General features: G+C 37.6%; 3 protein-coding genes and 1 long non-coding RNA gene across 7 annotated transcripts in view; 2 read left to right on the forward strand and 2 right to left on the reverse strand.

The window, feature by feature from the left end:
• Window positions 1-28594: 28594 nt before the first annotated feature.
• LOC113572452 (retinoic acid receptor gamma-A-like) lies at window positions 28595-43971 on the forward strand. The gene is made up of 8 exons (XM_027002043.2): window positions 28595-29080; window positions 37804-37952; window positions 38709-38850; window positions 39948-40111; window positions 40472-40648; window positions 40957-41161; window positions 41859-42017; window positions 42905-43971. Exons 1-8 carry the CDS (start codon window positions 28939-28941, stop codon window positions 43228-43230), a joined length of 1464 nt encoding a protein of 487 aa, XP_026857844.2. The 5' UTR covers window positions 28595-28938; the 3' UTR covers window positions 43231-43971.
• On the reverse strand, window positions 38755-40549 carry LOC113572453. Its single transcript, XR_003410111.1, has 3 exons — window positions 40439-40549; window positions 39673-39729; window positions 38755-38841 (listed from the first exon to the last, which is right to left on the reverse strand). It is a non-coding gene; the product is annotated as an uncharacterized LOC113572453 (long non-coding RNA).
• Window positions 43972-52793: 8822 nt separating the features above from the next.
• calcoco1b (calcium binding and coiled-coil domain 1b) lies at window positions 52794-63439 on the reverse strand. 4 transcript variants are annotated; one of them, XM_027002001.2, is made up of 15 exons: window positions 63316-63438; window positions 62240-62422; window positions 61286-61465; window positions 61083-61185; window positions 60458-60666; window positions 60145-60357; window positions 59752-59900; window positions 59371-59440; window positions 57901-58155; window positions 57164-57289; window positions 56216-56278; window positions 56027-56114; window positions 55165-55334; window positions 53910-53995; window positions 52794-53458 (listed from the first exon to the last, which is right to left on the reverse strand). In XM_027002001.2, exons 3-15 carry the CDS (start codon window positions 61415-61417, stop codon window positions 53431-53433), a joined length of 1692 nt encoding a protein of 563 aa, XP_026857802.1. In that variant the 5' UTR covers window positions 61418-61465; window positions 62240-62422; window positions 63316-63438; the 3' UTR covers window positions 52794-53430. The 4 variants fall into 4 exon arrangements, with proteins under 4 accessions (XP_026857802.1, XP_026857801.1, XP_026857800.1 ...); XM_027002000.2 differs by having other exon boundaries at window positions 53910-53998; window positions 61286-61461; window positions 63316-63432; XM_027001999.2 differs by having other exon boundaries at window positions 53910-53998; window positions 63316-63431.
• A 50549-nt stretch (window positions 63440-113988) lies between these two features.
• hoxc13b (homeobox C13b) overlaps window positions 113989-115331 on the forward strand; it is a 3031-nt gene continuing 1688 nt past the window's right edge. Inside the window, exon 1 of the mRNA XM_027001941.1 lies at window positions 113989-114646. Within this exon, the coding sequence (XP_026857742.1) occupies window positions 113989-114646 (658 nt within the window). The remainder of the gene's footprint in view (window positions 114647-115331) is intronic.

The raw sequence follows: 115331 nt of genomic DNA on the forward strand, positions 1-115331 counted from the left end.
ACTGATTAAAAGAGTCAGTGCTCTTTTTCAGCTAACTTCTCCTCTTCACAGGACTCTTCTATGGGTACATTGATCTTGACATTTCTGAGGTCTCTCCCCTGCCTAAATGCACCATAAATAGATTCCATTTTGCAGTTGTCACTAATGTTTTTTAGGTCACCTGAACTGAGAGGCCTGTTGTCTAGTCTTAGTGGTGCTCAAAGGTTTAGTTTTCCTGCATATCATTTGTTTTACTGAGTTTTGGTTTTCTTAAAAGTACCTGGAAGTGGTCTGCTATGTGTTTTTCAATCTGCTGTGCAAACATCCCTTACACTTACTGCACTTTCTGTTTGCAATGTTTTTTTTTCACCTTCCCAGGCCTGGATGTTAATTCCATTCCAGTTTTCTCACAACATTATAGTTGCAGGAGTATTTCGGCATATTTACAAAGATATAGTGGTAGGTACCGTAGTGGTGCTTCTCCTACAAATTTTTAATGTTGTTTGGGGGATACATATTTTTGGACACTTCCAAAGCCTCATACTTTTGGAAAAGGAAATAAATGGAAGCTGAAGAAAATTAACTGCTCATGAATGCCACTCTATCTGCAGTGTTTGGTGGCTACTACTACAGTCATTTTTGCCCACACACTCTACTGTTCTTTTATTTAATCTGTAGTTTTTGTTGTGTAGCTCTGGGCATGTCAATGGACTGACAAGTCTGTCCTCATTTTTTCAGACAACACAACCATTGAAAAATGCATTAATAAAGGATGCTCAAATTCATGACTAATGTGGGAATCAGCTTGTCAATTTTGGATGAAGATTCCAGGTGTGAAACTGTAGTGTTCTGTAGTAAAAGATGTAGAGATATACACATGGTTTCCAGACATTTCAGATGTCAGAGCTGTTCTGACTATAAAAACTAGTATCAGAAAGCTGTTTGATTGCTTCTATTGCTTCCAGCCTTTAAAAAAACAAAAAAACAAAAAAAAACTGTTAAAAGATTTAATCTACCAAAGGAAGAACACGCTGCACTTAAAAAAGGAGTGACATTGCTCTTAAGCCAGCTGATAAGGGTGGAGCTGTTGACATTTGGAGAAAGGACCTTTACAAAATGGAAGCAATCAAGCAGCTTTCTGATACTAGTTTTTATAGGCAGAACAGCTCTGACATAACTCCATATTTACAATTTACCATCCATGCCACTATTAATCATAATCATACTATTAATCATACCATTTCAGCAGGACACCTTCCTGAAATCTTATTGTAGACAATCTCGCTGTAGCCGTTTCTAACTTCTCACTAAAATTCATTAGGACAATAATCCTGTACGTCCTATTTTATCTTGTTCCTGCTAAACAGAAATAATATCCCAGTTTCTTAATAACATTTTTCAACCAATTGTTCAGTTCTTACCTACATATGTTACAGACTCCTCACACCTTCTACAAATCTTTGAATGCCTAAAAGACAAACGCAACCTACCTTGGTTTTTTCAATGGACATTAAAAGTTTGTACACAGTCAAGCTATATGAAGATGGTTTGAGAGCTTTAAAACATTTTCTTGATGCAAGACCTGATAAAAATCCACCCACAGATATTCTTTAAGACTCTTGGAACTTGCATTAACTCTGAACTGCTTCACCTTTGACTCTAAGTACTATTCATAAATAAGAGTTAGTATGGTTACTAAAATGTGACCATCCTATGCAAACCTCTTTGTTGGATTCAATGAGAAAACATTCTGAGCAATCTACTGGACCTGTACCCTTACAATTTCTGAGATACATTGATGACATTTTTGGTATTGCTACATGTACATTAGAAGACCTCTAACTGTTCATTCTCCACCCAGCTCTTGAATATACATGGAGTATAGCAAATCCTGGCATGAAGATAGCCTTTTTCGATGTTTCAGTGAAGTTTGCTAATTTTTGTTTAAATACCACCATCTATTATGAATGTACAGACTCTCATTCCTATTTGCAGTACAATTCTTCACATACTAAGGCCTGTAAAAAGTCAATCCCTTACAGCTACTTAGACTTAAATGCATTTGCAGTGAGAATGGAGACTTCCATCAGAAAACTGGATAAGTGTTCTATATGCAGACACTCATCCAGTCATTCAAAGCACTTTTCCCTAAGAGCTGGCCACCTAACACACATCCATCTCCAAGTGCTGGCCTACTGTATGTTGATCTGGAGAAAGGTGTCTGCTAAATGCTGTAAAATGTAAATCTATTCTTTATTCTATCCATTTCTTCCTGCAACAAGAATTCCAGTACCTCAAAAGATGTACCTCAAAGCTGTCATCTGCAAATCCAGATACTGCAACCTCATACCCCAGCCATTCTTTTCTTGCTACTACTCCTGCAAATAATACAATATCAGAATCAATGTAACATTGAGCGGTTAGGAGGCGGACAAGTGCATAGAAGAGCGAGATTTATTATGGGCAACTTGAGAATCAAAATCATTGGAACAGTCCAGGGTCATAGAGCTAATATGTAGATCATGAGAATACATGATTAACTAAAAGGAACTAAACACACAATGACAAAAAAGGGAGCAATTTTTAACAAAAACACAAGTAATGATAAGAACACTAACACATGCGAATAAGAAAACAGGCAGAGAAAATACAAACAGCAGCTAGAATTAACACAGACTAGAAATCACCAACAAGGCATGGATTACAATAACCAGCAAACACACAGGCAACAATGACAACTGACCTTCACTAATCACCATATTCATGTTGCTGCTATGCCAACCATTGCAGATATGTGAGCAAATGTGATTACAGTCCAAACAAACAGATCAGTTTTATGGCATGTAACTTGCAGTGAGGAAACTCAAAGAAGCAAACTGTGGCATATTCAGGTAGTGTTAAATGGAAATTAAAGATGATGTTGAAATTGAAGTTGGTGAAAATAACAGGCATGTAGCATTCCATTGTGAGCCTATACATGGGTGTAGAGTTGTTGCAATGCAAATAGGTGGTGGTATGAGGAGAACTAATCACACTGCTGTACTTAATCAATCACATTGTACTTAATCACATTGTACTTAATCACTCTGCTTGCCCTTCACTACATATTTGTTGGTTTGTTGTTATTTAGTTGCAAGAACCAGATAACAGCAAAGCAGGTTAACTTCATGTGCTTGTAAGATTTTGACCTTACTTGTAGCACTAACTTTCTCACTAAGGGACCACCAGTGGTCGCTATAGGCTTATTTCCACAGGAATTACTGGTGACCAAAAACATTTCTCACTTGCTGACCTGCTACTTTTGTTCTATTAAATCAGCATTAAATCAATGCCAGGGTTAAGCATTTGATAATAATATGCAGAGGTATTTACATTTATAGAATTTAGCTGATACTTTTATCCAAAGTGACTTACAATTATCACTGAATACAACTTGAGCAATTGAGGGTGAAGGTCCTTGCTCAGGGGCCCATCTGTGGCAACATGCCAGTGGCAGGTCTTAAACTGGCAACCTTCCGATTACAAGTTAAGTACCTTAACCACTGAGCTACTGCTGCCCTATATTTATTGTTATCTTAAAAATGTACAGTCAATAAATAGCCGAGTAGGGTCTGACTTACACTTCAGCTGGCATTCCTGCAAAGGCCAAACACTGGCATATTGTAATGAACACTAGCAGAGCATAAGAGTGGGGTTTGCATTTATGACACCTTGTTTCCTTATTCTCAGGCTCTGCCAAGAAGAAAGACCCAGTAATACTGTTTTAGGATATGCTAGTTATTAACATTCATCTTACATCAGTTTATGGTAGTTAGTCACTTTTGACTTGCAAGCATTAACCAATTTATTGTAATAGTGATTGTAAGTGAAGAATGTATTTGTAAATTGCCTGTATTCTCTTTATCCACCAATCACATCTTCCTTCTAATAGTATTTCCACCTATCAGAGAACCCACTAAAACAATGTCAACCAATCACAAACTCACAAAGTCCACAGATCTTCTAGAAACTGGAAAATCACTTCCATATGTGCATTGAACTCCCTTTTAAAACTATTTTACTCCTCCTTTGCTCCTTCTCTGTTTGATCATTTGAAAATTTCTGGATTTTTACAGCATCTGTCTTAATCAAAACAACCTGGCACATTTTGGCTCTGGACCACACTTATGGTAATTCAATCAGTGTGAGACCAAACAGGAGAGTGCATGTGAATGCCGAACTTCTCGTTGACTGAAACGAAGCAATGCACTCAAAGAGTAAGAAAATAGATGGTTTTCACCAGAAGGAAATGTAGAGAAAATGCATCCTAAAACTGCACTGAGAGAAAGAAAGGAATAGAGAATTGAAGTTAGGAAAGGAGAAACAGATTGAACAAAAGAAAACAAGTGCAGAGCTTGGGGGAATCAGACTGTAATGACAGTTGACAGAGGTGGGTTCACCGCAGGTTCATGATGACATCATTGGCTGATTTTTGGGAAGTTTACACAGGAAAGCTACTCACCTCATATCAAGCATATGTAGCAGTGTCTGCTCTGTACATCTGCACATCCATTCACAGATTGCAGTAAAGCATATTACAATATAAGAAGACATTCTTTTTACCTCAAGGTGAATGGTTGTAATTTTATTTTGTGTGTTTTCAATGTGACTTGGTTCAAAACACACAGAATAAAGGTTTTAATGAAGGCCTATGCTAGAGAGTCTGTGAGAGTGTGACTTGTATGCATGTGTTTCATACTGTGCAATGCCATTGTGCCAACTGATGTGTGTGTGTGTGTGTGTGTGTGTGTGTGTGTGTGTATGTGTGTGTGTGTGTGTGTGTGTGTGTGTGTGTGTGTGTGTGTGTGTGTGTTTCATTCATGGCAGCAGTTAAAATGTGTAAATTGCTCCACATTGGGACTGATGTGGACTGAATGAGCTCCTTCATTACTCAGGATGTGTATTTAACTTTATAACCCAAAACTGACAACTGCTCTGTTCTCTCTCTCTCTCTCTTTCTCTCCTGCACTTGCCAGTTTTCAAATGTAGTACAGTGCATTCTTTCTCTCTCTCTCTCTCTCTCTCTCTCTCTCTCTCTCTCTCTCTCTCTCTCTCTCTCTCTCTCTCTGTGTGTGTGTGCGTGTGTGTGGGTGTGTGTGCATGCACATGCAACACTGTTCACTTCAGATGTTTGGGTATAAACTTTCACAATTGAAATGAGAGACATATTCTGGGGAGTGTGTAAATAAGCATATGTTTATCAAAACAGCTAGGGCCCTCTAGATGCTTCTGACACACACACACACACACACACACACACACACACACACACAGGCTTCACATGATATCAATCTAATTGGACAGGGATGGTGATCTCATTACCGACAGCTTGCTGTTGATTAAAACCTGCCGCGATTGCCCCCCTCCTTTTTCCCTTCCCCTCTTTTCCTACCTCTTTCCTTTCCTCGCTTGCTCAGCCCCAGGCTTACACTGCTCTGTGGTTTCTCCTCAACTCACTTCCAAACAGGGCCCCATTTTATGTCCTCCAAAAACTCACTCAGCCATTCCATTTCTTGTCCTAGTCCCCATTTTAGGACTTCATGGTTTGGGTGCTGTTGCTCCATACATTCCTCATATACATATTTAGTTTAAGATATTTTTATTACTAGATTGCTTCGTACATCTTACGACCATCGCTGTAGGCAGGAAAGGTGTCCTTGTGTTGTAGTTTGTGGTCAAATAGAGTTTTCAATGGTGCTCTTGCTATTCATTACTGGGTATTCAAAATATTTTATTACAGTATCACAATCTGTTTAGGTGATGTAGCTGCTTCTCTGGAAATCAACTTGCTACATTTGGATCACTGTGCGTTTACTGTCTGGTCAAAGGTTTTTCAGATAATAAAGGTAATAGTTAGAATTAGTTCCATGTTGCATTTAACGGCAAACAACTATTAGTGCTTTTGTGCAGTTGACATCTCTTTGTAATACAAGACAATTGTAAAAACTGTTGTTTTATGGTTGATGCATGAGGGTTGCTACTCAGCCTGTCCACTTAAACCATTTAAAATAACTAAAGATCATTATTGCAATAAATACTCCAGCAACAGCAACACATTATTTGATATAGTTTCTTCAGTAACAGCTATTTTATCTGTACTCTGTACCTTAAGAACCGCAACACTTAGTAATATATATAAGTAATGTAACTTTTTTCACTCTTGCATGCTGGTGCATAGGCAGACACATACACATTCACCAACACTTCACTGACACTGAAACACAAACACCACTAACCTTTGACTTTACTGTTTCCACATAAAAATGCGCACGGCCAATCACAACCAGTAGATGAACATGTACAATGCCACCAATGTGGCATGTAGACTCCTTGAAAAGAACTTGGAAGTTCTTGAACAGTACAAACAGAAAAGAAGTTTGCACTCATTGGGCTAGGTCTCTCAGTAATGCCACATCCATGTGTGGGTGGGTGTCCAAAATGGACTAATTAACGCGCCTCTCAACATGTGTCCTGCCATTTAAAGCATTGCTACAGCTCAAAGAGATATGGTGGGTGAACACATTGGCTTTCACTCTTCCAGGTTGGTATAACAAGGAACCCAGAAAACTGGAGGAAACTGTCAACGCTGAAATTCGAATTGTGGAAGAAATTTAGACAAAAAAAAAAGTAAAAATGAAGAAGAATGAAAATATTTTACTGGTTTTTATAAATTTTTATAAGAGAAGAGGCAAAAGGCAGTTGATAGCATGACCAAAGGCAGTTGAGAGCATAATTGAGAGAGACAGTGGGAGAGACAGTGAGAGAGACAGTGGGAGAGACAGTGACAGAGACAACAGTGAGAGTGCCAGTGAGAAAGAGAGATCTGATCTATTTTGATCCATTAGTCATCTCATGGCCATTGTATTCAATTCTTCTTTATCTGTTATGTTAACTTTGTTCATCTCACTGGGTAGTCTCTTTCCTTCTTCCTTAGAACTAATCACAACAAAAGAAATGATTTGTGTATGTAAAACTTAGGCATGCACTATGGAGTGACAAGAACAGGCTACCGTGTTTAACATTCTCTATACTATCTCTGTATAATGTATGTACATGCTCTAGAATAAGGTGATGTATAATATCTTATTTCCCAGCTGGTCTTAAAACATTTAGTTATACATGCAATTTTTCCTTGATTTATAATTCACCTTAGTAGACTTTACTCACAGTTTTGGGATGTCTTTGGGACATCCATGTACTTTCATGACCCAAGAAAGGGACAGAAAGGCACTAATTTGAAGGCCACTGCATAACTAGAAGCTTATGGAATGCAAAAGTATTCAAGATAATGATTTTTGATCAGAGATGATCAGTGAAATGTTCTTAGCCTATTGTGGCTCATAGTGTTTTTGTAATGTTGGCATCAACTGAGTGCACTACTTGGAGGCAAATATTCAGAAATTGGTGTTTGATGATATTGATGTTAAAGTTGATTGATGAGTGCAGTTTCTGTTATAGTTTAATGAGCAAATGCCAAATGCCAAGAAAAAGAGGGGATGTTTCTGTTTTGGTTTTTAGTATATGGTAACTGGGATCAGTATGCAAAAAGAGAAACTAATCATAGATCAGCACCATAGGTATGTATTGGGGACTGAGATGATCCCAAAGGGCTGAAGCCAACCTGGAGTTTATCCACACTAAATAGTCACTAAAAGCCTTGCATTGATACTCTATATCCCCATAGAGCCCAGTCCTTGAAGGCAGGTGTGTTTATATATGTCTGAGGGGGCAATGATTGTTTCTGCTTGTCTGTGTGTGTGTGTATGTGTGTGTGCACAAGTGTGTATTAGACAACATGTTTATGGAATTCATACACATACACAAATGCACATATGCACACACTCAGTGGACATAGTGTGTTTGAGAAAGGATGGTTAAAAAAGGGAAAACAGTCTAGTTTGATGTTCATGGGGAAAAGGTGTCAATGACCTCCAAAAAAAGAGTACAGAAAAAAAGTCCACAACAAAACCACAACAAAAAAGCGTAATAAACTAAATGGCAGGTGACAACAGAAGAGGGAGTGCTCTGTTCAACTGGGAATGAAATAGAGAAAGGCAAGAAAGACAAAAAAGGAAGAGGAAAAGAAAGTAATGTGGCACCCAGAAAATGTACGAGATAAAACCATAAAACCAAAAAAAATAATAATAATCTAGTGAAATGGCAGACTGTGGCAAAGAACAGGGGTTGCAGAACGAGAGGGTGAAGGAGTGGAAAAGAGAATTCCATGACAGTGGAAAAGGGGCAAAACAAGAAGGAATAAGCGATGGTATGAAGAGAATATGGAGTGGGGGAGAAGGTAACATAATCTTTCTGGCCCATACTTTCCATCCTGTTATGCATTCTGTGGTTTAAAAAGGCAAGAATATAATTCTTTGTAAAGCAAAGAGAGTGGGATAGGGCAAAGCAGAGAATGTCATTGCCAGGACTATGAAAGCAGAGTCTAAGAGAATACTCGTAAAACACAACTTTACAGAATGGTAGAACACAAAGGCTAAAATACCAGTGCATTCAGGGCAAAGAGACGTAGAAGGAGGGAAAGATTCAGAAAGAGAGGGTAAGCAAGAGAGAAGAGCTAAAGACAGTGGAGAGAGAGAAAGAAAGCAAGAGAGAGAGAGAGAGAGGGGGGGGGGAGCAAGAGTGAAAAAGGGGCGGAATACCACAGATTTCTCTTTATCCCAGCGAAGGAGTGCAGGTTCTAACTGACAAGCTCTGTCAGCTGAGCTCCCACTTGTCTTTTTGGTTCCTCTCTCCAATCATTCTTTTACTTCATCTCATCTGTTTGCCAGACCTCACTAGATCAGGTAAGTTTGCGTTTTAACAATGTTTTTGGAGACCTGCGCTAAGGTCTTTTCAACACTGAGCTCAACTTACATGTGGAGGAAGAGAAAGAAAGAGGTGGAACGTGTCAGAGCAAGAGTGAGACTAAGGGTAAGAGCGTTCAGAGGACAGATCTAAGCCACAAATGAGTGTTCTTGTGTGTATGTGTGTATTGATATGTAAAAGTTAGGTACAAAGGTAATATTTCATGCTGGACATTTTCAATAGCGTGAATCTTTGGAGAATTAGCATGTTAATGTGTGTGAATAGCACTGTGTGCATACTTTGCTCGCTTGAGAAAAATATGCTATATGGAATGAATATGTTTGTGTTTGTATGTTTGTGTGTGTCTGTGTGTTTGCATATCCCATCAGCAGAAGGACTTATTAACTGAAAACTAGAAAGAAACAAGGGGAAAAAAGAGCAGAGGAAAGAGATGAAAGCAGATCACTATAGTGAGGAACTTAGCCAGTCTCATGCATCATATTTATTTTTACTGATATTTATTTGCATTAGGTGTCATTTGGTGCCTTTAATACAGATATACACAAACGCTCAATAACATGGGATGTAACCCAGCTATACCACCATCCAACACATACTTAGTAAATAATGACAGGAAAAATAAATACTGCCAACAACAAGATGATCTCTAGTCAACAATATGGTATCCTAGTATTTGACAGCAGTATAGCATAATGATCATTTTGTAGATCATCAAATTTGTGAGTGGTCAAATTCATCATATATAATCTGTATACATTTTTTTGAATGCAACCTCATTTGGTCTAATCAGTTTAGCCTATTGCATTAGTGTAATGTCATTTTAGTTTTGGTTTTGGAAAACTGGATATTGTTAATTAAGGATTATTTAAAAAATAACCTACAAACTTTAATCCCTTGTGCCACATGACCTGTGTTGTATTAGCATAGTAGGTTGTTGTTTTTTTTTTTGGGGGGGGGGGGGGGGGTGTAATTACCCCAGTAATTCTTGTAAATTAAACCTACACCTATTATATATTTTTTCTAGTCTTTCAGCATTCTTTTTGAGTCACATTCTTTTTGAGAACAAGAAATAGAGTATTGGTGTGTGCGTGTGTGCGTGTGTGCGTGTGTGCGTGTGTGCGTGTGTGTGTGTGTGTGTGTGTGTGTGTGTGTGTGAGAGTACACATGTCATGAGAATACCTGTTAATATTGACTACAGACATCTTCATCTCAGGTGTCAGAAATTATGTGTACATTGTCAAAGACTGAGCTGTCTGCCTCTTTGAACTATTTCAGACAGTTTGATACCTTCAGCACAAATAGACTTAATAATCCACCATAACTATTAAATGTATTAAACAACTACTGAATATCACATTTTTATCTCCTGAAACACAGTCTTCCTTTTCACAATAAACACAGATCTATTACAGAACAAGAAGAGGATCATTCCACATGAAAACCCATCTTATAAAAGCAGATGTAAATAGGACCTGATTGGTGATTGTTCTAAGCATTTAGTGAATGTAATGCCTTCTAAACAATATGGTTGTTATGACTTGAGGAGCGTGATTGTAAGTAAATTTTTAAGTTGTGACGGATGGTTATAGGCAGTTCAAGTCTTGTTTATTTTCTATAAGGAGGTGAATGTCTGGATCTACAAAGGTTATGTAAACAGTCTGAGCTACAGCTAAATACAGCTTACTAAACATTATGGAAACATTAAAATGAACTGCTCTGAATACTGGGGACCTCAAGCAAACGTCTGCATTCATATGGGACATAGCTTATCTGTGTGTGTGTGTGTGTGTGTGTGTGTGTGTGTGTGTGTGTGTGTGTGTGTGTGTGTGTGTGTGTGTGTGTGTGTGTGTGTGTGTGTGTGTCTGTGTGTAAGACAGAAAGGGGGTGTGCATAAGAGAGAAAGTGGGTGAGATTCACATATGTAGTGATGATATGTGCACATTTTTGACCAAACAGAGGTGGTGATAAGAACAAGTTATTACAGTTTACACATGAGTGAGCAATACAAGAGAAAAAATACAAAGGTCTCAAATGTTGTATACTAAATGCAGTTTATTTCAAGATAATATATATATATATATATATATATATATATATATATATATATATATATATATATATAGAGAGAGAGAGAGAGAGAGAGAGAGAGAGAGAGAGAGAGAGAGAGAGATGTGAAATCATATGTAGTTATTAGAATGAAGGACAATTCTTAAGGTATGAAAATCCACAAATGTAAACTGTCATGATCAGTTAATCAAATTTTGAGTTCAGTCATAGTAACAAACCCAGGTGACAGTTTAAATTTAGGATTTTGCAATTGTTAATTACACTGATGAAGGCTGCATCAGTGGCTGTTTGTGCCTGTCACACTGTGTACATGGTGTGAACTCTTCAGTCAGTTTGTCTCCTGCTTACCTAACTTGACAAGCTGGCTTTATTTGTCTAGTCTAGCCTTCACTTGCAACCATACTTAAGCATTCATCTTAAATTATCCCAGCAGCAGTGTATGTATGTGTGTGTGTGTGTGTGTGTGTGTGTGTGTGTGTGTGTGTGTGTGTGTGTGTGTGTTTGTGTGTGTGTGTGTGTGTGTGTGTGTGTGCTTTGAGCATTTAAATACTTTAACTCCTCCTCCTTCTGAATCTCTTTGTACCTGGCTTTTTTAGAGAATGACAAGCCCTTGAGGCAGAGAATGCTGTCTGTCTCCTCACTGTCTCTCTCTCTCTTGCTCCCTCTATTGCCGTCTGCACCCATCAGTCACCGCTTTTCATCACTCCCCTTGCATAGCTAACTTCCACCCATATATGCACACTCCCAATGAAACTATCACTTCTACTTTGCAACTGGTTTGCATTAATTAAACTGAGAGATTTGTGCATGTTTAAACAACTAGCCTTCTCTAATTTCTTTTGTGGCATACAATAGCATGAGTTTAATTAGAAGACTTGATCTGAAGATGGGTGCATTAAGATAACATGAGAAGGTGACCTACATTCTCATACATGACCTAAATTCTTACATTCATGCATTTAGAACATGTGAGCCATATAGATGTGTGAGGAGCTGGTTGAGCTATGCTGTTCTGGCATGTTGAAGCCTGCTTAAGTTTAACCACAAACAGTTCTCATGAATATTTCAATCCCCACACTACATAATATCTTCACATTTAGAGTCTAATCGGGTACTGGAAAGAGTAATTTGACGCTTCTAATTATCTACATCAAGTTCAATGGTATGCTTACCGGAGAAATCGAATGCACCAGTCTTAGAAGACATTTTTTTCTGAACTGTATAGACAATTCTATAATTGTTCTAATTATTGTAGTATAGAATAAAATAAAATATAGAATTTTTATATTTATATTAATAATACATAATATACTCTTATGTGCTGCACAGCAATAATAGCTTGTAATGGTAAGTTATAATGCCCAATTAACCTGAAGTTTGATTTGCACACTATAGAATGCGATAAAAGCAAAAAAGAAGAGGATTGAAAATGGCAAACTATAAATAGACAGATAAATATAAGCACTTTAATGACAGTGACACAAGGCTTTAATAACACTGACATCTCCAGCAGATAAAAGCAAACAGACGGGGGCAGAGCTCTAAGGTAACATATAATGTGTCAGTGCCTGGGCATATCTTTAATAATGTTCAACCTGGGACCTTGTTCTGTAGCTCCAGGCACTGAGAGGTGACCTAAGGGAAGACCTTTCAACTCCAAGGGTCAGCCATTGGGGTTTATTTGGGATAATGTCGTCTTTGCACACCTCATATTCCAAATTAATAGAAGCAGTGCCTTCTAAATTGTTATACTGTCTTAAAGAAAAATATGCTAACATTTTTCAGATTTTTAAAGCCTGTATGTATAAATATTTATTCCTAAGGCGTGAGTGTAGATATTTTGAATCAAGTGACAAATATTAATTATAGACTTTTTTTTTTTTTTAATTCATTATTCACTCAGAGTTTTGTGTGGTTCCACCCACTCACTCACCACTCACCTGAGAGTTTCTCAGGGCACAAGGCAAATATTACTTTAACCTTCTCTCAGACATGCAAGATAAAGCACTATAAGACTTCTAAAACTTAATTCTGTCTTTTAATATAATAAGAGCAATATATATGCAATGCAATCCATTCTGCTTTACTGCAAAATAAATGTCTCCTTTCAAAAGGACTGTTTTAAAAGAATGCTCCTTTGGGACATATTGTATATCTAATTCAATTCAGCATGATTCATGAACTGTGGACCTTATATTAAAAAACAGTGGTCTTAAATGAGACAGGTGGATTTAAATGCCATGATCTGATTGTATTCACTGTGGAAAGAAAGAAAAATCCTAAGAAACCAGCCAATTTAATTTAGGTAATTTGCCATAGGTAATGTACCTGAGTGCGGATCAATGAATACTTATGGGAACGTGGCATTTTATTTGAATTTGGTCTCAACACTTTAAAACTGTATTAGAATAATCTCTCAGGTCAGTGACATTTTCATCAATCTGAGTTCTCATAGCTACCCCCACAGCATAAAGTCATTAAAACCTGATTAAGAAGTTATATAAAACTATATTGTGAGTTTATATTTTATCTATTGAGTATTATAAAGGATTAAACGATTGCACAATTGGAGACCATTGGAAGTCCAGTGAGAAGCTAATGAGGTGTGATAGGTTTCTCAATACCAAAGCTATTGGTCAGGCTGTGTTATGCATGACTAACTTTTGTGAAACAATTAATTTAAAGGTCTGCTTTAAATAAATGCTTTAAAGGTCTGAAAAAATTGTTAACCTCACAGTTCCAAGCTCTGCAATCTATTTTCTGATATATTATAATTTTTAAACCAAAGGAACTTCCTTTCCTATAGATTTAGATAGTGTTGTGCCAGTATTTCTCCAGTATTACCACCAGGAATACATTTTACCTTACATGTGATCCAGAGTGCATGAGTTAAGTTCAGTTTAAGTTCAATTTACTTCTACAGTTAAAATTTTTTATAAATCAAAGCTCCTCTCCCATTATAAAATAATGAATATGGTGAGTATGATAATTGAATGCTCTCTACAGCAGTCAAAATCATAATAAATAACACTCCACCTAAAAATGCTACACTGCAAACACTGAATTGAAGCTAACAGGAGCAATCAATATTATGCAAATCAGGCTAACTAGTCTCAGCTACCTTTCTCTCGTGATTTTGAAATACTTACATTTCTATGTAAACTATTCCTTTAAAGATATAATTTGGTTTGGTTTAACTTTTTTTTCCCAGAAGCAAACTGAATTAAACTGAACTGCATTTTACTCAAGCATTTTCAGATGCTTATGGTCAGACTTGTATTTACTGGAAACCTCAAATAAAAACAGAGCTAAATTAAACTAATTATAGACTTTCCTGCCCTCAACTTTTGCTTACAGATGTGGTGCTCTTTATTTGTCATGTCCACTGCATAAAACATCTATTATGGTACCTATGAATATTTATATCCATATTAGCTCTACTTTTTTACTGTGCAGCCAAGAGCATAATGTTCCTAAACTAGAATCTTTGTGCACCACTGGTGACCGCACTCATAAAAATGTTTTTTTGGGAAGAAAGTAGTCTTGCATTTCAGTATCACAGAAATGGCTTAATTTATCAGCAATAGAAATTTACGCATTGTTGTTTTTTCAGTCATGTAAGGAAGCTGTGGTTGTTTTCTATTTGCACATGTGTGTGAATGTTTCAGTGCAGTGAAACAGGGTAACATTTGTTCATTGCCATATGTTGAGAATGATGTGTGTATAACAGTGTGTGTGTTTTTTTTCTAAAGCTGAATCTTGTACATGGATATCTAAACACTGCTTTTGTGAGGGGTGTGTGTGTCTCCACTTGTTGAGATTAATATCCATTTGTTCTCTAAGGCCATAAGCATTCATGTGAAAATTTCTGCAATGCATGCGTGTGTTAATCTCTCTGTTTTAGTGCACCACATCCTTTGGTTTGAGGTTCATAGCTTCCCTTAGGCATCTTGATTTATATCTCATATTTCAGCAGCATAATTATTCCCTCTTACCTCATGTTTTTATAGACGTGTTTGCTTGTGTGGCTGTTACCCATTTCAAACAGACTGCCTCTTTACTCTTGGACAAAGGGGTGCCAAACTCAAGTGATTAGCAAACTTCAAAGGGGCGCGTTCTCCCACCTGGCTCAAAGCAAACTGGTCTCATTCATAACTGGTGAGGTGTTACAGACAACACAAGTGTAATATGTAGTTTATACATATTATTAACATAACATCATAATTATTAACATTTAGAAACCCTTACAGCTTGAAAAATAACCACCATCTAACAATGGCATCATGGAATCTTGCAGTACTAAAACTGTCCAACTAATGGTAACCAAGTGTTCATATGTTGAAAAGCTGGTCTTGATCACCACTTACTCCATTAAGTGGCACCTTGTAAGTACATATGCTGTGTAATGTCATAATATTGTCATTTTCTTGATCCATCACTTTTTTCCACAAATGTCACAGTAATGCAACCACTCTGTTCTTATTTCCAGGTGTCTGTTATGTTGCCCAGGGCAATTATTCAATTATTCAATACTCCCCTAAAGTTGTGTCAGACTACAACCAAAGTTTTATTTTCATGATTTTGATATTCATGAATATTTCATGAATTTGATATTCTTGCTGGGCAGCTACTTAAATAACACATCAAGTGTTTTTCAGGACTTCAGTGTAATTAACAGTCTGTTAAAGTTCTTTTTATATTGTTTGTGGCTTTAGCTTTCTATTTAAATTCCAAAGCATTCATAAGAATTAAAACATTCATTACACTAGTAATTGTGTTTAAATCCTCAACCATTGTTTTTATAGTTCATATTCATAAGTGGAGTACCATGTCATCCCAGGTACTAGAGTAACATAGATTAATACTAGTAATGAGATTACCCTACTACAGTTCACATATATGATATAGTTGTAACTAAGATAGGCTAGCACCTTTGTTAAAAAACAGTAAGTAGAATAGAGCTAACTGAGAATAATATTTCTGTGCTAATTAAACAGGGTTTCTGTGAATACAAAGCAGACATGACTCTAATAGGTCAAGGTCTAATACTAAAGATATTGCCTCCAGATTTGGAAAGGGGGGGAAAAATGTAAGGTCTTACTGGAAAAACAAGTGAGCAAAAGGGATGCAGAAAGACTCAGGACATTAACAAAAGCTAAAGCAGTCTTTGATTGATTCCTGCTACACCATGAGCCTGGAGTCCTTGATGCTTTTGAGTGAGTGAGTGAGTGAGTTAGTGTGTGTGTGTGTGTGTGTGTGTGTGTGTGTGTGTGTGTGTGTGTGTGTGTGTGTGTGTGTGTGTGTGTGTTGTATCTTATTTTGTGTTGATGATGTTTTTATTTTGTGAATATGGTGTACTGTAGCAAATCCGGGTCTGTTAAGTTCAAAAAGTATATCTAGATAAATATCTATACAGGAATGTGTAGGTCTCTTTCAAACTATATTCAGTATAGATATCGAATTGTCTGGAAATGACAAGTTACACTAATAAAATACTTACATAAGCTTTGCAACCTGTTTTGATTCCATTCCAATATTGCTCATTTGTTTTTGATTAAAGAGCCAAGCACAAATTAATTAAACTTATTTTAATCTGTTGAAACTTTCATGTTATTTTCTTTTTTATTTACATGTTATCTTTCTTTATTTATTTTTCAAATGTATCTGTAATCTGATTACTATCATGGTAACCCAAATATATATCTGATGTTGGAGTAAAAAAATACTATTTTCCTTCATTACCCAGACTTGTAAAAACCTCTACTACTTACCTTGTGCCTGTATGTATATATATCAGAAATCAATATAGCTCCATTATAAAAGATTAAATGAGGCCACAAAGACTCACTGCACCATGTCCCATCATCCCACCACAGAAACCCCACCCAGACCAGTGCAGAGTCTGTGGTCAGTCCCTCCCTGGCACACAACAGCCCCATAAAGGCACCATTGACGGCTTGGACACACAGGCGCTTTTGTGGAAAAAGCCTAAAGGTGTGCACCCCGTGGAGGGCCAGAGCCTGGAAACCAGAACAGGAGAGGCAGGATGGCCTGTTTGTGGGGAAGGGTATGTTAATCAGGGAAAGAGGCAGCAGGGGTAATTCAAATTATTTCAGTGTAGATGAGTTTTGAAAGAGGTGCCCACACATCTGTATATTAAAGCCCTGTTAGCACAGTCAGCTTGTGTGTGTGTGCGTGTGTGTGTTAGGTCTATTTGCATAGCTGCGTTGACTGCTCATTATTTCTGTATTTTACTGGGAGAAATATACCTTTTTTATTTTTGTGTTTCATACCTTTGCTAACTCTGGTCTCTGCAAACACACATGAGCACTATAGATTAAGCACTCCTACTCACCCAATGAGGTCTCTTTCTCTCTTTTTTACATTTCTTTCTCCTTTCTCCCTGCCTTCTTCCTTGTCTTCTCTCTCACTCCCCACCCCTCATGTTTCTCTTTAAAACTAACTACCAATTTCTTGAAGTGCCTTTAGCACTTTCATTCCTCATTTTCACACTTTCATTGGGGCATTTTGAAATTTGTCATCTCCTTGAATAAAATGTAGAAACCACAGATGAAAAACTAGTAGAAAAGGTTGAAAAGGAAAACGTTCAATTTTGAACTTGAATAGCTGAAGGGGTACAAGAAAACATTCAGATTAAGGACAGGGTGGTGAAGCAAGAAGACACAAAGCAAGGCATACAGACCTATTGGCAGAGGAATGTACTGCGTACAAACAGGCATAAATGTTACAGGGCATGAGTGCATGTGCGTGCGTGCATGTGTGTGTGTGTGAGTGTGAGTGTGTGCGAGGGATAGATTGGGTGCCTATAGCTGGCTCATGTAATATGAATACTCTGCACAGGCCTCACATGTGGAACAGTTTACTATATATATATAACAATAAGCTGCAGGCTACAAATATCTCCAGACAGACAAAGAGACAGACAGACAGTGACAAACAAAAGAAGAGAAAGTAGACAAATGACAAGAAATGTCACAATGTGATTGAATGACAGAGTGTGTACTCTGTATGTTTTGAGCATGCACGTGCGCACACGTGTGTATGTTTGTGTGTGTGTGTGTGTGTGTAAATGTGCATGCTCAAATTCGCCTGTCTGCCAGTGATGCAAATATGCAGAAATGTTGTGGTGTGCATGGGATCCTCATGTCTGTTTTTGGACATTTGGACTGATAGAGAGAGAAAAAAAAACACAGAAATAAACACACACATTAGTACAGTGAGAGTGAAAGACATGGCACTTTTGATGTGAACTTGTTAGCAGGTTCAAAAGACTGCATGCCACAGGCCACCTGTCATTTCCCACATTCTCAAACCATATGATAAATATAACCCCATGCTTTACACAAAGCATCATGAGCACTGACCACCCAAAGTTCAGTCCAAAATTAGCATTTACCTGCCACATGCCATCTGAAATATGTGGTATAAAGGCATAGCCACCATAAGGTTACGCAAACTTCCATAAAAAAAAAAAAATATATATATATATATATATATATATATATATATATTTTTTTTTTTTTTTTTTTTTTTTTTTTTTTCAGAAGCCACATGTTTGGGGTCTATTGTTGAATGTTTACAAGTATAAGAATTAGCTTGCTAGAAAAAGCAAGCAAACCCAATCTATAGAAAGTAAGTTAATTGATGGCCTTAATTAAATAGCTTAGTTTCTGTGGGTTGATGAATATTTTGTGTCAAGTCCCCACATGTTAAAACTGGACATTAGGGTTTGATTTTAGAGGAATAATTTCAGAAGCATTACTAGTGGTTACAGAGATGATCATGATGCAACTGCTTGTATGCTTTGGATCCTGCTCAACATAATAAACAGAATCACTTTGCAGCACAAAAGATAGACTGATTATGCAAAACCTGGTGTGGCTTCAAGCTCACGTACACTGCAATTTTTCTCAAGTTCACATTGAACATTGAGACAGATCGACAAACATGTTGATTCAGTGTTACTGATTGTAACACTCACTATCACTTTCAATTATATTATTATTTATGTTATTAATAATATTTTGTTACACACTAGTTTGGTCATGGATTCAATGTGTTTAAGTACAGCTATAAACTGCAACTGTAAAAAAATAATAGCAGCTTTCCATTCCATTACTTAATTCTATTCTGTCAGGACTTTTGAGTGAAAGCATCCCATTAGTGTTTTTGATTTCTGGAACAAGTAAGTCAGTGCTGATCAGTTCAACAGACTAAATCAGTACTAATTTAGTAAGTAATAACTTTATATATGCTGTTTATTTATTTGTGTATTTATGTTCCTCCATTACAAGCCCCACAAGAATGCTGCGCCACATGATTTGTAATGGAGAACTGAGCACATGCACAGTTATAAATTGATCAGAATGTTTAAAGATGAAGATGAATCATGAAACTTAAATTCCAAGCACATAAACTTAAGCACTTATTTGCAGAGTCATATATCAGAGCTATGTATTAAATATGTTACTGGAGATGTCTGAGTAGTGTTACACCTACATTGTTTATCTGGTGTGCATTTTAAAGCTGGAGGTACCTGGCCCTGACCTGTTCACTTTTGATATATTTAGCAAATCATTGTACAATGCTTTGTATTAAAAGCATGGTTGTATTAAAAGCATTATACAGCATGTCTAAGTAAAAACAAATGTACAAAGTGCTCAGTAGCAAAGTTAAGACAAAGAGACTGAAGCCTTATTATGTAATAGGAATGTATTTTCATCAAAGAAACATGCAAATAATGCATTAGTTAACATTACTGTTTCAAATTTGTCAAGGACTTATAGAAATGTTCTGGAACTTTCTATTAGGTAGTTGTGAACAAAAATGATTGGAAAGGGTTAAATGTGCCTACGGTGGGTGCCCTCCACCCTGGGCATGTGGCAGTTTGATGCAGGTTGTGGAACAGAAGTGTCTTTATTGAGGAGTGCCCCTGATTTAAGTCATATGGCAATGCCTGGAATCACTTCACGGCTTTGGAGACCATTCAACGCCCAAACAAGAGATTCACTCTGCTTCCCTCCTCCCTTTCGTCTGGCTGTCTAGTCTCACATTCTCTACCTTAATGTTACTTTGTAAGTGTGTGGATTTCTTTTGTGTGTTTTGCCTTCTTTTATCACTACTGTAATCTTTTGACCTACCATATTAAAGCAAAAATGTTTATATCTCAAGAATGTTCATGAGGACCTACATTCTGAGTTGTTCCTCTGAGGTTCTCCATCTAATGAGGTAATGCCATCAAGCAAGAACTTTTTAAAAATGTAAAATCCTCTCATCTTATTGGAGACAAGATGTTTCTTATACATTTGTTTTCCAAAGAAATAACAGAAACAAAGAAAAACTTCATGACATGCAAAGGATGGTATAAAATGAATATTGGACTGTGGTCTTGGGCATCCATCATTTTCAAATCTTTTTTTTTTTGGAGGAGGGGGCTCAGACTCCAATTTGTTTTGGCACCTCAATTACAATCTAGTGCTAATTTGCAGTATATATGATCACAGCTCTCTAATACTTTTTTCCTGTATTCTTTCTTTTCTTACAGGAACCTCAGTTGTGGGAGATGTCGTAGGTTAGCACACTGACTGCACTTCACTAGCACACCTTAACACGCACGTCAGAATATTGCACAGGCTACTGAAGAAAAGCCTAACGATGGACCAGCAATAAGAGCACTGAGCTAAAAGGTGTGTCTAAGACTCAGTAAGTCACAAAGCATTGTGGGAAATCCAGAGGAAGTTAGTGTGGGGGGGGGGAAAGGATAAGCAGGAGTTAAATAACTTTTCATTTCTGTCCAATAAAGCCCCCTTGTAGAATTATTTGATACTGGGACATTACGTCATTACCATGGCAACCAACAGGGAGCGGCCCATGGGTCACATGACTGGGTTTTATCCCTTTACCTTTAATACTATGAGGAACCACTCACCCTTTGATCTTCTGACGAATGGCAGTCTCTTTGGAAGATATGGGGCGGACCTACCTAAGGAGATGGCAGCACTATGTAAGTAACATAAGAATTTTTTACATATTACATTTTTGCTTCACATAAGATATAGTTCACTAGCTTCTGACTTGAAATGTAGTTTATAAGTACTAGATCTATGGTGAGGGCATGTCAGATATGTGTGTTGTTCACTTTTATAGAGTGATAGTATTGGGCAAAGGAAAGCACTTTAAGAGTCCAGTTTTGTCTCTGGAAAACAGCCTTTTTCCACACAGCATGTGTGTGCCACCAGCCTTTCTCTTTTTATGCATTTTTACACTGAGAAAATATTCCAGTGAAAACTACAGGGGGGCGCTGTTGCCCATCAATGCTAAGGGGTTGGTGAGAATGAGACAAAAGAAGCAACAGTTGAAGTAAGAGCAAAAGAGAAAAGAGGCTCATAGACAAAGAAAGCCCTAAATTCATTCTTTAAAAAAAAAACTTTGAACAAATATGAACTTTTTTATTTGCATGCCCTCATAATGAGTGATAACATGTACACATGGACACAAACGCACATGTAACAAGAAGTTGACTTGCAGCAAGGTCTTCACCTCTTTCCAATATTTTGCAATCTCTTTAAGAGCTCTAGACCTTGTAAGATATCAGATATCAGCCTATATGGTGTACAACATTCCACTTGTTTTAAATCATTTCATTAATAGTATGAAACAATTTCCTCTACAAAAGTACACTTAAGGTGACCCTATCGTAGGAATATATTAATTCTTAAACTGTTTGCCTGCCTTGACCAGTTCTCTTAGACACCAACAAAATTTACAAGCGGTCCCGACTTGTCATAAAAGTCATGCACAGATCTTTTCAATGATCAGGGGACTATCCTCCGCTGAACCACCTGACACTGGAACGTTGCATGTGTGTCATGACATATTCTTTCATCTGTCTTCCCCTTGACACCCTCTCATGGTAGTCCTGTATTGCCTTGCTTTTATCTTATTTTATGTCAAACCATGTCTTATATATCTATCTGACAGTACAGACTTTTAGTGACAACGTCTCTACTCAATTAATGTTTGTTACCTATTGGTTGGCTTTGTCAGATCTTTATCTGACTATTTATGCTGTTGTAGGGATATGGTTTCACTTACTGATCTCTAAAAACAGAAAAGTTGCTCTTTTTCCTTGTAGATGGCATTTCGATGAATGACACTTCCAAACATCAGGCAGAGGGTGTTAAGTCTTATAAGGCATTTTTGTGCATAAACAAGAGTTGTTTCTGAAGGTCATTTATGCCAATTTCTTTGTTCATTGTGGCATGATACCGCTGATTTCATGACAAAAGTATGAGAAAAACAAAATCTTAAAATATGATTGCATGATGCCCAATGTTAATTATTTCTGGCCTATGTAACTTTAAATGCTTTAAATAAAACAAATGTCTGGTCAGGATAGTCTAGTTGACTTTGTTGCTCAGCCTCACAGTTTGTTCCATGTCCAGACATGAGCACACACCAGACCAAGCAACTTCCTCCATGTCAATCGATCCTTGCCACATCATGGCCTAACACTGGTGGAGCTCTCTGCCCTTCCCTCAGCCCTTCTCTCTCTGTGTCTCACACTCACACACACACACACACACACACACACACACACACACACACACACACACACACACACACACACACACACACACACACACACACACACACACACACAAGAACTAAAGAGAGTAAAGGAATGGGGAAATATACACATATAAGAAAGGATAAAAGAACACAGAAGAGTTGTGTTGGTTTATATTCAAAACTGTAGCATCAAAGACAGCTGTGTGTGTGTGTGTGTGTGTGTGTGTGTGTGTGTGTGTGTGTGTGTGTGTGTGTGTGCATACATGTGCATGTGCATTCCTGCATTTTTATCTCAAATCTTTGCTATTATGTGGTTCAGTCAGACCATACACAGAGAGTCCATTAGCAGCATTTAATAAGAGATAACATCTGCTCTTCCCTCTGCCTACTCTTTCCTTTATTCTCTGAGAGAGAGAGAGAGAGAGAGAGAGAGAGAGAGAGAGAGAGAGAGAGAGAGAGAAAGAAAGAGAGAGAGAGATGGTTAGTCAGTTGTCTTCAGGTACCATTGTGCCTGTCACACTTCACTGCCTGTATAAGTGACTTCACCTGCCCTTATTGTTCCATTGTGTGCATTCGCTGGTATCATGTGACATCTGCTTTGAATACTCACTGTCTTTGCATTTCAGGCTCAAATAATTCATTAGCTACACTTTTGTTTTTTGTAAATAATATATAACAATTGGTAAGTTCACTGAATCATAACACCATCCAGGCAAAGGATTAGAAATGAACTTTTTAATCATTACAATTTTTTAGTGCGTATATAAATGAAACATATTATTTCTTAAAAGATTTGCATAGCTTTAATACTTTAAGACTTACATTTTAAAAACCTTCTTGTGTGCAGTCTGAAGGTTTATTCTTTTTGCAATTCTGTATGTACAGAAGCAGTTCAACTTAAGTGCTTTCACTCATGGGCACAATACCATGCCCCACCTAAAATATTGTAAGTATTTTCCAGACCATTCTGAAAGTGCTGAAGCCTAGTTCGTCCTCAGTATTCCCACAATCCATTAGAATTTTTGAGTGCATATAAAACACCACTTTGCTCAGTGTTCTGGAATAGTTAATATTGAATTTGGACACATAAAAGGTTAGGCCAAGCGCTTCTGAATCCCAAGTGTATTTTTTTACTATTGAGTTAATAACTGGCAGGAATGGAAAGTCCTTGCTTTCCTTCAGAAAATGGCCAAAGTGGCATTTCAAGTTGGAATTTTAAACTGTAATGTTCTAGAAATGTTCTTAGGGTGCTGGCACTTGTTACTACAGTTCTTCTTGAAGTAGAATTAATGTTAATGTATGCAGTGCCAATCCACTGCACATGATAATACAGGACTAGAATTATCTGCAAACACCATTCCTCAGATGTGGTCTGCTGTCCCTGGAGGAGGAAAAAAGAAATTACATTTCATTCAAATGAACCAAACAATCAAGGCTATCAAAACTGAAAGACTGCATAGACCAGAATTTACACAGACAGAAGCTCCTAAATGGCGAATGACTGCGTAAACCAGAATGTTACGTGGACTGCAGCTCCTAAAAGCTGAATTACTGCATAGACCAAAAAGTTACACAGACTGCAACTCCTAAAATTTGAATGACTGCATAGACCGGAACATTACACAGCCAGCTGCTCCTAAAAGCTGAATGATTGCATAGAGCACACCGTTACACAGACAGCTGCTCCTGAAAATCTTGTAGTAAATAAGATACATAACAGAACTCATGATTACATAAACACACAGATTACATGTAAAACATTAATTATTTATATATAGTGTATTCCTCCATTCTTTTATTCTCATTTTTACACAGACACATTGTCACACACTTTCTTATATCTCTAAACTTGAGAATATAGTCAAATGGTCAGGCATAGTGTAGAGACTCTGGCTCCTGAAGTAAACTACCAGGAATAAAGGAATGCATCATATAAATGAATGGTACATTTTCCTCCCCAGAGAGTGAGAAGGAGAGAAAAAACAGTTCAGAGGCTTCTGCTGTAATGGCACAAAATCCACACAGTTCCTCTTTCGCCCAGGTCTGTTAACCAGCAATAGAGTGTGTGTGTGTCTGTGTGTTTGTGTGTGCATAGACGTACACTAGTAATAATCTCATTTTGAACAAGAAATACATAAACACAGACTCTGCATGATACAATGCAAAATTGTAGGTATTCAGTAATGATGGGGTCTGATCTTTTATCTGAGCAAAGAGATGCCAAGCTAGCAGAGAGAAAGGAAACTCAGAAACTCAGCTCATTATGTGTGGGAGACACATCATATGAGAGGAAGATGAAAGACTCAGAGTGACATAATTTTACACCAATAAGAAGTCATAAGGCAATATTTACTTGGAGACCAATCGATCGGCACAAGGTGAACATGGGAGACCTAATAGAGATATAGGTCAACGGCATTAGGGCAGAAGATGTTCACCAAATGTTTAAACAGATTTAATGAAAATCTGTTTGTTTTTTGATTGAAGGTACAACATAAAATCACGGAATTACCACAACATACAGCCAATTTCAGAAACATACTAAATAGACAAAAATTATATAACTGTATGTTTTAACACGTAATTGGTTTCGAAAGTCATTATAGATTTTGAAATGCTGTATGTGTGTGTGTGTGTATGTGTGTGTGTGTGTGTGTGTGTGTGTGTGTGTGTGTGTGTGTGTGTGTGTGTGTACACATATACACAAGTTTACCCAGAGTGCCTGTAAAGGAAACCCTTTCCTCCCCCATCAAGTTCAGGTTACAATTCATGACAAGGACATGGCATGCTCTCTCACACACACACACACACACACACACACACACACACACACACACACACACACACACACACACACACGCACACACACACTGGCACAACCCCAAACCCACACACCCTAAGGTCCCCCAAGGATCTGCACATTCCAATACAAGCAAATACAGCGCACACAGCACACAGTAAAAAAAAAATGCCAGGCCAAATGGCATGCAGGCATCTCTAACCGCAACGTTTTTGGGGCCGGTTTTGTGAGGCCAAGCTGCAGAAAAAGAAAGAGGAGGAGGCTCCTCTTGAACAGAGTAGGTCTTGTTTCTGGTCCTCACCAGCCCTCTGAGCTAAACGCTGAAGAACCTGAGGCTGAAGATGCAAAGCCTTGTGTGGGGCTGGAATGTGGACAAACTGCTGATAGCAGCAAAGAAAGAGTGAGAGGGAGGGAGGTCGAAAATGAGACTAGAATTATAGTATTAGATAGTAGAAGAGAATGAAAGATGAGGAATTTGAGCAAAATAAAGCCAGAGAAACAGAGGAAAGAAAGAGAGAAAAGTACTAGAGAGAGCAAGGAAATGGGTGGCCCTTTTCCTGTCTGCATTCTCCATGCGTTGCTTCGTTCCTGTCTTTCTGTGGTCCTTGTGCCTTGGGCGGTATGTGTATGTGTGTATGTATGTGTGTGTGCGTGTGTGTGTGTGTGTGTGTGTGTGTGTGTGTGTGTGTGTGTGTGTGTGTGTGTGTGAATAAGAGGGAGTGTGAGATGGTCTCTTATGGGGTGAGGAGGGGTGTAATTGCCTCAAGGTGTGGAGAGAACAGAGCTGGCTGAAATTGTGCAGTTCTGCTCCCTGCTGTGTGTCACAGAAGAGTGTGTGTGTGTGTGTGTGTGTGTGTGTGTGTGTGTGTGCGTAAGCATGTGAAACTAAGAGACAAAGAGAATGAGGAGGAAAAAAAAGGGGGGGGGGCGGTGTTGAAAGACAGGTGAAAATGTTGAGACAGAAGGACCAAAGGTATGAGGTGAAACAGAGGGTAATGTATGTGGGGATCAACAGACATTGAATAAAAGAGAACAAATGAAAAGTAAAAGGCAGAAGAAATTGTTCCACTTTAATAAAAGAGGTACCTTATGTATTTATTTTAGGAATATTACAACAGTGACAGAATGCAACTATAAGCCATAAGGCAACAAACAAGAAATCTAAACAAATCTAAACACTTCCAAGTATCATAATCACAAATAGTCCAGAAAATACAAATAAATACCATAGTAGTATCAGTAGCAACTGAATGGAGAAATAGTTAAAAAAAAAAAAAAAAAAAAAAAAAAAAAGACATGGAAAAACAGACAGGAAAAAGAGAGAGAGCCGGTGGTTGAGGACACAGTGCCAAAATCAGGGAGAGAGAATGAAAGAGACAGGCAGGGCAGCAGAAGTTTTTTTTTTTTTTTTTTTTGGGGGGGGGGGGGGGGGGGGTGTAGTTAGCGCCCCTCTGGGGGTGCTTTCCAGAGTTCAGTCCTCTCGAACGGGGAAACGGGGGGGGGAAGGGGTGGACCATATAGATTGCCAGTAAGTGCTCCTTTTTCGAATGGAGGGCCATTTTTGAAATGGCTCAAAGGCAAGTGATGTTTGTGCAATTGGTCTGATTTGATTTGATTAACTGAGTTATAAAAAAGAGATAGTGTTCTGATGTTGCAGGAGGGTGTAAACACAGTAAGATGTATAGTCAAGTGTCAAAACACAGCCATGTGCCAAGGAATGAGATCTATTTCAGACACCTGGATCACTGAGTCAAGCAGTGAATTGCAAAGTGGCCAAGCAATTAAACCCACTATCCAGTTCAAAAGAAACTGAAACTAATCGCTGCCACAGTTAAAATTATCACCCAGAGTAGTGTCAGAAATCATAAAATAGGCTTTGGCTGAGTTGGGAAATATTTGTATGGAACATATAGCAAGGAACTGGCAGGAGGTTGGTTATGAGTCCAAAGAGATTGCTGACGTCGACTGGAGTCAGAGTCAGTAGCAGCCATTTGGAAAACCTACCACAGATTAAGACCGCATTCACTTGTGGTCCGTTTGATGAAATGAATTACTGGAAAGTTATATTTATAAAAAATGATGAAGTTTAGAAAGTTTAGAAAAGAGAATAAGAGTGTGGTGTGGCTAATATGGGCATAAATAATGTTATTTAGGACTTCCAGTGAAGGCAGTGGCAAAGTGAGGGGGCAGGAGCCACAGAGGATGACTGTTGGGCTGCCAGACCAAATACAAATGTAGAGAGAGAGAGAGAGAGAGAGAGAGAACGAGAGACAGAGATAGAGAGGAGGTGACATAGAGGTCAAGAGACAGCTTAGCAAAGGAAAAAAAATCATATTTTTTTTTATGTGAATTGTGTTTGTCCTAGTCTAGCCTTTACTTGTTGTTTGACTCCCATGCCTGAGGGGGGCGCCAGGCTACAACTATCCAGTGTTCCAGCAACCCCAAACTCTGCCTCCCTACCTGCAAAGCCCTTCTGCAATTTGTAAAATCAGGGCTTGTAGAAAATGCCACTAATGTTTCACTAGTTTCATTTACACTAAAGTAATTTCAGCACTAGAGTAATTTCAAGAGCAACATTTCTTACAATGAGCAAAAAGCACTGGAAATGAATTACTGTTACACAGCAAGATATAGTTGTTCCAAATATTTATTGAGCCTTCGTCTTAGGTATAAGAAGCCTATGAAAAGAGTTTTGTAGTTCTGTATGATTTTTATGTGTTTTTCTTTCTTTACTTAATTTACTGTACCTTAGTGTTTTTTATGTTTATCTTACTGTGTTACTATGTTACTATGTTTTTTATTCTAATGGCCTTGTCATTTATTATAAACTTCAACATATAGTTATGAAACCTATTTATAATTACTACTTGAAACAGATAGAGGTGAATAACCAAAATAATACTTTTTTTCATCTCAAGAGCATTAGTTATGTGCACAAAAGCATCTGCATTTGTGTTGTTACGAGGGATATGTTGAGAGAGAAGAGAACAATGTTAACATTAACAAGTGAGGAGTAATTGGAGGGGGTTGAGAAAAACTGAGACTGAATTATTTGTTTTCATTTATAAAATTGAAATATGACACAGGGGTGACTGAGCTCAGGCTGAAAATGTGAGTGACAGAAAGCTTTGGCTTTTGGACCAACCAGATGAGCTCCCGCCCCCCTCCCTCCCTCTTTCTCCTTTCCTCCTCCCTCCCCCTCTGTCTAATGGGGGCTGAGCTAGACATGTTGTCTCAATGTGAGCAAAGTTAGTGCACACTGTCCTGCTGAACCTCCACATGGTATTTAGAGCTTGTATGGTTTTATACTAGGTTTAGGAGCTCAGCTGAACCAAAGCCACAGTGGCAGGAGAGAGGAGGCGAAGGTGGTCAGTCTGGTGTCTTGGGGTATGGTTTTGGCTGGAAGAAGATCTGTTGTAAAGAATTGACGGCCCAGAGACCCTGAAGCAGCAAATTCCAGCTCTTTTGTGACACTCACTGTAGAAGTTGTTTGTTCTGACACACAGCTGATATTGAACGTTAACTCTAAAGAAACCTGGCCCTGGGTATCAACCATCGATTTCTATCTTGTTTGCTGGCTGACAGAAGTAGAGTTCTGCTTGTAGTCTAAGTGGACATTCTAGTGAAAGGTGCACATCATGTTCGACTGCATGGAGGCTCTGGGAGTTGGCTCAAGGCCTCTGTTTGACATGTCCACCCAGGGGTCATGCATGCTGCGAAAGGCTAGCTCCTTCTTCTCTGGTCTAGAACCCTTCTGGACCAACAGCACCAGCCTGCAATGTAAGTGTTGGTCTATGTGATCTCTTAATTTTGATGTGTTTTTGCTGTTTGTTTGGGGGAGGGGGGGGGTGCTTGTGTGTGTGTCTGTGTGTAAGAAAGAGAGAGACATTTGATTATTATTCAGTGTCTACATGACTAATAGTTCTTCCATCACATTCCCATATTCTTTCTTATTTGATTTATTGAGCTATACTTCTAACATGTGCTCAGGTGCTCCACTCAAGGTAACAGTTATTCAGTCACTCAGTAGAGAATAGTCCTAACTCTTGAAACTACAATGCAAGTACCTGTTTAAAATCCATGGTATTAACACACCTTTAAGACAGGTGTAGTAGAAATTCAAAATATTTTCTGAACTCAGGATGAGAAAGTCATTGGATACATCTTTTATACTGTGGTATGAATAAGGTTTCTGAAGAAGGTTGAATGCATGTTAGCTATTGACTAAAACATTTTACATCTTTCTAAGCTATATTAAGATGTGCAATTATGCTTGGCATTACATTTTAGATGGCAAACCTTATTGGAACACAAATCAACGCCACTCCACCTCAAGGGATTTCAGGACTCGTGCAAATCGGTATGTTCCAGGAAGTTGGAACTGTGGCAAACAGTTTGTTCATAGGCTGTAGCGAAAAGGGAGGACATAGATGATCTCTCATTGTGTCATGGTCAAAAAGCTTTTCAGGCGCGGTGTTCAGTTTCATTTAAAACGCAGAATAAACTTTGTAAACTTCGTGGGACAATACACGTGAGGAATGGGGAGCACCCGCTTAATTCGTCGCGGTTCGGATTACATTGTTCACCGCGAGAGTGACGAGAGGATGTTTGAGCAGCGATTTAGCCCACCTCTTGGGCAATTGATCTGTCCTGCTGTCATTTAAGTAGTTAATTTATTTTGAAGCCATACACTTTGAAGTTTTTCCTGGTCTAAAATACAATTCGTGCGGCGGTAAAGTAGTTCTGATTGCCTGAAGCGTACGTATCGCTTCCACGTTTCCCTCGGTGGATAGCCTACTGAGCAGATTCATGTGATAATTTAACATAAAACTGCGCACACACAATAATAATAATAATAATAATAATAATAATAATAATATATTTTATATATGATATATTATTATTATTACATTAATACAATTTATAAAATGTGTGCGTGTGTGTGAAAGCACACTGCTGTGAGAGGGACAGAGTGAGGCTCATTATTTTTCAGTTATTAATTATAACTGAAAGTCAGTTATAATTAGCTACAACTAGCTCAATTAAGATTAGACAGCTTGTGGTGATTAAAATGGAACAAGTGAGATGAAAAAATAATAAAATTGAGCTGATAAAGGGATGCATACCTATTGAGAATCTTTTAACTGATTGTCAGAAAAATAAATCGTAGGGAAATAGCCCATATGTGGCTTTTATTCAAAGCACACATCTCACTTTTTATCGTAATAGCCACACAAATCCAAGGTATTGGTCTTCGACAGTAATCCATAGATTGATTACTGATTACCTTCTCTTTTAATAATTCAAAACTTATAAGGTCATCTTGGACAAGGACAATGTTTGTTACAGTGGAAGGGACAGAGGAAAACCTCTGACAGAATGTAAACGGTGGACAGGGGATGGGGGGGGATGCAGACCACATGCATAGCTCTAAGATTTAAATGTGCACTAGAGAGAGTATTCAAACTCAAAAAAACATATTCCCATGTTTCAAGAAAGTGAGCATGTACTGGTAAAAAAAAAACTGGTTAAAAAACAAGCCATAATTAAACCATGCTTCCTCCAATAACCTTATTAATGAATGATCAATAGATGATGAAAATTATGTATACTTGAGAAAGCCCTTCTGAATTTGTCTGTATGAGGCAGCCAACTGGACTTTTACTGTGTGCCTGAATAGACTTCACAGGCCCCTGTTGGAATTTGGCCTTATGCTGTAATGGCATTTTATTGCTGGACTGCACTGGGTGAGAGAAGCATTGTAAATTGCATGGGCTCATCCTGGTAATCTCCAGAAGCTTGTTCTCCCCCAACCCCCCAACCCCCCATCACCCTTCACTGGCCAGGACCGTTGCCCTTTGTTCAACTTGAACTTGTTGTGTCTGTTATCCTCCGGACTTACTGAATTAGACAATCTGAACATTGCTAACATTAAGGTTTGATTTGTTGTGTTCTCTGCTTCGGAATATTTCAGTTGTGAGTCAACCCGAATGGGATCAAGTAACTGTAGATCAAAACATTGTAGTGCTGGAGGTCAGCAAGCCAGGACGTAGAAGAGATTGTTTGGTTTGTTCCTCAGATATAAGATGCTTAATGTGCTTCACTCCTCCTCAAAGATGCTTCAGTTACAAAATTCCATTAAGCACTGAAGCAGTTTTATGATGCATGGCCATGGGTCTTGACCTCACTCTTCCAACTTTCTGAATATTTTTGCTAAGTATTGATAGTTTGACAAGCTATAATAATACCAAGCTCAACTTTTTCCAGATTTCCAGATACAACTCTTCTCCAACTTGCCAGTCCTAGGTTTTAATCAGAGCTGAGGTCATTTGTATGGTTGAGACTGTGGGGTTGTTTCACAGAAAAGAGCTGTGGTGTTTTTATTTATATCTTTTAATTTATTGGGGGGAGGGAGTTAAGTGTAAGATCGAGACTGTGACCAAATGTTGACTCTGCTTCATAAAAATAAAAATTATAAATTTATGGGGTGCTGTAAAGTAGAAAGGGTGCTTTGTGTGCATGCTATTGAATTAGAGGGGCAATCCTGGTTTAACAACTAAGACACCCTCAGTGCTCTTCCAACAGGCTAGGATCATGTGTCTGTCCATGTGTGCAATATATATTATGATGCACCTGTACTAAGTATTTAGAACTGATCATCAGAATACTTTTCTCTGAAAAACAGAATGATTGCTGTTTTGTTTTCAGTGGCTATTTCAGTCAGTGTTTGGTCAGTCATAATTCTGTGTGTGTGTGAAATATTTCTATTTGTTTTGCACAAAAGGCCAAGGTTATATGTTGTTGTTGCAGGGGAGTGTAAACCCATCCTGCAGGACACTCCAATGTTACCCATTTTATTAGGTCAGCTTTTGGATGGAATTCAGGTTTTTGTTTTGTGTGTGTGTGTGTGTGTGTGTGTGTGTGTGTGTGTGTGTGTGTGTGTGTGTGTGTGTGTGTGTGTGTGTGTGTGTGTGGCATCTGTATTTAATGGTGTGAATTCCTCTGCTGCATCTGTGTTAGCTGTTTATATCCTATGTGTGACTGTTTTGGTGTGTCCATGGTTGTGTATGTGTGTGCGTGTGAGAGTATTATTGGATAATTTCCTGGACAGTGGTCGCCTTTTATAAGAGGTTTCCTTGCAAAGACAGGAAGAACTCTGAAGGAGCAGAAAGATTGGGTGGTGGGGGAGTGACCTAACAGTTATGGGGGAGGTATAAGATGTAATAGGTTTGGGAGTTATACTGCAGGTGATTAGTTTACCTGGTCATAACCACTGTGTAAAACTGAATATTTGAATTTGTAAGGTTATTCAGGTAGAACCAAACAAATACAAAATATCTCATGCATTGTAATTAAATAAAAGTTGTACATTCACTTAACTGACATACATGTTATGCCTGTGTAATGTTAATGTTTGTGATAAACTGAGAACTGAGATATATGCTTTCATTAGCAATTCTGTTAGGCACAAAAGGAGTTTGAATCATATAAAATATATGGAGGAGTAACTTTCAATTTATGTTTTTTTCCTCTGCTCATGCATCAGTGCACCTTATTTCTGGATATCATTATCAGCCCTTTTACCCTTACCATACACAGCAAAGAGTCACTGCTTCAGACCATGGGGCCAGCAGTACAACGGCACTAGGAGAGCTCTTTCCTGGTCCTAGGTTATGTATAGGCTATAGTTTCCCACAGACCCACCCAGGGCCTGGGAGGAGCACAGATTTGTTGAGTATTAAGTGGATTTAGCCTAGCAAAAGACTACTGCCATTGTTATGGTGACAGGCTCTTAAAGTAAAATCAAGGATTGGTTGAGGTCAAGAGCACTTGGATGGCTTGAGGGTGTTTCAGTAACCTGGGTGATTTGAGGGTACTAATTTCAATATATTGACATGCTAGAGCTGATACTATTTTCAATATATCGACATCTGTGCCATACAAAGAGCCATAGCGGAATACTTTATTATTCAAATAGGTGTAAAATTAGCAGCATGTTTTCAGGTTGACATATTAACAGTTTGAATATCCAATACACAAATTCCTCTGAATGCTACAGCACATAACACATCAGAGGGAACATATTAGAATGCAAGCAGTTATGTAAAAGTCACATTTCCAAATCAAACGAGGTTCAAGGAGACTTCTGAGCACCGCAGCCCAGTATTGGGCCAAACATACAAAAAGTAGAGAAAAGAAAAGAAAGAAAGGAAAAAAAAGTCCTTTATGCTGAAACTTGAGAAGTGCTGCAGCTTAGTGCAAGGCGCCAAGATGTGCACCGAGTCACTGACATTCACCTGACATTCGCCGTCTTAGGAAATCTTGCAACATGTGGGCACTTCACTGAGGTGATATTTCTTGTATTTCGAGAGCACGGACACATGCATAAATTGGATAGAATCATAGGAAAACTGAACTGAAAACTGAAGAATATTCAACTATTTAGAAACTAGGCATAGCACACAAGTTATGCAACCTGAAAACAATGATTAGTTCTATCAGGCACTTCAGAGTTAGTGTGATGGACTTTTTTTGCCATCCTATTGAATTTTATTTTGTGAGCAGGTGGGACCACAGATCAGGATTCTCATTCCAGTGATCCTTATTCTAAAGTTACTTGATGAGATGTGAGCCTGGACTCATTTACAAAATCTAGCTGTAGTTTAAAACTCGACACCTATAACTCATAGTCTTTGTTATGAACACTGGAACATTAAGAGCTCCTTGTAGAACTGAAAACAAGTCTGCAGCTTTCTGGCAGTGAGTCATGCACCAGAGTCCATTTACACACACATACACACACGTGTATATACACACACACACACACACACACACACACACACACACACACAAGCATGCAAAGGAAATGAAAGAAGCTATTCAAATATGCTCCATTTTCAATACCACAGCCCACTGTGTGTATGAGTGTATGCATGTGTGTGCGCATGCAAACATTTCACAGCGCCTCAGCTACTCGTCCTATTCATGAGATATGCATGATAATAATTACAGTGACTGTTCCAAGTTCATGCATATCATTCTTTGTAATGGCCAGCACATACATATTTTATAATTTCTTTCTATGAGATATTTAGAAGTTTCAATTTAAAGAAAATTGCATCCACTGCAAGTAACTTTGTCCAGGAGACCATTTTTTCTTAGCCTTCTGTATCAGTGTTTCTTAATTCTTGAGTGTTAATGTACAACACAAATTGCTTTTTCTTTTTTTTTTCACAGAACAATGACGTCATGAATTGATGGAAAAGATGGAAATGTCTGCTTACCACAAAATATATAAATTTACATGTAAAAATTCAGTTAAAGGACCCATGAACTTGATTTTAAAATCCTTTTAATAGTAAAGTTATGCATTGGAATAAGCATTTACCAATGTTATATTCGCTAAATATGTATTAATACAATTTAATAGTAGTTAAATGCTGGGGGGGGGGAGGTCAGATCGTATAATGATTGACAGTATCATCTCCCTGACAATGTAACAAACCAGCATTAGTGGCAGTGGTGGGTGCACAGTGTGGTTTAGCCATTAATGTGGAAGAAAGTGGTCATTTTATGTAAGAGGCATCTTTCAAATGTAATAAGGTTTAAAATATTGTAGCAAATCTCAATAATGCAATTTAGAGGATGTCTGTGATCCAACATGCATCTCGAAACAAAATCTTCTTAAAACTGCAAATGTGAGCAAAGCCTTTCATTGTATACACCAGTATGTGCCCTCAACCATTAGACAGTTATATTCTAAAAAGTGACAAGTTTGTAAATAGCCACCACTTCCAGTGACAGAACCAGCGGGACCTGTGAAATACGTCAAACAGACCAGACCTTATGTACACCAAAATTACCAAAGTTGCCCCATGCAACTCAAAACCAACCAAAAAAATGATTAGAAAAAAATAATGACAAACTCTCTCAAAAGAAAAGACTAACATCATTCTTTCAATCTCATCATCATCAGTTCACATCATTCTCAACATCATCAGTCTGCCAGCTCATCGTAAATAATTTACAAAAGCTATACAGAATAGTGAGCAGATCATCAAAATAAGTCGACAGGGGCTTTAAAGAAAATTAATGTAATGCAAAAGAGCTAATGCCGATTCTTTCCTGACTGTCATCGATAGTTATCTTAGAATTTTTGTAGTAAAGTACTCCTTAAGAAGAGGTGTTAGAGATGTGAGAGGTGCTTAAGAAGTGGATTTGTTTGTTCTTCAAGAAAAGCTGTTTTAGGTAGCTTTCGTGCAGAACTAGTTATATAATCAGCAACAGAAAGGACTTTCAACTTAACACCTACTCAACTCAAAAGCTGGTAAAAAAAAAAACAAAAAGCAGAACAATCAAAAGTTAGAATACCTTTTCATTGCACACGCTGACACACTGTCAATCATTGCTCTCATGGCACCAGACTCTGACTTCTACAATAGGAGGTGTTATTTTCAACACCTCTCCCAGAGGCTTAGGCATTACTGCAAAGCGTGCTCAGGTTAGGGTTACTACGTAAACATGGGGCTCTGGTTGCAATCTTTGTCCTCAGAGAATGTTGGGGGGGGGGGGGGATTTCCATATTCTGCTAATGTGAAGTTGTTTTTAAAAAGTTTTTTAAATAAATTTTTTAAATGTTTGTTTCATAGACATGCATCATTTAGAAATTTGTACAGAAGAAATAGTAAGAAGCACCAACCATCAAATCAAAAGAGGTCCCCTTTAAGAAAAATCATAAGGCCGAGTGCTAGTAACTGAAACTAGGCTGTTGAGCTTGCTCTCATATTCCTAATGTTGTGATTGTTTCAGTTGTTCTTCTTTTGCAGGGCAAGGTAGTATATACACACACACACACCACACGCAGATACATGCATACACACACATAATATGTTCATGAGCTGGGTATGGTAGTACACACACTGTAAGATGGGTATGATAGTATACACTCACACACATACTGGGTAATGTAGACACACTGTATGCTACCATGACTTTTAACTCATGTTTAAGTGTTGAGTGGCCAAAGTGCAGTCAAAGCCAAGGTCAAAGTGAAATGGACATGCTTTCATTTTCACACACACACACACACACACACACACACACACACACACACACACACAGTCTCTCTGTCTCTCCCCCTCATTATTTCTGGTTCTCATTCTCTTCAAACCCTACCCCTCTTTTTACTAGATCACCCCATTCTGCAGCCTGTCCTTTTTGAAGTTGTCCCTCCCTTGTTAAACGGTGGCTGTGGTGTGAGAATGAGGGGAGAATGGGAGGAGAGAGATGAGGGGTGGACACATTTTGGCCTTGTGCTTTCAGAACACTGGGTTGGCAGGGACTGTTTGTGAGTCATAAAAGTCAAAGCTCTGGAGATCCCAGTTCTCAATGTTTTCTTTCTCCTTTTTTTTTTTTTTTTTTTTTTTTTTTTTTTTTTTTTTTTTTTTTTTTTTTTTTACAAGTTTGGAGCTAGGGGGACAGCTGGCAATGGCATGAATAGCCGCCCAAGGTGACTGGGTACCAATAAAGCTCCGGTCAGCTAGGACAGAGGCCCCCCTCCCAGCCTACAGACGGCCTTTATGGAGCATCTTATGAGTCTGGACCTCTAGTAAAAAGCCAGCCAGGCAGGTCTAAGGAATTTAGGGTGCAGGAAACATAAGGGGTGGGGGGGAGGGGTTCAGGCAGGATAGAGGGTGACGAGAGGTGAAGGTTGAACTAAGTGACAGCAGTTGAAGTTAAATAGCACTATTCTTGTTAGCCAGAGGGAACAGCAATGTGTGTGTTTGATTATACAATGTTTACATTGGAGACTCATCACAAATAACATTATGTGTCAGCCATATGTGTTTTTTGCTTTATGTGCATCTATTCCATTGTGTGTTTATAGGTATGAGTGCATATCCATTTGGGAGTGTGATATTGAATTGGATAAAGACACACACTTAAGATACACACACACACACACACACACACACACACACACACACACACACACACACGCGCGCGCACGCACACACATGCACATACGCACAAATCCATATTAGGTGTGTCAATGAAAAGCTTGTCTGCCCCAGACAACTTTATCAGTGTAGCCAACTGGCTTGAAATTCACTTTTGTGTCTCTCAGCCTCTGGTTATGTCTCTCCCCACATCAATCACCACCTCTGCCCCTCACTGGGTTCAGAAAATATTTCCCTCTGAGATCACTTCTTGAGCTTGGTACATTTGAAAACCTCTATCTAAACTATCTGCCCTTTAAATCCATTAATATCACCAAACATATGTTTATAGGTCTACATTTTATTTATAGAATAAGAATAGGTTAAGAAGTTGCACACTTAAAAAAAAAAAAGCTACAAAAAGTCAACAGAATCAGAAGCGACTGGAATTGCAGATGCCAATTTAAAGATTTGTACTTTCCTAAATGTTTCTTTTTCAGCATTTTAAAATAACACCCATATCATTTTCTTTTCTTGTAACATTTTGTGTCTCTCTCTTTAAAGCTGTGGAAACCCAAAGTACAAGTTCAGAGGAGATGGTGCCCAGTTCACCTTCTCCACCCCCTCCTCCTAGAGTTTATAAGCCGTGCTTTGTGTGTCAGGACAAGTCCTCAGGCTACCACTATGGAGTCAGCTCTTGCGAAGGATGCAAGGTAAGGAACTATGACGAAAGCCATCAAACTACCTCATCCAACGATCCAGTTTACCATTTTCATGGGCTATTCAGTTTGATGTAGTGGAGCTCTGATGTGTTTGCTTTGGTTTGAGTCATTTGCTTCAGGTCAGTGGGTTCAGTTCAGTTTGATTCAGACCAGTGCATTTTAGCTTGAATGCATGGGTTTGCACAAACCAGCACTTGTATAGACAAGTTGGGCCAGTAACAGCAAATTTCAGATCAAAATATTTGTTCTAGAATTACTTTGAGGGTGGCACACACTCTTGCAGTGTGTTGAAACAGAGGCTCCCGGACCAGACAAGGACTACAAGAATGTCTGCGTTGTTGTTCTATTTCAATTTCAAAAGCACCTGAGAGATATGAAATTCTACAGCCCTCCATTATCCGACTGAAATGTGTTAGAGTGAAACAAAAAAAGTGGACAGGTATGTTTTCAAGAGCATTTCTTAGCTGGTCAAGTGCTGCACCCTAGTGGAGACGTTTTTTATTTATTTATTTATTGGTTTATATGATACATTTCCTACTCAAGGATCTGGAGACCATTAAATGTTAGTGGTACAATTGTAGCTTATCACTTAAGCGTTTAGTCATCTCAGTGGGCCCACATTATCCAGTGCATTCAGCTTATCGCTAAGAATGTTTTAACAGCTCATATTGTGAAACTATACTGGAAACACCTTGCTGCTCTCCTTGTAACTCTTCTGGTCTGTATACCTCTCACTGTCTTTCTCAGGGTTTCTTTCGGCGTAGTATTCAGAAGAACATGGTGTACACTTGCCATCGGGATAAGAACTGCCAGATCAACAAGGTGACCAGGAACCGTTGCCAGTACTGTCGCCTACAGAAGTGTTTTGAGGTTGGCATGTCTAAAGAAGGTGAGAAAATTCATAGTTTAAGGAAGTGAAGCTTCCTTTCAGGCAAGATGTTAACACTGACGGAAATTAACAGAAGGCAGTGAGGATCTGAAATATTAATGGGCTCTGAGTTCAGTGATTATTGGAGTATCTGTGAGCCTGCAAGAGCGGTTCCAGAACATATAGGAAGAAAGTGTAAAAAATGTTAAGAGGGAACCATATATGCCCTTGAAGCAAAGAGCTGTCGATCCTTAGCAAGGTAAGGATAGACTTATTAGGTAAAGATAAAATGCATTGTGAAACATTTTTGGATTTCAAAAACTAGCATTTCAGAAGTGCTTTTTTTCCCCCCCCCCCCAAAGAAGCAAGCAACTACACAGCCTTTAATGTGTCATTTGATCCTGCCAACATCAACCAAGCACAAAAAGACCTAGAAACTGAGCCAGGAGCAGCCACCCCAGCTGCTGATCATGTTTGTTTTATTCATTTATTAGTTTCTCCCACATTGGGCATAGCCAGCAAGTGCACTAGGCTGTCTCACCACTATCACAGGGCTTCAATCTCAATGTTTCCACTGAGTAAAGGATAGTCTGCATGTGTTAAGCACTGCACGCAATGGTGCACTGGGAAAGCCCTTCCTGCCATTAGCCCACAGCCTGGAGTTCTCTGCCAGCAGCACACTTTCCTTCCTCTCAGGATATCCACTCTAGGCTGAGGCACACTGGGAGTTCTCGGTCTCATACTCATCTATATATTTATTTATTTATTTAGAAGCATACACATACATTTTAATAAAGAAGACTGTTCCCCATTACTTCTCTGACACAACATTATTGGACGTACTTCATCTGAAGCGTTCCAACATGTAGTCCTATCACTCAGTTTCATTGGTCCTCAGGCCTGGTGAGAAATACACAATATTATACTTTCAGTATTAAGTCAAGTGAAGAAGGGCCTGATATTTAGGTGACAAGATTAATAAAGCACCTCTAAAACGGATAACAAGGATTGTGTGACACTTGTATAAATGACTGCCATAGCTATTATTTTTACTCTGAAACTGGAGTTATATACATGTTTTTTCATGTATATAATAAGCTCTCTCTTTCTCTCTTCAGCTGTGCGGAATGACAGAAATAAGAAGAAGAAAGATGTGAAGGAGGAGGTTGTGTTGCCAGAAAGTTATGAGCTGACTGGAGAACTTGAGGAGTTGGTCAACAAAGTCAGCAAAGCTCACAGAGAAACCTGCCCCTCTCTATGTCAGCTGGGAAAATACACTACTGTAAGTTACAGGCCAAAACACACACACACAGACACACAGACACACAGACACACAGACACACACACACACACACACACACACACACACACAGAAATATACACAATTTGTACATTTGCCATTCTAAAAAAAAATCTGTTGTTACTAAAGAAATGTTACTAATTAAACATGTAGATAAAACATTTTAATAGATTTTTAATATTAGATACATTTTGCATAGATTTTTAATATTTTGAAACAAAAGGTATGTATTTAATACTTCTGGTTTTATTGTGTCTATAAATATGCATTTTGTCAGAGATGACTGTTTATTTCATTGTTTCCCTTTACCTTCTGGTTTCTCTTACTCCTTCTGTGGCATAGAACTCGAGTGCAGATCACAGGGTCCAACTGGATCTGGGCTTGTGGGATAAGTTCAGTGAGCTCTCCACTAAGTGCATTATTAAGATAGTGGAGTTTGCAAAGAGACTGCCAGGTTTTACCTCCCTGACCATTGCAGACCAAATTACACTGCTTAAATCTGCCTGCCTTGACATCCTGGTAAGAACTACTCATACATAGATATGCACTACTTAATAACCATTTAAAACCATTTTTACACAGGTTTTACTGTTAGTTTGAGTTTTTCCACTTCATTCACCCATTCATGGGCAAAAAATAATAATAATAATTTGTATAGCGCCTTTTTTACCCTCAAGGTCACTTCACAATTTAATGGAACAAATAAGGCAAATTTATGTATTGCATCCTTTCCTTCTGTTCTTCCTGCTCTTCATTTTATGTTTTAGTAAATGCTACTTTTGCAGTGATGATAATTGTCTTTCGATCATCCTTTCGCTTCCTCTCAGATGCTGCGGATTTGTACGAGGTACACTCCAGAGCAGGATACTATGACATTCTCGGATGGGTTGACCCTTAACAGAACGCAAATGCACAATGCCGGTTTCGGGCCCCTAACTGACCTTGTGTTTGCCTTCGCTGGCCAGCTTCTTCCTCTTGAGATGGATGATACAGAGACTGGCCTCCTCAGTGCCATCTGCCTTATTTGTGGAGGTATTGCAGTATGTTCAATATGAAACCAGCCCTACTATTTGAGCATAATCTTTGCAGTACAGTTTTTGGGAAATCCAGCCTTGTTCAGTTTCAAACATTATGTGCTATATGTGAAATTACAGGTCAGTCAGAACGTCACTGATTTACATTAAAGGGCATTTAGCTGATGCTTTTATCCAAAGCAACTTACAATTATGACTGAGTACAACTAGAGCAATTAAGTGTTAAGGGCCTTGCTCAGGGGCCCAACAATGGCAACTTGGCAGTGGTGGGGCTTGAACCAGCAACCTTCCAATTACAAGTCAAGTACCCTAACCACTGCACTGATATATAGGATTTGCACTGCTATATAGTACATAAGAAAATTGCTTCTTAGTCTTATGATTTAGGTCCTGAAGTTTAGAATTGGAATGTTTCTGAAGAGATATGTCAGAATATATCTTGTTAGTCAACACTGAACCAGTTTAAACAATTCTACTTGTTTCTGATGTTTACTGTTAGATTATTGATTACTGCTTCCTATGGCTTTGTTCTAATAGTATATTACTCTTTTTACATCTGATTGTTGATATATAATCACTCCTTTATCACTCTTTGAATGGACTTCTATGTGTCTTGCTGTGGGTGGCTGCTCACTCTTCTTTATTAGGTCTAATTTTCTACTGATTTTCATGGTCATCTTGAATGGTTTGTGTAGACCGCATGGACTTGGAGGAGCCTCAGAGAGTAGACCAGCTGCAGGAGCCTCTTCTAGAGGCATTAAAGATTTATGCCCGAAGAAGACGCCCCAACAAACCGCACATGTTCCCCCGTATGCTCATGAAGGTCACTGACCTCAGAGGCATCAGCACTAAAGGTCTGCTTACACAAACACACGTTATATATTCTATTTACACTTCCCTTTACTGCCATAGAGTGGAAGTATCTGAAAACATCTGAAGTGAGCTTAACTACATGAAGGAAAATGTAAGTTTAAGTTTCTATCTTGGCACCCCAAGATGGATTCAAAATGGTTACCAGTCCCCATATACCGGAAACCAGAGTGAAATAAGTGAGCGACTGATCAGTGTGAGGACCCTAACACAGCAACTAGATCACTGAAAAACCAAAGAAACAAAAGCAAAAAATTGGGACTTTGCACTAGCTGAACATGGGGAACTATTTGGGGAACTTCCCCAATGCCAACACCCATAGACCTAAGGTGGTATAAGACCCCTGCTCTTAAGCTTGCCAAGCCATATTACAGGCACACCATAGAGGCAGCACAAGAAAAATCAAGGGAAAGAGCTAATGCTGTCCAGAGAATGCAGGCTGTTGTGTTCAAAAAGGAGTAGCAAAAAGAGAAGATGAACTGATCAAAAATGGACTCACATCAAGGAGTCTGAAGGTTAAAGAAAATGAAGAGGAGATGGGGAAAGCCAGAGGAATTCCCCAGAGATGGGAGAACTTTGGTGAGGGGTTGAGGGAACCTAAGAGAGAAAGATGCAGTTTGAAGTTACAGAGAAGAATGAGGAGAGAGAGAGAGAAAAAAGACCCTAGAGACAGCACTCTTTTTATAGATGTGATGTATGCATTTTGCTTATAGAACACCCCACATTTTGTAAATATTATATAGTCTGTTAATATATTCTCCCACTGTACTACTTCCTATTATTCTTTTAATGCCATTGGTCATACCTATCTGCTCCTGTTTAATTTCTCCATTTCTTTATTCTGCTTTCAATATTTCTGCGGTATATGTAGGAGCAGAACGTGCTATCACGCTGAAGATGGAAATTCCAGGGCCCATGCCCCCACTCATCCGGGAGATGCTGGAGAACCCCGAGGTGGACGAGGAGGGAGGTGATGCTGGGGAGGGCGTGGCCGCAGGTCCCCCACCTCCTCCTGCCATCCAGTCCATAAAGCAGGAGCGAGATGAAGACTCAGCCCCCGAGGAAGAGGAGGACGAGGAGGATGAGTGTGGGGAGGAGGACAGAGAGAGGGGGGGGGACAGCGAGGACGAAGGTTGGAGTCTTCTGCAGGTGGATGTTGGGGGTGCAAGAAAGAGCACAGCTGGAAGAGCACAGTAATGGAGACTGTGTGTGTGTGTGTGTGTGTGTGTGTGTGTGTGTGTGTGTGCTTGCGCACATGCACAATAGAATGATTTATGAGGACCACAACAATGAAGTCATACTCTGAAAGCATGGAACCAGTCTGCATTCATAGACATACATGTGCACTGAAAACAGTTATATGTACTCTATACATAAACACTACACATACACATATTGGCAGTCAAAGATATATACCCCATAAAATGCTTCTGCTCTAGGTAAACGTGGAAAGAAGCCATTCCTCAAAACATATCGAATGTTCTTGGAAACCTAATGACAATGTGACAGAAGAGATTAAATAATTTGGAACGTGGGACATGGGACATGGAACATTGTAGTTGATTCTTTTTTTAAAGCACTAAATTTCTCATGTAAATGAGATGAAAAAGAGAAAGCAAGACAAAGTCACTGCATCATTTACTTACTATATTTGGAGGGAATAAACACATTTAAAAATGTGGAGATGCCAAATGTTTAAGAATGTGTTGTACAGCCTTGCACTCCACCAGAAGCATACTTTCAAGCAGTCTCAAATACACACACACACAAACAAACAAACAAACAAACAAACAAACAAACAAACAGACATGACCATGTCATGCAACACTTTATGGCCATCTTACAACTGCAACAAATTAATACAGGTTGTTTTTTTTGTTTGTCTGTTTTTTTGTTTTGTTATTCTTTTTTCCTTTCCACATATGAATTTGTTTTTCTTTGTACGTATACATTTTATATTTTATTTTCTATGCATATGGCAACTTTTTCCATGTGTGTTTTATGCATCACAATTATAATGTGGTTATGTTACTACGGTTCAACACCATATATCTGCAAACTGGCAGTTCTCCCTCTGAATCTGAAGGCTGGATTTTAAGATGAGTTTAGGGTTCCTTGGGGGATATTGAGGTTGGAGGGAAATACTTCAAGCAGCATTCTTTTCTTCCAAGTCATGCATTTTTGTATTTTTCACCCTTTTTTCTGGCTTTTGGGACACTCTCCTGTCTAATGGATTTTTACATTTTGTTATATTCTTTGTATTGAGGCAACATTTGTCAGAACTAAATGAGACAGATTAATTTGGAAAAGACTTTGTGTTCAATGCAAGCTCATTATTCCTGTGTGGTTTTAGCACAGAAGTTTAGACTTGGTTTATAAAAAGTGGCAGAATCAAAGAAACATTTAAAGCTTGATTGGTTTAATGCACTGGCAATGGGAGGGTGAAAACCTTTTAGGTGTACGATTGGAAAAACACGTGTGTTAACAACACAAAGACATATTGATCTGTCAAGTTAGGATAGACCAAAACTTTTACTCAGGGCAATTCTATGCAAGGACCAAATCAAATCTGCCTGTAGATCAAACAAGGGCACATCACAGCACACCAAATCAAACATAGCATTGTCTGAATCATGTACTGATACCAGTGAAAACATAACTTTAACATTTTGCTATAATTGTATGCTATGAGATGAAGATTGGCGTTAAATATTATTAGACTCAAAGTGATTAAGTTTACTCTGTTCAAATGCACTATGGCATGTACTAATAACAAAAGTATGCCTTAGTGGATCATTCCCCAATTCAGTATCATGTGAATATAGAAAGACAATAAAATCTGTTATCATGAGCCATAATCATAATCTTTATGAATGCTATCTTTATACCTCTTCAGTGACAGATTACAGTGTTGGATGAACATGTAAAATATAAACAAGCTCTTCTGCTGCTGACGTTGTTTGTATGAGGATGCAATACAGAATGTAATGCATGTCTCTAATAACACATAGCCATAAAGTTGAAGACTTTTTGAGATGCGGGTGCAATTTTTTTGTTGCCTTAAAATGTAAAGGCTTCCAATCCCAGTTCATCTCTGTCATGGCAGTGTTCTCATTTATATGATTAATAATATGATTTCTACAGCATTTTATTTCAAGATCTTTAAAAGCCAAAAAATAAAAAATAAAAAATCCTCTTCTTTCCATTAGTAATTGCTAGTGCAGTTTAAACAAGCTCAGGCCCAACAGTCCTGTTGTGTTCTATAATCTGTAAACATTTATCTAGGCACTCAATTCGTTACTGAGCATTGTCAAGATCATACATTTTTTCATGTATTCCAGTTAGAAGAAACATGCCATAAAATTAACAAAACACCTGCCTTCAGAACAACTTTTTATATACCGTTTAAATGAAAATATGAACATGGGGCTTCCAAGAATTGTCTTTTTTTTTCATAGTGCAGACCAGTCATTTTCAATATTAAAGGAGCACAATACTCATAAATGTTAATGTTGCTTGTAATGCTTGAAATAAAACAATTTCATTATTATTGGCCGATCAGTCTAACTGAAGCCATCTAGCTTTCCTACACCTTTTGCCACATTAGCTTTGGTGAACAGCCTTTTCAAAGCTGTCTTAAGTGCTACATAAAACTGCAGTGACCAGATTATTGTATATGCACTGATATCCAGAATTATAACAGGGTAAATATGGCCTGCAGTTTTAGCATGAAGTACCGCTAAAAGTGGCTTCTGTGTCATCTGTGGCTTGCAGAAATTAGTATACATATTCTAGATGTGACCAAAATCATACACCAAAGCCATTATGTGTGTGTGCATGCGCATATATATATATATATATATATATATATATATATATATATATATATATATATATATATATATATATATATATAAAATATAATATTTTTGTGTGTGTGTGTGTGTGTGTGTGGTGTTTATAAATTTATTAATCCTACACAATGTTGCAATAGCTAGGATATACAGCCATATCGCTGGGAATACCCTTTATTCAAGGAATAGCATGACATGGCAACTCAGTGATGCATTATGACCCTTCAGTGATAGTCTTGCAATTTCTCTAGAAATTGTCTCTATAAATGTATCAAAGGGCCACAGGATTACAATGTGTTTATACTGATTGACATTTTTTTTTTTTTTTACGTACCATTATATACCTGTTGTGCATGCATTTTGACCATAATTGTAGATGTATACATTTCTTGAAGGTTCTCCATTTGGTGGTTTGGAATATCTGTTTATGTTCACTTGTTCATTTTGTTTTGTTCAATGTTTTTGTAGTTCTGATTACTTTGCCAGTGTCATTTTCAGTTGCAGAAATATTCTAGGCCATTTAAATGATAAAACAGCTAATAAGAAAATAGCAGGCTTTATACAGACTTTGGTATGTATATGTTAATTCATTATCTTCAGAGTAATATTTGGTCATTGTTTTGATTTTTGTAAGATGTCTGACATATCTCCAAATGCAGGGATTTTAAAAAATATCCGAGGTGCCCCACCCCCCTTTTAAAACATGAAATCCTGAAATTTGGAATCAATAGGAATGGAAAATGCTCTTATTTCCTTAGTTCATTTCATTTTTCATTACTTTCATCTCTTTCTATAAGCTGTGTGCCTTTTCAGTGCCTTGCACAAATCTAGTGGAAAACTGGAACTGGCATGATTAGAATTGAAAAGTGTTTAGGCAAAGATGCCATTTGTATTAATCGCTTATTCCATAATATTCCTAAATATTCTCCTTTTTTATTGTACTTCTTGTTTGAAAACTTTGTTCCAAAGTTAATTTTATAAAGAAACGTTTCATCAAAAAAGTGTGCATGTTGTTGGATATAGTAAAATAAGACTTGTATCATATGGATAGTTCCTGCTGAGGACTATTTGTGAGTATATTTAGCAAACTCCAACAGTTACACTGGATTGTCCCATGAAAAATCTTATTTCATATGTATTTTTGCAAATTTAATCTAAATGCTTTCAGAATTTTCCTATAATGGATAGTTTTTTTGTTCCAGGATACACATATATCATTATGTATAGTATGTAAAAGCATACCAAGGAAAGTGGATCCCCTTGACGTTGACAGATTATTACCGGACACTGATGAGGGATTTTCCTGAGGCCAAATATAGGTTAAAAACAATTGTACATATTTTAACGACCTTAATTATGAATATGTAATATATACTATGGTAAAATTTAATTGCTCTGTCACTTAAGAACAATGATCATTCTAAAAAACATATTTGAATTTAATGTAACAAGTACTATAAGGACCACCTACTTTTGTTTGTGGGACAAAAAGTTACAATGTACAATTTACAATGTTATGGCCAAACTCACAACTACTACTTATTATTTATTACTGCTGGAAACTGCTATTTTAAGCATTTTGAAGCCTTTTGAAACTTCCAAATGTGCCACGGCAGACCAAACCCTATACTCAAAAACTGTACAACAGGATGAAATCATGGCTGCACACAGGCCACACAAGAATAACTGCAACAGTGCTCCAATGCAGAAATAACATTAGCTACATTTATATGGAGTGTAGGAGTTCTTTAGTAATCAGACTGATATTTTGAAATGAAACATTCATATTAACACCTAAATCAGTATAAATTATATTTAGCAATCCAATTACACTAAATCCAAATGGAATTTCAATGCAATGGAAATAGGTAGCTAGTCAATTAAATTGGGGAAAGTAGACTGTGTAAACCCATGAATCTGATTGCATTCATAACTGGAAGCGCTGAAAACTAAATATAATCATTCATATTACAAATGTAACCATTGTTTTGCATATGCTGATGCTCACAATAAGAAACTGTATACATCACTAAATACAAGATTTAAATATTGATTTGAGGAATATGAAAAATACATGACCAGCTTGGTGCTAAATATTTGTAGTCCTAATTTATTCCATTAGAATTTATATGTAACATGATAAAAACATGAGTGTCTTAGTGGATAGTTCTGCAGCCCAGTGTGTTTAAATGAGAATGATCAACTACATGAGTCTGGAAAAGGCTCATGTATGGTGCTGTAATTAACTTTTAACTTGCATCATCCATAAAAACTTGCATGTTAATTTCCTATATTAAATAATTTATATTTACATACACTGGCTGCTCAACAAGCCTCTGCCTGAACACATACATGCATGTAACCTTCTTTGATTCAGAATGATAGATGGGTGTCAGGTAGGTCATTTTTAGTAATGAGCTGAGAGAAAGAGTGTAGTAAAGCAGGCTAGGCATCTTCTAATTAAATGATTGCCATAATTAACATTCGCTTAACAGAGATCAGTAAAATTGTGCAAGGATTAAAACAAGGTCTATACATTATACACTTTTTTACAAGGGAGCTTTTAATGATCTCATATATCTGACTGGAGCAGAGTGTGTTGCCATGGCAATGAGATTGCAGTTGGGGGTATAAAGTGGCACAGCACTATATTTTATTCCCTTTTTTATGTGTCTCTGTCTTCATTTATATTTGATCTGCTCTCAGCTGCCTGAAATTCTGAAGGCATGCAGTCAGGATGCAAAAGAATAGAGGTGCTAGGGACAATGGTGTTCATACAGTTACATTCTGTCATGCTCTAAGATGTTTTTTATTTTCAAATATGTGTATGTACATATTGGAGGGCATTGATTTACGTAGACTTCAATATACAGATTCCATTTCTGGGACATTGTTTCTAGGACATTGTTTAAGAAAAGATTTATATTTTTGCCTGACATCTTCCTGGATACTTGAAATAATAAAATATTTGAGAAGAAATCCCTTAAACCAAACTTGATAAAGCAATAAGAGTGTTGTTTGGCAGGTCACTGGAAAAATGGATGAACAAAGAGAGAAAAATCATGGAATGAAAAATAAAATGGAAATATAAAAATGAGAGGGCCTGGAGTCTCCTACAGTGTCTCCATTTCTAATTAAAAGTGTAGAGGGAGCGGTGGACCATTAATCCTGCTCCTGGCCTTCAGCTAAGGGTTTAGGGCTGGTTGTAAAAACAGGCATGCATCACCACCCGTTTCCTAATGAGAAAGAAGAGAACGGCAAGCCAGCAGGGTGGTGGTCGTCTGAAAGTGAGTTGTCAATAAGGAAAAAAGAAAGAAAGAAGTGAATGACAAAGTCATGAAAGGAAAAGCATGAGGTCACTAAGGGCAAGGAGCTCAGAAGGAGAAAAAGCAGAACAAGAAGATCCACAGCAATGAATGACTGACGAATGCTTTAAATCATGAAAACAACCAAACAGTTGAACAGATCAGGTCTAACTGTGTCAAAGACTAGCATAAAGAGAACAGTACACCAGCATGATGTCAGAGGATTTACCATGAGATAGCAAGTCTCAGGAACAGCAAGGCGAGGTTGTGTGATGTCGAAGTCAACCCACATTTGCCTTAAGCCCCTGCTTTGTTAGTTTGCTTGTGTGCTTTTTGGCACAGTACAAAACCTTTAGCGTATTTTGACAAATTATGTACTGTGCCAAATTATTATGCCTTAAAAAATTGGAGAGATGCCATTTTGAGAGTTGTCCATTGGATTTTGCTAATTAAATTAGAACAAAGAATATGCACAATTTAATTGTGTTTATAGTATTGCATTATAGAAAATACTTAATTATACATGTTAGTCATGTTCATCTTGTACCTCCATAACTAAACAAAAGAAGCAACACACCAAACATTTGACATAAGGGGGAAATTGTGTGGGGGGGTTTTTTTTTTGGCAAAATGATTGCTTTAAGGCCAAAGTTATTCAATTCTTTCTTTCCTAGGAATATTGTCTTTTTGGACCCACCTCTCCTCAAACATTTCCATTTTCAATGTGTAACATGCCCCAAAACTACTCATGTTAGATATACTTCAGATATGAGTTTTATACATTATTCAACTGTATATAGGTAGGAACCTGTTTCTCAGTACATTTCAAACCAAGCAGAGGGCAAAAAAAGAAAAGCTTTAGTATGTGACCTGTTATGGGGTTCAGAGTTAAAGGATCAAGTGTTATACCAAGATTGCAATCAACTGGTCTACTTTTTCCAGTGAAAATAGGTAGTGAAAGGATGGCTGTTTCAATAAACTTGTGTCTGATAAATGCTGTAAATTCTTCCAATCTTGTTTTCATTATACAGCATTGATTGATCAGTTCTTATTTCTGCTTAGATTATTTTTTTCTGGCCTGACAGTGTTTGTAAATAAATAAATTCTGTCATTATTATGAACCTCTGCCCTGAAAGGACTTGCATGTGAGCATTTTCAAAATCAGTAATGTCATATGCATAACCCTCACATATTTGTGAGCCAATCAATTGTTTCAGTAGCAATATATATTAAAGACTAGTAAAACATGCCTTCATCACAAAGATATGGTTTGGATACATTACTTTAGCCATTTTTAGCCATTACTGGCACTCCTGTGGTGAGAGATGCATGGGTCACTGAAGGTAAGTAGATGTGATGATGACAGTTATATTTGCATGTGCAGTAAAGTGTAATATATAAAGAACGCATCTTAGATCCAAGAGTTCTCTTCACAGTCACATGGTTACATATTGGATATGTGTTTGATTTAAAAAGATCAGATTTTTTCTCTGCAGTGATAAAAAAATCAGCTCAAGCAAAAAAGAAAAAGGAATTTGTGCCATTTTAGCCTTGTAGTGTGTGTGTAACTTTGTGTTACTTTTGTCACTATGAGTCATAAGCTTCTCTCCTGTCTTTCCACATCCATCATTACAGGCACAGCCCATATTTGGTTCATGTAATACCTCATTGATGGACAGCATTTTATTATAATTAGGAAATGTAAACCCTTATATGTTCTGTTACTCCAGGAATACCTCTAGCCATCAATTCTTAGTCTTTTTCTCAGCATATTTGCTCCCCCGTGGCCAGACCATCAGTGTTAATTATCATCATTACAATGATGACACACTGATTAATGTTAAAATCTGAGAGAGATGTATTAAATCTACCACTGATTTGCCACTCTGAACCTTAACAGTATATCTTTCATTTAAAGGATTATATGAAGGCTAACTGTCTCAAACTAAATACTGACAAAACTTTTAAAAACTGTGCAACAAAAAGTGTTGCTAATTTAAGATGATGAATTCTGATGAATAGCAGCCATTTTTTCCACCAACAGGTTATATATTTGGGAGTAAAGAAGTGAACCATCCAGCGGAACTAATGCACATTTATTGGAAAACTGTAGTGACAGTCCTGATGACCTTTTAGTTCAACACACTCTGTGGTCAGGCTTTCTGTGGAAGTGAAGCTAGACTGGAGGCAATTGTCTGTGCACTCAGATGATCACGCTACACTCTCCTTGCAGGTCCAGGAAAGAGGGCAATCATGTTTCCATAGCATGGGAGTCCTAACATTATATTGTACATTTACAGAGTGACATAATTATCAGTAAAACAGCTCCCAGGGAATAAAACCCATGAGCTCACTGTTGCTAGTGGCTTACTCTAATACTTTAGTACCTTACTAGGAACATCGTTACAGGATGTTATAGAAATCTCATTATGAACAGTAAGACTTTTTTTTACAAGTAATTAATCCTACCTGTAGTTTAATGGGATGGGAGACTTCCTAGGCCAAACCGGAGCCCAATGAATAGCCATCCATGGTGTGAAAGAGAAGTGTATGAAGAAGAAATTGTAGGCCTACAGACACCAAGTGTAAGCTAGTTCTGGTTGCTAGCTAGCAACACTCACCGGGTCTGGGGATTGTCCTTTTTGGGACAAACATTGCAGAAACCATGAAGGTTTCCACCCCCCCCCCCCCCCCCCCCATCCCCGGAAGACCCAAGAACAACAGGAAGAACCATGTCAACCTCACTTAGTGTTTTCGCATATTCATACATAGTGGTCAGTTGGTCCGAAAGCATGTCCACAGTGGAGATGAATTGCTCTAAAACTTGTTATTGCTGCTGCTGAATGTGTTGCACCAAGATGTACTCCAAACTGACAAAGTCTTGCTGTCTGCCATCTAGCTTTCTGGTAAAGGCACAGCCTTTTGAAATGACTCAGATATTAATGGATGCTAACACAGAATGTTTAACATACAAAGTAACAAAGACAAAAAGACTGAACAACAACATCAAGCATGCACAAGGGAATGGTGAGCTGCCATGTGAAATTAGATTCTCTGTCATTGGAATGCTAGTGGTGTCACAGACCAGACTTTTTTCTTTGAGTGGCAAGTTTCATAGTCCTCAAACTATGAAACTGCCAATATATCTATGAGTGCTTTTTCATCTCCTCTAAAAAACTAAACTGAAAAGCATTCTCTTCACTCAATTCTATCAAGTTGATGCTAGGTCATAGTATTTGCAGTATGTTGCCATTTCTGTTTGGTTTTGTTATTTTGTTTCATTTGCTTTTATAACGCGAGGTGACTATGTTTGGGAAAGGCACTCTACCAATAAAACATTATTATTATTATTATTATTATTATTATTATTATTATTATTTTTATATATATTGTCTCCACCACATAAATCAACAATATAATGAGTTGTAATGTTTGTTGTTTCATAACAGCTTCATAATAACTTTGCTGTGAGCAATAATCTACGTAGTCAAGGATCCATTTTAATTCCAATATGCAATACATCAATAACAACAACTTGTCTGTCTAGTTACTTTTGAACTGCACTGGATGATGCAAAAAAACAAAGACAGGATGAACCACATGCCATTAATAAAACAGCATTTTATTAGAGTTTCTCTAATACTGTGTGAAAAAGTAAACACTGCACAGACAAAAGAACTAGTCTGTAACACTCCAAAATGTTTAGCTAGGTTTTTCACGCAGTGAACTCAACAGTTACTGTGGCAGACTGTAATAATTTAACCGATCTAGCACCAAAAATAACACTGACCACAACTGGTGGGTTACTGTCACAGTTAACATGAATAACAATGTCTTAATAAATATTTATGTGATATGATATGGGCTACATTAGATCTATGTTCTTATTGTAATTATACAAAAACATTTTTGTATAAAAACATAAAGAGATACACAGGTACAGAGACACACAGCAAATCAAACTAATTATGATGTCAAGTTAACACATATTTATTTATTTGTCTTTATGATGTCCCCTGATCTCTTTAATCACTTTTTTTTAGTTACTCACACTCACAACAACAACAACACACACACACACACACACACACACACGGACCAAAAAGCACATGCCCACTGCACCAAGCATATCCAATAAGTGCCTTATGTACTAGGAAACATTACACTCTTAAGAACATGATGTTTCATGGATGTAAACAAGTAGCATCAAGTTCACCTCCTTCAGTTCTATTCTTGTGTCACCACAAGGGGGAATCAGTTAGTTCACTGCAGAGAAAACAAACAAGGATTGAATGAGGTCACATAACTGCCATCTGAGCTGTGCAAAAGAGACAGAGGGGCATGAGGGAGGGGTGCTGTCATGGGAAAGCTGCTCTTGGGTAATCGTCCATAATTCCAAGAGCACCTGCCTTCAGCTTCGTCCAAACTCCCTTCTGTGAGTGGTTTCTTTTCCATGCTCTAAAAACAGTTCAATAGCTTTGCAATTGTAGGGTAGTGATTTATAAAGGCTATATGTGGTCATGCCTTCAATGTAATAAAATGTTTATAAGGTAAGACTATTGTGATGGCAAAAATGTCCTTATCTTCTGTATTCTGTATCAATCTAAAACATTATATTCCATTACTCTTAGTCCTATATTAATACTGTTTTAATAATGTAAAGCCCTCAAAATGAAGATCCACCCAAAACTTTGTCAATGGAGTGCATCATAGTCACCTCACTTTGTTCCCATTGACCTCAGACTTAAGGAGCTGCTTATCCTCACTGGTGTTTGGATCAGAATGGCTTCGCAAATCCAATCCCTCCTTATTTAAAACAATACCATAAAACTGAATTCAATGCTTCCTCATTTAAAATCCAAAACAAACAAAAAGGGGCATATAAGAAAACATTATAGGACCTTTCCTGGATTGAATTAGCTATCTAATCTAGCTATAAAGCTAGTTATAAAAGCATTAACACTGCTCCGATCTACAATAGATAACTGACTAGCTAATTCTAGTATAACAGAAAGTAGGGGGTGGCAGAATCATTTGCAAAGACTTACACCTTAATTGTACTGTCCTGTCTATCAATTACAATTCTGGTGGTTTATATCTTAGCTATTCTAGTGAACAGCCAGGCCTGAAATAAACCTGGGGCCAACTGGTAATGTCCTTGCAGCGTGTGAGGCCTGATGATAAAACATGGTAACCCTTTTGGAGTAGGGAGGGCGAGAGTCTATAGGAGGATGATTAAATCTCTCACTACTTTTAGCAATATGCTATTTGCAGTAGCAAAGGAAAATTTCACAAAAACAACATTTGTGCCCACTTTGGGACTCACAGACTCACACTCTGAAAGTGTGCAGCCACTTGTACTTTGCCATTTACTCTGATTGGATGACAGTAACAAGCCTGACTATGTTCTGAGCTTTACACATTACTGCCATGCCACAGCATCTACTGTAGCTAATTGAATTTTGTTGTACTATAGCTAATTTAAGTTTGTAGTACTACAGCATGCATGTAAGGATAGATGGAACTACTTTGTTTTTTGAATGTGTGTACTAGCTACTCTAGGTAGTAATGTAGATGATAAACTGGCAACAACCTTTGGTGTAGCTAGCTGGTTTAAGCTTGGTCATTTGCAACTGACTGATACCTGCAGTAGAGGACTATAAATACAAAAAAATGTTCCACTGGCCCCCCTACTTTCCTTCAAAAATCTGCGGTGCAACTCTTGCCTATTAGACTACAAATTAGCATTAACAAGTGGGCTTGGGAAATGCGTTGGAGCAAAGGCATATCTTTGTATTTAAAATGAAGGAGTGAGTTATATCAAACACTACATTTTCAGAAAACTAGAAACATTACAAATGTCTGCTTGTTGACATTACTGACAGTAAAGCAATATTTCTATGTTACTATACATTACTACCTATGCATATTCCTGTACATAAGAGTCTGGTCTACAATTTAATCTCTCCTACCATCTCTTCTCTGTCTGTTTCCTTTTTGTGATTTTCGGTTGGCTCAGGCAAGCTGTCCACTCTAGCTTCTTCCTGGTTCTCATCCTTCTCCTTCTGGATCAGAAGCTGGATTTCATGGGCTTTCTCTAAAGGAGACCTCTCCATAGAGGTTTCTGCATTGTCAATGTTCACTAAAGGATAACAGCAGAGTTAAATATGTTAAGCAAAAATAAAAAATAAAAAATGATTCTCACAAATTTCAATTTACCTCATAAGTCATAAGCCCAGACATGATTAGTGTTTGCAACAAATAATTTCCTTTTTTTTTTTTTTTGCACTTGAGTTACAAGGCTTAAGGTAGCTAGCAAGTACTGGAAGCTTTGTCATTCCAAATCCTCCTAAAGCCCTACATAAAGAGGTATTTACAAACAGGATTAAAATTATTATTATTATTTAAATCTAAAATAGCCTCAAAGATCAAATACAAATGAGTAAAGAAATGTTAAGCATTAAACATGTACTGACTACTTTTTCACTAGTGGAAAATTTGATCTTTTGCTTAAGCAGTCATTTAACCTTCACTTCCATGTGTCTAACATACAGAAAACTATCCAGACAAACAAACAATAAAAAAGTATTATGTGTAGGTTGTATGTCTTCATGCACATACAAATATAGTTAATATAAAAAACCAATTAATATAACAACAATAAATAACCAGTTAGAATAGGTTTATTTGCCTAAAGCTGTTTATTCACTGTCAGCAATAGTTAGGCTTAGAGTTAAGGTTGTATATCAGCACTATTAACATTACTCAGTCTCCTTTAAAATGCCTTGAAGGTCTGAAGCATTTGGGGTTTTAGCTTTGAAAAGAATGACTGACGAGGTGTGCTAGATGCTGCCTCTGTCCACTTGGCATCAGCCTCCCTCTCCAGTCGAAGCTGCAACACACGAATGTGATCCAAGAGCTCCTGTGTTTGAGCAAACAGCATATACTCAGAATGAATAGATTTGGCAAGCCATTGAGAAGTATGTAAATGGTGTAATTTTTAGATAAACAGGAAAGATGTGCCTGTCTCTCCAGCTGATGTTGCTCTCTCTCCTTTTGTATGGCTCTAAGACTCGCTCTCAGTTCCTAAATAGATTACAAGGATAGCAAATGCATCAGGATGCTGAAGGCTGCTTTATAAAACCGTGTTCACTGCCAGCCAGCATTTTTGCTCATTATGCTAATATTAGAAGATATGTAATTCAAGTCAGAATGTGGTATTGCAGTATATGTTAGTCTAATTTTTGGTACTGTAACAAGACACCTTAACAAAACCTACATCTACAACAACTCCATACCAACTGAAAAATGTGTGCATAAAGCCTGTTGTCTTTTGCATAAAATCAAGTAAATGTATTAATGGAATAAACACTAAGAGAACATTCTGGGAAAATAAATAAAATTTTATGTGTTGAAATTTATGACCATCATAAACTTATGAGAGTTTTTAAAGTTTAGTTTTTGCCATGCCTTGTTTATTAATATAGCATCCATTTTTGGTTTGTTTGTAACTGTTAAATCAACAGATGATTCATGTATTTTTTAATATTAGTCCTAGTAAGACCTATTTGTGTCTTTAATATACAAGACTAGGTCCTATTTTTAACTAATGGTTGGGTCATATTTTATGGTAATGTGCTCCAAAAACTGAAACATGACCCAGCTGTGTGTTAAGCACACTATGATGAATGTTTAATTATAGGTCTGTGCATGTATGCTTGCACACACACATACACACACACACATATACACACACACACACACACACATACACACACACACACACACATACACACACACACATACACACACACACATACACACACACACACACACACACACACACACACACACACACACACACACACACACACACACACACACACACACACACACACACACACACACACACACACGCACAAACCTGCAAACTGAAATAGGCACACACAATCTCACATGAACATTATTCACCCTGTTGCAATCTTTCTGGCTTCCAAGCTCCACCTCCAGTTTTTCTCGCTCCAGCCTCTCCTCCTGGAGCCACTCTTCCTTTTTTTGAAGTTCTCGACTCAGCTTCTGGAGTCGGTCCTTATCCAGCTGTTAATTGTGTGCAATAAATGGGCTAATTACACAACATTACACAACTTACTGGATGGCATGATCCATACTGAAGTCATCAATAAATGTTTCAAAAAGGTGTATCACAAATTAAGGCATACCACTGTTAATACAATCTGGTATAATGACCACTGGTGTGACAGAATACTGTAACACAAACAAAACAACAAAAACCTCCCACAACTAGCCAACAAAACAACAACAAGAAAAACAACAACATTATTTCCTTACTAGAAATATTTTACAGTGAATAAGCCTGGAAGCAAATAAAGTAGTAATGATAAACCTGCTAGCAAGCAAAACCTGTATGCTAATCAGCCTGCTAGCAAGTTATGTAGATATCATTGTCAAGTATTTAAAAATAAACAACAAATTTTAAAAATACTTAAATGGAGTTATTTATCTATTAACAGGCTAATCTATGAAAAAGCTAATCAGACTTCTCCAAATTCCAGTAAAGATTAATATTCCTGCCTGTGCAACTGAATTCAGATCAACAGCTGACCATTCATCCTTCAGCATGATGAGCTATGTTCATGCAAACACTATACGGGTGAAGAAATACAGCATCTGGAGGCATCCTCCCTCACCTCTGAATTTTGCCTCATGCTCTCTCTTTCCTGAGCCCAGGCAGCCTGGCCCTCACGGAGCGCAAGGTTAGCCTGGGAAAGTTGTAGGGTCATTTGTGCCGCCTGCAGCCGGGCCTGGTGCAGCTCCGCATGGCTGTGACCCTGCAGGGCTCCCAGTTCACTCAAGTCCCGCCGCAGGGCCTCTGTGCTGCGCTCACTGGCCTCCAGACGCTCCTTCAGGGCCCGCAGCTCATCCTGAACCTGTTTACTCTCTATCTGATGGAAAAAGCAATAACATTTACATTGCAATTTTTCTAGCATGATCAACTTATAATAACCCTTTGCTCCCTAGTATAAGGATAAAGTAACTGCAGCACTTTTGTCTAGTGTAATCAAGATTTGTATTTGAATACTCATCCGCTCTGATTGTTGCAACAGCATTTATCTCAACATGCACAGGACTGACAAATTTTAGCAAAAGCAAGGTTAGTCACCTTTCATCCAATCATCAACCCAATTTTACGTAATGATATTGAAAATGTATCTTGGTAAACTGGAAAAACAATGCAGCCTGCAGGGATGAGGGTTAGATGTCATTTTTGTCATTTTGGATTTGTACTCTAGCACATTGGATTTGATGTTAAAATGCAGACTGTCAACTCTAATTTAAGGTTTTACATGTCCACATTTTACAATTTTGTGGAAGTTACAGCTCTGTTTATACACGGATATGTTAAGAATCATTGAAAAATAAGAATCTTTAAAGTGCCAATATAAGAAAAGCAGGCCATCATGAGACAGAAAAAAAAATTGGGCACCTTGTTAAAACATTATATGTGTGAAAACTCATCAAGAGTAGTAGATGAAAAAACAAAACTTTCAGTTTTGAAGAAACATTGCTAAGCAAATCATATATTGGACATAAATGCATCTAATACCACCACCGAGAGAATACTTTCACATTACCTCAAAGGGTTTACAGCAAGATACAAACACAAGAAACATCAGGAACAAAAACACCACAGTAAGGTTTGCTGCAGAGTACATAGAAAAACCCGTATAGTACTGGGGACGAAATCTCATGGGCAACTGAGAAAAGAAATGCTCTGTATTAAAATGTGAAGAAATAAAGATCCATAACATACCTTCACAGCTGTAAAATGTGGTGGCATGTTCAGATATGGCTAAGAGTGGAACTAGGTCACATGGTCATTGTTGATGATGTAATGACCATTGACAGAAGCAGGATGAATGATGAAACTTGCCAAAACATCTTAACTGCTCAGATTCAAACAAATTCCAAAAAAAACCCAACTGGACAGTGCTTGCAGCAGGTCAGTGATAAGACAGTGATAATCCATATAACTTTCCAGAGCAATTGCACAATTTTCCAAAAGTTTTGACATGCTGAATCAGAGTCATAGTAAATACAAGACTGAAGGTAAGCAGGAACTGAAAATGACTGAAAACATTTTGCTTTTCTCAATTCACCTGCAAGTTCCTCCTCTCATCCTCCTCATCCTTCCTTTGTGTATTCATCTTCTTGATTCTCTCTTTCATCCTGCAGACAATAATATGAAGTTACTTTCTTCTTTTTATAACCAGCACTTTTTTCCAATTAAACTGGTGATCATCATCAAGGAGCCTACAGGGTAATGAATCACAAAATATTACAGATATGAGCAGATTTCCTTTACTGAGCTCCTGGTATGAATACTTTTTGTTCATTAGATACATACCATCATCCCAGGTCTCAAATATGTAATCAACAGGCTGATTTCCTTTGACTGATGTAAGAATAAGTTGATCTTTAGCAGTTCTGACACTGAATAGTACCCATATCTGCTGGTACAGATACTAAATTTGACATACCTGTCCAGTTCCAACTCTGTCTCTTGTTTTTGTAGAGTCAGATTACTTAATTCCTCCTCAAGATCTTTGATTTGCTGCTGTTTTTCAGTTCTTTCCACCAATAGGCCTCTAAGATCTGTGGATATTTTTTCATGACACATCAGCACATCCTAAAGATAAAGGTAGTTGAGAATAAAGCTTGTTACCCATTCTTTATGTTTTCCTCATAAGCAATATAGTGTTTATTTGATTTTGTTTGGTAATTTAGTTCAGGTATTACAGCCATGATGAACAGGATTTTATTTTGTGTATGCCTCCTTTTGTTGTTATTTCACTTGTTTCAGCACTTGTTGACTGGGTTTCACATGTTTCTGGACAAAATAAATTATACAACAAAATAGGTTTTGCATATACCTTTTGTTTCTCTTCCATTCTCTCAATCTTTTCCATGCTACATCTCAAGCTGCCCCTCAGTTCTTCAATCTCATTCTTCATCTCTGTCCTCTCTTTTCCAAAATTATTCCTCTCAGATTCATCTGTCTTCCTGTATTTTTCCACTTCCTCTGTGGCTGCCTCAAACTTCTTCTGAACCTGTTTTAGTTCTTTTTGACATGCCTCCAGAAGGCTCTATTAAAACAAAAGTGAAAATTGTTAGTAGCCCATAGTTCTGTAACTATTCCTCTTAGCTCTCTTGGTCTCATTCCATATATACTGTATATCCTCTCACCTGAAGTATTTCAGCTTTGGGCACTACTAGCAGCAAGTCATCACCTTCATTCTCTTCTTCCCCATTCATCTCTTCCTCAAGTGTTACCAGTTCATCCAAAGGTCTTGGTGCACAAAAAGTAAAATGAGAGCTTACTCCACATATTTGCCCCATTTCATCCACATACACAAACTGGAACGCTGTCCCACCAGGATTTGGCAGGTAGGATGCTGAAACAGGAAGCAGAGATAAAAGAGAAAGAGATAGGGTGAAGTGATAGACAAAGAGATAGGGCCTTCCATTCTGTACCATCAGACCCCTGCATCCAGAATGCAGCTGCACAGCTTGCTTGCAACCTCTGGAAGTTATCCCATGTCACCCCCCTGCTGCTTTCCCTCCACTAAGCTCCCTATAGCAGCTTGCAAATGATGTAAATGTAAATACTGAATACTTGGGACCAATTTCATTAACACTAAATGCTTTCACAAGCATTCTCCACTTACAATCTCTACTTGCATTCTCCACTTAACTTAATATGATTTTAATAAATCTGTTTGGTTCTGTTTGTTAGACCTTTTTCACTGAAATAAGATGAGAAATGTGTAACAGTATGCTTGTTAAAGGTGTTGCAGCATGACAAACTTACGCTGAAAGACAACATTGCAGTTCATGTCTGTGTCACCTGTGTATCCATCTGGAGCAAGGGCCCAGGCAAATGTATAATAGTTTCTCACTGATGTCCATCCAACCTGAAACATACAAAAAAAAAATAAAAAATGAGTAGAAACCAAATACAGTCTTTCAAAATCGATATTTTCTGTACTTTGAGTACAGGTTTTCTGTAGTTACCTTGAAAAGACCTATCCAATCACGACTGCTCCAGTTGTGTTGACTACTTATAGTATAGCAACATTCCACCCTGGTTTGAGGGAAATAGGCCTGGCCCACATTTCTAAACCTCACTTTCCAAGGCTTCTCCATGGTAACAGGTGCCACTTATGTGAGTCAGAATGAAGATGGAACTCCTGTCTTAGAAATCAGATAGCAGATGATACAAGATATCTAGTTCAAGTGTAAAGCAACTACTGCATGCAATTAGAGATGCACAAATATCCCTTTAGTCTTTCAAACTTGTTTTCTTGCAAACAAGTAATTTTGAATTTGTGCATTTACTGTATGACAATGACTGTGTCACCGTAGCAAATGTATTGCTATTTGTATTTTCCCTTCAACTATATTTAGTTACTTTTCTATGAACCCTTCGGGAATGGTTGACGACGCGAGTACAGGGGCATGACTGCTATTAGATTTCTAAGTGTTGTGAAATAACACAAGAGAGTGTGGCAATAACTTTCTATCTTCGAATGTTTATTGAGGAAAAGTCTTGAAGTGGTAGTGCAGCATATAAGTAAATGTTAAGGCAGACTTAGTCATCTGTCCAATAATATAATAATTGGGAAAAGAAATGTAAAAGACAGCCAAAACATCTATCTATCTATCTATCTATCTATCTATCTATCTATCTATCTATCTATTTCCATTTATTTATTTGGTAGATTTTTAATATTCATGAAATTTCTCATCTTCTTTTCATTTTAATTTTGCCAAAATTAATTCATTGCAAGACTGTAATACTATGTAATGCTTAATTGACAATTGACATTCATGTATGACTTCCCTTGTGGATTACTACAAAGTAACTAAAAAAAAAAAAAAAAAAAAAAAAAAAACAGGAGAAAATGATTTCAGTTAAAATGAGTGAGAAAGTAATGCACACCTAGTAATTAGAAAAAGTATTCTTACCTTATTTTGAACCGAACAATTAGGATGCTCCAGTTTTCAGTTTAAATCCGAGCAACCGTTTGGTTTATCCCGAAGTTGACTCTGATCAGTAGGGAGGAACACTCTGACTTGGGTCATGTCAGGGGCGTCACTTTCAACAGCACTAACAAATCCCACATGCATCCTTCGTCAACTTCCTTATTACTGAAATGTGGGAAATGAAGTTTTACATTTCTACCACGGGATCACTCATATGCACAGCTGTTCGGACATGCAGACAGTGCATAAAACGGTTCAGAGTTCACGAATCTATCTGAGAATTTCTTTAGTAGACCTAGACTACATATCATTACAAATTATAATCTACACGTCTACAAAGATCCCACCAAAATAATCTGATTTGTTTGTAGTACATTAAAAAATAATCTTCCACTTTTGTCTATTTAACTCGAGCGATACATACAATATGAACACTAGATGGCATTGTAATTCAAAACAATTTTACCAGTAGGCTATAGCGAAACCGAGTCATGTATTCCGAATATCGGTGCATTCACAAAAATCGGATTTTAAATTCTTGATATGACAGGTGTATTTGACCTTTTCTATCCACATACATACGCGCAGACAGACAATTTTTGGTTATTTATGCATGTGATTTTAACCTTACTCAAATTGTGAATGTGTACATTTAAAAAAAAAATGACAATCTTACACTAATTTCTAATTTATCAAGTTTATCATAGACGAGGGTATTGCAGTGCCTCTTCCATGGGGTAAGGGTTTTTAACAATAAAGTCCCGTTTAAATATAGGTTGTATTAACTCTGCATTAACTGGTGTGTGTTAGATGAGCTCTCGGAGGGGCGAGGGAACGAGTGAACACAGGCACCCACTTCAGCAGCAAACCTGGCCCAGAAAGCATTGCGGCCTGATATAATTTCCAGCGAAAACAATGTTAGACCGTTTGGGGAAAAAAAAACGGTCACAATGCTTAGAATTTCAAATATATATCATCTATTTTAAACTATAGGCTATTCGAATAGACCTTTATGTAGAAACGAACTCTATTGCTTAAGTTACGTTGCTGTTTCTCACTTTAGCCTGTTGGCTAACAGCTCCTCACGTTTAGCAGTGTTATATTTAGCCACAGTTGTCGTCTGGCTGATTATTCTTGTTACAGTCCATTGTTTTAATTAGTTCAATTCATTTACTGCCTAAGGCGAATGTATTCCAACTGAAAACCCCGCTCCTCGTTCTCCTTATCTCCGCTTGTAATGTAAATGTATACTTATGTGACGTAGGGCTACGCACTTCCGAATTGTCAGTGGATGTTGGAGGTGTTTTAAAATGCCCCTTTCACAATTTGTAAAGAAAGATTAAAGTGTGCGCATGTTGACAACGAAGTGATCCATAGTGCTGATCTCATTTATTTAACATTAATTAAACTAACAAAAGATAATATATCAAGATATTCTATGTATGTGTCAAAAATATTCCACTTTTATCTTTACAGAACGATGATGCATATATGTAGGCATTCCGATTTAATTAATGTCCTTCAAAAATGTAAGTAATTGCAGAATCTATGTTCCTATAAGAATCAACTAATCATTATGTTACAACAGCCAGCCAGTTTCTAAGTATTGATCAGGCAATTACTGAACAGTTTATTTAAAGACCTAACTATCTTGACTTTTTTCAGATAGTTTATGTGCTTTGATGTGTACCAGTGTGTATTTGTTTGCTTTTAGTGCCACACATAGCTCAGTCCATTGAGACAGTACAGTCCACCTGATTGACTGATTCCTCTTCAACCCAGCTGTGATTAACATTTACATTTATGGCATTAAATGCAAATCCAAAGTAATTTACAATTATGATTGAGTACAATTTGAGCAATTGAGGATTAAGGGGCCTTGCTCAGGGGCCCAACAGTGGCAACTTGGCAGTGGTGGGGCTTGATTACAAGTACCTTAACCACTGAGCTACCAATGCCCTCGGTGGACATTTTGACAAATCATCCTCCCAGTCTACTATTCTGAATGTATCTGGGAGAAATGTTCCTGTTCGGGGGGTGCGTTTGCTCATATATCTGATACAATCCTGAAAAAGTTGATTTGCTCAGAGTAGATTCTGCCTTTATTACAAAAACTTTATTTATTTTATTTAGGACCTTATTAATTCTAAATGCCTGTGTATATGCCTCATTATTATACAAGGATAAAAGTGGATTAATGCTTTGACACACATAGATAGATACATACATAAATACATATAATACCTTGACATATTATATTTTATTTATTGATTTAGAAATAGGATCACCACTGTGGAGCAATCACACTTCCATTACCAAAACGCATGCTCATCTTTCCGATGACATTGCTCCTGAAACATTCATTTGAAACGGGCCCCAATCCAATCCAATGCATTCAGAACTGTTTTACATACAACAGGCTGGTAATTTCATGCAGGCACTGCCAAAAACAGCCTAGTGAAATTGTCCTGAAGTGGGTTTTAAGACAGAGTCCATTGGATGAGGTCACATCTGTTGCGGGAACAGGGAGTTGCTTTGGAGCACATGGCAAGAAAGGGAGAAACAGCAAAGAATCACTCAAAGCTGAAAAGCTGGAAAGTAGAAAGAGAACAAATAATAAGAATAAACAAATAAAATTAGGTTATAAGGAGACAAGTACACAGCTGGGATTAAGACATAAGGGTGCATATCATATTGCTGTATTTAATGGAGTCTATGTGCAGCCAAACCACTGTTCTGATATGTTCTGTTAATCCTCGTCTTTAATTTTTATGCTTTCATCTCTCAAACAGCATATAGGTGAATAACCCCCATACAAGGTATAGGGAGGATTTGAGTTGGTGTATTTCCTCCCTAATTTTGAATCTAAAATATACAATCTGATTAGGCTAGTTTGAAAAGCCCAGGACCTTTATTATTTATTTATTTTCTTTCTGAACATATTGACAAATGGAGCCATTATACTTTGGGGAGGAAACGGAAGCAATTGCTTTAGCTGTTATGGGTCTTTTGGTTGGCATATCCATGCTTGATTATGTGCTGAAATGTCAGGGCAGTCATAAATGAGGGTGAGATTTGGCTGCAGTTGGGTCAAGGTCATTAAGGCAGAATGACAGGAAGATGGCTGGGATTGGGAGAGCAGGTGGAGGTGCTATGAAGAGGACTGCAGTTCCATGGCATGTTTGATGAGCCTTCATGTAAAAGCTGGGTATAAATCAGATGGAAGATTTAGAGTACAAATTGAAAGGAGAGAAAAGTTAAGAGGAGAGATTGTGTGTATGTGGTGAGTGGCAGTTGGGGTGGTTGGAGAGGTGGGTGCATTTACAGTGGGTCGTGGGTGGAGCTGTGAATGACACCAGAGCACTAATAGAGAGAGGAAGAGCATTACAATAATGGAGAAGAGAAGCGGCATTACAGCTAATGAGAAACAGAGAGATGAGAGAGCAATGGGAATACACACTAACACACATATGTGCAAGCAGATATCAAACGGGTGTAAGGAGGCAATCGAAGATGGATAAAGGCAGCAAAAGATGAAGGTAGTTAGTATTCAAAGCTGAGCAGTCCCATCTGCTTAGCGCTGCACCGCTTGTCGTATAACTGTCGGTGGGTTGCAGGCCACATAAAGAATATCCTGGGTTTGATGTAATTCCACAAAATTAATGACAGCTTTATACTCAGAAGGCCAAAAGGGAATGATTAGTGTTTAATCGCCCATCTGATCCTCTCCCCTGTCCAAGACACACTGCCCATGAAGCTCTATCAACCTGCTTTCCTTCTGTATGTTTTTTTGGGGGGGTTGCTGTTGTTGTTTTGTTTGCTGGGGAGGGTGTTACTTGTTGCAAAGGCACAAATGCATTTTTTAAATGAAACCACTGTGTGTGGTCTGTGCACATAGTTCACTCCAGTGTCAGCCATGAGTCATCAGCACACAAAGATTTTACACATACCCTTTATCTCATTCTCAGAAACATTTATTCCAAATTCCCTTAATGTGCAAATTGCAGCTTATGTGTTCAGTTCTGGCTTACACTGTGCTGTATACCCAGGCTGCATTTTTGTCAGCATAAAAGTGAGATATTCTCCCATTTAGATTTATGAACAAACCTTTAAGTAGAAACATCTTGTGGGTTTCTGGTGTCAAAAATGTAGGTGTGGCCAGTATCTCCAGAGCAATATATTGTACAATAACATTTTTATATGTTCTTTTTATTTCTTTTTTATCCTTTTATTTTCTTGCTTTATTTTCTATATTGAATAACTCTCAGCAGAGTACTCTTCCACACTAGACATCAGAGCACTCCTCTCCTCTAGATGGCAGAGCACTCCTCTACATTATACAACAGAGCACTCTGTTGTAAGAGGTACTAGATGGCAGTACCACTTCTCTATACTAAAGAAGCAATTTGTTCCACTATCACTCACTAAATATATTAGCATTTAGTTCCCTTTACAGTAATATGATGTGTAATAATGCAGCAATAATTCAGATGCACAGAAATATGCACAGCAATAATGCAGAGCATCCTCCATAACAGTCATAAATTCATATGTTAATTTTGAATTTTTGCCTGATAAAATATTTCAGATGGGTATATTGTCTATTTATTTATAATCCTGCCCATTTATTCATAACCTTGATGGAATACCAGCCCTCTCAAGTATCCTGTAATAGCTATGCTGATTAAGGTGGCCATAACCTTGGTAAAACTCAACAACTGTCATATAGCAACTCCAAATCAAATTTATGTATCTGAAAAAGACAATTAATTTTGAGTTAGCAGTTTATAAGACCTACTTTTTAACCCAGCCACTCTGCACTTACATCTGAATAGTTGATCTCAAAACATTTTTACTTCTAGTAACATTAAGATGGGCTTTAAAAAAGGGCTGATAATTGCTGGTTTGGCAGATTTTAAATTTGCATAAACTTGCCTCAGGCCACTTTGACCTGCCTGAGATCCAGTTCTCATGAGAGTCTTAAAAATGTTTGATTTGCCAATTACAGACACTAGCCAAATCCTTAAGATATATACTAATGATTTCCCTTCATTATTTAATTAATGAGTGTATTTATTCTTTGTTTGTCTAGGCCTGTATGCTAACACTTTAAACATATTTCCAACTTTTAACTGACTTTCAAGTCAAAGTAATATTAAATAACCAAAAGGCATGCTCTTAAACACAAATGATTGAAAAGTTGTTGGTATTTGAGTTAGTGATTTCCTGACAACAGGAAACACTGTTGTTGTTTTCACTTGTAACCTCAAGGAGTTAAAATCATGAAGTTCCAAATCAAGATAAACGTCAGGTCTTATTCATAAATTAAGCTAAACTGTCTTTTAATAACTAGAATAGCTCTCAAATAATTGTTATGTTTCTGTGCCGTAGTTCCATGTCTATATAGTATCTGCATTCATACTAACAATCACAGAAAAGGCTTAGTGTTTGCAAATGAGCACACCATGTGGCTTCTTTTCATCCCAAATGAACTGTTATTGTTGTGTTGCTGGATGAAGTATATTCTTGTAAAAATAAAAAGGAAAATAACAAATTTGTTTATCATTTTGGCTATTCTAGTAGAAGTTGTTTTTTAGTTTAGGCTATACTTATGTAAAAAAATACACCTATATTTGTTATTGCTTTTAAAATAGATTTATTGGGGGTAGAATGGATTGGGATGGGTATATTTTGTATTATTTCTTTAGTAAGAAAATGAAGAAGACCAGTGAACACCCTTTTAATTCTCCTGCGTAATAACTGCAGAAACACAGATGTTAAGCTGCAGCATTGAGTGCAGCAGTGTCATAGTCTAGATTCAAGAAATATTACCAAGTAATTTTTGTTTACCACACAAAACAATTATTTGGAACCTAATTATTTTTAAAGCAATTTTCACTAGAATATGTTGTATTTTGGCTTGTTTTGCAGTTTAGAGACAGGTGTAATTTGCTGGATAGATTCAGCATAGATTAATTTGTGAGAAGATTGGATAATAAATTTCAAGAATTTCAAGAATTGCGACCAGGTACTTTTTGGTTTTGGGTTTTTTTTTTGGGGGGGGGGGGGTGGAGTTTTGCTTAAACTTAAGACATTTTATCAAATATTAGTATATTTGAGGTTTATTTTCAGGTGGCATTTTTCCAGTGTAGGACCATGATGTATTTTTCATTCTACCATTTGGTCTGGAGACCACCCCCTTTTTATGAGCTTCCTCTAGTACACTTCATTCCTCACATTCTGGTGAGAGAAATGGAAGGGGGTCTGGCATTAATTCTTCTGCTTGTCATTAGCACACACCTCACTGATAGTGTTTTGAGGAACCATGGCACACCCACATGCCCTCAGACATGCTGCAACAATCAGGGGGAGAAATGTTATATCTGCATCTTTCAGACGCAACCTTTCACATCTATCGGGTCTTTTTAGGTTTGAATCCTTTGTTTTTACTACTGTTCACAGCATTAGGACTTAATCTAAATCACTGTTTAATGCTTTTTGTATACTACAGGGTGTAACTTGTATTCAAGCTGTATTGCTGATAGTTCCTGGTCGAACACATATGAGCATGTTCTGACTGCTTTATGCAGTGCTTGATCCTGCCTTTTCACCATGGCCATTTTCTTTAGGGTTACTGGCCTGTATCGAAATGAATCAGCTGGAAGAAAACATCCAGTTACCCAATGTAACCTCTTTCTAATGAAAAAAAGTGATTGCTTGTTTTGAAGAATTGTATTTTTGTAAAGAGCTGTTTCTTATTAAGTAGGTGGAACCCTGGATGTGAATTACATAAGACTGAATTACATAGAATACATCTTCATAGAATTACATAAGAAATTACATAAGGTAACCAGAAAATGCTTATTCATGATAGGAGAAGCTCCTCATAGCATGCTAATTTTAACCAAGCTTCTCAAGTTGTATGGTTGTATCCACTCAAGAATATACTCCCTAATGACTAAAGAAGACATGAGATCTAGAGTTTGGAGATTTGGTTGTGAAGTAATGTGGACTATGTGAAGGCCAAAGATATACTTCACCCCCCCCCCCCCCCCCCCCCCCACACACACACACACCACCACCACCACACCCCCTTCATATTATCTCATCCTCCCCGATTTATATTGAATAATTGTCTGCACTTTAATCTTAATCTTAAAATTACTCTCTAAAGCTGATTTTAAAAAATAATTAATAAATGATACAAAAGTGGGTCACAGTTCCGCCCCTGGCAGCTCATGCCAGCTGCTTTATCTCTTCCGATTCTTAAAATGTTTTGCTTCACAAAGTCATAATGAACTATACTTACACTTATTCATACCATTGTCAACTGTTTGTGCCATTTGCCATTCTTGAGTTTCCCTTGATTCCTAGTCTATGTACATTTAGAGTTATTTTCTCATTCATATAAAATTATTCTTTTGATTGAATTACTACTGCTGTATGTATTTGTATAAATGCAATATAAATGCATTATATATAAATGTAAGCTCACTAGACCAAAATAAAGTCAAATTCACCAATAGCAGCAATTTTTTGTTCAATAGGTATCTAGACAAATAGAAAATCCAATAGTTTAAAACTCGACTGTCTGTTTTTGTCTAGACTATGAGGTTGTCTTCTGTTCTTCATGTCGCAACAGAACATTGACCCTCCCACATTCCAGGATGGCAACTTTAAGGTGAATCAAGCCAAATCTGTGTGTGTTCTAACGAACACGATGGATCATTGCATTGCTTTGACTTAATGGGAGAGGAGATCTAACCAAGTATTGCAATTCTGCCCAGTACTACTCAAAGGAGGATTGGGTTCCATTTTGAGTCTTGTCCTCCCAAATATTCTTCTTTATGCCTGTTGCCTGTGACTTGCTAGACCTGTTCTTGTATAGCTGTTTTGAGACAGTAAAAATAAATAGAAATAGAACATTGGGGAAGAAGCGACACATGCAGCAACTTCTTTCAGCTGGAGATCTAATACTTATTGTGTTTTTAAAAAAAAAACAAAAAAAAACAACTGAGTACACTAAATAAATGGTGCTTTGCTTTTTATCATGACAAATTAAACAGTGGATATTGTATCGCATGATATCATTTAAAGTTTAACTCCACAAACACAAACTGGAATGGCTATGGGTGGAGCAGGCATTTTGATGCACACACACACACACACACACACACACACACACACACACACACACACACACACACACACACACACACACTCATACTCATTTATACTATCTCATTTATATCAATACATTTAACTCTTCTCAGATAAATAAGCTGTGTTTTGCATTTAACTCTTCTCGGAGAACTAAGCACTTTTGGTGAGTGTGAGCTGTAAAGGAGCCATGCAGCAGATAGGCCATTAATCTGACCATAAAACCGCCATGCTGTCAGCGGTGCTGTCAGACATCAATCGTCCTGTGCTGGTCTGATGAAGGAGAAATAGGCAATAAAAAAGCAGCATTTTAGGGAAATTATGCCCAGCCTTCCATTTGCAAAGTGGTGCAGAGGCATGGAACCAGAATTCTAATGACAAACTGGTGCAGGGGCGGTGCGAGGGGTGGGGGTGGTATCAGAGATAAGGCAAGGGTAGGGGACAAACTGAAAGGATGCAAGAATGCTTTGAGTTGTGTACTGTATGAAGGTGGATGGAAAAAAAAGAATGAAATGGAAAAAGAATTCACATGCTCTTCACCCCATCCTGGTAGTGTTGAAATTGGGCAACATTGTGCAAATTCAGCATGTAAAAATTTCCTAAGGAACTTTTTTGTAGGAAATGTATTGTTGAGGTACTATTTTTTAAAGGATAGTGATATAAAGAGATAGAAAAATGTTCCGTTTTTTTTTTTTTTTTTTTTCATCTTCTTCCCCTGGTGTATATAGTAATGCAATCTTGACTTAAGTGGGCTTTGTATGTGAGAGTGACCTTGTTAATAAGGCAGCATATATGTTCTTTGTAAATTTCTTTAAAACAAAAAAGTCTTTAAAAACCCTTACCAATGAGATTTTGTCATCATGGGGACTTTGCTGCCACCTACAGCATGTTTGCTGTTATTAACTGAATTCTGGAGTCTTCCTTTTAATATCTGCATTTTAAGGTAGTCAAAAGCTTTTGATAAATGATACTCTTTCTTTCCCCTCCTTCCCCCTGTAATGTTAAAATGGTCAAACAAATCTACATTAGTTTCAACAGCACTGCAGAATGATGAAAATAATACACAATGACAGCACACAGAAAAGGGCCAAAACAGGCACATGATATATTTATCCATGCCACAAACATCCTCCTAGTAGCACAGCGATAAAAACCTAAGCGCCTACAATTTGAAAGCAAAGCCATAAAGTGTGTGCTTTGTGGCTCATGCAGTTGCTCAGGCATTTTACATGAACAGCTGAGTAGTATCACAGGGCCTTTCTGTTGGTCACAGTAGCTGTGTGTGTGTGTGTGTGTGTGTGTGTGTGTGTGTGTGTGTGTGTGTGTGTGTGTGTGTGTGTGTGTGTGTGTGTGTGTGTGTGTGATTGGAAGAGTGAATGAAATAGAGTAGGACACATAGAGAGAAAAAAAAGAGTAATATGTGAAGGACAGACTAAGACCGCTGTCGTTCTACAACTGTGCATTAACTATTGAACATCTACTCTTTGGTCCAGAATTCTTAGAACTGGGGAATGTATAGAAAGAGAGAAAGATTACACACATGTTCTGTCAGTTTAATTGTTTACACAGTACCCAGCAATACTCAGCCACTACTGGGAAAAGAGCTGTCAAAAAGATATATGTGATTAGATTGTATTAAACTGTAGAATATGATTGCAAATAAAGACTTTGCTGAGCAATGTTCACAGACTAATACTGCATATCAGTAAAGCTCAGAGATAATGCCACCTAGTACAGATTTCTCTATATGTTGCATTTCTTATAGGGTATGATGGAAAATCATAAGTTTCATGTAGAATTAGCTTTTCTTTTTCCTCCATAGGGTAATATGGAACAACCTTTCACATTTACAGCATTTAGCTGACAATTATGACTGAATCTGGCTTGACCATTTGAGAGTGAAGGGCCTTGCTCAGGTGCCCAAGAGTGGTGGGGCTTGAACTACCTTCCAATTACTAGTCAGGTACCTTAACCACTGAGCTACCACTGCCCCACATACAGATTCCATCTGCACAAAAAGGGTTTGTTGGGGGAAGGGTGGGTTTATGAATGAACAGCCTGTAAAAAAAAAAATGTTGGGGGTGGGTGAAACAGGTTTGATGAGAAAAATCGCAGCCCTGTAGTGCATCTGGTTATTGCTAGGGAGTATTAGTATACATATAAAAGGCATGCAAGGGTGGTTCAGTGAATGCAATGAATAAAGACACTGCAGAAAATAAATATTCTGTTCATCAATAAGAACATTTTTAGATCATGCAACAACCCATTCAAAAGTCAGTCAATACTGGGACTATGTTGTCCAATATGCTTATAAGAGTCTTCATTCTCCATGGTTATGTAGAAAGAAGCATCTAAAGACTGCCCTTATTTCCACATTTCTGCACAGATTTAATAGCAGCAGCATGAATAGAACAAGTGGAATAAACACGAGTAATTTTTTAAAATCAGTCTATTTCTTACTCTTGGTTTATCAGTTAATGGGGATTATACAAGTCTCTCTGTACCTCTGTCAGTCTCTTTCTGTCTCTCTCTCTCTTTCTGACTCTCTCTCTTCCCCTCCTTTTGCTTTCTCTGTGCAAGGTTATAAAAGCATCCCATTTCATTTTTTGAACTGCTGTGTAAAAAGAACACCTGTATGTCCACACACTGCACTAAACTGCAATGTCATTGGTATGTTTATGGCATTTGGGTTTTGGGGCCACACACACAAACAGACATGCTCTTAAATGTGTTTTTGTTTATTTGTTTTTGTAGAATGACTAAATGGTTTATTTTGTGCCATATTCCTTTATGAGGGGTATGATGCTTTTTGCAGCCTGAGTATTTTCTGTATTAGCTAAGCATAGTCCAGTAAACATTGTTTACTATATTAATTAACTTGTGTTACAACATAAGGCTGTAGACAGTCTCTTCAACATACTGAGTGATTTACAAGCCAAAGAGATATCTACAAAGTCATTCCACTTTGCCTTGCTTTCACATTTTTCTGTTTCTCATTTCTGACATTCAGATGCTGTCTATTCATATACAATTGCTGAATACTACCATCCACCCTCAAAAAAAGCTAACCAAATAGAAGAAAAAAAAACATTTGGAAATAAAAAAGTAACTTGTTTGTTTTTTATTGCTTGATGAAAGCTAGATCTTTTATCAGTTGATTTATGTCAGAAGTTGGTGATGGATATTTACCATAAATTTGGTAGACTTGTAGTCCTTTTGCAGATGTTACAGATTGGCAAAGATAGTGGAGAAACTCCTTTTCTTTGTTCCAGCCTAACAATATCATGTATGAAGCCACGTGAGAGCCTAGTCAAACAATCAACTATTACATTTAGAATAGCACAATACAATGCAAATATTGTACTTGTATTGCTTTCACTTCTGGCATTTCTTCAGGTATTGACTGACTGATTCATTGCACACACTTCCTTACTCTAAACATACATAACCATTGCCTACCTCTTGGTGTGAGTATGGGCTAATCCTGACACCTCACCCCCTGTATGATGTAACTCAGCCATGAACCCACCACTAACCAAACTACAAAAACATACAATTCTTGTAGGACCAATGGAAAAATACGATTAATGGTAAAATTGACAAAAATGTTCTTTGATATTGGTACTCATTTCATTCCTCTCGTTCTTATTATTGCAGCTCCTCTGTACTAGCTTGTCTTATTAATGTTAACTTTTATAGAAATAGTCATGTATTTTCAATCTCCGATTGAAGTTACACAAACATATGTACTATATTTGTTTTTTTGTTTTAGGGCTTATGTTCTGCTGTTTTGGATACATAATGCAGTAACCACAGTACTGTTATAACATTACATGTGAAATTGAAATGCTCTGGAGACAAGATCATACTTTAGAGCACTGAATAGGGCCTGTATGCAGTTGGTCATGTTCTAGTAAACTATTTAAGATTTTTACTTTTTTTTTTACCAGAGGAGTTTAAAGATTGCATTAAGCACTTCTGCTACTTCAGAGAGATTACTGTGTGAGGTCCCTCATTTTTTCCTATAGTGTTCCCCAGCCAAGCAGACAACAACTCTCAGCGATTCATCGGATAATTATATTTGTTTTTAGTACATACATTGCTCTTTATAATTATTGGCACCCTTGTTAAACACGAGCAAAACAGGACATGAATAAATACTTTTGTTGTAGCTCATTGTGATCTATTATCTCACATAACAAATTTTTCAGTCAGATAAACTAGTTTGTTGTCATTTTCACTCATTTAAAATACACAAGTATAAAAGTAAATGATATACTTCTGGAAACATTTATTAAATTTAAAATTATACAGATGCGAAGTAAGTGTTGACCTACAAATGAGCCAAATAAACTTCTCTCACAGAAGATGAGCGTCTGCTACAGGTGGGATAGGACAGAACTGAGATGAGAATTAATTTAATAAGTCATGAGATGTAATATTAAATGATTGAATAGCATGCATCTTTCATTATTGTCTTATTTAGTTTCCATAATTATTTTTAATATGCTCTGGGTGTGGCTGGAAGGACTACAGGCTATAAAAGGGAGCTGTACAGAATGTATCTTAGTCTAACCAAAGCAGGAAAAGACTGCAGTTTAGTCTTTCACATTCTAGTTTTTGTTAATATTCTTTTGTAACTTCCTTTTATAATTTTTTTTTTCTGATGTAAATATTTTGGTATTGTATGGATAACTCTCTAGTGCACTAATGTACTGTTCAATCCACCTCTAGCAGTCAAAGTTTGCTGCGCCGCCCACCCCCCAATCACTGGCATTCAATAAGCAGGCAGTTTTATGGACCAGAGCACAGCAACACTTGCAGTTGTTACCTACATACGTTAGTGACTAATCATTCGTTTTGAAAGCTTTGCAAAGGTTTATGAACAACCCAAGAGAGTACTGCTAATTGTGATAAAGTGCATAATATATTTGTGGACTGACAGCACTAAGATTACATACAGAGTCAGTGCTGAAAGAAAATGCAACAAAAAAAACCCTAAATAAAACAATCAGATCAGAGACATATAATGAAAGGTCCTGAATATGATCACAGATGACTCACCACAAGGGCTTTACACAAAAACACAAGTAGGAAGGAAACCTTAATGTAAATTCTTGTGTTGGTATCTTTATTTTGTGTAACTGTGGTGATGTTGTAGGTCAAGGTCATGACCTTTTACTGCAGCAGAAGATTCAATGCTGGCAGATGATGATGAATGAAAAATGAAAATGGACATCACAAGAGTGAAATGAACAAAAACTCATGGAGCTATCACTCCAGGAACTGCAACATTAAAGGCAGGAAACTGTGAAAATGACTTAAAAGAGTAACCAAGTCAAGCCCAGCAAAAAGATCCCTAATACTGATGCAGAAAGAACTGACAAAGAGAAACATTATTTATTCCAGAGATGCAGGAATAATGCATATATGCAGGGCAGACTTTTTCCCATTAAACCATTGAAATGCATACTGAGGCTCTACAAAGTGTAATGCTTGCTATGGCATATGGAATCAAGGTAAAGCTCTTTTTTAAAGATGTTACACAGCCAAGATAAGCAAAGTCTCGGCAAGAAATGACATGTTAGAATGTAAAGGTTATTATTATTTACATTATTGTTATTGGAACTGGCTTTCTCTCTTTGTCCCTGTGTGATATGATGTGTTCCCTGCTCTCTCATAGGTTATTTGGATGCTGTCACTGTTTAATTAACTCTGTCTGGTTCATGAGGGAGGAGCCAAAGGACATAAAACTCAACATCAGACCTTAGCTGAAGAAGTCAGAGCTGGACTGAAACATGTTTAATAGAACTGCCAGTCTGCTAGGTTTTTGTCTTTAGTAGAACTTGTAGCTCATGTGCAAAAAGCAGGACTAGAAATATAGTGTGTACACACACTTTGAGATAAATTTGTAAGGACATGCTAGGATAGAGGGCAAGTGCCACCCCTTGTATTTTATGTTAATTAGAGTTATGAAATGGCCAGGTTTTTGGTACACTTGGTTTTTTGTGCAGTTAAGGTTTCTGGGATTAAAGTTAGTTTGTTTTGTTGCTTGTTGGCACTGCCCATATCCTCTTCCTTGTAGATCTCGACAGCAGTATTTAATTATCAAATGCTTCAATTCGATCATTCCAGCAATGAATATACTTCCTGCATTTTTTGAGAGTATGTATGTATGTAAAGAACTAGCCCAAGCAAGATGAAGTGACCACTGCCTAGGTTTTACAGGTGATGGAGCTGAAACACTGCACAGAAGATAAAACAAAAAGACCACTGTGGAAAGTGTGTAGAGTCCAGATGGCAGGCTACAACAAGATGAATTACAAAGACTATTCCTGACATTCTGTTGAGAATTCCTTATCTGAAAGACCCCAAGACAGGTACCATGGACTAATCATACCGATAAAACAAAGGTGATGCCTGCATTCTTGAATCCAACTGTGGAAAGACAGAGATAAATTTGCTGCACAAGCTCCACTTTTAGCCCGTGTCAAAACATGAGTCATTGGACACAGTTAAAGTGAGATTGAAGAGCAAGAAAGATGTGATTCTACTGTTAACCCAGTTTACTGTGCCTTGTGCTGAACTAAAAAACATTTCAGCCAGTTTTACCATTTAAAGCTATGGCATGGAGTATTGTTTCATTCAAACAAATAGAGAGCAGTTTAACAGTGTATGTAAGTCTGTAAGAGAACTTTTTCTACAAAGTCAACATGAACATGGAATGTATTTTAAACTTCTCTTGAGTAAATGATTCTATTGCCCAAACATGGCCAAAAGCCCAAGCGGTCCATGCTGGATATGGCATTAGATTCCTGATGGGTGGATGGGTGTGGAGTGGGAGGTGGGGGAGGGGAGAGAGAAAAAGATTTCAATCTTTTGTTCGCTTAGCTGTTTAAGCAGTATTTGCTGGAATTTGGTAAATGCTGTGAAAACAGCAGTAAACATCACAAGACCATGTCTGATTTTATTAGCTATACAGCATAAATTGTCTTATTTTCATGTTTAATAATGAAAATTCTGTTTAGCTTGGGGTGCAGCAGTCATGTGAGAGTACTCATTAAAGATACCCACTTCTCTGTTTGTTCTTGTAATGCACAGCCTTTGAATAGCAAATAAGGAAGTTACTAATTAAGTGCAATTGAGGGGAATGTGCAAAGTGAGAGATGATCCTTTAATACCTTGAAGAAATCCAGATGTTATGACTGTAAAGAGATGATGCAGCCCTAATACAGGCAAGTGTAGTTTTACTGTCCACAATGGAAATACTCCCAGACGTGTCTCTTGGATATAATACTTAAAAGTGCAATAAGCAGTTTCTCAGAAGGTTCTTTGCCTTATTAAATAACCAATATCAGTGTTCTTTGCACTCTGTACTGACACCTATTGTTTCAAGTATAGCAGTGTCCCTACTTCTCCCAGTGCTGTGGAGAGGTTTAGACAATATAATTTACATTATCACATGTTCCAACTATTCCAAATGCATGATATGACGATATGGCATGGCTGACCATAAATAAACAAAATAAAGTTTTCTGGTTGTAATTCACGTAACATTAGACTTTTGCCTAACAAACCCGCGCTACAAATAGACACAATGTAGCATTTTAATTAGAGAGCTATTAAAGATGCAAAAGTTAGCAGTGAGGTATAGCGCTAAAATGAAACCCATAATTGATCAGTGCGAAGGTAGGATACTTCAGAACTGGTTCTTGAAAATCGATGGAGAATTGAATTGATGTTCAATGTTCTTTTACCCATTTATGTGCAAATACTGCTATATAGTTTTAGCGTTAAAGCTTAAATAACTTCTAAAAATGACTAATTCTATGAGAAATGTTAGCTGTGGGACCAAAGTAGGACGTTCTCAAGTGTTCTCTAAAAGTAATAAAAAGGTAACAAAATTGATTTCATGTTAGAGCAGGGATGTCAAATCCAGCCCTGGACCTATGGATTCCAGCGAAGGTAGCGAGTACTCTGCTCAGACCTACCTACTAAACCTACCAATTGATAAGTGAATTGAATCAGGTGTGTTTAACTAATATTAATTAATTCAGGCCTGTGGTGTCAAAGCTTGGTCTGAGAGAACCAGAAACAAGTGTGGGTTGGTGATTGACCTGCTTAAATGCACCAGATTAAACTCATCAATCAATTGCAAGGTTTGGTAAGTGAGCAGAGAAATCACTAAACAATTTTTGTGGAATTTTATTGAATATCTTAGTTAAGCTAAACATTGCTTCTAAAGGCTGGTGGTGGTGCCATGATAGAAAATACACGCCTAAACTATATCGGCGCAATGTATACAGATTTCGTCTGGGAAACGTAATATAGGACTCCTTTGCTAATTGGGAAGACATCTTACGTCGTTTTTGGATCAAGCGATATGTCCTCCAATCTCATAAGGATGTAATTACGTCCTCTCGTTGATCCTCCAACGATGTGTTACAGAGACCACATGATAGTGAGTCCATTGAAGTAGTTCATTACTTCATTCCTATTCAGAAATTGGCTACAATTATTTTTTAAACCTGATTTACTAGTCAGCAAATAAATGTTCTGTTATGTCTGATTAAGAACGACCATCAATCAGTTAATCAAATGAGTATGATTCATAGATTGTACTACATTTAAACGTCAAAATAAAAAAGCTAATTTAAATGTGTACACACAAATATTAATCTGGTTAAATAAATCCAGGCCTTTGTATGGACCTTTGGGTCGGGTTGCAGTGTTTTTAAGTTAAATAACGCATATCTGTTATCACTATTACCAATGAACAATGAAGTGTTAAAACTGCTTAATAAAGGCATTTTGTATTTGTTTATCTAGCAGTGTTTTCTAAGTTAAAATATCTCCCCCATATCGGTTTCACTATTACAAAGTGTTATTATAACTAATTTAGCCTGCTATAAGAGTTTCGACTGTAGTTTGGTTTGGGCTTAGCCCAAGGTGCGTTATCTTGTTTAGGTTATTTCCCACATATTTCGCGCATTTTAAATGCATAGCGTTGTTATAAATCCGTTGGGGAAAGAGCTATCATAATATGAACGAGTGAGCAGCTGAGGGAGAGGGCAGTACGCGAGACTGAAGGAGATGTCGGAGGAGATTGAGTAGATGCAGCTCAAGTCTAACTCGCGGCTCTGTTTTCGATGTTTTTTACCTTGCAGTTATTTCTCTTGTCAGTTATAAAACATTTAAATTCACAGTTTTACAATTGGCTATTCATGTTGGTCAAATCGTCCTTTCCTCTAAAAGCGCCAGTGATGGTATATGTCGAGCTGTAAAACGGAGAGGCTGAAGCTAGCTGAATTTTTTGCCAGCTTTATACACAATTTTTCTATATTAGCTACACCCTGTCAGGTGGAACGGAACATTTCGTATAAGAAACCGCTAAATAGTTTTCAGCTTTCATGCGATAATGATGGTTTTAGTCGCTTAGTTTAATCCAAACAACGCTTTTCTTGCTGCTCTGGATTGCTTGCACTTCACAGTAGCCTGTTTCTGAAAATGCATGAGAGCGTCAGAGTTTACCACGCAACCCCCTTACTCACTGACGAGAACTGTTAAAGTTTTATGACAGTGTAGGCTAGTTAATTCCGAATTCTGTGATCTCGCGGTTTCAGAAGAAGCGAGGGAAATCCGACATGCGTTTCCTATTTGGGTGTTTATTTACTATTTTAATGTGAAGTAGATCTTTATATCTCTATTTCAACATTCAAAAACTCTTGGGCAAAGGCATTGAATTTTATCTCTGGAAACCTTGCCATTATTACTACAGACTATAGAAGCATTAGTTATAAAGTTTGTTTTTATTAATTATTGATCTAGTTGAGGGGGGATTATAATTTTGACCACAAAATATTATTTGATCATTTTTTGCTGCTGATATGTTTTGGCCCTTTTGCTCATATCTGATATTTTTTATTACGAGGCACCAAATATTTCATGATATCTTTAGTAGAAAAAAATGGTATTAAAAATATGTATATGTGTCACGATTGGCCACCCTCTTGGCGTCCATGTTTCCATGGTTTTTCTCTCGCGTCTTTGTTTTCCTTTACTTCCTTGTTGTTATTCCGTTTCTTAGTTTCGTTTTTTCCGCCCCTCATGATTTGCACCTGTGTCTTTTTTTAGCGTTCATTAGATCATGTATTTAAGCCTTGTGTTTTTCTTACAATGCCGGTTATTTTGGGTTGTTCGGTCGAGGTTAGCCTTGGTGTAGTTATTGTTGTCGCTGTTTACTTTCTCGTTAGTTTCCTGAAGTGTACCGCCTTCTGTTCCGTTGTTTTGTTAATAAGCCTTTTGCCATTTATCCGCCAATATATTACTTTGCCCTTTGCTTATTTTGATTAGCTTAAGTCTTTTTCTCGTGTCTCACGTCTGTTTTAGCCTCTGTTAGCCTTCCATGTTTGTTTCCTTCGCTCATATAAAGAACCTCCTGCACTTTTGCGTCTTGCCTCCTCCCTTCCAAACCATTACAATATGCACCTCAAGAGCATAGGCGTTGGTGCTTTTTGGCAGGTGTGGTTGAAATGAAACTTGCGCCACTGTTCAAGAGTGTATGCCTTAACAAGAACCTTAACCAGCATGGATTTCATATTGGGCTTACAATGCTTTTTGTTTTGTGGCAGTTTCATACAGTATACAAATTTAAAGTACAAAAGAAATGTTTTCTAAGGTTGTCCACCTGGTAGAATCAAATATGGCGATGCCTTTTTTAAAAGTAATTTTTCCCTTATGTTTGCCATGTATATTGCCAAAGTGCACAATGAAATTCTTATTGATATGCTTCTCCACAGACCAGACCACATTAGAGTAGTGGAACATTACAGCAAAAATAAATACTAAGCAGGTATCAAGCTGAAGCAAGCACGATTTTCTTTCTAAAAATGTAGCCTTTTAGGGGGGTTTTTTTATCCCTCTTTGTCTTTCTTTATCTTTAGAGGCCTGCCACAAAAACCATCCCAAGAGACTGCAGAACACAACTTGCACCTGTGTAGGAGATACTGTAATGTATGCTGCCCACAGAGGGACTCAGGTCAGTATGCATTTGTTCAAGTAAGAAGTTAAATCTGCTGTTGCTCCGTTTTTCCTTATGGGGGGGAAAAGCATGTAATTTGTGGTGATCTGTGCGCAGTTATGATTGCATAGAGATGGCATGTGAGTTATAAAGTATGTTGGAATGTTTTTTTGTCAGTAGTCTTATGTCTTATTGTAATAATTATATTTGAGCATATTTATAGGTAACAAATGTGGGTAGCATAGTTTTCTGTTTGGGGGAAGTTAAGTGAGTTTGCAGTGTCATTCCAGCTGACATACCTGTTAAGTTACAAGTTTTAAATTGCATTGTGGTGAGACTAAAGGGTACCAGTTTGAATTGTTAGGTTAATTTGTCTTTTTTTGTAAATAAATTATTTGTAAAGAAGTTCTTTTTATCACTATTCACAGTTTATCATGGATATATGATACCTTATGTAGACTCCCTAGCATTGCTTGGAAATATACCTACTTTCACAGTCTCTGTTTTGCAAACTTGTACTTTGTATATTTATACACTATTACATTCTAGTAAGATAACTGACCAATGTACACGAGTGATCAGTGTGAAGGAATGGCCCTTGTGTCCAAGAAGACAGGCCACTGTTTTTCCTCTTTTCTCAGGACATTTGTAGTTTAGCTAGCTGCTAGCTAGTATTTATCCAAGTATTTTTTTTTAATTAGTTAGCTAGTGGCTTTGTTGCAGATTATTTAATATTTTAAAAATATATTCCATTTTGCCTGTTGTGAACCAAGATATTTTGATTAATATAATGACAGAGATGTTCATTTAAGTTCTGTTTCCTTTAGAGATTTTCAAGCATTCCAAGGTTTGTACAAAAAAGGGCCAAACACAAAATTGCATAATTTTTATAAAAACATTTAAATTTCTTCATTATTTTATCTTTGTGTACAAGACTATGTAAGTGAAGTTTCCTTTTACCAGCTTTTGTCCCTAACAGTTCACTGCAGCAATGAGCAGTGATGAGCAAATGGTAGCACAGGTCTCACGAGCATTATTAAACTGTTGTTCATTTTCTGTTTTATTAGGAGTATTAAATTTGATTTAGGGTTTGGCCTTTTTTCCACAGATAGATAGATATATTATTGTGTGTGTGTGTGTGTGTGTGTGTGTGTGTGTACATTCCTCCTGCATCCTTCTGCTGTTGACAGCATTTGACCTCACCCTCAACCAGTCTCCTCCAACTCCCAAAGCATGCAATGTTCTGGACCTGATCTTCACCCGGATCACCATGACATCAGACTGAGAGTTGGAGGGGGGTGACTATAATGTCTATCATATTCTAGCCTGCTCTCTCTCCCTTCTATTTCCATCCAGTCCTACCCAACGTGTTCCTCCTACTTCTGTCACAATCTGTACTTCATAACTCCCTCTTCCCTTACTTCTACTATTTTGTCCACCCTTCCTCAGCCTGACTCTGTCTTCTCTCTCTTTGGATACAGTTACAAATACTTTCATTTCTACACTGTCATCAATGAATCTTCTGTGCTCTCTCTCCTCTAGACCTGCAAGGTCTTCCCTACCTTCCCCCTAGCTAACAAACACTCCCCTGCCACAGAAGAGAACTAAGCACTGCAGAGAGGCAGTGGAGGAAATCTCACCTAGATTCAGACCTCGGGTCATACCAGTCTCTCCTTCCAAGTTCCCGCTGGAAGAAACATCTGCAAAGTCATACTCCTACAGAGGAAAATTCAATTCAGCATCTGATCCATGCAATCTCTTCACTAATTTTCTTAATACTCCCCCTCCTACCTCATCTCTTACTCCTGAGGATTTCATCACCTTCTTTGAGAAGGTTGCAATCTGCCAGTCCTTTTCCTCTGTTCCCACTCTTCTAACCAGTAACATTTGCCAACTGCATTCAAAACTGCCAGAGTGGTACCAATCCTCAAGAAGGTGACACTCAAAGGTTCCAGCATTACCAATTACAGACCAGTATCACTTCTCTCTTTCCTCTCAATAACCCTCAAATGAGCAGTTTACAATCAATTGTCTCTTTTCCTCACTAAAAACCAGCTGCATGATCCAATCAGTCTCGCTACAAACCGGCACATTCTATAGAATCAGACCTCATAGCATTGGCAGAAAAACTTCATGCTGCTAAAGCTGCCAACTGTCATCTGTTTTGATTCTTCTAGACCTTTTGGCAGCCTTTGACAGAGTAAACCCCAACTTTCTCCTCTTCTCTTCTCTTGGCTTGGTGTGACTGGCTATGCAAGGATATGGTTTCAGTCCTATCTGGAGGGACGGTCCTATCAGGTAACATCCAAACCATGTAGACTCTCCACTGGTGTTCCACAGGGCTCAGTATTAGGCCCTCTTCTCTTTGTTTACTTGTTCTCGTGGTGATATCTTCTCATGGTTTACCCTACCATTGCTATGCTGATAGCACTCGTTTCTTTCTTTTCCACCCTCTGACATGCAGGTCTCCAGACATTATCTCAGCATGCTTGACTGACATTGCATCATGGATGACAGCCCACCACTTGAAGCTCAACCCCAGTAAAACCAAGCTTCTGTACATCCCAGGTACTCCCAACCCTTACCATGACCTCAGTTTCCTTTGAGAACTCCGTTATCACTACCCGAAGCTGCCCATATCCTGGGCATAACTTTGGACAACCGTTGTCGTTATGAACTCGTGTTTTAAATCTATCCCAGTCTTGCAGATTACTGCTTTGTACGAAGGATTCTGCCCTTTCTCTCACAGGAAGCAATCCAGGTGCTTGTGCACTCTCTTGTAATCTCAAAGATAGACTACTGCAACTCTACTTGCTTGTCTTCCTCTAAGAGCCATCAGACCTCTACAACTTCTCCATAATGAAGACCAGTTGTGCTACTGCAATCTTCCAAAGTTCACACGTCAATCAACTGCTGTACTCCCTTCATTGCAGCTCCCTTCTAGTAGCTGCATGCATCAGATTTAAAACTTTGATGCTTGCATACAAAGCCAAAAAGGGACCAGCCCTCCATACATGAGGGCAATGGCCAAAGCTCGATCTGTACCTTGAGTACTTCGAACCTCAAGTATGGCTCGGCTTGAAAGGCCATGCTTCAAGTATCATGGAGACAAGCATCAAGACACTTCTCTGTCCTGGCTCCCAGGTGGTAGAATGAACTTCCAATTGCTGTCTAGACAGCAGAGTCCCTTGCAGTTTTTAAATGCATGGGATAGTCATGGAATATCTAAATGACCTCTGACCATGCTCCTATAGTAACTAACTAAACTACTAATTATTGTAGGGTATTTTATTACACTGATGGTATTGTTTATTACACTTATGTCATCTAACCAACTCTAGCACTTATTGTTTATTGCACTCATCATTGTCTGAGAGCTTATGTATTTTGTACTTCTAGGCATCAGCAGTGATCCCTGTATTTCTACAGTATTCTAGTTCATTGGTATATTAGACTCTAACCTACTCTACTGGCTAGGATGTACTCTATGGGTAAATGACAAAGCACTTTTAGAAACAAGATGGACCAACCCCCATCACACTCAAAGACTAGGATTCTGAGAGGGTTACATTCATAGGGTGCTGGGATTTGTTACATGCTACAATGTTGGGTTATTTGGGTGTTGTTGGGACCATGTTCACAAAAAATAGCGAGTGTGATCCATGAGGCTCTCTCCTAGTTCACTGGAGTAGAGGGGGTGGCTGGATGAATATTGAAGCATCAGTTATCAGCATCATGGTTACTGGATGATTTGTCACCAATGAGCAGGTCTAGTCCAGTTTTGGCATCATCTTGGCTTTAACATACAAATAAAACAAAGCTGCTGTTAGATATGTAAAGATGAACAGTGCAGGAACACTACATATTCAGTATACATGCCAATGGTCATCATGCAGCTCTGGCAAGTTAATTTGTAGCAAAATAACTAAAAGGAGATGGCCAAAGCATGACCACAATCCCAAGGGCTGGTTGAGAGAGTGCATTCCACACACAACAGCATCACAATCCTGAGTAAAATGGCCGGATGACAGTGTTAACACTTCAGATAACCAGAAAACTCTATAACTGGGGGCCACATGCTCTGCAAAAAAAGTTTAATTAAAGCTGGAAGGCTATTCTCCCATTATAAACTTACTAATTCTAGGAACTAAGAGAGACACTGCATTTTGAGAAAACAATGGGCAATGAAGGTTATTGTATACAGTGTGTTCACAGAGACTGTGGGGCCAGATCATTTGGCGCTTTATACACCAACAAGAATATTTCAAATTTAGCTGGGTGCCAGTACTGAGCTGAAGGAACAGAATTAATGTGGTCAGACTTTTTACTTCTTGTAAGGTCTCAGGTTGCTGCATTCTGTACAAGTTGAGTTAATTTAATAATATTTTTAGAACATTAAATTAGAAGACCATTACAATAATTCAATCTTGATTAAATAAAAGTGTGGCTCTGATTAAAAACATTATTTATGAATGAACTATTTATGATTTAAACTACGTATGAGCCACAATATAGTAACCTCACCTCGCTGTTATACCAGAACGTCAGCTGCTGCACCTAGATTTATTGCAAATCTCCCTGGTTGAAGTACGCCAGAACTCTCTCTACCATGCAGGTATGGGGCTCACCCCCTTCGAGTACATCCTGGGGTTCCAGATTCGTCAAGGCTTATTAACTGCCTGTGCAGCCTTCAAGCACAAGGCATATCAGTGGAGAGAAGAGCCTGCTATCTACCAGCCAGGAGACCAGGTGTGAAGGGTGGCCAAGGATGGCCAGGTTGGAATCACTGGCAAGCTGGCTCTCAAGTATTCGGGTCCGTACACCAACCTCCACCAGATAAATGAGTTAACATGCTGGGGAGCAGCCATGCATCATCACTGCTCTGAAGCTTGTGATCACAGGATCTCTAGAGGAGAGCAGCGCCACTGCCAGACCACCATTGCCGCCACCACTGGAGCCCAAGGGGGTCCAGCATACAGGATAATTGAAAGAGAGAAGCTGAGTGCCTACGTCCCAGATCTTGGATCCTGACCTGCTAGCCTCCTTCCCTCACACATACCTGCCAAACCAACTCCCCATAGGCCAAACAGGCAGCTCAACTCTAGGAAGTTGGGGGGACCTTCACCCACTGTCTCATGCATGCGCGCGCGCACACACACACACACACACACAAAACTTCTGCCCATAACCTGATTATTGACTGCTTGCACCTATACCTTGTTTTGCATCCTTTGTTTCTCCTTCTATTTAAAACCCACAGGAACACTCATCCAGTGCTGCACATTGCTCCTCATTCCTGCATGTTACACATTTCCTGAGTGTTTCTGATACTGTGCTGCATCGTTATGCTCAAGTGCCCTTTTATTTCTGATCGCCACAGTGCTAACATTTTATGGGTTTTTTTCTATTAGAGTTAAGTATTTCTAATATGTTATCTATCACTAATCTATCTATTAGAGATAGATATTTGAGATATATAAAGTATCTAGAGTTAAAGACTAAAGCTGAAGTCAATTATGTTTAATTGTTATAACTAGAAGACTCATCTAGCAGAGTCGCTCCATAGTGAAAGAATCAACCTGTTTTGAAGTGCAAACTGCAATTACAATAAGCTATTTCATTCAACATTCAGAACAATTAATTACATTGTGTAGTTATTTGGAAAATGAGTGGTGATAAAATATCTCCTGTGTAATGTTTACTTTTTCTTTACAGCACATTTATTAAGCTATGGCCATAAGATAACCAGCTCAGACATATTTGTTTGTACTGGCTAATGTTTTTACTAGGCTACTAACTAGTCTACCAGTGTTGTAAAAGCAAACACACCAGTCAAAATATTTTGTGCACTAATTTTGTTCACCTTCAAGTTCACAAATTCTGACATACTTGATTACTAGTACATTAACAATCTGGACCACACTAGCAATTGCATACAGGAGCTTACAGGTTAACTCAACAGTGTGACGTATTGAGCATCTTTTTCTGTCCACCTGAGAGGTGCATCTCCTCTTCGGGTTACTATAACAATTAAACTGAAGTTGAATTGAATTAAACTGAAGTTGGCTGCTAGTCCTTGCAAGGAGGGGCAAAATAAAACACTTACAGGAATAGCCTTGGAGAAGAGTCAGCTGGTGTATGTGCATGTGATGAAGGCTTGTGCACAGTCCCATCTCCAAGGACAGTGTAACACCCTGTGACTGTTTTGGTAATTGTGAGATGCATACTTACCTGGTTGGCCAAAAGAAAGAGAGTCACCAGCACGTGGGCTTACCTTTAGGAGGTTGTGGTGTACCACAGCCATCTTGGGGGGGAATCTGTGAAAACAAGACTGGACATGCCTGAATTGACAATCCAAATGTCAATTTCAGTCACATTTTCAGTCATAATTGTCAGCTAAATGCTATAAATGTCTTTGGCTCCCTGTACCTCATACATTGGGGTTGCTATGGCAATTGGATCACTTTACCTGTCTACACTAGGGTATTACTGTAGCTTCCTCATTCAGCTACGAGGTGCTTGATTGTCTGCTGTGTTTTATTAAGAAAGTAAAGTGTATTTGGTCTCAAGGCATGTTTTAACTGTGTTTCCTTTGTAGTTTTATAGAAAATAAGTTGATCTGCTTAGTTGATCTACAACTGTGAGTATGTCAGTTGTCTACAGATGGGTAGGCACCTAGGAAATTATTTTAATGGCTGGAGTTGGAGATGATCTGCCAAACTGTTAATGGAGTAAATAACAGAAGTCAATGTCTATTTGAAATGGTTATGTTTATCATTATTGCAGGAAATGTCTGATTCACTTTTGTCCACTGGTTCAGCAAAAGACCGGTTGTATTATTTGTTTTAAGTATTCCCTTTCCTCCCTTTGTTTTGAGTGGTCATCTTTTCTAATGTTTCCATATAAGGGATAAAGGCTTTTGGGCCTCTTCCTGCACTGGTGTGTCTGCATTTGTATGTTTTGTTTTTTTGGGGTGTGTGTGTGTGTGCGCGCTTGACCCTGACATTTTAAATAACACCACTTCCTCCTTTTCCTGACTCATAAACAGTACCCCCTGAGGTTGGGTAGTGGTTAAAGAGTGGTTTGGGGATGGGGGGGTGGTAAAGAACTCCTAGGCATATATGTGCTAATGTCTTTAGATTTAGTTCTTGCCCCTGAATAAACTGATTTTATTTTTAACAATCAAAATTTATTGTTACGGGCTTCCCTTTTACTCATTTAATTCTATAATAAATACTATTTATATTAAAATTAAGCTATGTGTTTGTTCTCCTTTAAAGACACTCTCCAATCATCAATTAAACCACTAAAAACCCATCTCTATTTATCATAAATTACATCTTTTAGAAGATATTCCCAAGGGGAAAAAAAAATCCCCCTATACCCTAAAAGTGGCTTAGATGTAATAAAACTTTGCCTTCATTGAGTATGTATGGATCTATGAATATGAAAATAGTTCCTGCCTTGTTGTCAACAACATAACAGATAATGTGAGCCTTTGGCTTACTACATTATCACCTCTGTGAAATGAACAACAGTCGCTGGTCATGTGTTATGAGTCATGTGACTTTTCCATCAAAATAAAAGCCAGCACAGAAAACATGTAAATGTTTGTACAAAAAAAAAAAGAAAAAAAGGGGGGGAAAAAAGTGACATTGTGAATTTTAAGTGTATGATATATATATAATATGCTATTCTAATATGCTATTTTACTGTTGCTGATTAGCTTGCTAATTAAAAGTAAACTCATATTTTTGGTATTTTGCTTATAGAACCTAGTCAGTCTAATGCTAAACAGGAAGCAATTATACATTAATTGTTATAACTTTAATAAATTAAAATTTTGATGAAAACTTTGACTTTTTTCTTAAATTTGTTCTTAAATCTTAGATAAATCAATAAATAAAACTTGTTTGTTTTAAAACAGGCTGAAGCACTGAGATACTATCATACCTTACAGGGCTCCTGGGTTTTTCCTACAAACAGCTGACATTTTGTGAGAGGAATCAATTTTCTTATCAAAATGAATAGAAAGCAATTGTACTATAAATGCAGGGTGTCTCAAAATTAAGAAACATCCATATAGAATAAAAAGAGATTGGCAGAAGGTGATCCAATTTTAGACACAAGCTATGGGGGAAGAGGGAAATCTGTTAGGCCATGTGACCTTGAAAAACTGAAGTTGAATCCAAGATGGCAACATTCGAGATGCCTGCCATGTTGGTCACATGGTCTAACAGGTTTCTCCCTTTTAAATAAAATATACTTTAATGTGATAATTATGATTTTCTTCTATTATATAATTATTAGAACTATAGAATTATTAAAGTGTTTGCTTGAGTAAGTTAAAGTCACGGTATATGTGCATGTGTGTGCATATGATCAGGATTGTATCATCTCTGCCTCATTTTGAACCTGGAAAAACATTAGGAATAATAAATCAAAAAGAGGATTCTGTCATTTGGCTATTACAACCAATATATATTGTTTATACCTTTAAAGTAGCATTATGTGAGTTTGGGGAATTGGTGACCTCTCTGAATGAAATACATAATTGCATGGAATGTGCATTGTGGGTTGTGTTGGTTTTCATTTCCCAAATTGATCTGTTGATTGTGAGTGCATTCACAGTGAAGGTGTATTTAAAAAGAACTTGATCAGAATACAGTTATGGGGGTGTTCTCTGAGAACATATTGTAGATTATCTACTGTTGTAATCAAATCTTTCTCAGTATAAAGTTGGATTTGCATTTGAGACCTTTCAAATGCAGATCTGTCTGAGCGTAAAACCTGTTATATTCACAGAACACTGGGTTAAATTTTAGCTATAAGAGTGGCTGGTGACAGTGGATCTGTTCATCCAGGTTGCTGTTGTCGATACCATGAGCAGTTTAGCTAGTAGAAGGTGCTGTTCTATAGAAAGATTTGCCACAACATACTTTGCTGTGCTTAAAAACTAGCCTTTTTGGCTGAATATCCATTGTTTTGACATGGTTTTCTATTAGCTATCTGCACGTTTGTGAAAAGTTACATAACATAACCTTACAAGAGCTTTAGTCCAAATCGACAGAAAGAAACATCAGTTAGATGTAACAGGTGTCAGTCAGCTCAAGCAGTCAGTCCCTCTCTACCAGCTCCACACCCTCAGCAGTGTAAACCCCGTCTTGCTTGAGTACTAACACCTGGCTCTCATTAACTTGTCATCAGCTCATTATTTCTTCTCACTTCAGCAGACATTCACCGGTATGTTGTCTAGTACTGCACTGTTCCATGTGCTCTCACGTATCATCCCTGTATCTGGTTAAGTTCTATTATTTCTTTGTTTCCTTGTAATCATGTGTTCCTGTGGATAGCTGTCCAAGAGGTGTATTTTTGTATACTTTTTGTAATCTTGTTCTGTATATTACTGTGTCCTCCTCTCCTGCATTTCAGTAGTGTACATATGATTGCTTTTCTCTGTTCCTTGTGTTGTTGCTATCCATTAAACTTGCTAAAGCATTTTTTTTCATCAGCCTGCTCATCATCAATATATTAGATTAATTTAGCCAGTTAGTCATCATTAATATTGTATTTTCCAGATAATTTAATTTATGATCAAGACTAATTTAACAATAAGAAGAAAATGTAGCTAGCTATAGCCTGACAGACTGATTGTAGCACTGGTAATGAGAGTAATGGTCAGATTGGTTTGTCAAACAGCAAAGGATGAACTCTGAAGCAAAAAAAAAAAAAGACATTGGCAAAGCAATTCAGACATATTGGTGAATAAGCCAGCTAATATTATCAGCTAAAACAACTTTAATTCTTATGAGGGTACATTGCATTACATTACAAGTGCAACATTAAATTCCACAGCAATAGAAATGTCCCAACTCTGAATGACTTCTGCATCCCTTCAGGTCATGGAGATGTCAGTAAATCTGAAAAGCCAAGCTATTGCTTATTATGGTGGAGCTCTGTATCTTTCTCTTTTATCTTGCCAGCTCTGTTTAGTTCCAAGTTTCATTGTTTGACCATGGGAGAAGCCACAGAAGCTGATTGGATTTGCTATTCCAATATCCACACATTCAGCAATATCTATTGCCTTTTGTTCACTAGCTAACTTTCAGCACTGTGAATCATGCCCCCATTAATGCTACACAGGTAACCAGCCCATGGAATAAGGATTTTGTGCTTTACAGGGTGACTCTCAGCTGCGGAAGGACACTATATTTTAGGAAATATTTTTCCACTTCACTCAGAAATGCTTACTTCTTTCAATTATAACAGGCAAATCTTACATAGGGCCACTTTAAGAAAAATGTTTCTTGATAAGTGTTTATATTTTGAAGGAAATTATATGTATCTGGACAACTAGGAGAACATCTTGTACTAGGCAATGAGTCAAAAACAGTGGGTTTGTCATTTTAGGTGCATAGCCCATAGTCAAACTAGTGTAGCTGGGAAATGTAGTCATGCAGTGGCACTTTAGTGACATGTTTGTGTGTTCATTGTTTATGTTGTATGTGAGTGCCAATGTTGTAAGTGTCTGTCAATAAACGTCTGTCACTGTCGAGGGAGTCTGTGCGTCCTACTCCTCACCCTGCGGCACTCGGGCCGTTACACTCTGGAAGGAACTAGAGACATTACATAACCCAAAGGCCACCTGTTTAAACTCTGATAATCCAATGGGAATACAGATGTCTTAGTGTGGTCACTGTCAATAACAGGTATAGGTATATGGTGCCAACTGACCAAGCCCATAATTGTAAACCACTGAGCTCCTGATAAAACATCAATGGACTCCTTAATTTGGGGAAAAAGAAATGCATCCTTCCTGGTTTTGTTAAGCTGGTGGGAATCAATTAACATATATAGACTGCCATCTTTTTTCTTCACTATTGGGGGGACAGTGGAGGAGGCATAGGGAATTACAACTTTCCTGGATAACCTGGGTATCCAGCAACTGTCAAATGTGGCATTTTAGAAATCTCAGAGAATGTTATGTTGGCTAAGTAATGGGGAGCCCATTTGACTCCCTTATCATTTGCAAGGTACACACAGAGGGGACAGAATAATTCCTACCTCTGTTACCATCAGGCCCACTCCCACCGGATGGCCTCTGTCTGCAGCTGCAATAAGGAGAGCCCCGACATCAAACAGAGCAACCATTTTAATTCTGTGCAAAAAGTGAGTCTTGAAGAGCCTTGGGTATTTTCTACGTAAAACTGTTGCAATGAAAGAATTCCCCATGGTGATTTAGGGTGGCTCAAGACCACTATATGCAGTATTAGCGTCATTTTTTTGTGTTTGCAAATTGCTTAATTTATCATTATTTTAGTACTATATCAATAGGCTATTTTTAGGTATATTGTTCATTTTAAAATGACAAAGATGAGATGAAGTTTTTAGACGAATTAAATGTTTGTTTATTGTTAAATGCAGAATATAGAGAGAAATAAGAATGCACACCTTTTCTTTATGAAAAAGGAGCAAATATGAATGAGATATGATAATAAAAGTAAAAATTATAATGAAACCTTTTGTTTAGCATAAAGATTAAAGTGTATTAGATTTAGACCTGGGTTGTCATGTCCTTGTTGCATGCCAGGAAAACTTTTCACCTTATGTGGTTTCAGAGAGGATCAGAGTAGGGTAAGAATCTTACTTGCGGCACTATAAACTCTCTCTGATGGCATGCTCATTGCACAAATACACATGTACTTGCAGGTGACTTTAGAGAACAGAGGAAATCCAGCCTGGTTGTTGCACCATCACGCAAGTGGATCTGTGTTGGAGTCTCCTTTTGTAGCTAGCATGTGAGTTCAGTATATGCTTGTGATCTTACGTATGAATGCAAAGGTGGTTGCCAGCTATTTCAGGAGGTCTCCAAGAGTCTTCTTTTTTGCTGCAGGTGGCATCACAGATTGTGCATGAAGCGGATTCTTCATTTCCAACTGCTGATACACTGGCACAGCTCCGTCCGTCCTTCACTCACAGTATCTCCTTAATGAGTGTGTATTTTGTCTCATCCATGCTATCAATATGATTCCCTCTATATCTAGGGTCCAGCAAGTAGGCTTTTGCCAAAAGTTCTTGTAAGGCAGCTTGTTCGTACTTCTCCTTGAGAATACTTCATATCTTTTGGTTGATGTTCAATGTCAAGGCAGCATCCTCCTCTGATGATTTCAGAACATATGCAGTAAGGAGTTTCAGGACAGGTTTGACTGATGACATAGTAATATAGCTTTCACCAGAAAGCAGATCCATAAAGTCAGTCACAGGTGTCAAGGTCATGTTCACAGGTTCAAGAACAGTGATGTCCTGCCAGCTCAGAATTAGATGCTGGTGTCATCAGTCATCTAAACCTTTTCTGATAGCAGGGATTTGCTCCATGACTCTGCCCATTTTCTGCTTGTTGCTACCTCTTGTAGCATAGTCTCGCACAGAATATTGTCCATTAGATTAGATTAGAACTAAAAACATACATCTATTTAGTAGGCCTCATTAACATTACAATATACTCTGCATTTTAAGTTATTGTTTACTTTAAAATATTTTTTTTATTTAAAACAATCATTTTAATGAGTGCAGCAAGCCACTACCAGAATATTCACAGGCTGCAATGCTACATTAAGTGTAATAATTGTTTTAGTAATCCAGGATATGTTGATTGTCACGCTTCCTCCCCACTAGCACCCTGCTAGTGTCATAGTCTCCCTAGTGTAATGCCCCAGGGGCTCCTTTAGCAAGGATGGGCATTGGGTTCATAACACACCATAAATTAGACTAGATTTATATTTATATATTTATATATATTTGGTGATGTATTTATATTTATTTATTTAACAGGCTTACCAGTTCAAGAGATTGCTCTTATCTCATCCAACCTATGCGTTTACTTACTTAGAATGAGCAACACCTCTCAAACAACTACATCATTGTGATACATTAAAACATCAAACAAACCATCATCAATAACATCCACTCAGCCTCATTAAATGAAAATTAACAGCTTTTAGTTTGAGAAATTACACAGTAAAATAGCATCAAACCTCCCCTTGAAGTAAAACACCCCTTTTCAAACTCAGTTCCTTTACTTTAATTTAAGGAGTTTGTATTCAATTAGCGTAGAAGGCTACTGTCCACACGCAACAAAAACGTTGCAGGCCTTGGTGTGCCTAGGGTTTGTTGTGGCCAAAAAACAGAAAAACACTGGCCCCTTTGCTCAGTGAACAAACTAAAAGAAATAATGTCTAGATGAAAATTCAGGTATTTATGCGGGCACCTTACTGTCCCTTGTTCTCTGTCCATTCTGGAAAGTAACTTCTCCTAACACAGTATACACAATGGTGCCTCTCAGACCACTCCAGTCCCTTTGTCCTAGACTTGCAACTCCCAGTTCTTCCCATACACGGGGGGTTCACAAAACTTTTTGCTGTGCTAGCTTCCTTGAAATAATACTCCTCAGACGTTAACTTTAACTGTCTGACCAACTGAGTGAGTTGCTTGTAATTACTTTTCTATGCCACCGACTACCATAACAGGCTAGCTAGCCAACGTGGACATTTTGGGCTGTGTAAACCCTGAGTAAACCCAATAGGCCAAAAGAGTAAGTTCTCTTACATGTTACTTTAACTAGTACTGATTCTTGGTAAGTACTAAGCACTCACACTAAACGGTTAAGCTCCCTATATCAAATGTCTTGATCTACTATTTTACTTTTTGCTTTTTTTTCTCTAAGGCCCCCTCTTCTCTCCTTCCTCTCTCTCCCGCTCCTTCCCGAGTGACCTGTGAAGATGTCATGGGATTGGCTATTCCACAGGACCACCCAGGATACACAACTCAGCACATTAAATTTCTCCATACAGTATTGTGTTACCCATAACCAAATACAACATATTACCTATTTATAATAATCAAATTCCATAAAACACAACTATTAAAGAAACTATAACATTCAATAATTTATCTCTCTTTTCATATTTTCACTGGGCTACACTAGTAACCTGTCTTGTGTTCTTGTTTTGCTTTGCTTTTCCTGATTCCTTGTCTCCTTATTAATTCCAAATGTTCCTCATTTTCCCTCTTTTAATTGTAGGCCTATATTTTAAGCTGTGTTTTACTTCTCTTGTCATGGGTCATTGTTAGATGTATGCTGTGGTTTCCTTGCATGTTTTGTGCTGCCTTGCTTGCCTGTTTTTGTTTTATTCTCTGGTGTCCCTGTGTTTAGTTCATGTTTGTCTGTTTGATTCCTTTGGATTCTCCTGGTTTTTGATATGGACCATTACATAATAAATATAGCTCCTCTCAGTGTTCGTGTCCTGCATTTTACCTCACAGCATTAAATTGATTAATTTGAATGTGGCCTAAAGTACGAGTATTTTATTGAGTGTGAACTCTATGCCATTTGGTCATTAATTAACTTGCCTATAATAAATTTAAGGATCAACTTTTATATCTTACAAATATGAGGCCATGCTGGGGGATTTGGAGCTCCAATTGGGCTTTCACCAGATCTCTTCTCTTCAACCAGCTTCTTTTTATCCAGGGACCACTCCTCAAATGCATAGCAGAAAGTTTCCAAAATATTGTTAGAATTATGATTCTGGGGCATAAACACTGTTTCAGGGTGAAATTATTTAAGAGCCCATTCTGTGGTCTGACAATGCACTGTTCGTCTCATATCAGGAGTCAAGTCAAACACACTTGACTACATATCAGTTGTGGCAGAGAAATAGTTGACATTTTTGATCTTGTTTTTGACCAATGCCTTTATGGCACATTTTCTGGAAAACCATCTCTGAGAAGTATTTCTTGCCGGGCAACTTGTATTGCTTGTCAAATTTTTGAAGCACTGCCTTGAATGCAGTTTTTATGATCATGCTAAATGGAACCATTTATTCAAGCATATAACAGCAGCTTTAAAATGGTCATACCTGTTAATTTAACAGCTATATTTGACAATTCCCACAAAAGATTCGGTCACTCCTAATTGTTAGCTGAAACCAGCCTGAGCTGTCAGTTTTGAGGGTGCTCCACAGCCTGATGCAAGTGGGGCCCATTGCATTACAATAGCTGGATGATTGGCAGGTAGGTGAGACTTCAAACTCAACATGCTTCATTATTTCACAGTAACCTTTCTGGCACAGATTTTGCATATTGACTCATCTAAATTGGCTGTTTTTCTCATTTCATTTGGTTGAAGGCCAAAATGCCCTCAAATTGGCAATGTTGCATTTGGTTATGCAACCAGAGCAGTAGCCATTGTTCCCATCTTAAAAACAAAGATTGACACTTAGCAGCACTCAATGCAAACAAACAGTTGGTGGGGGAAAATTGTACTCCTAACTCATATTTTCATTCTGAATTTATTTAATATTCAAAAACACACTGATGTGTAAAAAAAATAAGTGCTTTGCCTCAAAAATGCAAACATCGTGGTTGTGACAGTTGCATATCATCCCCTGCCAACCTGGACCTGGCACGCAAAATCTCAATTCTTGCAAATTATTGGCCATATAGGGAAATTTTTAAAAGTCAATCACAGGGCAACACATCCTTACTGCAGCACCCAGGTGAAATTCCTAGGACCACAAAGTGCTTAATGCTGTTTTGCCTATAAACTGCTAGTTAACGCCTAGCAGTAACAATTACAAATGATTAAAGGAAAAGAAAACAAGCAAAAGAACTCAAACATGTCTCTGTTTTCAAAATCCTGCCTAGAGTGCCACACATGGCCCTTATTAATGTGTATAAATAGCTTGACTATGCCACTTATTATATTATATTATGTTTATTTAAACCCAAGTAGGAAGACAGTAACATTAAGAAAATATTTAGAGACATGGTTTTGAGTTATATGGGAAATATTTATTAATCACTAAAAGTATTATACCACAAATAGCATAAATGAAAATAAAAGCACACAAATTTATTAATACAATTTTTTATTTGTACAATACCAAATGGCATATTAAACACGAGATTTATTTTACAGGATCAAATATACTGGCTGTTCACGCTCTCAAGCAGGAAAGGAGGAAAAGTCACCCAACAATCTAAGCCAAAAGGCAAACAACTCCACCAAAAAATGATTACCATATGTTGGTGCATGAAAGACAACTCTGAGCATTCCTACAATCACACATACACACACATAAAGGGGAAATGCATGTGATTCACACAAAATGTACCACAACATATGAGTTCTAGAAAAGAGAGCGAGAGAACAGGGATCCCCAGGACAGTAACCAGCCAGTGGGGAGTAAACCCCATACTCTAAGACACTCTGTGAAGAAGGAAGAAGATTAAAAATTGAGGCCAATTGGACGAGAGCTACCTTCAGATGGCTAAAATAATCCCCATAAAAGGCCAATATACCTAAATTGACCATCCACATGTATATACTAGAAAAAAGATCCAAGCAGATAATGAAAAGTTGAAAAAAGTAAGAAAATGAAACATCCAAACTGATTAAAAATGGAGGTTCAGCTTGACTCAACAAGGACATAAAAGCTAATCAGCAAAACAACTCATGAGCTCCACACTTGAAAACAAAAGAAAAAGCAAATGGTAATTGACAAAATAAACAAAACCCTGAAGAAACACAGACAACAATACAAAAAAACAAGACAAAACATTACAGTGGCAACAACAGTGGATCCAAAGAAAGTCTTGGTACACATTTAAAACATCATAGGGACTACCTAGATCAGTCAGTAACTATTGTACAGCAGTAACTTTGATGAAATGCTCGATATATATTTTAAATGGTTTCAATACCACTTAGAACAACCAATGGGCATGCTCCATACAAGAACCTTTAGGCTGATGTCAACAGCAGTGGAAGTATAAAAAACACTCAGCATGCAGTTATGCCTCAGTTGCACATTAGAGTAGTGAGTGGCAATGACACTGGAACATTCCAATGTAAATATTCACAAACCAACCACTTATAAGCTAGCACACATATACCTTCAGGGGGATGTCACCAACAGCAGAACAAGTCCCAAAACCAGTACCAAACACAGCAGCTCATCGGCAAGCATACCACTGTGTTTATATGTTAGTGCTAAATGCTAAGTGCCAAGGCACCTGGAGAATAGGAAAAGGGTGAGGGTGGGAAGCATCAGCTTTCACCTACAGTGACTAACAGCATCCCCACATGGTTCATCATAAACCAAAAGCTCCACCTGTTAAAATAAGTTCCAAGGAAATACAACAGGTGTAATGGTCACAAATCTTACTAGCTTTCTAGTGACAGATAGTGAAGATTGTAAATTGTGAATAGCTTCTTGCCAGTTGTGTGTAATACTATCATGAAGGGAATTTTATTACTACCATTAGTATTATGATTTTATTTTGAACACTGGAATTGTAAATAAAATTACATAATTTAAAAAATGTTCTAAAGGTAACAAAGACAGGAAGCACATTGGTCTCCGCTCCAGTTTTGCATGTCTTTATTTATTGTAAAAAATACACAAACACAACATTGTCAACATTAACCAACTGACTTCAAACTCACGATTAGAGACAGAAATGTAAGCTTTTGCTGTAGCTACCCTGAGGGTAGATTGGGATAAGTCCAACCTATCAGAGGCATGGTGAAGATTTCAGCACCACACAGAGCTGATGTTCTTGGGCCCAATCCAAAGTAAAAGTGAGTAGGAAAAGTACAGTTTTCTTCTGCTATGGAACGGGGACAAAGGAAGAAGTGTTAGCAACACATCAGCACTGGAGGACAAGGAAAGGCTAAAGTTAAAAACTTATGATGAAGGCTTTACTAAATACCTCACACCGAAGGCAAACCCAATTTTGCTACATATAGCTTCGATGAGAAAACACAAGGGAGTGTTGAGTCAGTTGAAATTTTTAACAGAGTTAAAACTGCTTGTGAGTATGAGTGAATAAATGATTAGGGAACATATTGTGTTAGCAAAAAATCTCACAAAGTGTAAAACATTACTCAGACTAGGGTCAGAGATAACACCAGAGCTAGAACAGACATAGCCAGCACAGGAGTAACACCAGCAACAAGGTGCATGTGGTTCAATGCAATTTCACTGGAACAAATCATCATGGGAAAAAGAATTGAAAATAAACATAGAATTACCGAAAGCTACAGCAAGCATGTGGTACCTGTTGAGGACATCACGGCAAGCAAATGGCAAACTGTACTTAAAAATTCAACCATTTTGCTGAAGTATGAAAGAAAGAAAAAGTCACAAACAATTGTCATACCTGTGAAGGATGCCTGCCCCTTTCATCTAAAGCTGGGTTTACTAAATGTTAGATCCCTAACATCTAAAGCGCTCATGATAAATGAAATTCTTAATAGAACATAGATTTAATGTACTTTGTCTAAATGAAAACTGGATCAAGCCAAATTAGTACATAGCTTTAAACAAAGCATGTCCTTCTGACTACAGCTATGTACACCGCCCTCATCTAAACTGGCTGTGGAGGCGGCATTGCAGTTATTTATTCTGACACATTAAGAATAATCCAGAAAGCTGGTTATGATTTCAAGTTATTTGAAATTATTTTTACTAGGATAAATGATGTAGCCAGCGATAAGAAGCCCACCCAGCCTCTTCCACTAATCGGTGTTTACAGGCCACCAGGACCCTTTTCAGAATTTATTAACGAGTTTGCAGATTTACTCTCTAATCTTGTCACTCTAGTAGAAACAGCCATTATTGTTGGTGATTTCAATATTGACTTTGATAGTGCCCAAGACCCTCTGGGATTGGCCTTTAATTCTATATTAGAATCAATTGGTTTCATCCAATGCATAATACACTCTGATGGATATACGCTTGATTTAGTACTGACATACAGTGCAGACATAGAGAACATAGTCATACTACCCCAGTCTGAAGCCATCTCAGACCATTCCCTAATTTCATTTGAAATACATATGTGCCAAAATATAGTAACCTGCTGCTACCACAGCAGAAGCACGATCACATCAGCCACTTCATCTTTTGACCCTTACAGAAAATAACAAAAATAATCCTAGTTTTCTATTTAGTACAATTGCACATCTAATTAGGAATGAAACTGACACCAATGCTCAGATTATATCACATAGTAGTAATGAGTTCATGAATTTCTTCAATGAGATAATTAAGCACATTAGAGATTAATTTAGTGTTAACGTGACATCGGGCAGCTACTTAGAGATCAGAACAACCAAGCCAAAAAAAGATTCTAGAATCCTTTACACCTATCCAAGAGAGTGAATTTACATCTCTGATCTCACACTCAAAATCCTCCACTTCCTTACTATATTCACTGCCCACACATTTTCTTAAGGAAATCCTACCTGAAGTAATTGAATCTACTAAATTTAATAAACTCCTCCTTGAACACTGGATATGCACCTAAATCATTCAAATTAGCAGTAATCAGACCACTTAGCAAAAACTCAAAACTCAATCCACGTCAGCTGTCAAACAACAGGCCAATCTCAAACCTTCCATTTATTTCCGAGATCCTAGAAAAAGATGTAGATTAGTAGCTAAGATCATAGCTGAATCAAAACCAATCACGTGACATCTTTCAGTCAGGGTTTAGGCCTCATCATAGTACAGAGACAGCACTGATTAAAATATTTAATGATCTGTTGTTGGCTTCTGACCAGGGTTATGTCTCTTTGTTTATATTGCTTGTGCAGCATTTGACACTATAGGTCACAGTTTACTAGATAGACTAAATGTTTGGATTAGGGGAATAGCCCTTTCCTGGTTTAAATCTTATCTAGCTGGTCGCTACTGGTACGTTAACATAAATAGACAGCCAAGTCCTCACTCTTTAATTACTCAATGATCCTCAATGGTTTCCCAATCATATCTTCTCTAACAGTTAAAGATCTTGGAGTAATTATGGATTTATGGTCTCTTGTTCAAAGATCATGTAAATAATATTGCTAGGATCGCCTTTCTCCACATTAGTAACATTGCAAAGATTAGGAACATACACTCCTCACAGGATGCAGAAAAGCTAGCCCATGCATTTATCACTTCAAGATTGGACTACTGTAATGTCCTACTGTCTGGCTATACCACTTATTGCCTAAACAAGCTCAAGCTAGTTCAAAATGCAGCAGCCAGAGTTCTTACATGAACTAGAAAATTTGATCTCATCACTCCTATCTTAGCTACTTTATGTTGGCTCCCAGGAAAATTTTGTATTGATTATAAAATATTTCTAATGACCTACAAAGCACTGAATGACCTTTACCCACAGTACCTTAGAGAACTCCTAGTGCATTATGACCCACCACATCTGCTTAGATTAAAAGGTGCAGGCTCTTTACTAGTAACAAGAATAAGAAAATCTATCACAGGGGGCAGAGCCTTTCCTAAAAAGCTCCTACACTATGGAATAACCTTCCTGTAAATGTTTGAGACTCAAACTCAATCTCAATATTTAAGGCTAGGCTGAAAACCTGTCTGTACAATGACGCATTTTATTAACTACTTCCCATCTTAGGTAAAGATGTAAACTGGGATGTTATGATGATGTCACTTCACTTCTCTTTTGTCACTCAAGTTTGTTGACTGAGAGCAGCACAGTGCTGATGTTCCAGGGTGCCCTCATGTCTGTGGATCCTTCTGGTTCTAGCCTTTTAGCTATGCTGCTATAGCTAGATCTTCTGGAGTCAATCTTTGCACATTATACTTCCCTAATTTACACACGCTCATGCCTGGACATGCCTAATAATCGATTCTCTCTTTCTGTCAAGGTACACCTACCCCTGATGTCATGATGTTACTGAGCCTCAACCCATCTCACCTGTCATAGCTACTCCCACCACCCCCTGATGTCCCTTGCTGTAGCCCACCACACCTCCAACTCCAGCCAACTACTTCTCCATTGCCCTTGATGGACATTGTCATGCAGGATGGGTTTTGGACACATGCACACCATCAGCACCAGACTAGGACTTCCAGAACACCGAACTAGACATTAATTGCTTTTTTTTTTTTCTTTCACTATTTATTATGCTCCTTATTGTATATATTGTTACTATTATGGTGACTATTGTCAGGTAGAAGTGGATGGGCTCTCCGTTTGAGTCTTGGTTTCTCTCAAGGTTTCTTCCTCATGCTCTAGGGAGTTTTTCCTTGTCACTGTCACCCTTGGCTTGCCCACTGGGGGCTTGGTTTGTGCTGCTTTGTGACAACATCTGTTGTAAAAAGTGCTATATAAATAAATTTGACTTGACTTGATTTTGCTTTACTTATGCCCAACAGGCCAGTCCAGGTGAACAATTGTAGGCTCACAGGGTATGGAGGGCATGCACTAAAAGTGAAAGAAATCTGGAAAGCTTTCACTTGGAACAAAGTGATTACACTAAGGTTCTACATTGTAGATTACAATGGTCCACCCATCCTAAGCTACAGAGCAAATCAGGATCTGGTGCTGATATCCCGGTGTCATGTCCTCTTTCAGTGAAGTCAAAAATATTGAGTGAATTTCCAGATATGTTCAAAGGCATTTGTAAACATTAGGGTGGATCCCAGCGCGCCACCAATAATGTACCCACCACAGAGGGTCCTGTTTGCCCTCAGAGCTTGCTCAAGCAGACCAGAGAGAAGGGTAAGATTAAAACTGGAGAAGTATTATATCTGGGTGTCTGAGGTGAGCTACTTTAGGCACAGGCTCACAGCGGATAGCCTCAAACTAGACGTGATGAAAGTGACATGCCACCACTGAAGAACAAGGCCAACCTGGACACAATCATAGGCATGATGCTTATTACCTAACAGGTTTCACCCTGAAACTACCCGAGGTGAACATTCCACTCAGGCATCTGCTTAAAACAGAGTTCACATGGGGCACAGCCCCATGAAAGTATATTCCAGAAGATGAAAGAATCTATCACAAAGGAACCAAGGCCAGTGTTAGCCTATTTCAACCCAAGAAAAGAGGTGATGCTTCAGGTGGATACATTCTTGCCACACTGAAAGAAAGATGACCTGTAGCAGATACACTGAAGCTAGATAACTGAAGCTAGAAACCTTCATTCTTAGCTTTCAATTCAGGTTGTATATTGATGAAATGCATGTTAAAATAAAGTACTTCTATTTTTTTTTTTAATTGCAATATTATCCTAGCAGAGGCCAATAACATTAACAATAACAATAAATATCAATTGTCCCATGACAAAATCAACCTATTGATCCCATATTTGGTTATGATTAGATTTCCATGGTGTCTGTACTGTAGATTTCCATATACTTGACCAATTTAATTAAACATCACTGACATTTCATTCATTACGAAATTCAGCTGTTTCGTAATTATTTTAGCCTCTTCTGAATATCCAGATTATACTGTAGATCATTCATTGCTGATTCTCATGATTTGCTTTTTGACCTCAGTAAACAGTTTGGACCTCAGTCTTTCTGAAACCCTGCATGTGGCCATGATGGACTCATATCTCATTCTGTTGGAATACTGCAAACATGCAAACTGACAACCTAAAATCTGCTACAGAACTCCTGATGAGCTTCTTCCTTTGTTGTGAGCCACAGACTCCATCATCCCGACAACAGTGGCACAGCTACAGCCACAGGTAACCCCCCAGGACAAAGTGGAAAAGAGGAAGGACGCATGCCAGCACCAGTAGCAAAACACCACAGACCTGAATGCCTATCTGATTCCAACTCAGAGATGGAAAATGGCAACTTGCAATAGTCATCCAACATGCAAAAACACCATGCAGTTACTACATCAGCAATAGTGATAGACATAGTCAGGTGCATCATTGAAAATGTAAATAAAAGTGCATCATATTTAAATCTTATACAAATAGTAATGACAGGAAGCATGTTGATTTTTTTATTTATGTAAGAAACACGCAAAGACATAATATGATGTAGTGACAATGGTTTGTTTTATGCGTTTTTAATGTTATCAAATATTATCTAGCACACTGAAGATTTGTTGTCAATAGATAAAACACAAAAAATATAAACTTACCGGTTGATCAACATGGTGGTTCGTAATTTGTAATAATAAAATAAAATAGATTAATGAAACAGCCACAGTTTCAAAACTGTCACGGTCATCCAGGAGGAGGACACGTTCACTCCTGCTAGGGAGTTCACTCCTGCACACTCTTACACTGCTCTCAATCCCCTGCCTACTGATTATTTTCACCTGTTCCTTATTTTCTGTTTCACCTATTCATCACATGCCCCAGATGATAGTGCTGCTCATTAGCCTACCATAGACGGAGAGTCTACCTGCTCCTTCTATCACTAAAGAAGAGGATCATTTTTGTTTCATTTCATCAGTGCTTCCACTGGTGATTTCCCTTATGCATAATGAAGAGCACTTCATCAGTACCCCGCCTCTTGCTTCCTCTGTGCCGCCCACATCACAAAAACAGTTGTCTGTAAATAAAACCAGAATTTTCTCTGAAAGTTTTGCTCGGACAAACACTTTTCAAATAAACAGCACCTATATCTCTGATTTTCAATTCTGTTGCAAATGCACATTATCTTATTTTGCAATTTTGCAACCAAAAATAAAACACATATGTGGCATTATTTTAAACATTAAAATTTGAACAGCTAGCAAAATATGACTTCTTCTTCTTGTTTCCCCCATTTCACCATAGGGTTATGTTAATGATATTGAAAGCCCCAACCCACAAGTTTACAATATTGGTTCCTTAGTTTTATGACACATTAAACTCTGCCTGTCTGAATCTGTATTTTTTAGACTGTCATTGGCACACTGCAGTTCCAAAGCCAAAATGCTCAGCAATTATTTTGCTCATGAGTCATGTATTTCCTGGGGTGCACCTCCAAAGGTGGCATTGATAAGCTAGGATTGGTGCTCCATTTCCACTTTTCTGAGGTTATTATATATTTATAGTGTAGTGGGTAACAAATCTGCCTGTCCTCTGTCCTATGGAGGACTGGGGTTAAATCCCTGTCTGGGAAAGTGCTTTCTCTCTTTATATATATATATATATATATATATATATATATATATATATATATATATATATATATAGAGAGAGAGAGAGAGAGAGAGAGAGAGAGAGAGAGAGAGAGAGAGAGAGAGAGAGAGAGAGAGAGCAGCTGGAGTTTGGAGAAATTAGAAAGAATTAAATGGATTCAGTTGGAGAGGTTTATTCTAGTGATGGTTTTGATGAAGCCAAGGGAAAAAAACAGAATATGCTTTTTTGGATCACCAGGCTGGTTTTGGGAAACTTTATTTTGTTTAATTTTGTTTGTGATATATATAATTTGATCATATCTTCTAAGGGTAATATATTTTCTGTGCAGTGCCCAATGTGTGTGTGCTATTTTTTATATATACCAAGATCTAACTATAAATGTTATTCAGTGTAACACTAGAAGGTAGAATAATGCTCGCCTGATGTTACTTGTTTGTTTGCTCTGAGATTGGGGAAGCAAGCTGTATTAGAAAAGTAACTATAAGCACCTGGAGATGTGGTACTGAAGGATATCAGTGATGTGTAGTGTGGATTGGGGAATTATTTGTTCGGACCAATGGCATAGGGTAGGGGCACACAGAGCATCCACTGTAGGAGGGGCTCGAGTTGTGGGAGGGCCCCCAGCAGGTGGTCGCAAATTAAAAAATAATAAAAATGAAAAAGGCCCTCCACCCTGCATCTTGGGGTGGGGCCCCAGAATTCTGCATTATGCCAATGGTTCTGATCAATGTGCAGCTGAAACAATCTGAAAATAATCTATAATAAGATTTAACCTGTTTGTTCTAATTGTTTTATTATTATTATTATTATTATTATTATTATTAAATGTTGATAGTCACAAATGCTCCATGTAACAATATAACGTGATAAGTAGCATGTTATGGGCAATTGCATGCCCAGAAACAATAAGCAAAAACAAAATTAAATACGGGATGGAACAGAAACTGAACACAGAAGAGAGATCTCAGAAATGTACTGCAGAGAACAGTTTCAAATACATACATAGAGTTACAGTCAGTCTTGAATGAGCAGCAGATGTGGATTATCAGTGGGAGGGGCCAGGGTAGGATAGAGAAACAGGAGGTAAACCCGAACTGGAAGCCTGGACCCAAGCATCCATGCTGGAGCCCCTGTGATGCTTCTAAGTTTATGTTAAGGCCTGTTCATAAAATAAATTAATGAATAAATTCTGCCAAAATGTATACCTGTTTATTACTTAATCCTGTCAACATTAGTAAATGTTCTTGGGCTGTATTTAAAAACAGTGACACACTCTACATAAAAAATCAGAGGCATAATGTAACGTTGAGCGGTAAGGAGGTGGACGTATGTGTGGAAAAGAGCGAGAGTTAATTGGGGCAAATCCAGAATCAGAGTCATTAAGGCAGTCCAGGGTCAAAGAGCCGACACAGAGAGCACGGAGATACATCAGTAAACAGGACAAGGGCTAGGATACATGAGTAACTAAACACAAACAGAGGCTAGAACTAAACACACGGAAGAAAACAGAGGAGTAGGCTTTAACATAGACTAGGAAACACAGAGACTAGGATAACACAAAGGCACGGAGTACAAAGAAACAACAATTAGAATAAACACGCAAACGCCATGAACTAAACACATTCAACCATTATTGAATAGCCAAAACACTGGGATCCAGACAGGGTTTAAATACATTAACTTAATAGTAGAAACGAGAGACAGGTGTGGAAAATCAAACAAGTGGAGGAAAAAACGAAACCATGGAACGGAACAAAAAAACACAAGACAGGGAAAACACGTAACACGGAACCTGGGAGGGACTGATCATGACACATAAGGAATAAGAATGTTAGACCAGCATTTTTTTTCTTTACATCCCAGGATGTAAATAGAAATTACTGTAAAAGCCTCAGTTTCTGATTCTCAGATCAGTCCATCACAGGCAACCTTTAATAATATTTTATGTATTTATAGAGTACAGGTCTCAAGTACCTAAACCAATTTTTTAAAAATCCAAGTTTTAAGAATGATGACAGCCTTTTCATAAAATATATGTGGTTACCATCACTTGCTCTACTATATATGTGTTAGTATAAATCCTTTTGTATTTCTGTTTGCAAAAACAGAGGGAAAACATGTTTCATGATGATTCATGCTGATGTTCAAAAATGGGGCACTGGACTAAAGGTTAAATTCCTGTCTTGTTTTGCCATAAAAGGGCTATGGCAGGACATGCTTGTAATGTTATTTTTGTAGAATTAGTTGGGAAGACGTTAAGTTGCTTTGGGATTCACCACACCTGAGAATCTTTGCTGTGAATTGTCTGTTGCCATAAGAATAATAATTAAAAGGCTTTTGAAGCAAAACATTTGTTAATACTGTCTTTGCTGTTTTAGTTAATATTCCATAAGCACACAGCCCTCCCCAAATAAGATACTTTTTTTTTTTGCTTGAATAAAATTTTAGCACATTTTATGTGCCTATGGATCTATCAAACCCTGCCCCCCACCTCATACACCCCACACATAATCCAGGCTTCCATACTTCACGTATAATCACTGTACTTTGGAACATAATGACAATTTTATTTCCATGTACATAACCACATACTAGGAGCTCCAGACTTTCCCTCTGTCGTAAAATCAGATTGCCTGAAGCATCACTTTATGATTAAACTTCGAAACTACTCAATCACTGCAAAGCATCGTTTTACTTTCTTTCCTTGATTGAGAATCCAACCAATCTGGGCTTCAATGCATTTTTATCTAAAATTGAAAGGTGAGAATAAAATTATGTAAAACACCAATATATCGAATTATTTCCTGTTCAGTAAAACTTTTAAATTCAGTCAGAGAATAACGTTTTTACCAATTAACTTATGACACGACGCTTTTGGTGTCAATTTACCTCTTGCATAAAAGCAACCTAATGGGGGAACTGCAGTGTGCTAATGTTGTGATACTAGCGGTTAATTGAAAATACATGTTTTAATACTAAAACGAAAAAATCTGAAACATGTTCAGAGTGTAAGGAAACAATAAACAAACAACAAAAACATTTCTGCCTCAACTGCGTTACGTGTTTTACTGGGATTTATTCAATATTTATTTATGTTTTGTAGTTATGTTTTATTTGGAGCCGCAAATTTATAAAATTCAAGAATTATTTGAATATTTGTACTGACTATTGGATGAATTACATCGGCATAGGCTAATTGTTTTGGGAAAGGAATACAGCTTTGCTTTCTTTTTATTTCTCTCTCTCTCTCTCTCTCTCTCTCTCTCTCTGGCTCTCTCTCTCTCTCTTTCTCTCTGACAATATATCAGTGTTCCAAAAGCTTCAGAGCTACAGATTAGATAGAAAATGTTGGCAGTCTATGCTTCTCGACAAAGATGCACGTACTACGGGAAGCCGCTTAATTTAGGCCTAACCGTAATAATCGTTACAACAAAGTCACCTCAAAACTGTAGTTAATAAAACCACTAGCCACTAGGTCGAATGACTGGTGACATGCACAAAACCAAATCTTTTCGGTAAAGGTTTATAGTCTGAAAATGGATAATAAATAGAAAATGGATAATAAATAGAAAATAGATAATGAACAAACATAATAAAAATAAACAATATAATTCGATACTATTTTATATGATTGTACCTGAAAACAACATCAATTTAATAAACATTTTTAAATGTTTGCCTTATTTTTATGTTTGTGTCTTTTGCATAATATCAGGTAAACGAATTTCAATATTGATTTTATTTGAAAGATAACTTGAACCTATCAAACTGGTTGCTCAAATTGATTCATTAGGATTTGAAGGTTTTCAGATTAGCATGATTTTATCTTAAATGTCCTTAACAATAGCCTTCAAAAATAAAGATTTTGCCAGAACAAAACGCGAACAAGCTGAAACTTCTAGTTATATTAGTCGTAATTGGTGTAGGGTGTACGGTAACGTTTGGGGTAAGTCACAGTGACTGGATTCTTTGTGCGTCTATATTTCATCAAACAGACAATTAAATGTTCGCTTCTGATGTTAGTGTTTGGATGTGCGTATTTGGATACACCGTATATTATTAAATTATATTTAAATAATAGTAAATCTATTGGTAATTAATTTTCCATCTCTCTCTCTCTCTCTCTCTCTCTCTCTCTCTCTCTCTCTCTCTCTCTCTCGTTCGCTCGCTTTCTGTATCTGCGTGTGTGTACGCGCGCGCGTTCGTGTGTTTATCCAAATGCTCTGCACATGCGCATTGCCCTGAAAAGCGAGTAGGCAAGGACAATCTTGAATTTGAAATTTGTTCCCATTTATAACTATACATAATTTTATAACTCTCTCTCTCTCTCTCTCTCTCTCTATATATATATATATATATATATATATATATATATATATATATATATATATATATATATATATATATATATATATATATATATATATATATATATATATATATATAATTTTGAGCATCAGAGAGCAGGACAAAACTTTAGGACATTATAGGTCTGACTAAGAATCTGGGAATCTGAAAATTCTAAAACTAATATTTAGTAAGCTTACTTCGAATTCTAAAACATATTGTCTGTTTTGTGAAATAGCTTTTAAAAGCATATATGGATATGATATATTTTTATCGACAAACAACGCTTTAATTCTGTTTCTATTACAGGCATGTATATATTAGATGTAATCACTTGGACGTAAAATGTGTATTAGGATTTTAATTTTAATTGCTATGGCTATTATTACAGCATATTTGTAAAACAAGTTTATGAACCGATTTACATTTTAAAATACAAGGTAGTAAATATAATAGGAAATGAAATAAACAATAAAAGGGCCATTATTCTATTCGGTAATGTAAACGTGTAAACATTCTGAATAGCTTTACTTTATCCAAAAGACAAAATAATCAAACAGAAGTTTTAATTGAATGCAATGTTGAATAAATGCAATGAGATATTTTACAGTCGTGAAGACTGTCAACTGATCTGATTTAATGTAGAAAAAAATCTTAGCTATGGCGCGTAATGACTTATTAGCCTGACCTTTTTATATAGCTATCGATGCCTGTGATTTACTATTTGATTTGATCCAATGCTGGTCTGGGCCCCCGTTTCCAAAATTATCGTAGTGTTAAGATCATCTTAGAGGAGAAAGATAATGTGTGTCTGTTTAGTATAATGCTTACTCTATCATTTAAAGAATATCTATATTTTACGATGCTTTTGAGAAACCAAGCCCAGCTTTGTAAAGGCAATATCAATATATGCTACTGCAGGTGGACACATTTTTTGTCTGTTTCAACCGTCCTCAGTTACGGCAGCTTACCTTTAAAACTTTTACTTGAGATCACTCACACAGGACTACCTCATTCTTCTTTTCATTTGAAACGTTTGGAGTCTATATTTTAAATGTTTTCATGTTAGTTTCTCATAACGACATAGGCTGCGGTGTGTGAGAAATTGTTTGACATGCTTGAATTATATGTGTCCCACTTTTCAGTAAAATCAAAATTCTATCACAATCATCTTAACTCCTAATTCCGTCCCCAAAACGGTCCCTAAAATAGAAATAGATCAACGTTAAAAGGTTTAACAAACTTTGGCGCAGGCTAAGAATGTAGTGAGTCAGCTTTCTAGAACTTTCTCGTGTTTTGTAAAATCTGTTTCTCACCACAGACCTGTAATAGCGCAACCAAAGCTCCATACCTTTCATCTATTTATTCTTATGGGTGAGTTGTTACAGTATCGCCCTTAATGTCGTTATGTGAGAAGGGCATTCAAAATTAATGTGACATATTGTTGGATCACACAATTCCTCACTTCATTCTTTATAATGTATTATATAATTGGCGCTAGAAATGCTGTTAAAGAAACGGTACTGGCACACAAACAGAAGCAGGTTCGTTCCCCTTTATTGAAAAGAATTCGACAAAGAGTGATCAACATTAAAGCCGATATGATGTTTCTCAGCATCTTAGAAATCATATTATTAATCATATTATAATCTGTGAAGTTGTTATGAAGTTTACATATCAGCTAGACATTATAAGGCTAATTACTTAGGCTACGAATAAATCGAGTCTGACGTTCTTATATCATTTTAACTAAGACCTTTTAAGCGATAAACGTTTGGCATCTTTTATTCAAATGCACTGTAGACAACTACATGTAAAGCAGGCCTAAAACGCAAAGTCAGTATAAGCTAAGGTAGCTTTCATTGTTTGATTTGGATTTGTTTCTGTGTTTATAAAAAGGTTTTATTGTTGTCCTTTATGCAAATATTTATTCATATTTTATGAAATTTAGTCATGTGCTATGTCAGCGTCAGCAGATGGATCTATCCAAAACAAGGAAAATGAGTGATTCCAGACATTAACTAATACAGTGGTGCTCAATAAGCTCTAATTATGAAATTCACAACTCATGCATTCATACGTTAACAAAAAATAGCAATAGCACTGCGGCACGATTTTGAATTTTGAAACTAGTTTGCACAAATAATGTGCAACTATTAAAGACCTTTCTTTCCACTATTGGCATCATCCCGTGCTTCAAACGAAAAGCCTACATACTCAGACTTATTGGCACGATCTGGAGACCGCCGTCTAGACAAAGGGCCTCTTAACTTGAACTTGGACGTCTTAGACAGGGGTCTGTCTGCGGCTAGTCCTATTGTGAAGCACGGGAAGGGGGTGAAGAAGAATCTTCGTGTTCTGGGAGACTGTATAACGAATAGCATATAGGTATAGTCTATTCGGTTTTGTAAGTTATTTAAAGTTATTTGAACTATTTGATTTACCATTCCAGAAGCAAAGAGCCTACCATTCTTAGTCACTGAAAAACTTTCTTTATCAGTAATTAACTACAATCATTGTTTACATATGTAGTTTGTAGCAAGTGAAGCACTTTGAATTAACTTTGTGCACGATAAGTGCTATATGAAGAAACTGGTCTTGCCTTGCCTTGAACGTTCCATATTTTTTATTTAGACTACCTTCAGTAAAGTATTAATAATGTTATGGGAGGAATATAAATATGGTTTTGTCGAGATAATCCCTCAGTTTATAATTAAACGTCCTGTTGTACTATTATGAAACACTTTCTCGATGTCATCATAGACCTATGACCTATTATGACGGATGTTAAGCATGATTCAAATGCTGCCGCCTACTCTGTTCAGTTGTTGCTCTCATTTGTAAATTTTGAATGTCCATGTAATCCTTTAAAATGTTCCCGTAATACTTTGACATTTTCACGTAGTCCTTTTAATGAAATGTAACCGTTCCTTTTGTTTACACTAATTTCAAAAGAGTGATTTGATTTAGATATTTTCTAATTTTCTAGTAACACGACTCGTGAAAACACTGTATGATTTTCTTGAATTCATGATAGTCAAATTTTCTAGTAGCATGACTCATGAAAAGCTCAGGATTGTGTTTTTAAAACGAATAAAAATGTATTCACTTGACTTGTTGCATTTGCGAAAAATCTTTAGTTATCCTTTAATGATTTTTTTTAATCCAGACATGTTACCTGCTTACTTTAAATACGTGTAATTTTAGCCCCACAACAACACACACATTTGATTCGCTTCAAAGAAAACGTCAAACGTTGAAAACTTGATTAAGAATTTAGACTGTAAATAAATAGCTTGACCATGTTTATCAGTTTCCAATTCTAGGTATCTTTACCTTTTTTTATAAAAGTTGTTTTAGTGAGCTATTTTTCAAAACATAGACGGTGTTATTTTAATATTTTAAGCGTTTTATTTGAACATAATGCTTAATTTGGGTAAACTGTGTATTACGCTTGTTCGTGTAAATAATGTGGTAACAGCAAAACGAATCCAAATCCGCTGGATACACGTTATATGCTAATTGAATCATAAGTGTTTCGCCTGCGTGTGAAGGTATCACTAATTATACCAAGATTGCCAGTAAACTCGACATCGCCAGAGTAAAGTTCGCTCTTGTCTCTCTAGACCGACAACGACCCTGGTTGTCTGAGTTTCTACCTTGACCTTGAACCTCCTGACAGCTAGTGTAAACGAATGGTGAAGATCTGGAAGTTATATGCCTACCCATTCAAACTTATTGATTTTCTTTCTATGTAGACACATTAGAGTTTCTATAGTACTTTAAAAGTTTGTTTAATTGTAATTATTTCTTCAGCTTTACAGATTTGTACATGTACATCTTGTGTAATTACCGGTGTCGCATTCTTTCTCCGCTCTCTCCGATCTCTCACACACATCTCTTACACACACCTTCTTTTTATGTAAGTATAATTAATTAATACATTAAAAATCTAGTGTCAGAGTTAGGTTATAAGACCTAATAGGGTGAAAAATATTTTAGACTTATCTCTATTCAGTACAGTTAGGTGTCTTTCCCTTTAAGCATAGGTCTGACCTCTCTACTAACTCAGCGGTCTTGTTAGGGTCACGTGTCAGCAAAAGCCACGGTCTTAATAATGAACCGGACACTTGAGGCTTGGTCGACGCGCATGCGCGTAGAAAGAAAAATGAGCTTGGAAGTGAGGTGTCCCTCTTCGAGCAGTCGACTTTAAAAAAAGCATCGACAGCTCGTGATATGACAGCTTCGCTGGTCCTGCATCCACACTGGGCGGACACCTTGATGTATGTGTATGAAAAAATCCCGATTGAAAATATTCCACATAAAAAACAAGCCATGGAGGGACTGAACGGAAACTGTCCTGCTACTCACTGCAGGGAAGTGATCTCTCACCCCGCGTTGGGGCGCCACTCTGGAAGTATACTGAGCCACCAGGGCTCGGTTTATCCGGACCCACCCGCGCAGGACACGGCTAGGCAGTGTCCTGCCCCGCAAACGTCCTCGGGTGCGGCGCTTGGTTATGGTTATCCTTTTGGGAGCCCTTATTACGGATGCCGTCTGTCGCATTCGCACAGCGCCAATGTGCAGCAAAAGCCGTGCTCCTACCATTCATCCGAGAAATATATGGAACCTAGCGGACTTACTGAAGAGCTTTCAAGCCGGTCCAAAGAATTTGCTTTTTACCCGAGCTTTACCGGCTCATACCAAACTGTCTCTGGCTATTTGGATATGTCAGTGATGCCAGGAATCAGCGCACATCCAGAACAACGGCACGATACTTTCATTCCAATGGATGGCTATAATCATTGGTCACTGTCGAATAGCTGGGACGGCCAGGTATATTGTTCCAAGGAGCAGTCTCAGTCAAGTCACCTCTGGAAGTCCCCCTTTCCAGGTATAGGCGAGGCCAATAATAAATTGGTCCAAACTAATCAAATTTAAATTATATTTATGCGGATTCATTACTACACAGAAAATGTAAACACCGTGTGCGTGTGTGCGCGCGCGTGTGTGAACGCGTGCGCGTATGTGCGGGGCGGGGGGGAGCGTGTTTGACTGAAAAAGAAACTTTTCAAAGTCCAAACATGCTTTAATGTAGTAATTATGATCAGGTCAATAGTCTACATTTCAGGATATTCTCAGTTTTTTAAAATATCCTGCTTCAGAACAAGCTGACTAGTACGACGAAAGGATTTGAATTTTGGGCTGAATTCTTTATCCTTATATTACATTAATTATGTTAAGTGTTTAACAACAACAAGCATATTTTGTATGTACTGGTAGGCAAATAGTATGTGGCTTGCATTTTTATAATAGGATTTTTATAAGCACATAATAATAATAATTATTATTAGTAGTAGTAGTAGTATTGTTGTTGTTATTGAATTATATATATATATATATATATATATATATATATATATATATATATATATATATATATATATATATATATATATATAGTGTGTGTGTGTGCGCGTGCGCACGCATGCGTGTGTACGTGTTTCATAGGGTGGGTGATGGGAGTTTGGGGGCGTGCTGGTGAGCTAGAATACAGGCATAGGCCTCCCTTTGTATTT

Source organism: Electrophorus electricus, chromosome 20 (assembly GCF_013358815.1).
Source record: "Electrophorus electricus isolate fEleEle1 chromosome 20, fEleEle1.pri, whole genome shotgun sequence".
Classification (NCBI taxonomy): domain Eukaryota; kingdom Metazoa; phylum Chordata; class Actinopteri; order Gymnotiformes; family Gymnotidae; genus Electrophorus; species Electrophorus electricus.

Excerpts from the sequence above, each read along its gene's own strand:
- LOC113572452 (XM_027002043.2), top strand. The coding sequence starts at position 28,939 with ATGTTCGACTGCATGGAGGCTCTGGGAGTTGGCTCAAGGCCTCTGTTT. Across the intron at positions 37,953-38,708 it reads GCTCTTGCGAAGGATGCAAG|GGTTTCTTTCGGCGTAGTAT; the intron begins GTAAGGAACTAT and ends TGTCTTTCTCAG. Across the intron at positions 42,018-42,904 it reads CAGAGGCATCAGCACTAAAG|GAGCAGAACGTGCTATCACG; the intron begins GTCTGCTTACAC and ends CGGTATATGTAG.
- calcoco1b (XM_027002000.2), bottom strand. The coding sequence starts at position 61,417 with ATGGAGAAGCCTTGGAAAGTGAGGTTTAGAAATGTGGGCCAGGCCTAT. Across the intron at positions 60,667-61,082 it reads CTGCAATGTTGTCTTTCAGC|CATCCTACCTGCCAAATCCT; the intron begins GTAAGTTTGTCA and ends TTCCTGTTTCAG. Across the intron at positions 60,358-60,457 it reads CCAAAGCTGAAATACTTCAG|AGCCTTCTGGAGGCATGTCA; the intron begins GTGAGAGGATAT and ends TTGTTTTAATAG.